Source organism: Mytilus galloprovincialis, chromosome 1, assembly GCF_965363235.1.
Source record: "Mytilus galloprovincialis chromosome 1, xbMytGall1.hap1.1, whole genome shotgun sequence".
In the NCBI taxonomy this organism is placed as follows: domain Eukaryota; kingdom Metazoa; phylum Mollusca; class Bivalvia; order Mytilida; family Mytilidae; genus Mytilus; species Mytilus galloprovincialis.
The window spans coordinates 127,766,508-127,889,005 of record NC_134838.1 but is presented as its reverse complement, the minus strand read 5'-3'; the positions used below and the strand labels follow the sequence as shown (position 1 = coordinate 127,889,005).

The following is a 122,498-nucleotide window of genomic DNA, read 5'->3' as shown; positions in this document are numbered from 1 at the left end:
GCAATGGTATAGATGGTAAATTGCTGATTGTATTACAAAACTTGTATAAAAATGCAAAATCTTGTGTAAGAGATGGATCTAATTGTTCAGATTTTTTTGCATCTAATATTGGTGCGAGGCAGGGTGAAAACCTTTCGCCCCTATTATTTTCTATTTTTCTTAATGATTTGACTGGGTTTATGTCACATGCTTATAGTGTAAGGCAAAATAGTGTCCTGGGAAATAGTGTCCACATGGACACTATTTCCTAGAATTTAGGTATTTAATAATGTCCATTGCCATGGAATATTGTCCCCAAAGTGGACAGATTGTCATAGCAATATCTATGAAATAGTGTCCACTTGACTACAGAATGTTATGAAATAGAGGACATTATTAAATCCTACTATTATTAACAAATTATGTCCTCCAAGGGAAGTAATACAAAGGTCAGAAAAACTAGTGGTACACTGTGACAAGCTAGATGCTGTTTTATTCATATGTCATGATGAAAGTGGATGCCATCTTGGTTTTAACAAGCTAAAAGACAGTTAGTAAAATTACTTCTAAATATTACTTTCCAAACATTATAACACTTTAATAATCTTTATTGCAAAATTACACCCATAAGGGTCAAGCAATACAATCAAACAATAATGTTATACTATACAATGCAATACAATGAAATACAATGTAATACAATGCAATACAATGAAATTCAATATAATACAATACAATATATAGAATAATAGAACATTAAGAGTTCAATTATAAATGTATATTAAAAACACCATCATAACCTTGCCTGACACGGGTCTGACTCCCTCAGTTCTAAAGACTGTTTAATGAAGACTGCAATATGACAAACAAGTTCAGGGATGGGGTTTAGAATGTGTTTGAGTTTATTGAATGCATCAAGATGTTGAAATTGTAGAACATGTAAGGAATACTAAGGTGGACATCTTATCACTGAAATATAGTATTTAAATGTGTCCACTTTCAGGGACACTTTTTCATACCCGAGGACAGTTTTTCATAGAAAAATGTGTCCAGGACACATATAAATAAGTGAATACCGTATTTACTAGGAAATAATGTCCCGTGGACACTATTTCATTGGGGACATTATTAAATCCTACAATAGTGGTCTGAATGATGTTTGTAATATGTCTCATTTATTGTTTGACAATGATGATATTGAAGTGTATTTTAAATTGTATCTGTTGTTATATGCGGATGACACAGTCATTTTTGCAGAATCTGCAGTTGAGTTACAATCAGCATTGAATGCAATGTATTTATATTGTGAAACATGGAATCTCAAAGTTAATACTGAAAAAACCAATGTTGTTATATTTTCTAAAAGCCGACAGGCTGATAATGTTCATTTTACATATAATAATGACCGTTTATCTGTTATTGATGAATTTCAATATTTAGGTATTGTATTTTCTAGAAAAGGTACTTTTCATGTTAATAAATCTAGACTGGTTCAACAAGCCAGAAAAGCAATGTTTTATGTATTACGTAAGGCAAGAAAATTGTATTTACCTATTGATGTATTATTACAACTTTTTGATGCTATGGTTGCCCCTATATTAATGTACGGTGCAGAAGTTTGGGGGTATGAGAAAAATGATGTTATTGAATCACTGCACTTAGAATTTTGTAAATATATAATGAAAGTTAAAAAATGTACACCTAATTGCATTGTATATGGTGAACTAGGTAGAGTACCAATGTCTGTTAATATTAAAGCAAGAATGGTTGGTTTTTGGAAACGTATTGTTACTGGCAAAAAAGAGAAAATTTCTCGAACATTGTATGAAATGCTATATAAACTTGATTCTGGTAATGTTTACCACTCTAAGTGGTTGAATTGTGTAAAAGATATTATATCTGAATGTGGTTTTATTAATGCCTGGAATAATCAATATATAGATACAAATTGTCAGTTGTCTAAAAATGTGAAACACTATTACCACAATTTGTTTGTAAATGAATGGAAGGCTCAGATATTTAATACCTCAAAATGTTTAAATTATAGAATGTATAAGTCTGAGTTTGGTTTTGAAGATTATTTAACTACATTGCCTTTTGATCTTAGAATTAATTTGTGTAAATATAGATGCAGTAGTCATAGGTTACCTATTGAATGTGGTAGATTTTATAGCATTGATAGATCAGAAAGAATATGTGATTTATGTAAGAGCAATGTGTTAGGAGATGAATTTCATTATATATATGATTGTACTTTCTTTAATGCTGAAAGGCTGAAATTTTTGCCTGAAGATATTTGTAAAATTAAAAATACTATGAGCTTCTCTAATTTAATGAATAGCAAAGATAAATTTGTTCTTATTGGCTTAGCCAAGTTCTGTAAAATTGTAATGTCAATTTACAAATGATATTTACCTTCCCATTTATTCATGCATTTGTAAATATGTTTGTTATATTGTTGTACTATCATGCCTCATGTGAGGCCTTTAGTGAAATAAAATGTTTCAAATGTTTCAATGTTTCAATGTTTCACAAAGTTCATATTGTTTTTTTTGTTTTCAACTAAATATGCTTTCGCTTTAAGAGTAATATAACGTATGTGTAAAAACAAACACAATAAAATTAACCAGTGTTGAGTTAAGTCTTCTTCTTCTTTTCTGTATCTTCCTCCTGCTAATGAGGAGCACATTAGCAGGAGGAAGATACTGAACGGAATTTAATTTTTTTGGCTTATATTACACGGGCGCAATTCGTTGTCGTTCTTTCGTTCGTTCGTTCGTTCGTTCGTTCGTTCGTTCGTTCGTTCGTTCGTCCGTTCGTTCGTTCGTCCGTCCGTCCGTCCGTCCGTTCGTCCGTCCGTCCGTCCGTCCGTCCGTCCGTTCGTCCGTCCGTCCGTCCGTCCGTTCGTTCGTCCGTTCGTTCGTTCGTTCGTCTACTTGTTCATTCGTTCGTTCATTCATTCGTTCGTTCATTCATTCATTCGTTCATTCATTCATTCATTCGTTCGTTCGTTCGTTCCTTTATAAATTCATTCATTCATTCACTCATTCATTCATTCATTCATTCATTAATTTACTCCTTCATCCACTCATTCACTCACTCATTCATTCATTTGTCCATTCTCGCATTCATTCAGTCATTCATTCATTCATTCATTCATTCATTCACTCACTCACTCATTAACTCATTCATTCATTCATTCGTTCGTTCATTCATTCATTCATTCATTCATTCATTCATTCATTCATTCGTTCGTTCGTTCGTTCATTAATTCATTCATTTTATTCATTCATTCATTCATTCATTCATTCATTCATTCAATTATTCATTTATTCACTCACTAATTCACTCATTCAATCACTCATTCATTCATTCGTTCATTCACTCACTCATTCAATCATTTACTAATTCATTCATTCATTCATTCATTGGTTCATACACTCATTCACTTATTCGTTCTTTCTTTCATTCATTCATTCACTCACTCATTAACTCACTCATTCATTCATTCATTTATTCAGTCACTCATTCAATCATTTACTAATTCATTCATTCATTCATTCATTCACTCACTCATTCAATCATTTACTAATTCATTCATCCATTCATTCATCCATCCATTCATTCATTCACTCATTCACTCATTCACTTACTCACTCACTCATTCATTCATTTATTCACTCACTAATTCACTCATTCATTCAATCACTCATTCATTCAATCACTCATTCATTCATTCATTCATTCACTCACTCATTCAATCATCTACTAATTCATTCATTCATTCATTCATCCATCCATTCATTCATCCATTCATTCATTCAATCATTCACTCACTCATTAACTCACTCATTCATTCATTCATTCATTCATTTATTCACGCACTAATTAATTCATACATTCATTCATTCATTCACTCATATACTCATTCACTCACTCATTATCTCACTCATTCATTCATTCATTCATTCATTTATTCACTCACTAATTCACTCATTCATTCAATCATTCATTCATTCATTCATTCACTCATTCAATCATTTACTAATTCATTCATTCATTCATTCATTCATTCACTCATTCATTCACTCACTCATTCATACATTTATTGACTCACTCACCTCTTTCATCAACTCATTCATTCACTCATTCAATCATTCACTCACAAATTCATTCATTCATTCATATATTCATTAATTAATTCATCCATTCATTCATTCATTCGTTCACTCATTCATTCATTCATTCACCCATTCACTCACGCATTCACTCAATCTCTCATTCATTCAATCGTTCACTCATTCGTCCACTCATTCATTTATTCATTCATTCACTCACTCATTCAGTCATTCATTCAAATACTCATTTATTTTTTTATTCAGTCATTCATTAATTTTTTCATTCATTCCTTCTGGTGTGAAAACAACGTTCAAACCTATAATTGCGTTGGATATGTACAAGTTTAAATTGAAAACAACGTTCAAACCTATATATGATTCCGATCGATAAAAACCGCAATTTTTATACGCGAGCATGCAAAAAACAATTTTTTGTAGAGGGGTCTAAATGTTAATAACTAGTACAAAACAATAGAATTGCAGCAAGTATGGTATACAGCAAACAAAAGGTACAAAGATAGTACACTATATGCGGATTTCGACAATTTTAATGTCATTTCAGTGATGTTAGGAATCGAATCGGTATTTAGAAGGCCATATAATTTACTTCAATTTAGGATTGACTCTTTAATATTGAAGACTCGAAATATGATGAACGGGGTCATCTAAACTCGAAGGAAAATATAATACAAGCCCAAACGAAGAAACAACGCTCCAACCTATGATTGCATTGGATAAAAACCGCAATTTTCATACGTGTGCATGCAAAACAAATTTCCGAAGCTGGTAGAGTGGTCTAAATAAACTCATCATAGATACCAGGACTAAATTTAGTATATACGCAAGACGCGCGTTTCGTCTACAAAAGACTCATCAGTGACGCTCGAATCCAAAAAAGTTAAAAAGGCCAAATAAAGGACGAAGTTGAAGAGCAGTGAGGACCAAAATTCCTAAAAGTTTTGCCAAATACAGCTAAGGTAATCTATGCCTGAGGTAGAAAAGTATTCTAAGTATTCATATTTAAAGCTCTAACGTGACGGTACCCAAATTGCACCTATTTTGACAGTTTTTTCATCTACGTTTTTTTATGATGATAACAAAAATGTCAATTCTGTGTTCATTTTGTAGCCCTATCCTTCTTTATTATAAAGGTACACCAATTTGATTTTTATTCCATATGGAATCATAGAAAAATTGGTCTTAACTGATCTCCAAACCATCAATGATTCTGAAATGAGGAGTACCCAAATTGTTTCCATGCTTAAATTCACATAGTCAAAAGTCTAATAACAGAGCTTTTGTTTAATTTCTTTAAATATTTTGAACAATTGGATATTAGTCCATGCTTACTCTTCATTATTTTTTAAATGGATACTTGTAACATATTGTATTTGCTCATTTTAAAAAGATGACGTTTTGATGACGTCGCATGGCGACGTTTCAGTACATTTTGCTTTTTCAGTAAATACTTCATCTGTTGATAGATACTGTGAACGTTTTGTGCATATCTAAATAGTTTTACCTATGTTGAAAGATGTGCTTAGTATCAAATCATAAAAAAACAAATTATTTAGTCTCTAGAAAAAGTTGTAAGATTTTCCCTGCTAGTTTTGCTAAATAGGTGCAATTTGGGTACTCGGTGCAATTTGGGTACCGTTACGTTATACTTAATAAATTGTATTTTTTTCAGGTAGTGACTATACACTCAGAATGAATAAAGCAAAAGATTGGTGTAAAGCAATATTTATCCTTCCCCTGACAGCGGGGAACTTGAGAAATAAAATATCCCATGATGCCATCTTTCATGATGGAAGTATCATGAGTTTTATGTAGGCGAAACGCGCGTCTGGCGTACTAAAGTATAATCCTGTTACCTTTGATAACTATTAACACAACTGGGTTGATGCCACTGATGGTGGACGTTTCGTCCCCGAGGGTATCACCAGCCCAGTAGGTAGTAGTCAACACTTCGGTGTTGACATAAATATCAATAATGTGGTCATTTTTTTTTTTTATAAATTTCCTGTTTACAAAAGTTTGAATTCCTCTAAAAACTAAGGATTTTCTTATCCCAGGCACAGATTTCCTTAGCCGTATTTGGCACAATTTTTTGGAATTTTGGATCCTCAATGCTCTTCAACTTTGTACTTGTTTGGCTTTATAAATATTTTGATATGAGCGTCACTGATGAGTCTTATGTAGACGAAACGCGCGTCTGGCGTACTTAAGTATAATCCTGGTAACTTTGATAACTATCGGAAATAATTGTGCTAATTAGTTTAGTAGTCATGCTAGCTGAAATAATTTACATTTCTCATACGTATCAGAAAAAAAAACATAACAGCACCTCTTTTTACCAGAAGGCTTCTCATTGTATTGTACTACATAATAATTTTGTCTTGTATCGCAGTTGGAATACGAGAACAAATCAGAAAGAGATATACACTTTAGACTATGATTCTCATGATAAAAGTAAATCCCTTAAACTGAAATTTTTATGTTTGTTTTGTCTTGGCTGTGTAGTGTTTCGTATCCTCAAGAGAGCTTTTCACGTTGAATGTTAGGTATATGTCCGTACAAACGCTAGTCTTAAAGGAGCCATTTTATATGATATTTTGTGTATTTCATTTGATCTGGTAAAGACAGGATTTATCTATTATTTCTGTAAGTATAAATTCGTCAATTCTTTGTTTACATATTATGGTTTGGTCAAAATCACAGTGTAGATACTATTCTGTACGCTATCCGGAAGTCGCGATTTTCGAAGCGATGATTTCCAACTGGCTAACAGGACGGTTTGCCTACGGTAACTTTTATCATCATTTGTTTACTCCTATATTTACAAAGTGCTTTGAACATCTTCAAGGTATATATAGCATCATAAATATGAGTAACTGTAACAAAACATGCATTAGAATATAAAATATACGTGTGCATCACATCAACTTGGTAGAAAAAAAGTGAAATCGATGGACAATTTTGCTCTCGTAGTACAAAGCAAATAATCTTTTATTGCAAATATTTGCATCAGTTTACAGTTAAATATATACTGTTTCAATATTCTTTTCGTACTTAAGTAGAATATTCGTATTTCCCATTAAAAAATATGTTTTCCTTGAGGATCCCAAAATAAATTACTGTACGATCAGTATAGAACTGACTGTATTCTAGAAGCGATTTCAGTTTTTTGACTGTATGACCAGTCGTGATTTTGAAGAAAAATCAACAGCAATTTGAAGGTATATACGTGTATATGTGATATTATGAACTATCCAGGGAACTATAACGTGTATATACTTTCATCAGACAATACAAATATATTTCTGATGCATTTTTTTGACGGCAAAATAATTGTATTTTTCTTCCATCAGTCTTATTTAAAACCAAATGCCTAAAAAGTAATACATGATTCGCTTGTGAACTTTGTAATAGTGTATCTTTATAGTTATCTGTTTAGCTATTACATTTTTAAAGATTATTTACACCGTCCGCCGTTGACCAATTGACGATAACATAAATCAAGCTTGTCTCTTTTAAAATAACAAAAAATGGATAAAGACAGCTTTGCGTAGGGGGATAATTCATGTGAATTAATTTTGGTAAGTTTACAGAAATAGAAGGTCCATAAAGCATTAATCGAGTAAAAATGGAGCAATTTCAGAAAACTGAAATGATGGGTTTAGGAGGTGATGGAAATACCTGATGGGTGCCCCCACATATGCAATGTTCAAGTCCATATCTTATATAAAGTAACCCCATAAAAGATTTTTACTAAAATTCGAAATAGACGGTGCACAACACAGTCATTATCATTTATGATAAGGAAACCGAATAAGATTAATTAATAGTTATATCAGTGACGGATTCAAAAAAAAAGGGGATCCGGCTGTTTGAAACCCTTTTTTAACTATCAATGCATTTGTATGGGAACATATATTTGGAATCCCCTTTTCTCCTGGATTGGACCCCCTCTCCATTTAAAAATGGCCGGAACCCCCAATGTATATTAAGTGGTTTATGAGGAGATGCGCTTACAAAACCGGCGAAACATATTGTACTGGTCCAACGGACGAACGGAAAGACGGACTTCTTTATCACTATAACCCCCCGCTTGACAAAGGGGTGTACAATTGAGTATCAAAGAGACATCTCTACATCTTAAACCAAGTGAAGGAACTGTGATCAATCATAGGCTACAGTACGGCCTCGAATGTGTGTAAATACATGCATTTTTATATAACAACTAAATCTGTGTGTTTGTACAATTTTAAGTATAACGGAGGACATTTCTGAAACTTATATACTAGTATACATCAAATCTTATTTTAGCAACATTTAAACATCCTTATACTTAATGTAGTAAGTCGAGTACACTCCATCAAGCTAAAACATGTTTCATAAGTTTTCAGGATGTGAATGTATTGAAATATATTTGTGTTATTTAGAAAAATGCCACCTTCTAATGTATCGTAAATAACTGTGAAATCACCACTAGAATACAGTGACATAAAGACTGATCATACAGTTTTAAAATATACAAGCGAGACTGATCGTACAGTGAGAAATTCAAACAAGTGTAATTTTCTTATTTCTGGCTTCAAAGATCTGGTTGAAACTTTTACCAATACTTGAAATATACTTCATTTAGTTAATTAAGTCAGGTTTTTACATTAATTTGTACACTAAGAGGGTAAAGAGATTGTTTTTAGGTTCGCCGACTGACTTTTCTTAGTGATGCACTTGGAAATCTCTTGATTAAGGTAAAGATACGAATAATGAATGTGCGGAATTTAATTCTCAACCATTTGAGAATATCAATGTCGGCTGAATTAATCATTGAGCAATGTACAGATGATCAACTTACCGTTTAATTCAGTATACCCATCAAATTTAAAAAGTTCTCGCTCCTAGCGACTTCCGGATAGCGTACAGAATAGTATATACACTGTGAAAATTATATTAGCAAATATTTCTTCGTGGACCCACCCTGCTAATAGTGAACACGGTCTTTTGAGTAACTCCCCAGAAAACAACACAGATCGATGCTCCAACAGTAACTCTTCTTTTTCTGTAGGTCATATTTTTCAAAATGCAAGACCTTTTACAGAACAATTGCTCACCGAATACCCGCTTTTATGCCTAATGTTTCTGTCTGGAATATGACCGAGAACAACAAATAAGCCATTTCATATAGAAGAGGATTGTTATGAATCGAATGAAGCGAATGAAATGACAACATTGTTACAAAGCCAAAGTAGCGTCACGCGTTGAACAGCCACTGTTCCACAAAAGTTACGGATAAAATACTGTGCTATACCAATAAGCGGAATAACATATTCACCTAAACTAGTTACTGAACTTCTGAGAATATTTGGAGATTTAGGAGATGATTTTGTCTGGATTTCCTCTTTAACTACAACACTCGAAAAAAAAACTGTGCTTTTCCTTGTTCTTGTGTGGTGTTTTCATGAAGTGAAACGTCAATGTAGGCCGCGTAAAGCGAATACCTCATATGATATGGGAAATGTTTTGTTGATTCTTAGTTTTATCATAACGACAGGATACCATACTTCATTCTTAATGATGCAAATACTTCCCCCCTTTCACAAAATATCGAATTTATTTATTATAGAAGACATTTTATCGATAATGGTTCTATATCTCCAAACCGTTTATATTTTACAGATGACAGAATACACAATAACATCCTCCAAATCACATTATTCATCAATTCATTATAAATGTCCATTTATCGGACTTATCAATGTTGGTTATTGGTTTTCAGATACTTTCATCTTAGTTTAATATGCCTACAAATATAGCAATCCTTACTACCGTAGTGCACATATAGAAAACACTGATATTTTCTGGTATTCTTTTGTTCTATTTTACAGATTCGAATGTTTTATGGGTTTTTATTCTTTGTACAGGTCTTAATTTGTATAATGTATAGTGATATATTTATATAAATAGAATACAGCTGCAAATTATCACTTACTTAGTTAATTGCTGTCCAAAAGTCATAAATCGATTGAGTGAAAACAAATACGGGTTACAAACTAAAACCGAGGGAAACACATGAACTTTAAGAGGAAAAACAACGAAACAGCAGAACACTGAAGAGCAACAAAAACAAACGACAATGCAACATACATAGAAACGAACTAATAGATAACAACTGCCACATTCCTATATTTTGTTCAGAAAAAAAAAATGGATCGAACCTGGTTACAATTGTGGCTTTGATCTTTTTTAATATCTTTTATAGGTTTCAAACAATATATGAATATGAGCTTGTTACTGTAATGTAATTTCACGAAATAGCAAATGTATTATGCTATTTTAACTTTAATGTAATTTTTTAACTTTAAAATATTTGCAAAAGTCTTGTACCATGTTTTATAACAATCATGTGATATTGTTTGTGGTATACCAGTATTTAAACTTTATTTAAATACTTTAGCATCAATGAAAATTATGCACTTAATTTAAAGACGAAGTTAAAAAACTATTTATGCAAAAAGATGCAATCAAAATATGATTTAATATGGCAAACTGAGCTTAATAATGATTTCAGAGGCAATAAACTATATGGTAACAAGCTCAGAACTTATAGACTTTTTAAACGCAGATTTTGCTTAGAAAATTACCTTTTGCAGGAAAATTTTAGATATAGACATTATTTAACAAAATTCCGTATCAGTGCTCACGATTTAGAGATTGAGAGGGGAAGGTACAAAAATCTGACAGTGTCAGAACGTATCTGTAAATTGTGCGGTACTGAGGTTGAGGATGAAATTCATTTTCTTCTTCAGTGCCACAAACTTTCAAATATTCGATTCAACTTTTTAAATGAAATAAAACAACGGTTTAAAAATTTTAGGGGTTTAGATATTAAATCACAATTTATTTGGCTAATGTCCTCTGAAGATATTTTCATACTCCAGAAACTCGGAGAATTATTGAAAAATTTATCCTCATATAGGAAAGTTTCCTTAAATGAAATATAGATATAGAAATGCCCAGTGACCCCCCTTATATTATTAAACACTGTGCTTGTTGTATTCTTGTACTTGTCTTAATAAATATTTTTTGGTTTGGTTGTTTTTTGTTTTTTTTTTGGTTTTTTTTTTATAACATTGTTTCTTAATCATATTGAATCACTTGTAATCATTTGTATGTAATTAATTTTGATTGTTCTGCTCCTTGTGGGCGCTTTGATTAGCAATAAAATATATTTGAATTTGAATTTGTTTATATTTACTATGTATTGATGACGAGTAACAAGCTGGCACTTGCTCCAGTTGTAAAGAGGTAGTTTCACAGTGAAATATATATACATTTATATGTGTATATCCTGTACCAAGTCAGGAATATGACAGTTCTTGTCCATTCGTTTTTGATGCGTTTTGTTATTTGATTTTGCCATGTGATTATGGACCTTCCGAATTGATTTTCCTCTGAGTTCAGTATTTTTGTGATTTTACTTTTTTCTTGTTCTCGTTTTTTATATAGATATAGATTTAGCCGTTGGTTTTCCTGTTGGTATTGTTTTACAGTAGTTATTTTAGGGGTTTTTTTTCGCTTGCTGTTCGATTTAAGCCAAAGCAAGTTTGATTTTTGAAGTAAGCTATGAACACATATTGAAATGACTGTATGTCTGTCAGTTTTGCGACCAAACATGGACGCCTATTACACTTCAATAACCTCCTTGTGTTGATTTTTTGACTTCATTAAAACGAACTAAATACATCCTTTAATAATCATCAAAGCTGAATTAGGATATAAATTGTTTATGACTAAAGTTTAGCGTGTTAATGGTGATATAAGGAAGAACCTTAAACAAAAAAAGAATGCATTATAATGACAAGGAAACTTTTAGTTCTACAAATATTTATTGTAAATTTCACTTTCAAAACTATCAAATTATTCCTGGGACTTAAGTGTAGATTGAACAATATTGGACACAAAGTAAGTAAGCAAAAGCTATATATTTACCAGGTCATACGCGTACTTATATTTCATCATTATATCAAAAATGTTAAAAGGACTCTGGCTGTTCGGCTTATACGATATCAATCAATGCAGTTGAAAGGGCAACTTTGAATGGTGACAACATGTAAATTAAGGCAACATTTATTTACCGATTTACCGATGTTCAAAGATGTATATCACTTAAAGAAATAAATATGGTTACAAACAAAACCTGAGGGAATCGACTGAATTAAAAAACAGTCAAACAACATTTTAATACTGTGCTATAAACGGTAGAGCCGTTTGCCCTTCACAAAGGTCTATAGGAATATCTTTCAACTTAACTACTACAGTTTCAGTAACATAGCTTCATTCGTGCGTGTATTTTGACTTTATAAGTCTTTTTACAAACATATGGTCAATATAAATGTAAAACAAATGATAACAGACGGACATTCGAATTATAAGTCGAGAATAAACCGACAACGTCATGCATGTATCTTAGCTTTTTTTTACTGTTTAAATTTACATGGTCAAATCAGGGTATTTTGTGGCATTTCTATGTCATTTTGTCTCCGGCTGATTCGTATCAATAGATAATCTTATCATATTCTCTTTATACTATAAAGAAAATAAAAGGGAACCATGGTAAAGAAATTCAATAATACTCAATTAAATTGGTCTAAAGGTGAATAAACGGTTTAGTCTTAGTTGCATGATTTTTTTATTACATGTAGTTGTAAGTGGCTTTGAACTAGCTGTCAGATAACTGCGAGTACTCTCAAATCTGTTCATTGTGTCTTTTTGTGTCGGGATGTATAATTACCGTGCCACGTCCACTTTTATTGTTGTCCATCTGATGAGTTAAGCCTTTGTCAACTGATTTTTATATGTTCTTATGTTGTACTGTTATACCACTGTCCCAGATTAGGGGGAGGGTTGGGATCCCGCTAACATGTTTAACCCCGCCACATTATTTATGTATGTGCCTGTCCCAAGTCAGGAGCCTGTAATTCAGTGGTTGTCGTTTGTTTATGTGTTACATATTTGTTTTTCGTTCATTTTTTTACATAAATAAGGCCGTTAGTTTTCTCGTTTGAATTGTTTTACATTGTCCTATCGGGGCCTTTTATAGCTGACTATGCGGTATGGGCTTTGCTCATTGTTGAAGGCCGTACGGTGACCTATAGTTGTTGATGTCTGTGTCATTTTGTTCTTTTGTGGATAGTTGTCTCATTGGCAATCATACCACATCTTCTTTTTTATATAACGCCATTGATAAAAAAAGAAAAAAACTGACAGAGAAACAACAGCACATAAGACACAACACAGAAAAGTAAGGACTGAGCAACACGAAACTAACCAAAAACAGGTAAAATGCTTAAAGACAGCTTAACTCTGCATTTTTGTAAGATTTTGGCATATTTTTATATTTATATATTAAAGTATGATACGAACATTCTTAGCAAAATTTAATTAAAGCTTTGTATTGTGTTTTAATACAAATTGTTTCATTTTGGATAAAGGCGTCTAAATGTATTTAACTTCAAAAACTTTTTTGTTGTTCAACTTCCTGTAGCTTTGAACAACTTTCTGTTTAAAATCATATGAAAGTAAAACAGGGAAAAATACCCTTCCTCTTTGTACTAGATCGTTTCACAATGTTGACTTGTTAAAAATCTTGTTATCAAGGTTTATTGCGGATGTATCTTAGCTTTTTTTTACTGTTTAAATTGTTTTACATGGTCATATCAGGGTATTTTGTGGCATTTCTATGTCATTTTGTCTCCGGCTGATTAGTATCAATAGAAATCTTATGATATTCTCTTTATACAATAAAGAAAATAAAAGGGAACCATGGCAAAGAAATTCAATAATACTCAATTAAATTGGTCTAAAGGTGAATAAACGGTTACTGACATACAAGTATTCGTCATACATGGTGTCAACCCCTAATTCATACAGCCTACAAATCACACTTCCAAATCAATCCATCAAGACATTGCATATGTTGTGTTTTATTCACTCTCGCTTGTCTAGGGTATTTTTTGTTGTTGTTATTTTTGTCAAATAAACTGTTGACACAGAGATGTGTCGCGCTTTTATATATTTGATAGTATAATGCAAATGATGAAATCAAAATGGCAATACATTAACATTTAAACTTATGTAAAACATTCAAGTTCAATTAACCATGAATGAAATTACAAGTTTAATATACGTGCCCATTAGCTTATGGTCAATTCTATTCTAATCTTATAAAGAATTTTAAAACAACAATTAAAACAAACAACATTTATAACCTAAATTTCTCAGTCGGAGCTCAGGTATATGAATGAATGAATGAATATTTTAATATAGAAGTGCAACCTGAATTATAACAAACAATTACATCTATATATATTAGTAATTTTCAGCCAGCCAAATAGGCTTATGATGCACTGTACATTGTTTATCATTATTGAAAATAAATGTATGTAAGGTTAAGTCATCTCTACGTCAAAACAACTGAATAAAACTGGTTGCAAATACAACAATATTTTAAACATCTAGATTAATGCAAATTAAGCCCCGAACAAAATACTAGTATTCTAAATCATATTACATAAACTGTTATATAACGGAACTAGATATTGCCATTTTATTTGTGAAATCAACATATACCCACAACATTTACAAAAGAGGAAATCCTAAACAATGGCATGTCTGCTCTATGTGCCGTTGGAAATTCGACAAAGTATGAAGAAACTTCTGTCACTGAACTGGATACAAAAAATGCATAGGTGGCTTTGCAAGTAACGTTATATTGCTGGTGTTATCAAGTTCTCAACGAAATTTTGTCTATCCTAGCTTCAAAGAGTATATAAATCTAAGTATTTCCCCTTTTGTAATAATATGAAAATATTTGACTTCTCTACTTTTCACCCAAGTATTTTACATTCATAACTTACAGAGTTAGTGAATAGTCAAATGTTGTTTCATTGTTGGTTTATGGATTACTGGTATAAATGTCTTAATTTAGAAAAGGATAAATCAAACTTTGTTACCAAATTTCCTTTCTGAAACTGACGCCATTAAGATTCTTGATTTGTATTTGTAATTCATATTTGTTACTTTTTGAGAACGTATTTTTCAACAAAAAATTGACATCTCTATCTAAACCATCTGTATTCCTCTTGTTGTCGACATTATCCTTCATTGAAGCGAGACAGATTTCAAATATGAGTTTTTAAGGAAACTGAAAATGAGATAGCATAACCTTTACTTCACGTTCAGCTATCAAAATGATGTTAACTTACTAAATAATTCAAATTCAATGACTATTCTAGTCACATCTATCCGATCGACCTTGAATTAAAGGATACTACCCATACAGTTCAGTCTGCTTCGTATCCTGACTTTCATCTAGCATCTGAAAATAAGGGCACATTGGTAACAAAACTTTACGACAAAAGGTGTGATTCCAGCTTCCCAAGTGAGAACTTTCCATTCCTATGTAACGAAATTCCAGCAGCTCATACATATATATATATATCTCCAAGTTTATACAATATTTCAGGGTTTGCGTTTCCTATCATGATTTACTTGATAGGAGGTACCTGTTTACAAAAAAGGCTATTTGACTAAGGGATCGAATTTATTTAGTATAGGTCACAGATAACCACTTGTAAGTTCTGATGATTATGTTCACAATCCCCTTATCTTGCACTCGAACTTGACGTCACCAACTGAGATTTATTACCAATTAATACTTGCAATGAGCAACATGACGGGTGCAACATATATCAAATTTTTTTTCAGATTCGTATAACTTGGTCTTTATATACCTATGAAATGTTGTGTTAGCATTCTTTTCGACTTTCGTTTTTTACCATGGCGGTCAGTTATACTTCGATTTTTCAGTTTTTAATATCACCTTGATATATTCTGTCTCTCTAATCCGTCTTTTATATATGTATATGTTGTGTACAAGATGTAAGTTTGTACAAATTATAATTTGTACAGGGTTTTTGTACAAGTTATAAGTTTTTGACACCTACCTTCTTGCAACAGGTGATACAGGTTTAACTTATAAAATGTACCAGTGTAATGTTTTAAATTAAAAAAAAATATACGTCAACCTAACATTTAGTGCTATTCTCCTTGCCTTCAAACTGGAAATGAGGATACCTGAATGGTTTAAATTCTAATTTTATTTTTTTCCTTATACCATATTCATATCTATACAAAATCTTTGTGAGGTCTTATAATGTTTTTGCATCAATGCTCAGTATTAGACTGTATCATGAAGTTGTGAAAAATTGACAGAAATATGCGGAGCAAAAGACTGTGTGCTTGCATCATCCATTTTTGTTCAGCAGGTCATAAAACACTGATAACTTGTACAAAAATTCTGTACAAATTATAATTTGTACAACATTACAACTTGTACACAACATATATACTAAATCAAAAATGAAAAGGAGCGGAAAAATAGTTCAGCTTTCTTTAATTTTGTAGTTCATTGTATATTTATAGGTGGTAACTAGATCTTCAAAATGAATAAAGCAAAAGACTGGTGTAGAGCGATATTTATTCTTCCGCTGACAGCGGGGAACTGCAAAAAGGAAACACACCAAACTTCAATCTCCCATGACGGAAGTATTGCTGGATTAATCGTGCTAACCAGTTTAGTAGTCATGCTAGCTGAAATAATGTACATTTGCAACACTTTTGAGCAAAAAAGCAGAACAGCACCCGAAGTATCCAGACCACTTCTGATTGTACTAAACTGTCTTGGAATTTTTTCCTGTATCTTAGTTGGGATTCGAGAACAAATCAAAAAGAGATATATATTAGATACTGACACTCATGATCAAAGCAAATCCCTTAAGTTAAAATTTTTATGTTTATTTTGTTTTGGCTGTGTAGTATATCGTATCCTGAAGATAGCTTTCCATGTTGAATGCAAGGTGTTTGTCCGTATCAGCGATAGTCTGGAAGGAAACGTTTTGTATGATGTTTCTTGTCTTTTGTTTTATCTGATACAAACATTCTTTATCTATTATTTTTGTAAATACCAATTTGTCAATTCTTTGTTTACCTTTTATGGTTTGATTGTAGTTGTTGTCACAAATATTTCGTCGTGGACATACCATGCTACAACCAGTCTAAATTTTTCGGATACTTCTCAAAATAACACAGATCGATGCTTAGAAAGCAACTCATCTTTTTCCGTACGTCAACTGTTACAAAACGTTAGTCCTTTTACAGAACCCATGCTCGCTGAGTACCCGTTGCTGTGCTTGATATTTTTGTCTGGACTATGGCCGAGGACATCAAATAAGCCTTGTATTAAAGATGTGGACGGTAATGTTTCTTATGAAACGTCAGAAATGACAGCATTATTGCAAAGTCAAAGCAGCTTATCACGTAGACCTGTCACTGGAGCACGAAGATTCGTGTTAACATATTGTGTCATACTAATAAGTGTCATGATATCTTTACCTAGACTAGTTATTGAAGTTCTCAGATTATTCGGGGAAATGGGAGCTGATTTTTTCTGGATGTCCTCAATAACTACCATACTCGAACATACTGTGTTACTACTTGCTCTTGTGGTGTGTTTTCATGCAGTACAACACCAGTGTGGGCCGCGTATTGAGAATTCTTCATACGACATAGGAAATGTTCTGTTGATTCTTAGCTTTATCATAACGACGGGATATTATACTCTGCATATAATGGCTGAAATACTTCCAATTGTCACAAAATTTCGAAGCTTATTTATTATAAGAGATAGCATAAGGATAATCGTCCTCTATCTCCAAACTGTGTACATATTACAGATGACAAAATACACGATAACATCTTCAAGATCACGGTATTTCTCAGTGAATCATATATGTCTATTAATTGGCTTAATTAATTTCGGTTATTGGATATCAGATACCTTCATCATGGTTCAATTTATCTACAAATTCCAAAATCCAGCATACTACAGTAGTATTCATATAGAAAACACTGACTCATTCTGGTTTCCTTTCGTTATGTTTTACCGATTCGAATGTTTTATGTGTTTTTATTCGTTGTACAAATCTTAATTGATATTGTGTATTATGATATTGCCCTGGAAATTTAATAAAACATTAAATACCAAACCAGAAACACGTATTCCACAACTGGCGTCGAAATACAGATATTTTTTCATTGACACTGTAAAAGATGTTACTAGCAGACTTTTGTGAATTCTGTAGGGTTTTATATCATATCTATATTTTTGAATGAAGCACTTCCGTCTTGAAAGCATGTTTATTTTTCACAGAGGACTCTCAATTATAATAAAATGTTTGGTATAACTGCAATGTGTATTCATTCCTCCATTTGTTCTTTCTGCATGTCCTTCCATAGTAAAAGACATTTCTGTTCTTTCAAAAAGTTCAAAGTTTTGTAACAAGAAATTTTTAAAAATACCATATAATTGATATTCATGTCAACACCGAAGCGCTGACTACTGGGCTGGTGATACCCTCGGGGACGAAACGTCCACCAGCTGTGGCATAGACCCAGTGGTGTAAATAGTTTACCAAAGGTACCAGGATTATAATTTAATACACCAGACACGCGTTTCGTCGTCAAAGGGCAGAACAAAAAGCAAGATGCTTTTTACTCCCGCCTATGAGTGAAAGTGTTTGTATATAATGACAGTTGTCTCTCATACTGTATTGTATTGTATCAGTACTCTTACTTGCCTAAGGAATGAATTGTAATTATGGCATTTCAAACTAGAGGCTCTCAAGAGCCTGTGTCGCTCACCTGATTCTACTTTTGCTTTTACCATAGGATTTTATATTCGGCGCAGGAAATGCTTACTCTTCCGGAACACCTGATTTCATTCCAGGTTTTTAGTGGAGTTCGTGTTGTTTCTTAATCATTATTTATAACTGTTGATGTAAATGTCCTTTGGTTTTGTGAGTCTTTATTTACTCCTTGGTTTTGATTGTTATTGTCATAAACGAAGTACCCTGCTAGCGCCCCTGTTGAATGCAGGGTCCACTTCAAAGTAATGACACTTGGTTAGCACCTCATAATGAATATTTATGCCATGTGTGGTTTCATTCCATTTAGTGATTATCTTTCTCACTACAACCAAATATATATGCTACAATTCAGAATTATCAAGCTGCAGACCAAATATTAAAACATTCCATTCATAGAAACAATCAAAATTCTCCTTGTACTTGAAGTTTGTGGAAGTTTGGTAAATCGCAGAAAAAAATTTAGTATAAATTAGTATAAAATCACAAAAACACAATATTACATTGTTTTTATTGTTTTGAGGTAGCCCCCATCATTTAAACTGTCTTTCTATGACTCGTAGTCAGACTCGGGTCGGAGTCGAACAGTTATTGTTAATCTCTAATACTAACTATTGTACAACATAGTTAAGTATATTTAAAGCAACTAGATATGATGAACATGACTGTCCACATCTGTTTTAACAAGATGGAAATAAACGAAGTTGCAGTATTTGAATAGTTCTTGTTGATTGTTACAGCTGAAAAGTTTTGTAAACAAAATAAGACAACAATGTATTGCATTCGACAATATAAATTAATGAAATATGATTTTTGTTTCCCTTGTCAAAAAATATTTCTAAATTTGTATGAGAAAAAAAAATCATGCACATTATCAAAATAATTGAATCAAATTGGTTTTAAAAGACAAAATAAGATTTATTGATTGGAAATATGTCATGCAAAATCAGTACCAGAACAAATGATTTGTGTTCTGCAATCACAATCAACCTGGATAAAAGACACAATGTTTGAAATGCAAAAAATCAGCGTATGCTAGTTGGGCCGAAATATTGGCTTGCAAATAAGATTCTGTAAACTCAAAATTTATTGCGAGTTTTATATAAATTCGAATAATGCGACTAGGTGATATCGCAATGATAAAAACTTGCATTCTGATATCTAAAACTAACATTGGTGTCTAGATTTTCCTGAAATAGCATTCATATGAGGGTTTTACTTTAGAATGGAACTCATCCCTTGTTTCTCATTACTAGTCTCTATCTCTCTATGTCACTATCTCTTCATCACTCAGTTCTGTAAGTTTCATTTTAGAACTATCCATTTCCTGTTCTAACATTTTCTGTTGGTTAGCTTTCTGTTTCATGCCCTTGAGAAACTTCACTACAAGTTAGTATCATATTAATCTAAAGTTAGAAGAATATATACTCAGTTGACATGTTGTTGTTTTTTTTTTCTTCAACAATTTTTTACAGCTTTGCAATTTATACATTTTAAACCACATTTAGATCACCGCCAGTTTCTGATAGGGTTCGTGTTACTCACACAAACTAAGGCATAAATCATAAGCTATGGTGGTTAGTTTTGTTCTTAGAAGTTAAACCTTGAAAATTTTTTCAACAAAAGAATGAAGAATAATTGACAAGGAAATGTACCATTTTAACCATTATTTTCATTTTTCTAGCTAAACAATATTTATTGGGCCATATGCGTATCATATAACTCAGTTCAGCATGGTAGATATGTTTAATGACTTCACATAAGAGAGTACAACATACAGATACATCTGATAACCAAATACAATGTAAGACCAATACATGACATCCCCCCTTTTTTGAAAAGAGTTATTTTGTAAGTTCGCTGTTCAACTCTAATTAAATTAAATTAAATAGCAGTTCTCTCTTTAAGAATAAAGTCTGATTCAATGTGTGCAATATAGACAAAGTTCTACTGGATTTCACTGTTAAAGTTTAAGTTGTCACATCTTCATTATTGTTAATAAAGTTCTAATGGATTTCACTCATGGTATAAATTGTCACTTCTTAATATCTTAAAGCTTTGTAAACTGTCTCTTTTTAAACAATGTTAATACTGATCATCAATCATAACTATTAATGTTATTGTAATTGTTCTTAACCATGTCTATTTTTATATCAAATAACAACTATTCTACTGAGTATTGAATAAAACAAAAATGACTAGATCTACTGACTAGAATTACTAAATAATATGACAATATTTCAGAACTTTCACTAATTTGACATTTGATATCTTAGATTTTTCACTTGATATCTTACATTTTCACTTGATATCTTTGATTTCACTTGATATCTTACATTTTCACTTGATATCTTAGATTTCACTAGATATTATAAATTTTCACTTGATATCTTAGATTTCACAAGATATCTTAAATTTTCACTTGATATCTTAGATTTCACTAGATATCTTAAATTTTCACTTTCTTTATAACATTATTGACATTTCTATATATTTGATGATATTTTATATGCACATATGTTTTGCTATTTTGCTTTCACTTAGATTTCACATATTTTCTAAACATAAATTTCCTTTCCTTCTGAATTTACACTGATTGAATTACATACATAATCATTATATTTGATCGGCACTTTAACAGATCTTCCCGATCTTGTGCTACAAGTTGGTTCAACAGATTTCCTTTCGATTTGAGTTTCCTGATTTTGAACGGGTTTGTTTATTTCTGTTGCTTGTTTGAAATTTTCAGTGATAGGATCATTTCGGATTTCTTGTTGAGGTGTATTTACATCCAAATGTTGTTCTATTTCCATTTCTGGTTGAAATGCTGCTCTTGTTGTTTTAAGATGTTTGCGGTTTCTTCTTAGGCGTGTTCCTCCAAGAGTTTCAACTATGTAAGTTCTAGGTGTTTCATGTTTACGGACAACCTTTCCTGGTGTTAACTGATTGTTGTGTTCAATCATAACTGTTTCGTTGTCTTTTAGTTCTCTCAACGGTTTTCCACTGCGTTTGTTAAAATAATATTCTTGAGTTTTTTGTCTTTTGTTGTATAGTTTTTTAACTTTCTGTTCGTTTACAACAGTTGGTTTTAACAGTGGTGCTGATGTTGGAAGACTTGACTTCAAACGTCGTCCAATGTGCAATTGTGCTGGTGATAATTCTATCTCATCTAGTGGTGTGTTTCTGTAGTCCAACATAGCTTTGTATGGATCTTTGCTTTTCTTTATTAGACTTTTCACGGTTTGTACGAATCTTTCAGCTTGTCCATTTGCTTGTGGAAAATGTGGACTAGTTGTGGTATGAACAAATCCATATTCTTTTGCAAACTGTGCAAATTCTCTGCAAGCGAATTGCGGACCATTGTCTGTGATCAACTGATCAATGTATCCAAATCTAGACATTTCCTTTTTTAAGTAGCAAATTGTATTTAATGAACTTAATTCATCCAGTTTATCAATTTCTGGCCATTTTGAATAATAATCAACTGTTAGTAAATAATGTTCTCCTTTGTATTGAAACAAATCAGCTGCTAGTTTAGATGAAGGTCTATCTGGAAGCTTTTACGTTATCATAGGTTCCTTGTTGTTAGTTTTCTTGTTGTTTATTGCGCATGTTTCACATTTTTCTACAATGTCTTGTATATCAGACATCATTCCAGGCCAATACATGAACTCTCTGGCTCTGGTTTTGCATTTAACGATTCCCATATGTGTTTCATGGATTAGTTGTAACATTTCTTTGCGTAAACTTGTTGGTATTATCAGCTTTAATCCTTTGTACAATAGGTTATCGATGCAGGTAATTTCATTTCTAAACTGCCAATACATTTTGAGATCTTCTGGTAACTCTTCTTTTTTCAGTGGCCATCCTTCTTCATTTATTTTCTTCATTTGTTGCAAAATTTCATCACTCTCTGTTTGTTTCTTAAACAGTTCATATTTCTCAGGTGATATTGGAAGATGAGCATTTAACTGAATTTCATTAATTTCTATATCTGGTACCAGTTTTTCTACTGTTTCCTGTAAGTACATTCTTGACAATGTATCTGATACATACATAGATTTTCCTGGCTTATATCTTACAACAATGTCATACTTCTGTAGCTGTAATACAAATCTTTGTATTCTTGGTGGTGCCTCATTAAGTGGTTTACTAAATATGTTTTCTAGTGGCTTATGGTCACTTTCTACTTCTACTTGTCTACCGTATACGTAATGGTGGAACTTTTGACATCCAAAAACAGTAGCCAAAGTTTCTTTCTCAATTTGAGCATATCTTTGTTGAGTTTGAGTAAGTGCTCTCGATGCATAGGCAATAGGCTTGTCATTTTGGAGTAACACGGCACCTAAGCCTTTTGAGCTAGCATCAACGTTCAATGTTAGTGGCTGTTTTGGATCATAGTAGGATAGAATAGGCGCATTAGTGGCCATGTCTTTAAGTTTATTAAAACTAGTGTCTTGTTCTTTTTCCCAACACCACTCATTCTTTTCTTCTAAAAGTACTCTTAATGGAGCACTGACATCTGACATATTTGACAGAAATTTACTGAGATACGTAATAAAACCAAGAAATGTTTGCAATTCTTTCTTGTTTTCTGGCTTTTTCATCTTCTGGACTGCACGCACCTTTTCAGGGTCTGGTTTCAACCCATCTTTACTGATAATGTGTCCAACATAGTCAACTTCATTTTTTCGGAACTGACATTTTGATTTACTTAGTTTTAAATTGCATTGTCTTGCTCGATCTAAAACTGTTTTCAGTCTCTCATCATGTTCTTGGATTGTTGATCCCCATATCAGTATATCATCAACAATAACTTCTGCTCCTTCAATGTTTTCCATTATTTCTGTCATAACTCGTTGGAATATTTCCGGAATTGACTTAATTCCAAAGGGAGCTCTCAAGAAGCGATATCTCCCAAACGGTGTGTTAAAACATGTCAGTTTGCTGCTATCTTCATCTAGTTTGAGATGCCAAAATCCTGACGTTGCATCAATTTTGCTAAATACTTTAGCATTCGGAATATTAGCTACTACTTCTTCTACAGTTTTCATAGGGTAGTGTTCCCTACTAATCGCTTTATTTAAGTCCTTCGGATCAATGCATATTCTTACATCTCCATTTGACTTAACTACAGTTACCATACTGTTGACCCATGCAGTCGGTTCTTTCTGTCTAACTATTACTCCTAGTTTCATCATTCGGTCTAGTTCAGTTTTAATTCTACCTTTCAGTGAAACTGGCACCTTTCTTGGTGGGTGTACTACAGGGTTACTACTATCGTCTACATGTATTTTATGTATTCCAGGTAAACATCCAAGTCCAGTAAATAAATCTGAATATTTGGCTTCTAGTGTATACACTCTTTTGATTAAGCCTACTTCTGAGCATGTCGCAGCTCCTAATACTGATTGTGATTTTGTATTCGCAACATAAAATTCTACTTCATGTTTCTGGTTTTTTAATGTAACTGGTAAAGTTATTTTGCCATCACATTCTATGTTGTGTCCAGAGAATGATTTCAATCTAGAATCTGGTTTGCTTAATACGTTATTTGTCTTCATGCGTCTAAAATCTGTACGATTCAGAACATTACACCGTGCACCGGTGTCAAGTTGAAAATTAATACTGACATTTTCAACTGTGATATCTTCACACCATGTGTCACTCTCATTTTTTTCATTGTAGAGTGCACCAACAAATAATGTGTCTGAGTCACTTGAGTCATAGTAATTAGAACATTCTTCTCGGTCTATCTCATGTACCTTTTTTTCTTTTCTGGTTTTGCACATTTTAGCAAAATGATCTTTCTTGTCACACTTTTTGCATTGTTTACCTTTGGCTGGGCAATAACTTCCTGCGTTATGGTCATAACCACACCTCTGACATACGTGTAGTTTTGATTTGTCTTGTTTATATCTAGGTTTAGCACCTTGTTCATATTTGTGCGGATAACTGTTTTTTTGGAGTTTGTTTTGAGTATATTTTCTTTCTGTTTATACTATTGACATTTGGGTCTTCACCAATATTCATTGTTTGTAATTGTCTTTGAGAAAGTTCATAAGTTCTTGCTATATCTAAGGCTTTTTCTAATGTAAGTTCTGACCCTTCATTAATTAATTTTTCTCTAACTTTAGATGATTTTGTTCCAAAAACAATCCTGTCTCTGACCATTCTATCGGGGTTTGCATACTGACAATCTTTTACCAAAACTTTCAGATCTGTTACAAATTCTTCGCAAGTTTCATTTGTTTTTTGTAGTCTACATTGGAATTTATAGCTTGAGAAAACTTGGTTGGATTTGGGTTTAACATAAGCTTCAAAGTTTTCATAATATTTCTCAAGTTTTTTCTGGTCTTCTGCCGTCATATCCCAAGTACTGTAAACATTCCTGCCCTTTTCGCCAACCCATATCATAAGATAAGCGCATTTCTCGTCGCCCTGTTTCTTTTTTAACGGCCCTTGGAACATAAATTCGCAATGCGTTTTAAATGCTTTCCAGGTCCCTGTCCCAGTTCATACACGGTGTTCTACCGTTTATACCGTCTGCCATTTCACCTCGATGCGTTCATTTGACACAAATCTAAGTGTTTATACTAATGACTAGGTTTTTCGACTTCTTCTTGGTCCTTATTTCATGATTTTAGTGGACCGACATCTGACACCATATCATATAACTCAGTCTTCTTTCTTTCTTGTGTATAAGCTTCCTATCTAAGGAACACCCCATACTGGGTAATCAGGAGTATTTACAGGAGTGGGTAAATCAAAGATTTATTTTATATTTTAAAAAGTTAATAAAAATATGGGTTAGAAACAACAAAAAAGTGACAAAGGTAAACATAATCGATAAAATAAAATTGTGTAAAAAAGGTCCAGTAGACGTGCTCTGTACATATGGTGGAAAGGTTAAGAGATAAAAATACCAATCAATTTGGGATGGAACAATATTCACAGAGGATAAAAAAAATGTACATATTTGGAGACATACAATCTAAAAATCATCTTATCCAATACAAGTAAAAAATAAATACTTGATTAAGTACAAAAGTCATTAAAAGTACATTGTCTATAATATTCATTCCTTGAGTTCACATACTTCCATTTGAATTTCACTTGATTTCTAAATTCTTTAGAAGTGTAAGCGGCAAATATGTATTTTGTAACAGAAGTCTCTAGTCAGTGACTCGATATTCATCTTCTGGGTTTTACTGAGGTTTTGCAGATTGTAGAAAACTGAAAAATCAAGCAAGAGTGCTACAATGTTTTGGTTGATATCAAAGATTTGTTCCCATCCTTTGCAACCTATGATATTTGTGACCAGGGCTTTGAGAGGAAGGAAATACTTCATACGAGTTTCCCTTAAAGCTGGACAGAATGTTAAAACGTGCGTTAAATCTTCGTCATCCCTATGACACAGCAGGCATGTTGCATTTATCTTGTATTGGCTAAATTTATATTTGTCGGCCTGTACCAAGTATGTACCAGTAAGCATACGAGCTTTGATCATGCTTTTCCGTACATCTAGTAGGCTCTGTGATGCAAATTCCCAGACTGGATGGACAGTACCTATCTGTAAGATGGTTGTGTTAAGTAAATTCAATGAGGATTTTGATTTTGCCGTTTCTTGTAGTTCATAGGTCCAGTATTTGTTGATTGTGGATCTCAGGATTTTTTTCCATACAACTTTTGAAGGCAGTTTTATACTGGAGTCAAGAATGTTTGGCAGGTTGTATTGTTGTAGCAGTAAAATTGATTGATGAAAGAAGCTTTTAGGATTTTTGGAATTGACGGATATTTGTCTTTTAAGAATTTCCTTTAATTTAGAGTTGTCACAGGCCAGAATTGCATGTAAGAGTGTCAGTTTCCTTCTACCGGTAGGACACCCAATAGTAGATAAATGGCCGGAATAGCCGTTCTTTTAGAGAATGATTGAATTGATCTGAGAGTTTCTTTGTGAAACTTTTCCAGTAGTTCCATTTGAGCTTTGGTAAGAGTGAGGATTTCGAGGCCATACAGGAGTCTAGGCAATACATAGCTTTTGTATATTGTAACGGATATTTTGGGATTTAAGCCGTTGGTTCCATGTAGACCAGAGTTCATTAGCGCATACTTGGTTCTTCTTGCAGATTTGATACGATCCTCTATGTTGATATCACATTCCTTTCTAGATGTTCGTTTTATACCAAGATGTACCGTTTCTTCAGAAGCAGAAATTAACTTTCCTGAGATGTTCCAGGAGTAAGGCTCGGGATTTTTTGATGATTTGTAGTGGATAATTTTGGATTTAGTCGGGTGAATAGTATACTGATGTTGATTTGCATATCTCTGTAGAATGTTAAGCATCACCTGAAGTTCATCTGGATTTGAGCTCAGTAGTGCTACATCATCGGCACACGTTGGTGCACCAAAGTATATTGTGCCTAATATAAAGCCTAAGGAGTTTTCTTCCAGTTCTTTAAGAAGATCTTCAACAAATATTTTATATAGGTGGGTTGATAGAATACCCCCTTGTCTAACTCCTTGTTGGATGTTAAAGCTGTCACTGAATTCACCCTGCCATTTAACCTTGGAGGTAAGACCGCTGTAGAAGTCTTTAATTAGTAGCCATATATCAGGGTGTGTTCCACGGTCGAGAAGCTTGTCAAGAAGAATGGTATGTTGGACGACATCAAAAGCTGATTGGACGTCGACAGTTGCTAAATATAAGGATAATGCACTGCTTATTTCACATTTACACTCGGAGATTATTAGACTTGCGAAGAGTGGCCAAAGACCTGCAGTAAATCCAAATTGTAAGTCAGTACCGGAGTTGATAAAGAGTTTGCCAAGAATGCAGAATTCGTGTAATTTAGAAAGTACTGGAGTCACGGTGATGCCACGGTAGCTATTAACCAGAGATGGATTTTTTTCCTTCTTTAAGACTGGCGTCAAGATTCCTGATTTGAAGTCTACTGGGACTTTTCTTTCCTACAAGATTTTATTGAAGATTTTAGTCAGCACTGGTACCACGGTATGTTGAGCATATTTAAGATGTTCTGCACAGATTCCGTGTTCGTCCGCTGATTTTCCTGTGTTTAAGTACTCAATTGCTTGTTTTACTTCCTTTTCTGTGTATGGGTCAATTGATGGCAAATTCTGACTGAAAGTTTCCTCAACTATTTTCTGTCTTATTTGGCAGAGTTCCAGATATGCATTGTCATATGAGTTCTCTTTTGGAAGGCTGAGATCTTCGTAGTAGTTTGCGAAGGCTCGACTTTGATTTTGGGAAGAGAAGTCAAATTTACCGTTAATTTCCAAGCCTGATGTTTCCGTTTTAGACTTTGATTTATTTCTGTTAATGAGTTTGAAGAAGAGTTCAGATGAAGGATTGTCCATAATTTGCTCGTATAGCTTTCTCGTGTCAGTTGCATGTTCTTGTCTCTGTTGACTGCGGAGTTTCTTCTTTTCAACTTTGAGATCTTGCTTGCTTTGATGATTTTCTGGTTTGCCCAGAGCTTTCCATTTAGAATATAGTTGTTTGCAGGTTTTGAGATGTTTCCTGACTTTCGGTGAGGCTTTCCATTTTGGACCTTTTAGCTTGGTTATTTTTGTTGGGACTGCCAGATGCGAAGCTTTTAACAGAATAGATGTCAGAGTTTTAATGTTCTCTGAGGTTGTTTTGTCTTCCCTTATGTCTGTTAGTTTTTCTGAGATAGTATCCCGGTACAGTTGTTCATCAATCTCATTCCATTTCAGTCTTTGAACAGTCTTTTTATTTTGATTAGAAAATTTTTCAAGCAGAGGGACAGCAATATTGGTGATCATTGAGACAGGTACATGAGAGGAGACATTAGATGATGTATTTTCCCAGATCTCATGATTACAATAAATATCCTTGTTGTTGGTCAGTATGTAGTCAATTTGGGAAGAAGATTGCCCTGAATGGTGGAAGAATGTTTTTTGTTCACCATAATTTCCGACAATAGATAGGTTCATTTCCAGTACAAATTGTTTCAAAAGCTGGTCATGTTTGTTATTCCTACTAGTAGCAAGAGTACCATTTAGATCTCCGCAGACAATTACTTGGTGAGTTGATTGATATTTCTCTATAATTGAGTGGATTATATCCAAACAGTCTCCATATTCATACTGTGAATCAGTTTCCCTTGTTGGCATGTAAGTGTTAATTAAGCAGATATTCCAATTTGAGGTTAATAAAATAGCGACAATTCTTTCGTTACCATCTGGAAGTTTTTTAATCTGATTGTTCCAAATTTTTGGCCAGAGAATGGAAACTCCTGCTTGACCTCTAGGAAGTTTGAATCCATCTAGTGGTTCGTTGGAGTCATGACATCTGGTATGGTAGATATGTTTAATGACTTCAGCATGGTAGATATGTTTAATGACTTCACATAAGAGAGTACAACATACAGATACATCTGATAACCAAATACAATGTAAGACCAATACATGACAATGCGTAGATGGAGAAATATTAAATTCAAAGTAAGTTGCTATAACATATGTAATTATACATTTATATAACAAAACACGTGAGAAAAAGCTTCTCCTGCAATGCATACAATACCTGCCATACGAATTAACACTCGGTTAATATATTACAATCGGGTTTAGGACACAACCGGTAAAATTACGAACCAGAAGACTAAACTGATATCCTATAGATCTAACAAGGCAAAACACATGTTAATAGTGACACCAACACATTGGCAAGACACCAACACATCGTATCGGTCAACCAATATGTGATAGTGACCGTAAAACTTCATCCTTGCCAAGGCATTGGATCGTAACCACTGTCTAGTGAAAATGGTCAAACATATGATGTGACGATTTCCGTCTTTTTTCTTCTTGATTAGGCTTGCTTTTGTCCATTTTAATGGCTTTTCCCTTTTAGAATTTACCTTGAAGGTCGACAGGTTTTGTAATAATACCTTTTTTCTTATATCCTTATTACCCCGATGGAGCATTTTTTTTGTGTAAGAACCACACCTCTGTAATTAAAGTCCCTGTAGTGTGAACATGCACGAGATAAACTGAGAAAATATAAACACCATAGGATGTAGCATAGAATATGTTACAAATTGTACTATTGATAACCTGAAAGCTGACAATTGTAACGTCCTTTTTAGGTATTAATACCAAAGGAGAGAATGGCAGCATTTTGGAACTGACATGAATAATATATTTTATGGATATATGTAAATTTGTTCTGTACCTGTATACAAATACAGATATTTATTTATTCAGTTCTGATTCATTGTCCGACTTTTCTTTGGGTCCTTCCAGGTTTATTCAGCTCCTCTATGTTTGTTCTATGATTTGGATTTAAAACAATTGTTATACGGAAGTTTTTTCACAAAAGAATAGAGAACATATAACTGACAAGGAAATTTAACAAGCTTTAACCGTAATTTTCAATATCCTTACTTGCTCAATATTATCTGGGTCGTATGTGCTGAAGGAACAATATCAAATACAAAGTAGGTTGCCATTACATTTGTAACTTAATGGTTCGCTCACAGTTGGTCCACTTGCAAGGTAAATAACAGTTAACACAATTTATTAGTATCCACGCCACAAATGTGACATCGTTTAATTTTAATATAAAAAAAATCCACGTATGCAATTGAGCGTAAATTACGATAATAAAGGATGAAATGTTTCACTACCATATGCGACTTGATCAGACAATTTTTTCATTGCGCTATAATCTATAATTCTGTAGATAGGTGGATATACATTTGTAAGATAGATAACGTATATAATGCATATGTTTATTATCAAAGTATTAAATCAACTATAAAAGAGAGACGGATGATACCAAAGGGACAATCAAACTCGAAAATAAACGGACAACGCCATGGCTAAAAATGAAAAAGACAAACAGATAAACAATATTACACATGACACAACATAGAAAACTAAAGAATAAACTACACGAACCCCACCAAAAACTACGGGTGATCTCATGTGCTCCGGAAGGGTACGCAGAGCTGAGATCCTGCTCCACATGTGGCACCCGTCGTGTTGCTTATGTTATAACAAATCAGGTAAACAGTTAGCTAAATAATCAGGTAAATAGTAACTATAAATGTTTATGAAGAACAATTTTAGCTAAAATGCAGATGCAGTTTAAAGAAAAGATATGTTCTGTCTTTAAGAAAAAAATACATTCATGTTGGTTAATGATGAAAACAATATTCTACAAATATATGTCAAGTTTATTTGTAATTTTGCATCGGAACTTTCTTTTGCCACTGTGTATAGCATTGAACTGAATAATAGATTATAGGAGTTTAGTATCATACCATCAAAATAAATAAAACGAACATAAATAAAGGCAACAATAGTATGCTGCTGTTCGAAACTTATAAATCGATAGAAAAAACAAATCCGGGTTACAAACTAAAACTGAGGGAAACGCATTAAATATAAGAGGGGAACAACGACACAACAATAAAATGTAACACACACAGAAACGAACTAAACATTAGACAAAATCCGATGAGAATAACAAATATAACATCAAAACTGAATACATGATTTTGGGATAGAAAAGTACCGTGACACGTCTTATAACAATGTGAATTCACATTCAAATATAAGAGAAACAAACGAAACAACAAAAATACAACGTTAAAATGTAACACACACAGAAACGAACTATAATATAACAACGGCCATATTTCTGACTTAGTACAGGACATTTTTTTAAGAAAACAAATGGTGGGTTGAACCTGGTTTTGTGGCATGCCAAACCTCCCGCTTTAATTGCAATGTTAAATATAACATTAAAATGACAACTTAACATTACAGGACTACAATACAAATAAATAGGAGAACATATTGGACAAAGAAACAATGGAATAAAAACTAACAAAAGGCACCAGATTTAAAATTTGATAGGCCAGAAGTGCGTTACGTCCACACAAGACTAACTAGTGACGCCCAGTTACAAAAGTTCGAAAGCAAAAACAAGTATTAAGTAGGACAGCACTGAGGACCAAAAGTTCAAAAAAGTTGCCCCCAATACGGCTAGTGCTTTCTGCTTGGGATAAGAACATCCTTATTAACTAGAATAATTTATACTTTTGAAAACAGCAAATTTTATGAAATGACTATATAATAGATATACATGATTAAACTTAAAAGTATTAACTAATTACAGAAACTAGAGGCTCTAAAGAGCCTGTGTCGCTCACCTTGGTCTATGTGCATATTAAACAAAGGACACAAATGGATTCATGACAAAATTGTATTTTGGTGATGGTGATGTGTTTGAAGTTCTTACTTTACTGAACATTCTTGCTTCTTACAATTATATCTATAATGAACTTTGCCCATTAGTAACAGAGAAAAATATTTGGTAAAAATTTACATAAATTTACCAAATTAATGAAAATTGTTAAAAATTGACTATAAAGGGCAATAACTCCTTAAGGGGTCAATTGACCATTTAGGTCATGTGGACTTATTTGTAGATCTTACTTTGATGAACATTATCGCTGTTTACAATTTATCGCTATCTATAATAGTATTCAAGATAATAACCAAAAACAGCAAAATTTCTTTAAAAATTACCAATTGGAGGGCAGCAACCCAACAACCGGTTGTCCAATTCATTTGAATATTTCAGGGCAGATATATATTGACTTGATTAACAATTTAACTCCTTGTCAGATTTCCTCTAAATGATTTGGTTTCAGAGTTGTAAGCAAAAAACTACATTTTACCCCTGTTCTATTTTTAGCCGTGGTGGCCATCTTGGTTGGATGGCCAGGTCATCGGACACATTTTTCAAACAAGGTACCTCAAAGATGATTGTGGCCAAGTTTGAATTAATTTGGCCCAGTAGTTTCAGAGGAGAAGATTTTTGTAAAAGATAACTAAGATTTACGAAAAATGGTTAAAAATTGACTATAAAGGGCAATAACTCCTAAAGGGGTCAACTGACCATTTCGGTCATGTTGACTTATTTGTAAATCTTACTTTGATGAACATTATTGCTGTTTACAGTTTATCTCTATCTATAATAATATTCAAGATAATAACCAAAAACGGCAAAATTTCCTCAAAATTACCAATTCAGGGGCAGCAATCCAACAACAGGTTGACCGATTCATCTGAAAATTTCAGGGCAGATAGATCTTGACCTGATAAACATTTTTACTCCATGTCAGATTTCCTCTAAATGTTTTGGTTTTTGAGTTATAAGCCAAAAACTGCATTTTACCCCTATGTTCTATTTTTAGCCGTGGCGGCCATCTTGGTTGGTTGACCGGGTCACGCCACACATTTTTTAAACTAGATACCCCAAAGATGATTGTGGCCAACTTTGGATTAATTTGGCCCATTAGTTTCAGAGGAGAAGAGTTTTGTAAAAGATTACTTAGATTTATGAAAAATGGTTAAAAATTGACTATAAAGGGCAATAACTCCTTAAGGGGTCAACTGACCATTTCGGTCATGTTGACTTATTTGTAAATCTAACTTTGCTAAACATTATTGCTGTAAACAGTTTATCTCTATCTATAATAGTATTCAAGATAATAACCAAAAACAGCAAAATTTCTTTAAAAATTACCAATTGGAGGGCAGCAACCCAACAACCGGTTGTCCAATTCATTTGAATATTTCAGGGCAGATATATATTGACTTGATTAACAATTTAACTCCTTGTCAGATTTCCTCTAAATGATTTGGTTTCAGAGTTGTAAGCAAAAAACTACATTTTACCCCTGTTCTATTTTTAGCCGTGGTGGCCATCTTGGTTGGATGGCCAGGTCATCAGACACATTTTTCAAACAAGGTACCTCAAAGATGATTGTGGCCAAGTTTGAATTAATTTGGCCCAGTAGTTTCAGAGGAGAAGATTTTTGTAAAAGATAACTAAGATTTACGAAAAATGGTTAAAAATTGACTATAAAGGGCAATAACTCCTAAAGGGGTCAACTGACCATTTCGGTCATGTTGACTTATTTGTAAATCTTACTTTGATGAACATTATTGCTGTTTACAGTTTATCTCTATCTATAATAATATTCAAGATAATAACCAAAAACGGCAAAATTTCCTCAAAATTACCAATTCAGGGGCAGCAATCCAACAACAGGTTGACCGATTCATCTGAAAATTTCAGGGCAGATAGATCTTGACCTGATAAACATTTTTACTCCATGTCAGATTTCCTCTAAATGTTTTGGTTTTTGAGTTATAAGCCAAAAACTGCATTTTACCCCTATGTTCTATTTTTAGCCGTGGCGGCCATCTTGGTTGGTTGACCGGGTCACGCCACACATTTTTTAAACTAGATACCCCAAAGATGATTGTGGCCAACTTTGGATTAATTTGGCCCATTAGTTTCAGAGGAGAAGAGTTTTGTAAAAGATTACTTAGATTTATGAAAAATGGTTAAAAATTGACTATAAAGGGCAATAACTCCTTAAGGGGTCAACTGACCATTTCGGTCATGTTGACTTATTTGTAAATCTAACTTTGCTAAACATTATTGCTGTAAACAGTTTATCTCTATCTATAATAGTATTCAAGATAATAACCAAAAACAGCAAAATTTCTTTAAAAATTACCAATTGGAGGGCAGCAACCCAACAACCGGTTGTCCAATTCATTTGAATATTTCAGGGCAGATATATATTGACTTGATTAACAATTTAACTCCTTGTCAGATTTCCTCTAAATGATTTGGTTTCAGAGTTGTAAGCAAAAAACTACATTTTACCCCTGTTCTATTTTTAGCCGTGGTGGCCATCTTGGTTGGATGGCCAGGTCATCAGACACATTTTTCAAACAAGGTACCTCAAAGATGATTGTGGCCAAGTTTGAATTAATTTGGCCCAGTAGTTTCAGAGGAGAAGATTTTTGTAAAAGATAACTAAGATTTACGAAAAATGGTTAAAAATTGACTATAAAGGGCAATAACTCCTAAAGGGGTCAACTGACCATTTCGGTCATGTTGACTTATTTGTAAATCTTACTTTGATGAACATTATTGCTGTTTACAGTTTATCTCTATCTATAATAATATTCAAGATAATAACCAAAAACGGCAAAATTTCCTCAAAATTACCAATTCAGGGGCAGCAACCCAACAACAAGTTGACCGATTCATTTGAAAATTTCAGGGCAGATAGATCTTGACCTGATAAACATTTTTACCCACATCAGATTTCCTCTAAATGCTTTGGTTTTTGAGTTATAAGCCAAAAACTGCATTTTACCCCTATGTTCTATTTTTAGCCGTGGCGGCCATCTTGGTTGGTTGACCGGGTCACGCCACACATTTTTTAAACTAGATACCCCAAAGATGATTGTGGCCAAGTTTGGATTAATTTGGCCCAGTAGTTTCAGAGGAGAAGATTTTTGTAAAAGATTACTTAGATTTATGAAAAATGGTTAAAAATTGACTATAAAGGGCAATAACTCCTAAAGGGGTCAACTGACCATTTCGGTCATGTTGACTTACTTGTAAATCTAACTTTGCCGAACATTATTGCTGTTTACAGTTTATCTCTATCTATAATAATATTCAAGATAATAACCAAAAACAGCAAAATTTCCTCAAAATGACCAGTTCAGGGGCAGCAACCCAACAACGGGTTGACCGATTCATCTGAAAATTTCAGGGCAGATAGATCTTGACCTGATAAACATATTTACCCCATGTCAGATTTCCTCTAAATGCTTTGGTTTTTGAGTTATAAGCCAAAAACTGCATTTTACCCCTATGTTCTATTTTTAGCCGTGGCGGCCATCTTGGTTGGTTGACCGGGTCACGCCACACATTTTTTAAACTAGATACCCCAATGATGATTGTGGCCAAGTTTGGTTCAATTTGGCCCAGCAGTTTCAGAGGAGAAGATTTTTGTAAAAGTTAACGACGACGGACGACGGACGACGACGACGACGGACGCCGGACGCCAAGTGATGAGAAAAGCTCACTTGGCCCTTCGGGCTAGGTGAGCTAAAAAACGATACATTACATAAACCAACACACAAAAATACACACACATAAACCATATCATTCCAACAACTGGTTGTAGAATAAATGTGTTTATTTCCGATGTAAAAACCCTATGTGTGAACCAATATTAATTCGAAAAAAATAGATAGTACACAGCTAGTTCCCCATAGAATTCGGATAACATGACAATATACGGAATCTCTAGTCATCATATCAAAGCAGGTCGAGTTGACATAGTTCTCTTGTTCGTTGTTTCTAGAAAATGACAAAAAAAAAGGGAGTTCTAATATATTTTTAGCATTGTGATATTTTAAATGCCTATTTAATTAGGTATTGGATATTTTTCTTAAACGAAATTATGTGGCAAAGGAGTATATATATAGGGTAGAAACAAATAAAACTTTGAACAAATTCGAAATCACCAATATGATCATTTTTGACACTCCTAAAGTATCTTATATAACTATTTTCAAAGGCCTTATACCAAACTATAGTCTATAAATCAGACAGTTAGACAATTCAATAAATTAAGACATCAACTAACAGTGCTCTATATCTCATGCGAAGTTCCATTAACAATATTGTATGTTTTTGCAGGTAGTAACTATTAATTCAGAATGAACAACGCGAAAGACTGGTGTAAATCGATATTTATTCTCCCCCTGACAGCTGGGAACTGCAAAAGCAAAAGAGATCATATCTCCCATGATGGAAGTATTTCAGGATTAATAATGCTCACCAGTTTAATAGTCATGTTGGGTGAAATGATGTACATTTGTCGTTCGTTTAAGGAAACAAACAAAACAGCACCTGATAACTCCCAACAACTAATGACTGTATTGAACTGCATAGGAATTTTGTCATGTATATCAGTTGGAATACGAGAACAAATAAGAAAGAGATATATTTTAAACCTTCAATCTCATGATAAAAGCCAATCCCCAAAGTTGAAATTTTTATGCTTGTTTTGCTTGGGATGTGTAGTATATCGTACCATAAAAATAGCTGTTCATGTTAAATGCAAGGTGTATGTCCGAATCCATGATAGTGTGAAAGGAGCTGTTTTATATGATGTTTCATGTCTTTCCTTCTATCTAGTACAGACAGGCTTTGTCTATTTTTTTTCTAAATACAAGTTCGTCAATTCTTTGTTTACCTTATATGGTTTAGTCATTATTGTAGTAACAAATATTTCCTCGTGGATATACCAAGCTACTGGAGAACACGATCTTTTAAGAGGTTCGCCTAAAAACATCACAGATCGATGCCGGGAAAGTAACTCATCTCTTTCTTTGGATAATCTTTTTCAAAATGCAAGACCTTTTACTGAACCCATGCTAGCCGAGTACCCGCTGCTGTGCTTAATATTTTTGTCAGAAATGTGGCCAAGTACAACGAATTCGCAATGTAATATAGAAAAAGATTGTAATGAATCGATGGAAGCGTCAGAAATGACAACATTGATACAAAACCAAAGTAGCGTATCGCGAAGACCTGTCCCTGTTCCACGAAAGGTATGGGTAACCTTATGTACGGTACTGATAAGCGGCATGATATATTTACCTAAACTAGTTACTGAACTTCTGAGAATATTTGGAGATTTAGGGGCTCGTTTTTTTCTGGATTTCCTCTATAACTACAACACTCGAATATACTGTGCAACTTCTTGCTCTTGCGGTTTGTTTTCATTCAGTGCGACGTCAAACACCACGCAAAGAGAAAACTACATATGACATGGGAAATGTTCTGTTGATTCTTAGCTTTATAATAGCAACAGAATATTTTATTCTGCCTTTAATGATGCAAATTCTTCCCATTTTCAAACAATATCGAGGTTTATTCATTTTTAAAGACAGTTTGAGGATTATTGTCCTGTATCTCCAAACCGTGTATATTTTACAGATGACAAAATATTCAATATCATCTTCAAGATCACAGTATTTCTCAGTTCATGATGCATGTCTATTTATTGGACTAATCAATTTTGGTTATTGGTTTTCTGATACTTTCATCGTGGCTCAATATGAAAAGAAATTCCGAGATCCTTACTACCGTAATATGCCGATAGAAAATACTGACATCTTCTGTGTTCCTTTTGTTTTATTTTACAGATTTGAATGTTTCATGTGCTTTTATTCTTTGTACAGGTCATAATTTTTATAATATAGTTTTATAAGTTGCGTCTGAAAATAAAAATTAAACACATCTTCAACTACAACCAGTCAAACTGCAGCTTTTTTTATTTGCATGTGCTTCAAATGAAATTACAATGAAAAGAAAGGTGTCATAAACTATAATTGAAAGAATACGTTACAACTTAAAATTAGTACAACAAATTTACACCAATAACAATTGTTTGGAACCTCTCAAGGGCAACTTGATTATATATATATATGTTAAGCAGGTATGTTCCTAATCAGTACATTTTACGGGAAAATACACGCTTGTGAAAATCATCACGACAAAGAAACACAAACGCTTATAACTTGTGTTATACGTTTTTTTCATATATAAATATATAGGACTTAAATCTATGGTGGATTCCAAATCTGTGGCAGATTCTTAATTTATGGCAAATATGACGTCATGTCATCCCAAATTTATTGCAGATGTTTTACAATCATAAATCTATGTAAAGATTTGTAATTTCCTCATCTATTTCGGATTTTTGTTGTTTCCAAAAGAGGGGCGAAAGATACCAAAGGGACAGTCAAACTCATAAATCTAAAACAAACTGACAACGCCATGGCTAAAAATGAAAAAGACAAACAAACAACAGCACACACGACACAACATAGAAAACTTAAGAATAAACAACACGAACCCCACCAAAAAACTAGGGGTGATCTCAGGTGCTCCGGAAGGCAAATGTCGTGCAAATGGAGAACAATGCAGTACATATACGATCAATGACATGTGGAAAAAGTGGAAATGTGCGACAACAGGAGCATGTCTATAAACATTTTTGAAATAAACTTTCTATATAGTTGTCTCATTGGCAATTATACCACATCTTCTTTTTTATATTTCCATAATGGTCAATTAAATCGTGATGGTACATTGCAATGATGTGCCCCGCAAAAAAAAAACGTTTTTTAATCTGAGCATGGTACCTGTTTAACCCACTCATTAGACCAACTAGTAAGTCCCTTAAGGTGGTATCCAACACCTGGACTCAAATTAATTTGGCTCGTTTAATTTTCATAAAGTTTTAACAAAATATTTACTTTGACCCTTTGAAAAAAATATAAAAATTTCTCAAAAAATTTGAACCAATCACTTTCTCTGACAAAAATAATTGGTTATCTAGCAGTTTGACACACACTAATTTTGATCATTGAGAAGCTTAATATTTCCTTATCAATAAAGGCAACAGTAGTATACCGCTGTTCGAAATTCATAAATCGATAGAGAAAAAACAAATCCGGGTTACAAACTAAAACTGAGGGAAACGCATATAATATAAGAGAACTACGACATAACAGGAACACAACATTAAAATGTAACACACACACACAAACGAACTATAATATAACAATAGCCATTTCCCTGACTTTGTACAGGGCATTTTCAAATAAAAATGATGGTGGATTGAACCTGGTTTTGTGGCATGCCACTCCTCCTGCTTCTATGGTGATGTTAAATATAACATTAAAATGACAACATTATATGACAGGACTACAATACACATACATTGGAGAAAAAATATAATGACAGAGAAACAAATGAATTATAGCCAACAAAGGGTACCAGGTCAAAATTTAAATACGCCTAACGTGCGCCACGTCCACACAAGAATTACCAGTGACGCTAAGTTTGAAAGCCAAAACAAGTACAAAGTTGAAAAGCACTGAGGTCAAAATTCTTAAAAAATTGTAACCAATACGCCTGGGACAAGAACATCATTATTATTTAGAATTTAGAATAATTCATACCTTTGTGAACAGTAAATTTTATAAAATGATTATAAAATAGATCTACATGATTAAACTAAAGTGGTGACTAGCTATAAAATAAAAACGAACACATTACAAAAATACTCAGCCGTGTTAGCCTAACCCCAGTGTAACGCTAAAAATGACGTCAAATTAGAATATGTAAAACGAGTTCCCAGAATTTGTATGGAATTCAAGATTAGATTTGTATGACTATCTAACATTTATTATTAACAGTGAAAATTACAATACTAATTAATATCAAATTATAGTAGTAATTAGATAATAGTATTATCTAGCTATGTCGGTGTTTCTTCTGGAATAAACTGTAAACTAAATATATCGTGTAAGTTTCATAGATCCGAACTAAAATTTAATAAATGAACTGGATGATCAATTATCTTTACCAAATCACACGAATACAAAAGAAAAAGAAAAAAAAAATTAAAAACCAATTGTTCAGAGAACAATTGAAGGTCTTTCCACCAGTTAATATCTATTTTGATATTAAAATATAAAAAATCAGTCTAAAATGTCAGTTCATATGGCTTTATGATGTATAGATATGAATTTAAAGCAAAGGTCAATATCTAGAACGTCAAATTAACCTATGACCTTGACCTCAATTATAAGGTCACAAACTGAGGATTTCAAATCAAAAGACCCTAGTCTCTAATATGTATGGTTAATAACTTATATCACTTTAAACATAATTTAAGGTATGATAGGGGCTAAAACTCCCATTCATTGTTTATGCACCCTTTCAACTAAAATTATTTAGTTACCACATGTCGCAACTAACAATTTATACAAAATAATTTGTCGATATGTTATAAGGTTAATGAAAATGAGTGAAAATAAGACAAATTCAAAAATTAGAATATGACCTTGACCTTTGACCTTGACCTAATTTTCATTTTTTTGAAACCAAGGACCTCAAATCAAAAGATCCTAGGTCTCTATCACTTATGGTGTTCCAGTTTAAAATACATTTCAAAATTTCAAATACAAAAAGGGAAATAACTCTCATATGGAGCGTTCAAATTGTTTCGGTCGGAATTGGACAAATCATGCGAAGGATATAACGAGCAATTTTATAAAATAAATTTGTCGTAATCTTTTACGGTTGCGAAGGAGTTGTGGACACAAGGAAAACAGTGTTTGGGGAGATAACTCCTACAAAGAAAAGTATTCGGTTACGCAGGGTAAATTTCAAAAGCGCATAAACTGTTCGATATCATATACCAAATATCTAAGCGACATATTGCGAAACAAATGTTTATCGGAAGAACAAAATTTGGCGGAAGAAAAAAAAATAATCAAAAGAAAAACAATAGGTCTTTCCACAGAAAAGTGGAAAGACCTAATTACAACTACAAACGTTAAGACATTTGACAAAATCCGATGGCAATACAACGTTATTAAAACGTTTAGCTGATTTTACCCTGAGTTATCTCCCTGTAGTGTTAGGTAACACCTTAACAAACAAAAAGATAGTTTTTTTTAATAAAACAACAATGATTAATAAAAATGAACAGTTTGAATTTTTAAATTATATTTATTACATCGTTTATACATCTTTTTTTATTTAATGAAGATTAAAATTAAATTGTTTTTCAGGTAATTTAATAATTCACTGTATAAACTTTGTCAGCCGTAGACGCTACACTATTAACTATTATAACTCCTTTTCTAAAATAACCAGCACTGAAAACAGTGGTGCCCTTATTCATCGCATGATTCGGCCTGTACAGCACATTTTGTTCCTATTCTGGATAATAGGTGGTAAAAGTTATCTTCCTTGTTACCAAACGCAAATTGTTGTAGAAGGAAATACCTATATCAGGTTTTTAAATATATGTGGGTCCCGCCATCGTTAGCAGTGGCAACGATTAAATATCCGGTATGGCGCTTTTCAATTGTGACGGGTTTTTTTCCCGAATTATTACGCAATTTCAAAATCTGCCATATGTTTGGAAAAAACAAACATCTGCCATAAATTTGAGTTGGTTGGCGTTTAAAACGTCACATTTGTCAAGGATAAGGAATCTGCCATAGATTTTGGAACCCTCCATAGATTTGAGTCCTACATATATAAGATATATAAGTAATTCAAAATTAGCATTTGAATTCATTCAAACCTATCTGAATACGTTATTGTGAATGGTTGAAGAATGTCACTAATTTAGTTTGCTCCGTTCTTTTACGTGAATTTAATGGTGCGTTTATTTATGGGAATAGCAAATATTTGCCTTCACCAAGAGCGCTTCGATCCAAAAGAAGTGCCGTATTTTTCCTATCAGAATCTAAGTAATTCACGGGGGCTTGAATGTATACTGACACCATAAATTATTTCTTAAACAGTCTTGTAAGTCACTTTCAGGAACAAGGAAACACACCCAATGAGCCGTGAAAAGGGTAAATTGTGGCTAAATTGTAAACTACTAAAGTAAAAAATATTTAAAGTTATCATAAGGAAATACTATTGAACAAAAAACTAAAGTATCACTGACAGGGAAGTGTACAATAGTTAATTTTTAATACTGAACTAGCATGTAATATTATTTGGTCATAATTTGTAGATGGGATATAGTCTATGTATAATGGCATAGATGTATACACATACCCTCGTAACTATCAAAGGTAAGTATGGTTTAGTCTGTTTTGGCTTATTGATATGTCAGCTGGTGCTGTTTATTATCGACTCCTAGGAACCGATATTAAGAATTGAACGATGGACACTTAGGGCGTGAATTTTTCTTGCTACCTGATTGGAAGATATTACGAGACGTGAATAATCAAAATTTATTGATTGGTTGGAACAATCCAAACCTAATAAATGTCCTTCAATCCCGTAGAGTCTCGGATTTGTCGTCTCTTTTTTAGCAATTAGATTTTACACAGGTACCTTTTATCTTTAAATAGACGAATCTTCTGGAGTAAACAACAACGTTAAACGATACTCACTTCATAACGTGTGACCTCGCGTGTGTGGTAAAATTTGTTGATTGATGCACGTGGCTATTCTAGTAGATGAATTAATGTACAAAGCGAGAGCACTTTCCATTTTCATCAGCTAAGAGTCGAATATAGCACTTTTTGCAAGGCTATCGCTTGTTAACGTCTAGCGGCAAAAAATACTTCCTTATACAGGACACAAATTTACAGGTAAACGTAAAATAATGATACCGTACAAGAATAGTTATCAAAGGTACCAGGATTATAATTTAGTACGCCAGACGCGCGTTTCGTCTACATACGACTCATCAGTGACGCTCATATCAAAATATTTATAAAGCCAAACAAGTACAAAGTTGAAAAGCATTGATGAACTAAAATTCCAAAAAGTTGTGCCAAATACGGCTAAGGTAATCTATGCCTGTGATAAGAAAATCCTTAGTTTTTCGTAAAATTCAAAGTTTTGTAAACAGGAAATTTATAAAAATGACCACATTATTGATATGTGGTCATTTTTATAAATTTCCTGTTTACAAAATTTTTAATTTTACGAAAATCTAAGGATTTTCTTAAAGTATCTTTCTTTACACCAGGTCTATTATAGATCTATTCATTTTATATCATATATGTGTATTTCAAGTTACTAACAATAATAATTAAGTCTCATAATGCATGGTAGAATTGAAATGCTCAAATATAGCTGAATACTACAATTTTGTAATATTTTGACACACTTTTAGTATATTTTTTATTATAATTAGAAAGACTAATAAGCCAAATGAAACTTTAATTCACAGCAAAGCTATCATTGTCCAGATAAATGTTTTCCCATTTAAGTATTTATATATTAATTGACTTTTTGATTTTTTATGTTTAACTTTCTTTTTTTTATGTTAAACCGCTGTCTTACTTAAATAATTTGAGGGAAACTAATAAATGTATATTTGTAGGCTAGATCATCAGAATGAACAAAGCCAAAGACTGGTGTAAAACGATATGCATTCTTCCAATACAATATACAATATTTTTTTTATTTTCCAAATTAAAGGGCCCATTAAGAGCATAACATTAATTAAATCATGACATAAACATTACAGAGTGATTAAAGAAACATAAAATAATAATTCAAATGCATGAAGAAAGGATCAGTGGTCAAGGGGAGATAATTTTGATATATTTTAGAGTATTTTACTAATTTTCTGATTTTCTTAGTTGCAGGCCTTTATCCAGGTATGCACATAAAATAGATAAAAATCTGCTATCTTCATTAATCATGATCCATGAAAAAAGATCATTTATATTTAAACTATCTAAACTGGGTATTTTTTTATATAATCAGTGATATCTCTTCTGAGGTTATTGTAAATAGGGCATTCCAGAAGAAAGTGCATTTCATTTTCAATACAATTTGTATTACAATATAAACATATCCTCTCATGTCGAGGTAATATTTCATATTTACCACATACATTGGTAATTCGTTCATGTCTGCCAGTTTCTATTCTTAAACAGTGATTGCTAAGTCTGTATTTTGTTAACAAATGTTTTTGTGGGTGCTTTAAATCTAAATAATTTTCACAGTCAAATGACCTTTTGAATGAAAAATAAGTGTCCAATTTGCCTTGATTCTGTAAATAAAAATCTCGCATTTTCTCCCAATCATTTTGAAAATTTAATTTGAGCTGTTTTTTCAATAAGTTTTTAAATTTATTTTTTCCTAGATTTTTACATATATTTAGGTCAATACCCAATTTTTCACTGTAGAAAATGATATTAGACAGCCATGAATTATTGGAACTAGTTTGACCTTTACTTTTTATCATTTTTAACTCAGCATAAGCATTTTTCAATAAATCAGATGGAGAATTCTCTAGTCTATGCCAATACATAAACATATGTGTTAGCAAATTTATATAAAGAGGATATCTACCCAATTCAGACAGGACTGCTACATTTGTGCACATCTTTGTAACACCAATAATATACTTACAAAATTTTAAATTTAGCTTCTCAAACTCCCAATCTTTAAATATGTCATAAAGGGATAAATTTTTCCTTTTAGAAGTAATGTTAATAACACCCCAATTTTCACAACCATAAGTTACAATTGGCTGTATACAGTGATCAAATAAATGCAAAAGAGTTTTAATAGGAGGATTAGATGATTTCAAATCTTTATAAAGTTTAAAACTGGCCTTTTGACCTTTTTGGAATAATTGTTTCCTGGCTTCATTAAAGTTTCCAGTATTTTGGATGACTATGCCAAGATATTTGTATTGTTTAACACATTCAATAGAATTATTTCCTACATTGAAATTTTCATTAAGGAGTCTACCACTCCTATTGAATATTATAATCTTGGTTTTCTTCACATTTATTTCCATACACCAATCTTTGCAGAATGTGCACAAAGTATCAAGTCTCTTCTGAAGCCCTTCTTTTGAGTCAGATATTAATACAAGATCATCAGCATAAAGTAGACATGGTATCTTTTCATCATTTAAATTGACATCATCATAATTGTTAGATAATATATCTGGCAAATCATTAATAAACAGTTTAAACAATGTGGGACTCAAAACGTCCCCTTGTCGTACACCAACATTATATCTAAAAAAATCAGTTATTTTGTCTTCTACTTTAACACGCACTTTGTCGTTACTATACATAGATTTCAAAATGTTATAAAAAATACCATTATTTGTATGCTGTAATAATTTGTATAATATACCAATATGAATAACCTTGTCAAAGGCCTTGCGAAAATCTACAAAACATACATACAATTTACCTTTGCCTCTTTTAACATATTTTTCTATGAGACATTTTAGTACAAAAATGTGATCCGAAGTGCGAGCTTTCTTAGAAAAACCAATTTGAGTTTTGTTTATGATATTATTATCAGATAAAAATTTATCAAGTCTGTTATACAGAATGGTATTGAAAAGTTTGCCAAGACTATTATTGATGGCAATACCTCTGTAATTTTCAGGGTTCTGCGGGTTATCAGATTTGAATATAGGAGTAATGTAGCTCTCAGACCATTTATTGGGATAAATGCCAGATAGAAGAATGGCATTAAAAAGTTTTAGTAAGCAATCTTGTATATAACTCTGTGAAACTTTTAACATTTCATTTGTAATAGTGTCTAGACCTGGACTTTTCCCAGATTTTAATTGCCTCAGGGCTTTTTGGAGTTCACCAGGGGTGATTTTAAAGTCAATCTCACTGAATCCAAAGTTTTTCTTTTCTAATAGTTCAAGTTTACTCTTTATCTCTTTTATCTTGGACTTTATGTGTTCATTTTCAGGAATTGATGACAAGTCAGAGAAATATTTATACCAAATGTCACCATCTATGTTGTTTTTAGTTTCTGAATTATTTTCAAGACGGAGTTGATTGACAAGGTTCCAATAATCTTTTGGATTTTCTGATTCTAGATTGCTTAAACGGTCCAAAATATTTTCTCTAAATTCTCTTTTCTTTTTCCTCCTTAGTTTGGCAAATCGTTTATTAAGTTTAAAAAAAGAGCCACGCACTATCGGATCTTTCGGAAATTTTGACATTAATACAGCTTTATCATTAACATGTTTTTTCAAACTTTTTAAATCTTGGTCAAACCATTTTTTATGATTACATGTTTTTACCCTTTTCTTCTTATTTTTTAGTGATACTTTGCACACTTTTTCGTATATTGAATGAATACTATATGTGGCATCATTCACATTCTTTTTGTCTAAGATAATTTTGTTATTTAAAAAATATTTTAGCTCATTTTGTATGACAGGATGTGTAAATGATTCCTGGAAATTTTGAATACTTTCTGTGTCCCATTTATACCTCAAAGGAAAGTCTTTCATATGACTTTTATTTTTCTCCAATTGGAAAGATGCTAAAATCTTAAAAGTGATTTTGCAATGGCAATCTGAAAAATTTGCCTTAAAATCTGATACATTAAAATATAAAATTTGCTGGAGTAGGCTTTGAGAAACTAAAGCATAATCAACTACACTGCATCCATTAGGTTTGAAACATGTAAATTTACCCGTGCTATCACCACACATACGCCCATTCAAGATACGTAACTGATTACCTATACAAAATTCTAGCAAGTTTTTCCCTCTGGAATCAGTTATTAAATCTTTACTGACCCTTTCCTCTGTGAAACAATCTACATCATAATTTTCATCAAATAAAGGAACATGGGAGGTGCTGTCACCATCAATATAGTCTTTTTCTGACCCAGTTCTGGCATTAAGATCCCCTACTAACAGGATGTCCCCCATAGACCCATAACTATCAGTTATATCCTTTTCTATTATCTCCAGTAGGTCTGTTTGGCTTTTGGGAGCATAGTATATCAAGCACAGATATATATCTTTGTTTAAATTGAAAAATTCTCTCTTCAATTTTAGCCATTGGTATTCTGAGGTCCCGTTATTCAAAAAATTTACACCTTTACGAATTTCTTTACGTATGAGAATCCCTAGACCACCAAAATATCTGTTATTTGTAGATTTTGGTCTGCAGAATGGGTAGTACAAAAAGTTATCAAATTTCAAATGATTTTCATAACCAACATGGGTCTAAGTTAATAGAACTAAATCATTTTGTGCTAATTCTGATAAAAAAATTCTTATCATTTGACTTATCATGATGTTCTGACAGCAACCCCCCAACATTCCAGCTGCATATATTTAGACTAGTTTTCATATTGTATCTTACAATAATGTATATATGTATTTGTATATTTATGTGTACACACTACACTAGCCTTTTTTTTTAAATCTCTTATATCTGTATTTGGTTGTACAATATATTTGAATATCTATTACGTTGTATATCTAGATCTATTTTTAGTCGTACACAAAAAATTGAATAATTCACTCGATATGTTATATAAAAAAAATAGTACTAAAAAAAGTTTATTGAAATAATCTCTCTACCTGAGGATTATTTAGCTGATATAATATTCAAAATAACAACACAGCTCAGTACAATTTGTTTAAAAAGAAGATATCAATGAGGTTTGTACTATAGGTAGTTTTAACAGTCTATCAGTATCCTCTACGGCCACGTCCATAGCCACGTCTCACTCTGCCGCCTCTGCCTCCTCTACCTCTATAGGGTCGCCCTCTTCCATATCCAGTTCTGCCCTGTGTACTGCGTGGAGGCAAATTAAGGGCTTTATCGATACAGTCACGGATATTTGCAGCTAGTACAGCAGTTCCATCAGGAGTAAGATGAAATTGGTCCTGAGCTATATATCTATTCATCACTTGTCCTTTGTATGCCAAGTTGCTATTGTCGCATAGGATAACAGAGTCATCTCCCCTGAACTCCTTCACAGCGGGAAACTTGAAAAACAAAACACACCGATATAACATCCCTCATGATGGCAGTATCGCGGGATTAATCATTCTAATAAGTTTGATAGTCTTACTAGCCGAAGTAATGTACATTTGCAACACGTTTGAAGAAAAAAGCAGCATAGCACCTGTGATAACGCGACCTCTTCTGATTGTCTTGAACAGCATCGGAATTGTATCTTGCATTTAGTTTGGATACGAGAAAAAATCAAAATGAGATATATTTTAGGTAGCACTCCACAGTTAGAAAATAAAATTAAAAATGAGCCACAAATTGTTTTATCATCTCATATTCCTGGAATTCTAATACATTAACCTAACTGTTTGTGTTGTACATGTGCATATGTATGTAATCAGTATATTCCATAGATTTGATTTTCAAAAGTTAAAAGAGTGAAAAATAATTCCTTTTATGTGCATCCATGGCAACATTCTGCATTTATTTACCATAAAATATTGCAAAAAGGGGGGTGGACTGTCACATATCCCCCCAAAATTGGGATCAAACTAGAATTTCAATGCCTTTGAGTGATACCTTTTTAGAAACTGTTTTCATAAATCTTCCTTAAATGATCAAATAAAAAATGGGTGTCTTTCGCCTCATTTTTTCGTAATATCAAATCACAAAATTCGTGCGATAAAAAGTTGGAAAAAAACATTACAATAATTGCCGGACCAATGTATGGTAGGGACATGCAAATACGGACTGTCATACAGAAAACAGCCTATATTACATACATTACATAATCTTGATGTTCATATAAACCCAATACAAAGGCTATTTTAATACTCAGCTATCCAAAAATGAATTTATTGCACACTAGCTCTCATATTTGAAAAATCCACAGGGGCCAAAATGCGAAACTACACACCTAACTGTGGAGTGCTACCTTAGATACGGAATCTCATGATATATTTTTGTTTTGTCTTGGATGTGTAGTGTATCGTATCCTTAAGATAGCATTCCATGTTGATTGTAAGTTTTTTTTCCATATCAACGACAGTCTGGAAGAAGCCGTTTTATATAATATTTCGTGTCTTTCATTTTATGTGGTTAAAACATGTTTTTATCTTTTATTTTTCTAAATACCAATTTGTCAATTCTTTGTTTACCTTTTATGGTTTGATTATAATTGTGGTCACAAATATTTCTTCGTGGACGTACCTTGCTTCAAGCAGTCAAAACTTTTCGGACATTTCTCAAAACAGTACCTATCGATGCGTAGATAACAACTCACCTCTTTTCATTCGTCATCTATTACATAACGTCAGTCCTTTTATAGAACCCATGATTGCTGAGTACCCGCTTCTCTGCTTGATATTTTTGTCAGGAATATGGCTGAGGACATCGAATACGCCAGGTTGCATAAAAGACGACAACAATGCTTCTTGTGAAAAGTCAGAAATTACAGCATTATTGCAAGACAAAACAAGCGTAACGCGTAGACCAACCACTGTTCCACGAAAACAAGTGTTTACATACTGTATCATACTAATAAGTGACATAATAAATTTACCTAGACTAATCATTGAAGTACTCAGATTATTGAGGTTAATAGGACCTGAATTATTTTGGATTTCATCTATAACTACCATATTCGAATATATTGTGTTACTACTTGCTCTGACTTGCGGTGTGTTTTCGTGCAGTACAACACCAGTGTATTCCGCATATTGAGAATTCTTCATACGACATCGGAAACGTTCTGTTGATTCTTAGCTTTATCTTAACGACGGGATACTATACTCTGTACTTAATGGCTAAAATACTTCAAACCGTCACGAAATATCGAAGTTTATTCATTATAAAAGGCATTTTAAGGATTATCGTCCTATACAAACAAACTGTACAGTATATATTTTACAGATGAAAAAATACACGATAACATCTACAAGATCACGGTATTTCTCAGTGAATCATATATATGTCTATTAATTGGACTGATCAACTTTGGTTATTGGATTTCTAGTACTTTCATCGTGGTACAATATATATATAAATTCCAAAATCCAGTTTACTACAGCAATTTTCATATCGAAAACACTGAAAAAGTCTTGTTTCCTTTTGCTATGTTTCACAGATTCGAATGTTTTATGTGTTTTTATTCATTGTACAGGTCTTAATTAGTTTTGTATATTTTGATATTGGCCTGAAAATGAAAAACATTAAATATCCAGCCAGCAGTAAGCACTGACATGAAAATTCTGATAATGTTTAATGAAATATGCTTTTAAACATAGTTTTTAAAATTGAAAGCTTCTCTGTGTAATTTTAAAGGGTGTTTGAATCTTTAAACATGTGCTAACTTCAGCTTGATGCGATTCTGTCTTGTTAGCACACTCCCAAAAGGAATTATTGATTACTAGTATGATAGAACTAATCAGAGATATCAGCTTATCATGACTTACTCTAGACGCGCGTTTTATCTACTCACGCCTGCAGCAAAACTTGGAATGGCTTGTATGTATGTAATATATATTGGTTACTCTACTTGAAGGAAGTGCAAAGCAGACCACGAATTTGAAATCCATATCCTTCCACAGTAAAAAAAAATGGATGATATATATTCCCTCCAAAAAGGCCGAATACTCAATCATAAAGAAGTGATTGGTCTGAATGTATGTCCATGAATAAAGGCAACAGTAGTATGCATATGTTCAAAAGTCATAATTCTTTAAAGCAAAACCAAATCCGGGTTATAAACTTAAATCGAGGGAAACACATCAACTATAAGAGGAAAACAATGGAACAACAGCACCTCTGAACTACCACAAAATCTAACGCCACCATACATAGAATTGGACTATCTAACATTTTCTTATTTAGAAAATAATGGATTAAACCTTGTTTAACTATCTAAACCTCTCACTTCCACAGTTCCATAAAATTCCATTACGTGATGTGTGAACAAAACAAACAGACATTATAGGTAAAAATTTCAAACACTCAGGGTTGAAAAATGTAAAGTTTTGAAAGAAGTGGTTTCAGAGAAAGATGAAGAGAAAGATCGAGATATAAATTTTCCAGAAGATCTTAAAGGAGAGGCGAAACATACCAGAGGGACAGTCTCACTCATAGATTGAAAATAAACTGACAACGCCATGTCTAAAAAATAAAAAGACAAACAGATAAATAATAGTACACTAGACACAACATAGCAACTAAAGGCTGAGCAAGACGAACCCCACCAAAAACTCCGGGTGATCTCGAGTGCTCCCGAAGGGTAAGTAGATCCTGCTTCACATGTGGCACCCGAGAGTTTTTTACCATCCACAAATGGTTTATACCACTGCGCGAGTAAACATTTTCACAGTATTTTGGAAGACCCTATTTTACTGCAGACATGATTTGTATCAATCTAATGGACAATTCTCTCGTCGAACATGCAAGTAAGCTTGAAATGTACCGTTGCGTGTATTCGATTTTGTGAATCTTTTGTATCCAATACAAAGAAGGTAAGTCATCCGAGTTGATGTTTAATGTAATGTCCATTGAAGCTATGAAGAACTAATGATTTGCCAAAATTGCATCCTTGTCAAATGATATATTTTTTGTATATGGGATTACCTCAGTGCTCATAGTAGTACGATTTACATACAAGAACAATATGGTTTAAAGCTGTGTCTGCAGGAACAACAACATTCTTATCGGGAAGAGATGATAGACATTTAATAGCCTGAAAACGGACTTTGGTCTCATCACAGTTTTCCATTTATGAATATGACGTTTTATTAACGACCTGATTGTTTTGACCGATTCTATTGTAGTCATCAGTGGAATCCATAATTGCTTTGAAGTTATGGTTCCAATTGATGTGTGTGGGTTCTCTAAACTTAGGTCCATGAGATATCACCTTTCGTTGATATTCATGCTGAATTGTGTTTAAATCCAGATTAACAATATGGCTAAAGGGGCTGTAAATATAAAACGAGTCGGAACAGTTACATGTCAGATGTTTTAAATCAAGGTCCTGCAATGCAAGACCCACCAGCCCAGTAGTCAGCACCTCGGTGTTGACATGAATATCAATTATATGGTCATTTTTATAAATTTCCTGTTTACAAAACTTTAAATTTTTCGAAAAATTAAGGATTTTCTTATCCCAGGCAAAGATTACCTTAGCCGTATTTGGTACAACATTTCGGGACTTTGGGAACGCAACGCACTTCAACTTTGTACTTGTTTGGCTTTATAACTATTTTGATCTGAGCGTCACTGATGAGTCTTATTGAGACGAAACGCGCGTCTGGCGTATTACATTATAATCCAGGTACCTTTGATAACTATCCGCACAGAGATCAATAAAAAATAATATGATAGTACATAATGGCTTGAGACAGCTTACATATATACAAGCTACTGCAATGCAACCATAACACTTTTTTTTTCACAAATATTGTACTTTAAAAATAATAATAGGATGTGGTTTGATTTTCAATGAGACAACTATCCATCTAAGACCAAATTTCGTTGGCGTTTGCGACTAATAACCGTATGGCATTCCACCTGAAGAATTATCCCACGCTGCATATCAAATATAGAGCAACACAATGACCCGTTTACAACCATTCAAAGGAGAAAGACAACTGATTAACTTATAAACAAATAAAAGAAACAAAAACATTAATAGGAGCATAGCAACAAATGAAAACCATTGCCTAAATTTCATTCCCATTACACCATCGAACTGTAGCATAAAGTAATATCACAAAAACATGTGGCTCCGAGGAAAATTCAAATTGGAAAGTCTCTAACCAAATGGCAAAATCAAAAGCTGGGATGGACAACAACTGTAGCATGTTCTACCATTGCACTTCTCGCCATACCGTTGTACGTTAGCGTGTAATAAAATCGCAATTAAGCGTTTTACAGGATTTTTTTAAGTCCTGCATAAGCATACTGCTATGTCATGTTTGATTAACACAAAATATAGAAGATGCGGTATGATTGTCAATGAGTCAACTATCCACCAAAGTTAAAACGAAGTTGATCTAATCAAATTATAGGCAACTGTATGGCTTTCAAGGATGAAAAGCCAAAAACCGTATAGTCGACCATAAAAGGCCCGACATAAAAAATATGAAACCATATAAATGAGGAAACTATAACTGCCTAACTTATAACAAAACAATTAAGTCAGTTTATCAATCCTTTTCTAACGCCAATAAACCGTGACATATGTGGAATGTGGTTTTTATTCTTAAGGCCAGTGTCTCATGTGTGCAGATGCATACAAATAATTGGACAGTTTGTCGGTCAGTTTTGCGAATTATGACGCCCAATTTTCTCCATTAGCCTTCTCTTTTATTTCGGACTGCATTCAGACGAATTAAATGATTCCGACTAACAAGTGTGAAAGATGAATTAGTGGTAAAATTATAAGTTACTTAAGAAAGGATATATAAATTTGTTATAAGGAAGCACAATTCACAAAAGACTGAAGTATCACTGACAAGGAAGTGTATAATAGTTAATGTTCACTTCTGAATAAGCACAATATTATTTGGACGTTATATGTTGATAGAACAATATTGAATACATGTACAAATGAAATGTTAGCATGAAATATTCATTTTATATTTATAAAGGCATAGACATATATATATATCCTTGAAGAAAGTGTGAGTAAGTATGTTTCTGACTGTTTTGCTTACTAATATGCCAGCTGATGCTGTTTTATCAACGTCTAGAGGCAAAATATACAAACATGTATTAACTTCACTAGCGGGCCTATTCAAAGCCTTCCATACTAAACTCTTTATTTAAAACAAGATTGAAATTGTGTACACCAGACGCGCGTTCCGTCTTTAAAAGACTCCTCAATGACAGTTGAATCAAGTTTCTGTGATTTTGGTATGACGCCAATTTCACTGAACTAGTACGCCATTTTATTTCTGGCCTGGTGAAGCCCGCCTCCGGTTGCGGTATTTTCTAGCTATGTTAGAGACCCTTTAGTCTCATATTTTATCTATAACATACTAAAACGTTTAAATTTAACCAAATTATAAAAATTTCAAAAGAAGCATTTAAACAGTGAATCGTCTATCTATAATGTATCATCATTTCGTTCGTGTTGTAGACCAGACACAATATAGTTATCTATCGAGATGACCTCCGAAGACTGTCGACTATCTTGTAAGCCGATATAGTTATAAATAATGAAGACAATAACAATCAAAACCAAGGAGTAAACAAAGACTCACAAAACCAAGGGACATTTACATCAACAGTTATAAATAATAAATAAGAAACAAAACCGGGAGTGAAATCGGGTGCTCCGAAAGGGTAAGCATTTCCTGCACCGTATACGGCATCCGTCGTGTTATTTCTTTGTTCAGTTCGGTAATGATGGGAGGTTATAGGACTTAGGAAGAATATCAGATATGATTTCAGACACTTTTGTCATCATGACCAATACGGTTGTCCGACGATTTCTTACTCCCGATTATGACATTTTGACTGAATCTAGATTTGCAAGACAGGTGGCGGTGACTTTGTCTCATTCTTTGAATATTAAACGGACGGCGTAATCACGAGTTGTTATTGAATATATGTGTCACAGATTGTCACGGATATGATCAAATGATTGTATCTACAATCCCCTGAAATATGACATCCCCGAACGAGGCTCTCGCCGAATTTGTACTTACTTCAAATTACCATAAGGTATGTCGGTTGCCACCTGTAGAGCAAAATCTCGTTACCCTTCCAAAAGACCATATATTATCCCAAATTATTGTGGGTTTGCTCAATCATAAGATATCTTTGTAAAATATAATGTATAAACATCCATTGTATATTTGTAGAAGGGAACTAGATCTTCAGGATGAACAAAGCTAAAGACTGGTGTAAAGCCATATTCATTCTTCCCATGACAGCTGGAAACTGTAAAAACATAATACACCAGAATTACATATCCCATGATGGAAGTATTTCAGGATTAATAATGCTAACGAGTTTAGTAGTCATGCTGGCTGAAGTAATGTACATTTGCAACACGTTTGAGCAAAACAGCAGCACAGCACCTGAGATATCCCGACCATTTCTGATTGTTTTGAACTGCATTGGAATTTTGTCCTGTATCTCAGTTGGGATACGAGAACAAATACGGAAGAGATATATTTTAGATCCTGAATATCACGATAAAAGCAAATCCCTTAAATTGAAATTCTTATGTTTGTTTTGTCTTGGATGCGTAGTGTTTCGTATCCTCAAGATAGCTTTCCATGTTGAATGTAAAGTGTTTGTCCGTTTCAACGACAGTCTAGAAGGAGCAGTATTATATGATATTTCGTGTCTTTCGTTTTATGTGGTACAAACATGTTTTATCTATCATTTTTCAAAATACCAATTCGTCAATTCTTTGTTTACCTTTTATGGTTTGATCATAATTGTTGTCACAAATATTTCGTCGTGGACTTACCATGCTACAAGCAGACAAAATGTTTCGGACACTTCTCAAAACACAACGTATCGTTGCACAGAAAGCAACACATCTCTTTCAATACGTCAACTTTTACATAACGTTAGTCCTTTCACAGAACCCATGCTCGCTGAGTACCCGCTACTATGCTTGATATTTTTGTCTGGAATATGGCCAAGGACATCGAATAGACGATGTAACATAGATGAGGACAACGATGCTACTTATGAAACGTCGGAAATGACAGCATAGTTACAAATCCAAACAAGGGTCACGCGTAGACCAATTGCACGAAAGCTAGTGTTAACATATTGTATTATACTAATAAGTGGCTTTATATCTTTACCTAGACTAGTTATTGAAGTACTCAGATTATTCGGGGTAATGGGAGCTGATTTTTTCTGGATGTCCTCAATAACTACCATACTCGAACATACTGTGTTACTACTTGCTCTTGTGGTATGTTTTCATGCAGTACTACATCAGTGTAGACCGCGTATTGAAAATTCTTCATACGACATTGGAAATGTTCTGTTGATTCTTAGCTTTATAATAACGACGGGATATTATACTCTGTACTTAATGACTAAAATACTTCCAGTTGTCACAAAATATCGAAGTTTATACATTATAAAAGGTATCTTAAGGATTATTGTTCTGTATCTCCAAACCGTATATATTTTACAGATGAAAAAATACACGATAATATGTACAAGATCACGGTATTTCTCAGTGAAATATGTATGTCTATTAATTGGCCTTATTAATTTCGGTTATTGGATTTCAGATACTTTCATCGTGGTTCAATATGTCTACAAATTTGAAAATCCAGCATACTATAGTAGTATACATATAGAAAACACTGATACATTCTGGTTTCCTTTTGTTATGTTTTACCGCTTCGAATGTTTTATGTGCTTTTATTCGATATACAGGTCTTAATTGGTTTTGGCCTGAAAATAACACACCTTGAAAACCAAACCAGTAGCTAGTACTGCACAACTGGATTTGAAATACGGATATTGTCGAATTGTAAAAATTTGTTACTAACAGAACTGACTGTTTATTTTTGTAATTTTGTAGGGTTTTAAAAGCACGTTTGCTTTTTGTATGAAGCATGTTTATACTTCCAAGAGGACTCTCCATTATAATAAAAAGGATAACCATATTATTTGTTTGTGCTTTTCTCTGTTATAAATGTTCTTGCGTTTGTTTGTGCTGTATTTATGTCACGTAGTGTTTTTTCTTTTGTTTTAGAAAAATCTGCACATCATCATTTTGGTCGGATCAAATTGGTTTCACAAGGAAAATAATTTTTTTTTGACAGGAAATATTTCAGTACGAGCACAAAGAATGATTGATGCTCTGCAATCACAATCAACCTGGATTAAGGGCACGATATTTTAAACGCAAAACATCAGGGTAATCTAGTTGGGCGATAAGACACTTTTATATTTATAAATGCTCATAATGCAACGCGATTGGGTGACTGGATATGACAATAACAACTGCAGCCTCTAACGAGCCTATGTCACTCACCTTAGTCTATGTGCATATCAAACAAAGGACACTCTCCAACATCGTAGAAAAGAATAGACGTCATAACAAAGTGTAAAAAAAAAACTCATTTAAGAGCATTCACACCTATGAAGAGTGACAGTCCACTAACTAAATTGGCAAAATTTGACTTTTTTTAATAGATCTTGAATGCTTAACCATTCGTGTGATTTAAAGTGTTAATTTAACTATTATAATTTAAATCATATAAGGCATAACCGAAAAAAAATGTTTTCTCTCTAAATATCTTAGTTTTCATGATAAAAGGCAACAAGAGTGCACACGCTGAAATGTCTCGCCTTCTATACTAATCATTGATATTATGTTGATAGTCTTAAGTATAAAGCTAAGCTTTATTACAACTGTCACATAAACTTTACATTAACCAAGATAACTAAACAAAGACCAATGAACCTTGAAAAAGAGGTCCAGGTCAGATGAACCATGCCAGGCAGACAGGTACAGCTAACAATGCTTCGATACAACATATATAGTTGACACATTACTTATAGTTTAAGAAAAATAGACCAAAACACAAAAACTTAACACTGTGCAATGAACCGTGAAAATGAGGTCACGGTTAAATAAAACCTGCTCGACTGACATAAAGATCATAAAATATTTCCATACACCAAATATAGTTGACCTATGGCATATAGCATTAGATAAAAAGACCAAAACTCAAAAACTTAACTTTGACCACTGAACCATGAAAATGAGGTCAAGGTCACATGACATCTGCCCGCTAGACATGTACACTTAACAATCATTCCATACAACAAATATAGTAGACCTATTGCATATGGTATGAGAAAAACAGACCAAAACACAAAAATTTAACTATAACCACTGAACCATGAAAATGAGGTCAAGGTCAGATGACACCTGCCAGTTGGACATGTACACCTTACAGTCCTTCCATACACCGAATATACTAGCCCTATTGCTTATAGTATCTGAGATATGGACTTGACCACCAAAACTTAACCTTGTTCACTGATCCATGAAATGAGGTCGAGGTCAAGTGAAAACTGTCTGACGGGCATGAGGACCTTGCAAGGTACGCACACATCAAATATAGTTATCCTATTACTTATAATAAGAGAGAATTCAACATTACAAAAAATTTGAACTTTTTTTTCAAGTGGTCACTGAACCATGAAAATGAGGTCAAGGACATTGGACATGTGACTGACGGAAACTTCGTAACATGAAGCATCTATATACAAAGTATGAAGCATCCAGGTCTTCCACCTTCTAAAATATAAAGCTTTTAAGAAGTGAGCTAACGCCGCCGCCGTAGCCGCCGCCGTTGCCGCCGCCGTAGCCGCCGCCGCCGCCGGATCACTATCCCTATGTCGAGCTTTCTGCAACAAAAGTTGCAGGCTCGACAAAAATGAAAAAAAAAAGGTAAAATTTGTCATTTATGGCCAATAGCTCCTATAAGAATTTATCTTATAGTTTTGACATCTATGGACAATTGGTAGGAGAGCTCATTATTCTGAAAATTTTTGTTTCTTTCAGATTTTCTCTATTTATAACTGTTCTAAAAGTAATAGACATAAATGCATTTTACCCCTATGTTCTATTTTTAGCCATGTCAGCCGTGTCGATTTGCAGGCAGTGTCATCTGACACATTTTAAGCAAGACACCCTAATGATGATTGTGAATAAGTTTAATATTAAAAATTGATTACAAAGGGCAATAACTCCTAATGTGGTCAATTGACCATTTTGGTCATGAGACCGATTTGTAGATCTTACTTTTCTAAACATAATTTCTCTTTACAGTTTATCTCTATACATAGTAACATTCAAAATAATAACCAAAATTTGCAAAATTTTCTTAAAATTACCAATCTAGGGGCAGCAACCCAACTATGGGTTTTGTCTGAAAGTTTCAGGGCAGACATATCTTATCCTGAGGAATCCACATTTACTCTGTCAGTTTTGCTCTAAATGCTTTCTTTTCAGAGATATAAGCCAAAATCTGCATTTTACCACTTTCTTCTATTTTCAGCCATGTATTGGTTGGCAGACAGGGTCATTGACATATTTTTAAAACAAGAAATCCTAATGATATCATGATTGTGGCTAAGTCTAGATAAATTTTCTCGTTTTTTAGAGGAGAAGATTTTTGTAAAAAGATTACAAAATTTACAAAAACCTGTTAAAAATTTACTATCAAGGGCAATAACTCCATAATGGGTCAAAAGATCATTTTGATCATGTTGACTTATTTGTAGATGATTTTTAAATTACAGTTTATATCTATCTATGATAATATTGAAAACAATAATCAAAGCTTCAACATTTCTTTAAAATTACCAATTCAAGGGCAGCAACCCAACAACAGGTTGTCTGATATGTCTAAAAATGTCAAAGCAGATAGATCTTGACCTGATGAACAATTTTACAAAAATGTCAGATTTGCTCTTAATGTTTTGGTTTCAGAGATATAAGCAAAAATCTACATTTTACCCCTATGTTCTATTTTTAGCCATGATGGCCATCTTGGTTGGTGGGCTTTGTCATCAGTCACATGTTTTAAACAAGATACCCCAATGATGATTGTGGCCTAGTTTGATTAAATTTGGCTTAGTAGTTTCAGAAGAGAAGATTTTTGTAAAAGTTAACAGACAAGGATAAAAGCCGGACGCAAAGTGATGAGAAAAGCTCACTTGGCCAAGGGCCAGGTGAGCCAAAAATTATATTCAGATATATCTAAAAAAAAAATTCCTTAAATCACATTAATCAATCTCAATTTCTTACATTATTGTTTATTTCTCAAAAAAATCACAATAATAAATGCACAGCTTTTTAAGGTGCAAGGAGCTTGGCATTCATCATAAATGGGACAAATGATATAACATCCATATTCTTGATGGGAAGGGCTGCATATTTTTATATCAAACTGACACCCCACTTGACAATGGTTCTTACTGTGGAATAGAAGTAAAGTCAACCCTTGAGTATGGGTAAATATCACTTCATTTCTTTCATCACAAGATTTACAAGTAAAATAACCAATCTCTAATGTATCATTTATCTCTCATATGTACATAATTTTGAGGTAGATATTTTATTTCTGGTTCAGGTGGATGTTTATCAATTGTAGATAAACTTGTATTTTTGTCACTCGTTCCTTGTTTCTCCTCACTAATTTCTGTCACTATGTCTTCATCACTCAGTTCTGTTAGTTTCACTTTAGAATTATCCATTTCCTGTTGTAACATTTTCTGTTGATCAGCTTTTTGTTTTAGTAATGAGAATGACCATAAAAAGTCTTCCTTCCATAACTCTTCATCAGCTGGATTTAAATGTACTGCTCTTGAGAAACTCTTTATTGCCTGAAATAATTATTTCATAGCATTAATTCCCATAAAACATATTGTATTTTAACCTTCAATATAGAAACTTCTATTATTCTTATGGATCCAGCTTCTCTTAAAAAGATTCAATGGGTATAATATACCTCAAGTAGCGGGGTACCTGTCTCTAAATTAAAAATATTGGGAGATTGTAAATATTAATGCCTTCTGTTTTTAACATTGTAATGTGTGTCTATTGCTCTGTCTTTCTGATGAATATATCTTCTTCCAGGTCAGGAACCGGATTCAATGCTGAATGTTATTTGTTCCACGCAAAAACTTTACGCAATGTCAGGCAACACAGAAAGTTTAAAACGTTCGCAATAATATACAATTAAAATTATTTACAACTGGTTTTTCCTACTTCCTTTCAGGCTTACACGAGTGACATATTGTTTCCTACTAAGTGGCAATATTTTTGTTATGCAATGACAGAATGTTTCTATCAATCCTGCCAGATGAACACACACATCTTGTGATGAGTCCATAAACAAATTGAAGCATATGAAAAACAAAATAATGAATCCTGCCAGATAAAACTGTACACCCTACATTCCACTCAAAAAAACAAATGTATTGTTTAAAGAATCTAATAAACTGACTAAACAATGAAAAAATAACATTGACCAATGAACAACAAAAAAGAGTTAAAAATTCAGATGAAAGTTCATGAAACCTGCCAAATTAAACTTATAAATTATCATTCCATAAATAAATTGTGGTTGAACTGCTTTTCCTTGTTGCTAGTGATTGGGTAATGAGGCAAGCAATAGGGAATAAAATTCGTGGAATTAGGTGCAACTTACTTTACATCAATGCTGGAAGATCTTGAATTTGCAGATGATATAGCTCTACTTTTAAGCAATGCTAACCATCTACAAAAGAAAACCCTAGATCTAGGCAAATACGCACACCAAACTTGATTGAACATCAGCAAGAAGAAAACAAAAACAATGCAACTTACACCTACCTTCAATGCATTAAACCAGTGGTGAACCACTAGAGGAAGTAGACAACTTTAACTATTTGGGCAGTATTCTCAGCAAAAACAATGCAACTTACACCTACCTTCAATGCGATAAACCAGTGGTGAACCACTAGAGGAAGTAGACAACTTTAACTATTTGGGCAGTATTCTCAGCAAAAACAATGCAACTTACGCCTACCTTCAATGCGATAAACCAGTGGTGAACCACTAGAGGAAGTAGACAACTTTAACTATTTGGGCAGTATTCTCAGCAAAAACAATGCAACTTACACCTACCTTCAATGCGATAAACCAGTGGTGAACCACTAGAGGAAGTAGACAACTTTAACTATTTGGGCAGTATTCTCAGCAAAAACAATGCAACTTACACCTACCTTCAATGCGATAAACCAGTGGTGAACCACTAGAGGAAGTAGACAACTTTAACTATTTGGGCAGTATTCTCAGCAAAAACAATGCAACTTACACCTACCTTCAATGCGATAAACCAGTGGTGAACCACTAGAGGAAGTAGACAACTTTAACTATTTGGGCAGTATTCTCAGCAAAAACAATGCAACTTACACCTACCTTCAATGCGATAAACCAGTGGTGAACCACTAGAGGAAGTAGACAACTTTAACTATTTGGGCAGTATTCTCAGCAAAAACAATGCAACTTACACCTACCTTCAATGCGATAAACCAGTGGTGAACCACTAGAGGAAGTAGACAACTTTAACTATTTGGGCAGTATTCTCAGCAAAAACAATGCAACTTACACCTACCTTCAATGCGATAAACCAGTGGTGAACCACTAGAGGAAGTAGACAACTTTAACTATTTGGGCAGTATTCTCAGCAAAAACAATGCAACTTACACCTACCTTCAATGCGATCAAACTAGTGGTGAACCACTAGAGGAAGTAGACAACTTTAACTATTTGGGCAGTATTCTCAGCAAAAACAATGCAACTTACACCTACCTTCAATGCGATCAAACTAGTGGTGAACCACTAGAGGAAGTAGACAACTTTAACTATTTGGGCAGTATTCTCAGCAAAAACAATGCAACTTACACCTACCTTCAATGCGATAAACCAGTGGTGAACCACTAGAGGAAGTAGACAACTTTAACTATTTGGGCAGTATTCTCAGCAAAAACAATGCAACTTACACCTACCTTCAATGCTATAAACCAGTGGTGAACCACTAGAGGAAGTAGACAACTTTAACTATTTGGGCAGTATTCTCAGCAAAAACAATGCAACTTACACCTACCTTCAATGCGATCAAACTAGTGGTGAACCACTAGAGGAAGTAGACAACTTTAACTATTTGGGCAGTATTCTCAGCAAAAACAATGCAACTTACACCTACCTTCAATGCGATCAAACTGGTGGTGAACCACTAGAGGAAGTAGACAACTTTAACTATTTGGGCAGTATTCTCAGCAAAAACAATGCAACTTACACCTACCTTCAATGCGATCAAACTAGTGGTGAACCACTAGAGGAAGTAGACAACTTTAACTATTTGGGCAGTATTCTCAGCAAAAACAATGCAACTTACACCTACCTTCAATGCGATCAAACTAGTGGTGAACCACTAGAGGAAGTAGACAACTTTAACTATTTGGGCAGTATTCTCAGCAAAAACAATGCAACTTACACCTACCTTCAATGCGATCAAACTAGTGGTGAACCACTAGAGGAAGTAGACAACTTTAACTATTTGGGCAGTATTCTCAGCAAAAACAATGCAACTTACACCTACCTTCAATGCGATCAAACTAGTGGTGAACCACTAGAAGAAGTAGACAACTTTAACTATTTGGGCAGTATTCTCAGCAAAAACAATGCAACTTACACCTACCTTCAATGCGATCAAACTAGTGGTGAACCACTAGAGGAAGTAGACAACTTTAACTATTTGGGCAGTATTCTCAGCAAAAACAATGCAACTTACACCTACCTTCAATGCGATCAAACTAGTGGTGAACCACTAGAGGAAGCAGACAACTTTAACTATTTGGGCAGTATTCTCAGTAAAAACAATGCAACTTATGCCTACCTTCAATGCGATAAACCAGTGGTGAACCACTAGAGGAAGTAGACAACTTTAACTATTTGGGCAGTATTCTCAGCAAAAACAATGCAACTTACGCCTACCTTCAATGCGATCAAACTAGTGGTGAACCACTAGAGGAAGTAGACAACTTTAACTATTTGGGCAGTATTCTCAGCAAAAACAATGCAACTTACACCTACCTTCAATGCGATCAAACTAGTGGTGAACCACTAGAGGAAGTAGACAACTTTAACTATTTGGGCAGTATTCTCAGCAAAAACAATGCAACTTACACCTACCTTCAATGCGATCAAACTAGTGGTGAACCACTAGAGGAAGTAGACAACTTTAACTATTTGGGCAGTATTCTCAGCAAAAACAATGCAACTTACACCTACCTTCAATGCGATCAAACTAGTGGTGAACCACTAGAAGAAGTAGACAACTTTAACTATTTGGGCAGTATTCTCAGCAAAAACAATGCAACTTACACCTACCTTCAATGCGATCAAACTAGTGGTGAACCACTAGAGGAAGTAGACAACTTTAACTATTTGGGCAGTATTCTCAGCAAAAACAATGCAACTTACACCTACCTTCAATGCGATCAAACTAGTGGTGAACCACTAGAGGAAGTAGACAACTTTAACTATTTGGGCAGTATTCTCAGCAAAAACAATGCAACTTACACCTACCTTCAATGCGATCAAACTAGTGGTGAACCACTAGAAGAAGTAGACAACTTTAACTATTTGGGCAGTATTCTCAGCAAAAACAATGCAACTTACACCTACCTTCAATGCGATCAAACTAGTGGTGAACCACTAGAGGAAGTAGACAACTTTAACTATTTGGGCAGTATTCTCAGCAAAAACAATGCAACTTACGCCTACCTTCAATGCGATCAAACTAGTGGTGAACCACTAGAGGAAGTAGACAACTTTAACTATTTGGGCAGTATTCTCAGCAAAAACAATGCAACTTACACCTACCTTCAATGCGATCAAACTAGTGGTGAACCACTAGAGGAAGTAGACAACTTTAACTATTTGGGCAGTATTCTCAGCAAAAACAATGCAACTTACACCTACCTTCAATGCGATCAAACTAGTGGTGAACCACTAGAGGAAGTAGACAACTTTAACTATTTGGGCAGTATTCTCAGCAAAAACAATGCAACTTACACCTACCTTCAATGCGATCAAACTAGTGGTGAACCACTAGAGGAAGCAGACAACTTTAACTATTTGGGCAGTATTCTCAGTAAAAACAATGCAACTTATGCCTACCTTCAATGCGATAAACCAGTGGTGAACCACTAGAGGAAGTAGACAACTTTAACTATTTGGGCAGTATTCTCAGCAAAAACAATGCAACTTACACCTACCTTCAATGCGATAAACCAGTGGTGAACCACTAGAGGAAGTAGACAACTTTAACTATTTGGGCAGTATTCTCAGTAAAAACAATGCAACTTACGCCTACCTTCAATGCGATAAACCAGTGGTGAACCACTAGAGGAAGTAGACAACTTTAACTATTTGGGCAGTATTCTCAGCAAAAACAATGCAACTTACACCTACCTTCAATGCGATCAAACTAGTGGTGAACCACTAGAGGAAGCAGACAACTTTAACTATTTGGGCAGTATTCTCAGAAAAAAACAATGCAACTTACACCTACCTTCAATGCGATAAACCAGTGGTGAACCACTAGAGGAAGTAGACAACTTTAACTATTTGGGCAGTATTCTCAGTAAAAACAATGCAACTTACGCCTACCTTCAATGCGATAAACCAGTGGTGAACCACTAGAGGAAGTAGACAACTTTAACTATTTGGGCAGTATTCTAGAAGAAGTAGACAACTTTAACTATTTGGGCAGTATTCTCAGCAAAAACAATGCAACTTACACCTACCTTCAATGCGATCAAACTAGTGGTGAACCACTAGAAGAAGTAGACAACTTTAACTATTTGGGCAGTATTCTCAGCAAAAACAATGCAACTTACACCTACCTTCAATGCGATCAAACTAGTGGTGAACCACTAGAGGAAGTAGACAACTTTAACTATTTGGGCAGTATTCTCAGCAAAAACAATGCAACTTACACCTACCTTCAATGCGATCAAACTAGTGGTGAACCACTAGAGGAAGTAGACAACTTTAACTATTTGGGCAGTATTCTCAGCAAAAACAATGCAACTTACACCTACCTTCAATGCGATCAAACTAGTGGTGAACCACTAGAAGAAGTAGACAACTTTAACTATTTGGGCAGTATTCTCAGCAAAAACAATGCAACTTACACCTACCTTCAATGCGATCAAACTAGTGGTGAACCACTAGAGGAAGTAGACAACTTTAACTATTTGGGCAGTATTCTCAGCAAAAACAATGCAACTTACACCTACCTTCAATGCGATCAAACTAGTGGTGAACCACTAGAGGAAGCAGACAACTTTAACTATTTGGGCAGTATTCTCAGTAAAAACAATGCAACTTACACCTACCTTCAATGCGATCAAACTAGTGGTGAACCACTAGAAGAAGTAGACAACTTTAACTATTTGGGCAGTATTCTCAGCAAAAACAATGCAACTTACACCTACCTTCAATGCGATCAAACTAGTGGTGAACCACTAGAAGAAGTAGACAACTTTAACTATTTGGGCAGTATTCTCAGCAAAAACAATGCAACTTACACCTACCTTCAATGCGATCAAACTAGTGGTGAACCACTAGAGGAAGTAGACAACTTTAACTATTTGGGCAGTATTCTCAGCAAAAACAATGCAACTTACACCTACCTTCAATGCGATCAAACTAGTGGTGAACCACTAGAGGAAGCAGACAACTTTAACTATTTGGGCAGTATTCTCAGTAAAAACAATGCAACTTATGCCTACCTTCAATGCGATAAACCAGTGGTGAACCACTAGAGGAAGTAGACAACTTTAACTATTTGGGCAGTATTCTCAGCAAAAACAATGCAACTTACACCTACCTTCAATGCGATAAACCAGTGGTGAACCACTAGAGGAAGTAGACAACTTTAACTATTTGGGCAGTATTCTCAGTAAAAACAATGCAACTTACGCCTACCTTCAATGCGATAAACCAGTGGTGAACCACTAGAGGAAGTAGACAACTTTAACTATTTGGGCAGTATTCTCAGCAAAAACAATGCAACTTACACCTACCTTCAATGCGATCAAACTAGTGGTGAACCACTAGAGGAAGCAGACAACTTTAACTATTTGGGCAGTATTCTCAGAAAAAAACAATGCAACTTACACCTACCTTCAATGCGATAAACCAGTGGTGAACCACTAGAGGAAGTAGACAACTTTAACTATTTGGGCAGTATTCTCAGCAAAAACAATGCAACTTACACCTACCTTCAATGCGATAAACCAGTGGTGAACCACTAGAGGAAGTAGACAACTTTAACTATTTGGGCAGTATTCTCAGTAAAAACAATGCAACTTACGCCTACCTTCAATGCGATAAACCAGTGGTGAACCACTAGAGGAAGTAGACAACTTTAACTATTTGGGCAGTATTCTAGAAGAAGTAGACAACTTTAACTATTTGGGCAGTATTCTAGAAGAAGTAGACAACTTTAACTATTTGGGCAGTATTCTAGAGGAAGTAGACAACTTTAACTATTTGGGCAGTATTCTCAGCAAACACAATGCAACAGAAAAAGACATCTCAAACAGACTCCAAAAGGCCAGGACATCTTTTCACCAACTAAACAAAATATGACGAACAGGCAACATAACTGAAAAAACAAAAATAAAGATCTACCAGAGTAATGTTCTTTCTACCTTATTGTATGGTGAAGAATGCTGGAGAACAACACAGAAAGACAGCCAAAGACTCTCTGGATTCCACATCAAATGTATAAGGAAAATATGCAAGATATATTGGCCAGCAAAGATATCAAATAAAGAACTGTACAAAAGAATAGGACAAAAAGATCTAATCACAACCATAAAACAACGGAGATTCAGATCGCTAGGACAAACCTTAAGAAAAGACCAGGATAACATCACCTAAAAAGCTCTGAAATGGACACCATCTGAAGGTAAAAGAAACAGAGGAAGACCAAAAGAAACATGAAGAAGGACAATTGATTTAAAAGCATGGGGAAGACCTGGGTGAAATGGAGAAGATTGCAAAGGACAGACAACAGTGGGGAGACCTGTTACCAGCCTTATATGCCAGTCAGCATGAAGAGGATAAGTTAGTTAGTAAGAACTACAGCTTAAATTTTCTGAGAGAAATATCAAACCAAAAACATGTGTGAGCCTTATTCAGTGATCTAGTATATAAATGGTGTCAAGATCAAATGAAACATACCGGACAAACATGTACACCTTGAAATCCTTTGATTTGAGCATCACTGATCAGTCTTTGGTAGAGGAAACATGTGTCTAGCATACAAAATGTTTATCATGTTATCTAAGACTAGTTTACCTATTCACCAAATCAAATGCTTAGAGAATCTGAGATACAGACTTGACCACTAAAACTGAACCTTGATCATTAAAACAAAATAAGCAGTTGGTTTCTATGTATGTAAATGAAACACCAATAAATGTGTTTCTATAATTTCTATTTGTTTGACAAATTAATTATAATCATTGTTAACAAAATATCCCAATCTTATAATTTTTTTACAACAAAACAAAGTATTGTATCATACCTGTCTGACTTCACCCAGGCCTAGCTGGGCACACCCTAAAATCTGACTTTAAAAACAAAGTATTATATTATACTTGTCTGACTTCACCCAGACCTAGCTGGGCATGTCCTAATGTCTGACTTTAAAAACAAGTATTGTATTATACCTGTCTGACTTCACCCAGACCTAGCTGGGCACACCCTAATGTCTGACTTTAAAAACAAAGTATTGTATTATACCTGTCTGACTTCACCCAGACCTAGCTGGGCATGCCCTAATGTCTGACTTTAAAAACAAGTATTGTATTATACCTGTCTGACTTCACCCAGACCTAGCTGGGCACGCCCTGATGTCTGACTTTAAAAACAAAGAATTGTATTATACCTGTCTGACTTCACCCAGACCTAGCTGGGCACGCCCTAATGTCTGACTTTAAAAACAAAGTATTGTATTATACTTGTCTGACTTCACCCAGGCCTAGCTGGGCACACCCTAATGTCTGACTTAAAAAACAAAGCATTGTATTATACCTGTCTGACTTCACCCAGACCTAGCTGGGCACACCCTAATGTCTGACTATAAAAACAAGTATTGTATTATACCTGTCTGACTTCACCCAGGCCTAGCTGGGCAAGCCCTAATGTCTGACTTCAGAATGAAAGTATTGTATTTTACCTGTCTGACTTCCCCCAGGCCTAGCTGGGCACGCCATAATGTCTGACTCCAGAAACAAAGTATTGTTTCTGTGTGTATTACATGATAACGTTGTGTCGTTTGTTTTCTCTTATTTTTGAGTGTAAATTCACATTGCGATAAGACGTGTCACGGTACTTGTCTATCCCAAATTCATGTATTTGGTTTTGATGTTTTATATATATTATTCTCGTGGGATTTTGTCTATGTGTGTTACATTTTAGTGTTATGTCGTTGTTCTCCTCTTATATTTAATGCGTTTCCCTCGGTTTTAGTTTGTTATCCCGATTTTGTTTTTTGTCCATGGATTTATGAGTTTTGAACAGCGGTATACTACTGTTGCCTTTATTTTTTTTTGTATTATACCTATCTGACTTCACCCAGACCTAGCTGGGCACGCCCTGATGTCTGACTTTAAAAACAAAGCATTTTATTATTTCTGTCTGACTTCACCCAGACCTATCTGGGAACACCCTAATGTCTGACTTTAAAAACAAAGTATTGTACTATACCTGTCTGACTTCCCCAAGACCTAGCTGGGCACGCCCTGATGTCTGACTTTAAAAACAAAGTATTGTATTATACCAGTCTGACTTCCCCCAGACCTAGCTGGGCACGCCCTAATGTCTGACTTTAAAAACAAAGTATTGTATTATACTTGTTTGACTTCCCCAAGACCTAGCTGGGCACACCCTAATGTCTGACTTAAAAAACAAAATATTGTATTATACCTGTCTGACTTCACCCAGACCTAGCTGGGCACGCCCTAATGTCTGACTTTAAAAACAAAGTATTGTATTATACCTGTCTGACTTCACCCAGACCTAGCTGGGCATGCCCTAATGTCTGACTTTAAAAACAAAATATTGTATTATACCTGTCTGACTTCACCCAGACCTAGATTGGCCACCCTAATGTCTGACTTTAAAAACAAGTATTGTATTATACCTGTCTGACTTCACCCAGACCTAGCTGGACATGCCCTAATGTCTGACTTTAAAAACAAAATATTGTATTATACCTGTCTGACTTCACCCAGACCTAGCTGGCCACACCCTGATGTCTGAATTTAAAAACAAGTATTGTATTATACCTGTCTGACTTCACCCAGACCTAGCTGGGCACGCCCTGATGTCTGACTTCAGAAACAAAGTATTGTATTATACCTGTCTGACTTCACCCAGACCTAGCTGGGCACGCCCTAATGTCTGACTTTAAAAACAAAATATTGTACTATACCTGTCTGACTTCACCCAGACCTAGCTGGGCACACCCTAATGTCTGACTTTAAAAACAAAGTATTGTATTATACCTCTCTGACTTCACCCAGACCTAGCTGGGCACGCCCTGATGTCAGACTTCAGAAACAAAGTATTGTATTATACCTGTCTGACTTCACCCAGACCTAGCTGGGCACGCCCTGATGTCTGACTTCAGAAACAAGAGTATTGTATTATACCTGTCTGACTTCACCCAGGCCAAGCTGGGCACGCCCTGATGTCTGACTTTAAAAACAAAGTATTGTATTATACCTGTCTGACTTCACCCAGACCTAGCTGGGCACACCCTAATTTCTGACTTTAAAAACAAAGCATTTGTATTATACCTGTCTGACTTCACCAGACCTAGCTGGGCACACCCTGATGTCTGACTTTAAAAACAAAGTATTGTATTATACCTGTCTGACTTCACCAGACCTAGATTGGCCACCCTAATTTCTGACTTTAAAAACAAAGCATTTGTATTATACCTGTCTCACTTCACCAGACCTAGATTGGCCACTCTAATTTCTGACTTTAAAAACAAAGCATTGTATTATACCTGTCTGACTTCACCCAGACCTAGATTGGCCACCCTAATTTCTGACTTTAAAAACAAAGTATTGTATTATACCTGTCTGACTTCACCCAGACCTAGATTGGCCACCCTAATTTCTGACTTTAAAAACAAAGCATTTGTATTATACCTGTCTGACTTCACTCAGACCTAGCTGGGCACGCCCTAATTTCTGACTTTAAAAACAAAGTATTGTATTATACCTGTCTGACTTCACCAGACCTAGCTGGGCCACCCTAATGTCTGACTTTAAAAACAAAGTATTGTATTATACCTATCTGACTTCACCCAGACCTAGCTGGGCACACCCTGATGTCTGACTTTAAAAACAAAGTATTGTATTATACCTGTCTGACTTCACCGGACCTAGATTGGCCACCCTAATGTCTGACTTTAAAAACAAAGCATTGTATTATACCTGTCTGACTTCACCCAGACCCAGCTGGGCACGCCCTAATTTCTGACTTTAAAAACAAAGTATTGTATTATACCTGTCTGACTTCACCCAGACCTAGATTGGCCACCCTAATTTCTGACTTTAAAAACAAAATATTGTATTATACCTGTCTGACTTCCCAAAGACATAGCTGGGCACGCCCTGATGTCTGACTTTAAAAACAAAGCATTGTATTATACCTGTCTGACTTCACCCAGACCAAGCTGGGCACACCCTAATGTCTGACTTTAAAAACAAAGTATTGTATTATACCTGTCTGACTTCACCCAAACCAAGCTGGGCACACCCTAATGTCTGACTTTAAAAACAAAGCATTGTATTATACTTGTCTGACTTCACCCAGACCTAGCTGGGCATGCCCTAATGTCTGACTTCAGAAACAAAGTATTGTATTATACCTGTCTGACTTCACCCAGACCTAGCTGGGCACGCCCTGGTGTCTGACTTTAAAAACAAAGTATTGTATTATACCTGTCTGACTTCCCCAAGACCTAGCTGGGCACACCCTAATGTCTGACTTTAAAAACAAAGTATTGTATTATACCTGTCTGACTTCACCCAGGCCTAGTTGGGCATGCCCTGATGTCTGACTTTAAAAACAAAGCATTGTATTATACCTATCTGACTTCACCCAGACCTAGATTGGCCACCCTAATGTCTGACTTTAAAAACAAAGCATTGTATTATACTTGTCTGACTTCACCAATACCAAGCTGGGCACACCCTAATGTTTGACTTTAAAAACAAAGTATTGTATTATACCTGTCTGACTTCACCCAGACCTAGCTGGGCACACCCTAATGTCTGACTTTAAAAACAAAGTATTGTATTATACCTGTCTGACTTCACCCAGACCTAGCTGGGCACACCCTAATGTCTGACTTTAAAAACAAAGTATTGTATTATACCTGTCTGACTTCACCCAGACCTAGCTGGGCACACCCTAATGTCTGACTTTAAAAACAAAGTATTGTATTATACCTGTCTGACTTCACCCAGACCCAGCTGGGCACACCCTAATGTCTGACTTTAAAAATAAAGCATTGTATTATACCTGTCTGACTTCACCCAGACCTAGCTGGGCACACCCTGATGTCTGACTTTAAAAACAAAGTATTGTATTATACCTGTCTGACTTCACCCAGACCTAGCTGGGCACGCCCTAATGTCTGATAACCAGTCCACCATGTTGGTTTTAATTTCACAACCTTTTCAGCCATAGCTAGGGCAGGAAAAACTTCACATAATGCTAATAAAACCTGTGAAAAGACAGTTATACATTAGTTTCAGTTTACTCTGAACATTGATAGCATTTTTAGGGAGTAGGTGATGCTGCGGGACCTAGACATCAAAACAATCTAGGACTATTAAATTTGATTAAGGGTTAATATTAGCATCTAAGCTGGTTACAACTTCAACTAAGTTTACTACTTTTCTCTTGGTATAGAAAACCAACTTCAATTAATAAATAGTTTTAAACATAAATGTATTCAATGTATGAAACTTCAGGCCATACAATCATTTACCAATCAGAAAGTGAAGTTACAATTGATATCTTATGTAGTGCGCCCGATGTTGCATTTTGAATATTTCTCAGAAGTATTTCAAAAGAGTCATAATCAACAGAATATAAGCTGCAAGGAAATTCAGACCTTATTATAAATAACAGAATGGTTTCATGGTCTTGTAATCCAATCTACTGTAAATGAAAGAGCAATAGAAATAAAGAAATGTGTTTACTGTTACTTTACAATGTAATAATGTTAAAATGTGACTGGTTTCAGATTATAGTACTGTAAAAAGCTTCATCAGAAATGTATCAATATTTCCTATTAGATACAAATTATTTCATCCTGCAACAAATGTTTTTCATATTCCCTTCATTTTATAACATCTCATTTGTCTTAAAGACCAAACAGCCTATTCATTTCTACCAGTGATTGTTCCTTAAAATTTTGTCTGAAGGTATTTCATGATTTGAGGAACAAAATATGATGAAAAAAATTGGGGGTCACCGACTTAGTTTTGTCGCTATAGCAACCTCAGTTTCATGTTTTCCCGAATATTAACATAATATGTGCTTGTTATATAAACTCTCCAAAAAATACTTTTTATCAAACCTACAAGCATAATTCTTGTTTCACGTTAAACAGTAGATTTGTATCTATCAAATACAGGTTCTAGAGTTTTAGACTCGTATTGTTTTGATCTTTAAAAATATGATTTATTTCATTCCCGCCAAAAATAAAACGTAAAAATGAAAAACGTTTCCAGTATTAAAAAATATCTACCAGTGATTTCTTCATAATAATTTCAAGAAGGAAAGTGCCATGTGTACTCTTCAAAATAAAGCAATAAAAAGCGAATGTCACCGACCTTTCAAAAAAGTTATGAGTAATTTTCATGTTTTTTTCTCGTTCATTTTGAAGGAAAAGAGTTGTCTTTCTTCAGAACATTGCATCTGACGTCATAGTACAAACTTTCCTTGCTGGCGCACTATTTGAAAAAAAAACGCAAATTGGACGTTTGAAACCCACATTTAAATTTCCAAGAATGACAACTATATTCACCTACTTTATTATCCGGTAATACAAGAGATTAAATGCATGTGTCAGTATCAGATCTGACGATGTTGCCGCACAATATTAACCTTCAGAAACACCATCCGTCGGAATGGAAAATTGTTTAAAATAACCTTTCACGCCGTTTTTGTTAGGAAGGTCTGTTTTTGTCCTCTGTCCCACATAAGCAAAATGATTGAAAATAAAAAAAGAAATGAAAGATGGCACTGGTTAACTTACAGAGTATTTGACTATACCAGACTAGATGTGCTTGTTTCTTTTTCGCGTCAATTTCAGAAGATTGCCGTAACGAACTCATTCGGTACTGTTGAAAGAGCAAAAGCATGGACGGAGTTCTTTATACCATTATTTTTCCCGACCTAGGACGAACGTTTAGAAATTATTGCATCGAGTTTGTGAATTCATTATTTTAGAATATTTAAGATATAAGGAAATTAAAATTATAGGTATAATATATGAATGAAAGTTTTGATTCTTAAACGTTAAACATCTATCTTAAAATACAATCCTTTTATTACTACCTCATGTGTTTTCAATAAACGAGACAGTAAATATAAAATACAAAAAGTTTTTGATTCAAAAATTAATTTAGAAATAATTTTCCGTTGAAAACTACAAAGTAAGATTTCTCCAACAGGATACAATATAATAAATCTAAATTGCTCATTTTGGAAATTAAAACAAAGAAAAGGTTGTTGCTGGCATTGAAAATCGAAATTTGTTTTCAATCTTTCCGGTCACAGTTGTAGCTAAATGAAAGGGGTCGATTTTATGTAAGATATTATTCTTGGAGCAATTGTTTTTGTCATAAGTTAAACTTACAACAATTTAGTTTTAAACACCGAAAATTTTGATTTTAATTCACATTCACATTCGCTGAGTATTAGTTTTATTAATATTTTTTGCCTTACAGCTAATTTCCTACTGCATGTAGGGTGAAACTTTGGTTGGCTTCCTTAATTAATGTTTACTCAAGCTCTGTTATTAAGATTGACATCTTTATATATAGGTATGTAAACCTGTATACATGCTATTTAATTGAATTGGACGTTATCAAAATATAATTCTAATGCAACAACGTTTGTAACGTTCATTTTGATTGGATAACGTCACTTTCTTACATGGCATCAATTGACAATTGATGCTATGGGACGTACGCGCAAGCGCAGACGGCATATGACAGATTTTAAATACATGTTTTAACGTTGTTTTCTGTCAGTTTCATTAGAATGGAGATAACAATATTGTATTTTAAGCTCCGACGGCATCCATTTGGGATTTGATGGTCGCAAATACCCTTTTACTGTCTCCGCTAACGCGTCGCCAGTAAACTTTATTTGCGACCATCAAATCCCCAATTGATGCCGTCGGAGCTTAAAATACAATACAGTTATCTCCTAATTATACAAAATATACAAACAAAGCAAGCAGGCAAACCAAAGTGTTGATCTACATACATTAGGAAATTAGCTGTAAGCTTCAGTGAAATCAGACAATATGTTTATCATTTCTCCTTAAGACAATTTGAAATGAAACAAATGACAAACAAAAATGACCCTTTGTTATCATTTTATTTTTACTATAAGATTTTGTCAAATAAGCAGTATAAATAAATTTTAACTTCATTGCAAGATCGGACATTATTTTACGAGAATCATCCAGACATCAGTTACATGCACATGCTGCCAGTATGTCAAAACTTTTAGGAATATTTGATTATCGGCCTAACCTTGTGAATACTAAATTTTTTTATTTAAAAAAAAATTGACACTAAAATTAGAAGGATCATTGCATAAGGAACATGTTTACGAAGTTTTAAGTTGATAGGACTTCAACTTCGTCAAAAACTACCTTGACCAAAAACTGTAACCAAAAACTTTAACCTGAAGCGGGACAGACGGACGGACGAACGAACGGACGCACAGACCAGAAAACATAATGAATCGGGCAAAAAAAACCTTTCACCTTACCTGTACACAATCGGCGCAAACGAAAGACAAAATCTACGCAAATGAAGAAGAAAAAAAATGAAATACAGATCGAAGCAAGTATGAGACAAAATCTACGCATTTTAAAGAATAAAAAAAATGAAATGCAGAACGGCGCAAATGCAAAAAGTCAAGATCAAAATTTATATTTTATTATTTTTATTAGAACGAAGGTTAAATATAGTGTAGTATCTTATGTGTCCATTTGTGTTAAATCTCCACAGGATATTAAAGTAGCGTACCTACGTAGCGTACACCATGTTGGAATCCGTGAAAAACGCGAAATAGGACGTTATAATTTGATGTTTTTTCATTGCTAGAAACAACGTCATAGAGCTTTTATGTCACTACCAAGTTGCGTTAGCTGATGCGCATAAACAATAGGCTGTTTGGTCTTTAAAGCATTGCTCCTACTCTTTTTATCTCTAAATCCCCTATACAGTAATAGCTTGGTGGTATTAATTAGTTCTGTGAGACTTTATAACATCTCATTTGTCTTAAAGCATTGTTCCTACTCTTTTTATCTCTAAATCCCTTATACAGTAAAAGCCTGGTGGTATTAATTAGTTATGTGAGACTTTATAACATCTCATTTGTCTTAAAGCATTGTTCCTACTCTTTTTATCTCTAAATCTCCTATACAGTAAAAGCCTGGTGGTATTAATTAGTTCTGTGAGACTTTATAACATCTCATTTGTCTTAAAGCATTGCTCCTACTCTTTTTATCTCTAAATCCCCTATACAGTAATAGCCTGGTGGTATTAATTAGTTCTGTGAGACTTTATAACATCTCATTTGTCTTAAAGCATTGTTCCTACTCTTTTTATCTCTAAATCCCTTATACAGTAATAGCCTGGTGGTATTAATTAGTTCTGTGAGACTTTATAACATCTCATTTGTCTTAAAGCATTGATCCTACTCTTTTTATCTCTAAATCCCCTATACAGTAAAAGCCTGGTGGTATTAATTAGTTCTGTGAGACTTTATAACATCTCATTTGTCTTAAAGCATTGATCCTACTCTTTTTATCTCTAAATCCTCTATACAGTAATAGCCTGGTGGTATTAATTAGTTCTGTGAGACTTTATAACATCTCATTTGTCTTAAAGCATTGCTCCTACTCTTTTTATCTCTAAATCCCCTATACAGTAATAGCCTGGTGGTATTAATTAGTTCTGTGAGACTTTATAACATCTCATTTGTCTTAAAGCATTGTTCCTACTCTTTTTATCTCTAAATCCCTTATACAGTAATAGCCTGGTGGTATTAATTAGTTCTGTGAGACTTTATAACATCTCATTTGTCTTAAAGCATTGATCCTACTCTTTTTATCTCTAAATCCTCTATACAGTAATAGCCTGGTGGTATTAATTAGTTCTGTGAGACTTTATAACATCTCATTTGTCTTAAAGCATTGCTCCTACTCTTTTTATCTCTAAATCCCCTATACAGTAATAGCCTGGTGGTATTAATTAGTTCTGTGAGACTTTATAACATCTCATTTGTCTTAAAGCATTGTTCCTACTCTTTTTATCTCTAAATCCCTTATACAGTAATAGCCTGGTGGTATTAATTAGTTCTGTGAGACTTTATAACATCTCATTTGTCTTAAAGCATTGATCCTACTCTTTTTATCTCTAAATCCCCTATACAGTAAAAGCCTGGTGGTATTAATTAGTTCTGTGAGACTTTATAACATCTCATTTGTCTTAAAGCATTGATCCTACTCTTTTTATCTCTAAATCCTCTATACAGTAATAGCCTGGGGTATTAATTAGTTCTGTGAGACACAATAAAACAGTACCATTATATGCTGTGATTATATATGCTGTGATTGGAAGCTAATTCATTATGACATCACATCAATGTTAACAACGTTATCCTATCTAAATATGGGTTTTTTAAAAGACTAAACAACATATTGGAGAAAAATAACCAACTCAATCTTTCTGCTATTGAGAAACAATATACCTTAACTCCTGATAGAAGTAATATCACATATTATTTACAACCTTTGGGGAATCTATATAAATCATGTACTATACTTTAATCTGTATAAAAATAAGAAGATGTGGTATGATTTCCAATAATATAACTATCAACTAGAGACCAAAGAACAGAGCTGTTAGCTGTTCAATTTAATTCATGATTAGAAAATAATTGTTTTTACACATATATAGAATTAACATTTAAATAAAATACCTGAGCTTTCATTTCATAGATTGTTTCATCTTCAGGTGTAAACTCTATGGCCTCATCCCATTTCTTGATAGCTTTCCAGTACCTTTAAGTGTACAAGTTAGTTTAAAAATCACAAAAATTCATTATTGTATCAGTTATAGAAAAAGGCCAAACATGCCACCTTTATTCCCTTTTTGTTCTCAGGTTGTTTTATTGTCTCTGTACAAATTAAATGGTAAAAAACAAAAAAACAAAACTCAGTAAAAATATAAATGAAATCCCTTCTTTCTTTTTATTCTAAAATATTTATGGAAATAAACATACATGATTCATCCAATAAAATCTGTCAAAATTTAGCAACTAATTCATCTTTATCTCTGTTCTATAGTCTTGGTTTTCTTTCTAAAACCCCTTTCAAATTCAGCCACTAATGTTGTTTTTTTTATCATTTTCTAGTATATTTTAGGACTATTCTGACATCTAAAAGCCCAAGCAATGCCTAAATCAAAGTTGTTTTGAACACCAAACATTGCTGAATGTTAAGCATTGTTTTCTTTTTGAAATCAACTTACTTCATTTGAACTTTGGTCACATGGATAGGTGCCTCATTGGCAATCATACCATATCTCCATCTTTGTATATCAATAAAGCCAACTGCAACTGATTTTTAGTTTGTTCTTATGTTGTGCATTTACACCACTGTTCCAAGTTAGGGGCTGTTGAGCGCTAACACACATGTTCAGCCTTGTCATATTTTTTTTGTGCCTGTCTCAAGTCTGGAGACAGTAGTTCAGTGGTTGTTGTTGGTTCATATCTGTAATATCTGTATTTTGTAAAAAATGTTCTGTTATAAATCAGGATGTTATTTTTTTAGTTTGAATTGTTGCACATTTATCAGGCCTTTTATAGCCAACTGTAAAATATTGGTCTGTCTAATTGTTGAAGTCTGTACAGTTGCCTATAATTGCTAACATCCACATCATTTGATAGTTGTAGTTGAACTCAAACTTTTTTTGATCAGATAGATATAACCACCATACTCATCTTGTATGTAATTTTTTATAAAAAAAAAAAAAAATCTTGACAAGTATGGTTAAACAAATACACATCCTTTTGTAACATTAATAGTTGTTTATATTGTTATAAATCAATAGCTTGACATGGGCATGAATATAATCTCAAAAGTGTTTACCACAATGCTTTACGTTATTTGAACTCTCAAGATGAGGCTTGGAAGATATAACTATCAAGCCATTGAACTAAAAGGCTTAGTAGCTTCATCTATTATTGACTGCAATTTATGCAATATTTACCAAACAAAAGCTGTGGTATACCCGACCTATCTCAGACTAAATCTTGCAATTTTACCTTTCAGATTCAGCCAGTAATGACCCTTCATTTTTAAGTCTGGCACTTTTAGATAACGCATCTTCAAGACAAACAATTTTTCTGTGAGGAACAAGTGTCAGCCAATCAACACCTTCTAACTGTTCATTGTCATCTTTAGTGTCTTCCTCAAATGCTGTTGATACAGATCGCTTTACACTACTGCCTGTTTTCTTCTTCCAAGAAAATGATGTCATAATTCATTCTGTAACAGACTAGCACATTTATTCTAAAACCAGTAACTGGTCAGACCTTGGATGGTGATTGAAGCCATAAAATTGTAAGGGCTTGGGGCAAAACACTGTAATCATAAATAGTGCTTCATTTTCTGAATCTGAATTTGTATGTTGCAGGGCCAGTATAAGATAAGATAAGATCAATTTTATTAGCCAATTTTGGGCACTGCGGGCATAATGATTAATGATTATAACAAACAAAGAATGAAAATCCAATGAATGACAGAATACATATCAAATATAGATATAGGAAGATGTGGTGTGAGTGCCAATGAGACAACTCTCCATACAAATAACAATTTAAAAAGTAAACCATTATAGGTTAAAGTACGGCCTTCAACACGGAGCCTTGGCTCACACCGAACAACAAGCTATAAAGGGCCCCAAAATTACTAGTGTAAAACCATTCAAACGGGAAAACCAACGGTCTAATCTATATAAACAAAACGAGAAACGAAAACGAGAAACACGTATATATTACATAAACAAACGACAACTACTGTACATCAGATTCCTGACTTAGGACAGGTGCAAACATTTGCAGCGGGATTAAACGTTTTAATGGATCCAAACCTTCTCCCTTTTTCTGAAACAATAGCATAACATCACAACAAAGAAAAACATACAATAAAATATCAATTGGCAGACTTAACTCAATCAAAAAACCTATGATTAAACAATGAACGAATAAATTTGATCTGCGATATCTGAATACAAATGCACATTTAATTAAATATTAGAGACAAACATTCATGACCAAAAAGCTAACAAATAAATTCAAACACAGGACATGACTGAGAAATATTTAACCAATCAATGTTCACTTTAGAAAAAAAACGGTTTTTATAATCTTGAAGTTTATACAAATGTTGTAAGAATAAGTGAAAAATTGAAGATATTACAAATAATCAAAGCTGGTGTACAGACAAGATCCATATAAATAAAAAATAACAAAAAAGCATTATAAACAGTATCAACAGGTCGAATTAACAAGAAAATACGATTTGAGAGTACTCGCAGTTACTGACAGCTAGTTAAAAGCCAAAACCAATTAATAATAAAAAATCATGCATCAGAGACTAAAATCGACTAAAACACATCACAGGGATTTAGTATTTTAACGTCATTAATAGTCAAAGAAGACATGACTTGTGCAATGCCAAAAATAAATGTATCGACAGGTAGTAGTATAGTGAAGAGCGACTTCTATAGAAATAAAAGTTAACGTGTCTGTGTCTCTATACATCTCGCCTCAAAAGATAATGAAATTTAGTTATGTTTTAATTTGCTAATGACAATATCAATATTAGTGCCAATGTGAACTATATTCAGAGATCTTATTACAATATTGGTACGATAACCCTTACTTATAAGTTTGTTTAAAGGTTAAGGGAATTTTTAGTTTTTAGATTTTGAAATTTAAATTATTGTATGCTTGTTTTTTTGTTAAGGTTCATCATAAGGAATTGAAAAATATGGCCGTGTTTACACCTCCAAAATTACTATGAGTACAGACAAACTGGTACATCCAGGAAAGTTTTAAGGCATGGCAGGAACTAGATATATAAAAGTTATATGAAGTCTACGTTTCAGAAAATTAAAAACTTACCTGGATTTTGATGTTCATTTTTTTTCAGTCTGCAGAAGATAGCAAAATAAACAAACACCCGAGTTTCATTTGATACGGTCCACTCAGTTACACAGTTTAAACCTGTTAAATCACGTATTGTTTACAGGTGACTATTGTCCATCTATTGTCCATTTAAATCAATACTACTCACAACATTGATTATATGAGGGGAGCTTCTCAATCGTTTTCACTACTTAGTTAATTTTTGCACCTTCTGCAGGAACGAAAAAAAATGAATAGCAAAATCTAGAAAAGTTTATAATTTTCTGAAACATAAAATGCATTTAAAATTTATGTATCTAGTTCCTGCCATCCCTTAAAACTGTTGCAGGTGTATAGGTTAGTCTGTACTCAGAGTAAAATTTGGGGTGTAAATACGGCCATTTTAGCCAAAAGGTTATGATGAACCTTAAGTTATGACTTGTATGTCAGTTAGAATCTATGAAACTCTAGCTATAAACTAGAAAATATCTATTTATCATTGTTTATTTATGTACAAAAAAAAGTACATATATTAAAACATTTATACGAATGAACAAGCAAAACAAATGTTGTATTTCTAGTTCCCATTATATGTTGTGATTGTGATTGTGATCTTTCATTGTTTGTGTATTTCATATGTTATTGTTTATAATAATATTGTCTGTATGATATGCCCTCCTGGGGCCCTAATTTGGTTAATAAAAATATTCTATTCTATTCTATTCTATATTACATCTATATGCAACTGACAATTTAAAATGACAATTTTTAATACATGTATACAATATTTTTACCAAAAAAAAAATCAGCAAAATTTATCTTCTTTCACTTTCATTTTGAAAATAGTCCTGAAAAGAACCACTTTGTGATTGGTCGAATTTAACAAAAATTCCAATTGGATAATCATTCTTTCGGGAGTTTTCTTCTCATAAATAATAAACTCCGAGAACAACTAATTTTGAATCCTCGCACTTGTTATGAAAACTTACAGACGCGAACTAACTTATACAGGTGTTCAGGTAGTGTTTAATTTAAGCTTCAGCAAATTAACAACACACTTTTTATTGGCATAGTACAAATACTGATATAAGAGTCAAACATTCGCCAAAAGGCACAATGCTTCAGTTCATAGTAAATAATTTTGACAAATACGATATTTTTATGTTTATCATCGTATTTATTAGTCCAAATAAAAATTATAATAGCCTTTCAAGACGTCATAATTATTTGGACTACGTATTTATATGTTCTATGTTCTTCTATAGTCTAACATGCAAGGCTATTTTTTTTCTTGGACGCCTTCTGCCTCGCAAGACGTCATAATAATTTGGACTCAACATCTTACATAGTCTTACATAGTCTGTAACTGAGCGCTGGATCACTCCACTATGCTCAGATCTTCAGTTATTTGCTGACTTGTTTCGGTTGCGGTTCCTGTGTCAGCTTTTGCTCTATAGTTATATTTCATTTCACTATTTGTCCAATATTTATCTAGGCGGCTTTCAAATGTCTGAATAGTTGGTGCATTTACAACGCTGCTGGGTAAGCTGTTCCATATTGGTGCAATTCGTTGTGTGAAGAAGTTTGATCTTATGTTTTTGTTGCATCTTTGGATACTGTAAATTCAGAAATTAATGCGAGGTTTTTATTATTGCGAAAAATGCGACTGAGTTGTAACCGCAATAATTTAAACTCGCATTTTGATATATTTTATATGAATTTAACAGAATTTTTCTCAAAATCGTAAAAATTAAAATCGCAATAATAAATGCACGCAATAATTTCTGAATTTACAGTAGTCAGTTTTTTGTTGTGTCCTCTAGTAGCAGAAGTGGTGTTATATGTGAGTAGGTTAGGTAACGCTTCGTCATATATTCCCGATGTTAATTTGTAAGCTTCTATCATATCACCTCTCATTCGTCTGTATTTAAGTGTTGGTAACTTAAGCTTCTTCAACCGTTGTTCGTACTCTAGATCTTTCAATGTTGGTATCAATTTTGTTGCTCGCCTTTGAACATTTTCAAGTGCTTTGAATGGGCTCCATATACATGTAGCATTGGCATATTCGAGGTTTGGTCTTGCTAGTGCTTTATAAAGTAATAAGAACATTTCCTCATTGAGGCAGGTAAATGTCCTTCTAATTAGTCCCATAATACTATTGGCCTTATTTATTTTTTCATTCATATGTTGTTCGAAATTTAGTTTGTTATCAATGGTTACTCCTATGTCTTTTTCTTTGTCAACATGTTCTAGTGTGGTGTTACACAGGTTGTATTTATGGTTGTTATCATGTTGTTTCCCTGTTGTTAGGACTTTACATTTATCTGGGTGAAATCTTAGCAACCAAGTATTTGACCAAGATTCTAGATGAGATAAGTCTGTTTGAAGTGCATCACTATCATCTGTTGTTTGTATTTGTCGAAAGACTTTGGTATCGTCAGCAAACATGTAGCAATCTGAGTCAAGCATTTCTGGTAGATCATTAATGTAGATGACAAACAATATTGGACCCAGTACACTGCCTTGAGGGATGCCGCTTGTTACTTGTTTGAATTCTGAGTAGCTGCCGTTGACACGTACTTGTTGTTTTCTACCACTAAGGAATGATGTTACCCATGATATTATCTCTTCTGATATTCCGTAACTCTTTAATTTTCCAATCAGTCGTTTGTGGGGGACAGTATCAAATGCCTTCATGAAATCAAGGTATATAGTATCTATGGAACCTCCATTATCCAGAATTTTAGTCCATTTTTCAAGAACATGGAGTAGCTGTAATGTAGTCGACCTTCCTGATAAAAATCCGAACTGGTAATCACTAAATAGTTTATTTAGCCTCATGTGTGACACCATATGGTCTCTAACAAATGTTTCTAGGAGTTTGCAAAGTATGCACGTTAAGCTTACTGGCCTGTAGTTTGATGCCTGTTTTCGGTTGCCCTTCTTGAATATGGCTGTAATACATCCTTCTTTCCAGTCTTGAGGTATAGTTTTTTCTTTCAGCGACGTATTGAAAATTATGGTTATTGGAGTTGATAGTGCATCACACACGTCATGTAATAGTCTAGGATGAATATTATCGGGTCCTTGTGATTTATTTATGTTCAGGTTTTTCAGGCGTTTTTGAACATTCTCCTGTTTAACTACGAGATAATTCATGGCTTCCTTTACGGTTTGTCCTTGAAGTTTTGGTATGTCTCCATCGTCCTCCTTTGTAAAGACGCTGCAGGGGCGGATGCAGGAATTTTCGAAAGGGGGGGTGCTAACCCAGGGCACCCAGGGCAAAGGGGGGGTGCAAAACATATGTCCCGATACAAATGCATTGATCGGCAAAAATAAAGGGGGGGTGCGCACCCCCGGAACCCCCCCCCCTGGATCCGCCACTGCGCTGGCAAAGAAACTCGAAAGTGTTTCTGCCTTTTCTTTGTCGTTGGTTGTTAGTACATCATTACCATCTTGTGTATTCATGACGAGATCGGATATTCCAGTTCTAGTTTTAGTTTTTGATTTTACGTAATGCCAGAATTTTTTCGGGTTATTTTTTACTTGCTTGGCAATTTCTTTCTCTTTCATCTTGACTGCTTTTCTGGTAAGTTTCTTTACCTTGTTTCTGGTTTTACAGAATTCTCTATATTTTTCGCTACTTTTTGTTTCCATATACTTTGTCCAGCATCTGTGTTTTTTCCTTATTGCTTTCAATGTTTCTTGGTTGAGACCTACAGCTTTATTTTTTTTGCTCGATTGTCCTATCTTTTTATGTGGTATGTATTTACTTTGGAGTTCCAAGAGTTTGTCTTTAAAAAATATCCATTGTTCATTTGTAGACTTTTCTTTCATTATGTTGTACCAGTCTATATTGCTCAGATCTGTCCTTAGTCCATCTAAGTCTGCTTTGTCATAGTAAAACTTTATCCTTTCTGAGTTTGTTTCTTCAATGTAACAGTTGAATTTAAATGTCAATACTGAGTGGTCGCTCTTCCCCAAGGGGCTTAAGTATTCCACATCAGAAATCATACCCTCTTCATTGGTCAGAAGTAGATCTAATATATGAGGATCTTGATTTATTCTTCCTCGTGTTGGTTTCAATACATGTTGGTATAAAAAGCAATCTCTGAGGCATTCTATGAATTTATATTCTCTTGATTGTTCATTTGTTGGTGTGCTCCATGTCTCCCAATTTATCTTATCATAATTAAAGTCTCCCATCAATAAAATATGGCTATAGTCTCTGGATACCACATCTTTAAATAACTTTCTCAGTGACTCATCGTTGTTATCTTGTCCATTAGGGCTTCTATAAATACAACCTATGAGTAATTTGTCTCCACTTACTAATCTGATATGAACCCATACTGATTCCTCATAATCTGTTTCAAAGTCTACTTGAGTCGCCTCAATAGATTCATGTATGACATGGACCGTCAACCACAGGGACTCGGTTAGCAGATTAAAATTATGTAAATCAATGTTTTTAATTTATTTTTTATTATTTCCTGTCTATTTGCATTACTATATTAACGTATTTAACGTTGCCATCACTATTTCTTTTTTTTTTTTAGGTTTTTTCAGTATATGGATATGGATAGTAAACTGCACATTGCCAGAAAACAAAGAAATTGTGATGGCAACGTTAAATACGTTAATATAGTAATGCAAATAGACAGGAAATAATAAAAAATAAATTAAAAACATTGATTTACAAAATTTTAATCTGCTAACCGAGTCCCTGTGTTGTGTGTCTGTTGATTTAAAATCGACGCCATTTTGTATTCACTTCTTCTGTGTTACTGTATAAGCCTCCGCCGGTAAGAGCACCTCTGAATACAAAGAAAGATAACTCAAATTTTATCCATTTTCTCATTGATACCACAGGGACTCGGTTAGCAGAGTAAAATTTTGTAAATCAATGTTTTTAATTTATTTTTTATTATTTCCTGTCTATTTGCATTACTATATTAACGTATTTAACGTTGCCATCACTATTTCTTTGTTTTCTGGCAATGTGCAGTTTACTATCCATATCCATATACTGAAAAAACCTAAAGGGATCTAAGTCGCCATCTTGAATTGCCTTCCCTACTTTAGTTGTAGTAAACGCATCAACCCGGAAGTTTCCGAATGATACGTTGCTTTCGCCGGGAAATTTGAATATTCTGACACGAATGCAACTGAAACTGCGTAAGGGTTCTGTTAATCCACAAATCAAAATATGCATGTGATAGAAGAATAATTTCGGAAGAAAATGAGGGCTGTTGTAAGGTATATAGTAATTTATTAATATTTTTAATTATTTTTTATCTAAAGTAGGGAAGTCAATTCAAGATGGCGACTTAGATCCCTTTAGGTTTTTTCAGTATATGGATATGGATAGTAAACTGCACATTGCCAGAAAACAAAGAAATTGTGATGGCAACGTTAAATACGTTAATATAGTAATGCAAATAGACAGGAAATAATAAAAAATAAATTAAAAACATTGATTTACAAAATTTTAATCTGCTAACCGAGTCCCTGTGATTGATACTGATAAGACCATAAGTAAGACTAAATCAAAATCTGTCTTCATCCTTCTAACTTTAGGACATGTAGTTTTAGGTCTTATGAGTCGAGGTTCATAGATAAGAAGGTCTTTGGAGGGGGAAAAGGAGGAGGGTCTCTACTTTGAATCCTTTATTTGTAATGCCATTTTTCTCTATTCTTCAGTTATTTTGTCAATTTTATTATTTAATAGTACAAGAATCATGCAAATAAAAGAAATCAAGGCCTTCAAGCTCAAGAGAACTTAAACTATTTTAGGAGTAAAAAACAATACACACAGAAAAGTCGCTAAAATTGTAACCCTTAAAAATTTGGTCGCGTGCTTAATCCCCCATGGAGATTTTCAAAAGTTGGCAGGTCTGAGGACTATCAACATAATATCAATGATACATGTAAGTAAAGAAGGCAAGACATTTCAGCGTGTGCACTTTTGTTGCTTTCAAGGCTTACTGCCACTTGCAAAAAAATATAATAGCCTATCAAATTGAAAAAGTCATAATCATTTGGACTAGTATACATCATGTACACGTAGTACATTTGTAGTATGACTATCTAATATTGATTTAATGAAGAATCAAAAAATTTGTAAACAAAATTATTCATAAAATCATGAAATACTATTAAATATGTATACATCAAAAAGATTTGACTCCTATATAAAATATCAAACACATTTTAAAACAATTGTTAAAGCTTAAACTGGAGAAAAGACTTATCATGCGAATAAGGTCATACAATACAGTTTTGATCCCGTATTTACATTTTGATAAAAAAAAATCCATATAGACTATTTTTTACCTAATTAAATCAAATATGTAATAAAAAATATACCTTCATGTGCTCCTTTTTGAGTAAAATGAGGTTGAAATTTTGTATATTTGCTCAAAACTCGGATTTGTGGCCATATTTTCCCTTTCGAAAAAAAAACATAACTTTTTTGTTTGAAAGATAAACACAATGTTTTTTGTTAAATAATTTGTAATTTCTGTATTTTATAAGTATCCTAAAAATTTATACATTTTTTATTCAGAAATAACTCATATTTATCAAATGTTCATGAATGTAGAAAAAAACATAATTTTTTAGCTGTATATTCATGATATTTATCAAATTAAAAATTAAATGCACTATTTACGCTTTCATGAAAATTGGCACACATAATCTTCTCGCGTAATGAAACCAAATGACATTTTAAAAAAGAGGGGTCCATGAACTCGTTTTCAAGTTAAATGAGTTTGAATGATAAAAATCAGCTGAAAACTGCATCTTTTCCTGATAAGTCATAGTTTGACGTCGCAAAAATAACAATTTACTTTAGCAATGTCATTACCTCCCCTGTCACTGTATGGTATGCCCTTAAAATGATTTTTTAAACATTTATTATATTAAAACTCTGGAACAAAATTTTGACAAAGGTCAAAGTTAGGATCTGACAATAAGGGGGTGTTGCTAAATGTACGCTAAAAATTACTCTGTTATGCATGTTTGTCAGAATCTGTAAAGCAAGTCTTGAATTTATGATACTTGATAAAAATGTACAAAGTTTAATGCAAACTTACTCTAATAAAAGTTAAATGTCTATATAGCTACTAGTCATGTGCTTAGCAGCTAGTGTAGTTAATGGTTAGTAAAAGAAAAAGAAAATCTTAAATTGTATTTTATTTCACTACATGTTTTTATTCTTTACTTTATAATTTTATAGAAAGATACAAAGCATCATGGATATGAATCTGCTAACCTGCTCTGTAGTTGTAGAAGACTTGACAAAAACAGGAGATGTCATTAAACGCACACCTTATAAAAGTTTGTCGTTATCATTAGGTCGTAACGAATTCAATGATGTTACACTTAGAGTTGATTATGGTAAAAAAGATATCAAATATGCATTAAGAGAAATCAAACTCTTCAAAAAGTTTGCCAAAGATGGGAAGGCCACAGTCAGAATACCAGATCGGAATATCCAATTTATGTTGTCCAACTGTCCTCCCGATAAACTGTTGATGTTCTTAAGAACAATGCATACAAAGTTAGAGGTTGGAAAACAGAAAGGATTCATATCTGATCGAAAGAAATTATTATCAGAGCGTCATCGAACTTTTGATGAAATAAGCCCTCTGACTATGAAGGATGTTCATACTGTACATGAAGCAAGAGCTAAAGAGCTGGAGAAAGACTTGTTCACACCTAAAGGAAAGAGGAAAAGAGTAGATGATAACAAGGAAAATCACCCTCCTAAGGGAGTTAAAATGGCCAGAAAATTAGTAAAAGCAGTACCAAGATCAGTTATTCCAGTCAAACTAAGTAAAGAACAGTCTTCTGTATTAGAGGCAGTATCTAAAGGAAGGAGTGTATTCTTTACAGGGAGTGCTGGTACTGGAAAATCATTTCTCATGAAAAGAATAATAGGTATATACTAAAACTGGTCGAGGCAAACTTAAATGGTATGAATGGAGATTGCTGAAAGTGATATCTTGGAAGTTGAGATACATACAATGTACATTTGCATTTGTTATATCATAAATATAGTCTGTCCTGACTGTCATAAGAAATCATGTGACAACATTTTTTTAAATCATTCTGCTACACTTGATATGAATGATTATCAAACTACTGGTACACTATAAATGTAACAAAATCAAAAATTACATTTGTACTAAAAAATTTCTTAACACACCATAATTTTTTCATTCATCATATATCATAATTGACAGTGCAAACAATTACAATACATGTATTATTATTGATGAAATGATAAGCGAATGACTTATAATTAAGGTAACCTCCAGCTTTGTCCTGTACTGTTTTTTATCCCAAAAATAAAGATACTATGAAATGCAAGATTTGTTTATTAAATCTAATGTTAAAGTTAAATAAATCTGTCTGGTATATTTTTTTCATGTAACATGTTTAAAAATTTAAAAGATTCTTTTCATGAAGAATGTAGCATTGTTGATGAATTGAACAAGGGTTGGAAAACTTCTTTATCTAATTGAAAAAAATCATGTATTTTAGGAACTTTGCCACCGCAGCATACATTTGCCACAGCTAGTACTGGTGTTGCTGCCTGCCATATAGGGGGGACAACTCTACATGCATTTGCAGGTAAGTAATTAAAATATAACGATGAAATATTAGCAACATATAAAGCCATTTAACATTGTTTCAACTTAAGATTTGATTTTTTTAGGGACACATTTTTATACAAAACCATTTTTCAAATTTCTAACAAGATGTTCTATATTATGTTATTGCGGCAACAATTGCAAGGGGTATACGTATCATTTTCCCAGCTGTTCATTTTATATAAACACTAAATATGGCCTGAAGGGCAAATAAGCCAATTGTCAAAAAAAGTTTAAAAAAGGAGTAATGTGAAATGTTTGCAATAATAATTTATTTGATCTAAAAATGAAATAATAGTGACTCTCCTGAAATATACAATTGCATTATACTTATAGACACAATATTCATTGACTCAGCTGATTATAAACTTAGTCAGCTAGACATTGCACTAGAAAGTCATTTGATAGCTTATATATACTTACAAGTTGTTAAATTATTTATACCAAACATCATACAATTTATTCTTAACAACAAAATAAATGTTGTAATTTCTCCCATATTGTGTAATTTTGTAGGTATTGGATCAGGAAGGGGTACATTGGAGCATTGTGTACAATTAGCATCACGAGCACAGGTAGCTCAGCAATGGAGGAAATGTAAACATTTAGTTATTGATGAAATATCTATGGTAGATGGAGAATTCTTTGAAAAATTAGAAGCTGTTGCTAGGTAACCTTAACATAAAGTGAGGTTGTAAAGAACTCTCATTGGTTTCTACATGTGATAATGAACATGTCCTGTAAATAAGTGATTTGAAATTCATGAAACAGTAAATAATAATGACATATGTCTTAATGTTGATGTGCATATTGACAGATAATTATGATTCAATTTTCTTTCTATATGTTCTAGCCTAGGAGTAATATTCAATTGAACTTAGAATTTTGGCAAAAATATTCTTCTGTAATAGTTTGTCATCTGCCACCACACAACATAGTTTCATGAAACTTTGTAGATGTGCATATCAACAAGAAATTTTTTCTGTGGACTTTTGTAAGAGTTATTATTTCACTTATGAGTCAGTAGGGTTTTGCTTGCCACCAGACAATGTGGGGGTGTGGCAACGTGAGAGATGTGAGCCTACTCTCAAAGGCTTTTTAATTAAGAAAACCCTGTCCTCCATAATGACGCCTTTAGAGGCCAACCCCTTTACTCCATATTGACGCCTTTTGACTTCTGAGTAGTACCTCAGTTAAAATGCTGTGACTACAAAATGTCTGCATCAATCTTAACAAAAGTTGTATCCCAAATGAAAAGGATATTCATAAGAATAACTGACTTAAATTTATTTGATGAAATATTAGGTTTTTGCAATGCATTTATACTGAAAAGCAAATTTTCAGCATTTTATTGAAAAATTCAATGTGAATCAAGTATGCTAAAAAAAAAAGATTCCATTGAGAAAGGATTAATAAAAAGAATACTGTCTTCACAAGCAGATTTCCAATTCACTTTTTGTTTATTGCATTGTTTGATGATAGAAAATATGTTTTTTTGTAATAAAGTTTGAAATATTTAAGGCAGGTAATCAATGTTCTTTTGAAAGTTTCATTGCTATGATCTAACTGTTTATTAATTATTAACAGAGTGATACGAAGGAATGACCAACCTTTTGGTGGAATACAGCTGATAATGTGTGGAGATTTCCTTCAGTTACCTCCTGTTACCAAAGGCAAAGAAAAAGTCAATTTCTGTTTTCAGGTAAAGCTCAGTACAAGAAAATAGCATCATGTATTCTTAAAATGCCTCTCTTATATTGTGTGTTAATGAATAATAAATGATTCTGTTGAAAGGACTTTAATGTCTTACCAGCACAACAAAACTTAAATAACTTTTGATCTGTTCTCATCAATTCATCAATATAAAGGTGAAGTGATAGATTTTGTTTAAGAGCTTGGCTTATTGCTTGACCCTTAACTTGTTGAAGATAGTATGTTACCTTTTAGATGCATCTTAGTTATTTTTATTGGTTAGATTGTTGCATTTGGGTATTTACTGTAATTTTAGAATATATTCTCTGACACAATTTTTTATTATATTGTCAAATGACATAATTCAAGTTTTGTTTTGATTGGTCAATTTTTTAATGATCATGCCTATTGAACTTTGAAACATTAGTTATGGAAGTAATGTTTGAATAATTTCAGACTCAGGCTTGGAAGAAATGTATTCAGATTTTTGTTTAATAATTTCAGACTCAGGCTTGGAAGAAATGTATTCAGATGAATATAGAACTAACAGAAGTAAGAAGACAGTCAGATAAATCATTTATAGATGTTCTTCAACAAATTAGGCTAGGAAGGTTTGTAGAATGACAATAGGTATAGATATATATGTATATATAGGGATTGAATATTAGGAAGATTGATTACTCAATCATAAATTGTCATATCTAAAAAATATAGTTTACATAAATCTCATAGGTATTTCATGCATTATAAATTTTTGATGACACATATGAACTTGGATGAGTTAAACCTTGGATAAGTCTTTTAAATTCAAATTCATTTGTCCAGTCCCTTTGATTTCGAGGTTCAATGTATTGCATTAAAACTATTGTATTTGTAAAGCTTTGTATATGTAAATCTTGATATTATTTATCAAGTGTTTGATTATATAACTCTGTTGACATATATGTATTATTCTTATAGGTGTCCTGACTATGTCTACACGACTTTGAGAGCTACAGCCAAACAAAACATCCAGAGAGATGGTATCCTAGCAACCAGACTGTGTACTCACAAAGAGGATGTCAACCAGATAAATGAGCACCATCTACAGAAATTAAATGGTATGTTTGTACTTTTAATTCAAGATTTCAAATAACGTCTGTTTTAAAGTTGAGGCAATGCGAAATGAAAAAATAAAATGCAGCGATGACATTAGGATAGAGACCCTTCTCCATGTTTTCCAGAAAAAATGACGAGATTTTTGATAACTTTTAACATAGTTTTTAGATCAAAATATACCTAAGCACACCTCCTTCTTTGTTTTAATAATAGAAAACAGATGAACACATACAGTTACTCATTAAATCATAATGCCTTTTTATTCTAATGATATAGATCTAATGTACATGTATAGCTTAATTTGAAAAGTGAATCAAAGCAGGGCTCACGCTACCAGGCGACTTCGGCGAAGAAGTCGCCTTCCCGACCGTCACTTCGCTTTCCCCGACCCCCAAAAGCGAAAACAAGTCGCCCTGTTCTTGACGATAGTCGCTTTCAGTCGCTTCCGTCATCTGACATTTTCAACTTTTACTAAGTTGATGAAACATCAATTTTTTACTGATAATTAAAGAAATTCAGACATAAACGATTCATTATCTTTAGAAAAGAGGTTGAAGCATTATCTTCGCAGTGTGTAGCAGGTTATTTGATAAAAATACATCTTTTTATCACTTCATGCATTTTCGCAAGTTCCGGTGCTTGTTACTCGAAAACGTACATCAACCTAAATTTCGGCGGCAAAATAAGTTTGTTGCTTCATTTAAACGTGATAAAAGTTGCCTCCAGTAAATGTTTAATCCATTTATTGCATTAAAACCGTCATGTTCCTTTCCAAATAACTTGTCAAACATCGTTTATTTTTGTAAATTTTCTTGCATTCGTCCGCCATTGACCGATTTCTAAACTACGGATCTGAACCGGACCAGCTATGACCGAAATCCGTACTTTTACAATAATTACTACGGGCGCACGGATGGAACAGCTGACAGAAGAATATTGATCCCAAAGGGAAAAATTACGCATTCCACACTCATTAAGAGACTTTTGGTTACATCTAATTGATTGGTGTATATAAGTCCCTATATTTTTTATGGATTGTTTCAAACTATTGATTAAAGTTGCTTAACTCTGAGACTATTCTACTAATATCAATATATTATGGCCCAGCTTAATAACTTTTATATTTTTTTATGAGAAACACTGAATTTCATACACAAGATAATTTTTAATTAAATTGTAATTGATATATTATAATTTCTTTACATTTTTTAAAATAATTTTTTTTTTAGTGCTAGATATTTAGTTGGTAGTTTCTCACAAGAACCTTAGTAAAACTTAAACAACTTTTAATTTCAAATGTTACTTTAATTGTAATTTTTTACTCATGAATTGAACAACATAAAAAGAACATTATTTACATATGGCCCTTTATACTATTGTAAAATGCAAACATTGTAGCGCACCGCGCGAATGAGCACTTCTCTTTCAAATCTCACCACTTCTCCCTATCAGTTTCAAAAAGAGAAGTCACTTCTCCCTATAATTCTGAAGTAGTGTGAGCCCTGCAAAGTAAAAGTTTCATACTTTTTTTTGGCTTTTTTAACTTTTTTTTATTAGAGTGTCACTGATGAGTCTTTTGTAGACAAAACATTCCTCTGGTGCAAATACAAACTTTCAATCCTGGTATCTATGATGAGTGTATTTGATAGCTTATTGAAATGGTAAACTTTTTTACCTCTTTGTAGGAGAATCTAAGTTGTTTACATCTACAGATAGTGATTCTGTTTATACACAACAGATAAATGGCATGTGTCCAGTACCAGACAAACTAAATCTAAAGATTGGAGCACAGGTAAACATTTAATATAATCATTGACCTGGGCTATCACAGGTAATTTGTGTTTGTTTGGGTTGAAAAGGTACTTTTTCAAAATTAAAAATGTTAATTATCTCCCTTTAGACTAAATTATACCATTACAGTATAGAAACTTAAGCTGTGTTTGAAGTCAGTGCTAAAAAGGAGTTACAGTCAATCATGACCAGCTTCTAACATTTAAAGAAGGTTGCTAGACCCATGAATCAACATAGAGTTAATGTAGCAAATCCAATATAAGTTTTATTTAATTAATATATGACAAAAAAAGTGTTATTTCCTTACATTACATATAGTGTTACCCTTATCCATAATTCTGCAACAAACTGATATATAGACTTTTTTTCCTAACTCCTTCACATATTGACCTGGTTTTTAGTATGGGAGTCTTCTACAAAGTTACAGATCAAACTTTTCTTCATTGTGATTAGGGGCTATTCATTTCATTCTTACACATTTAGTTTTGTTTTCAGGTTATGTTAACAAAGAATTTAGATGTACAGAAAGGACTTGTAAATGGAGCTAGAGGAATCGTAATAGGATATCAGAAAGATAATGATGGTATGTTTGATTTGTGAAAATACAGGAGCCAATGAAAGCATGTTGTATGTTTTTTAACGCAAGGGTACCCAAATTGCACATATTTTGACAGTTTTTTAACCTATGTTTATTCATGCTTCAGAAAAAAAATTTCATTATGTTTATTATGTAGATGTATCATTTATTTACTCTATGCCATATGGTTTCACCAATTTAATTTTGAATCCATATGGAATCATAGAAAAATTGGTCTGAACTGACCTTCAAACCATTAATGGTTCTTTATTGAGGAGTACCCAAATTGCATCCATGCTTAAATTCAGGTCGTCAAAAGTCGAATAACAGGAGCTTTTGTTTAATTTCTTAAAATATTTTGAACAATTGGATATAAGTCCATGTTTACTCTTCATTTTTTAAGAAATGGATACTTGTGACATATTGAATTTGCTAATTTTAAAAAGATGACGTTTTGATGATGTCGCATGGCGATGTTTCCATACATTTTGCTTTTTCAGTAAACAATTCATCTGTTGATAAATACTGTGAACGTTTTGTGTATATCTAAATATTTCTACCTATGTTGAAAGACGTGCATAGTATCAAATCATAAAGATACAAATTGTTTAGTCTCTATGAAATCTTGTACGATTCCTGCAGCAATTTTTGCTAAATAGGTGCAATTTGGGTACTCGGTGCAATTTGGGTACTGTTACGTTACATATATTTGACACAATTGAGAGTTATTCTGATTATAACTTTGTAATATTGAAGGAAAGTTGAATAATTACAATAGATACTGTATATATCCAAGGTTGTAAGTTTCTACCTTATGTCTTTTATTTGCAATATGTTAAAACTTTGAAAACATTGACATTGATCAAAGCTTTTTGTTGCTCAGTCTGAAAATGGATTGAATACATTCCAAAGTTTTATCAAGAGCATCATTGGAACATGCACTTTATATACAGGACTATAACCACTTCTCAGACAGACTTTATGGAACCAGAGAGATGTGGTATGATTGTCAATGAGACAACTATCCATTAAATTTCAAATGAAGTGTAAGCAATTATTGGCAACAGTAATACACCTTATCGCTATTTTGTCAAATCAGGGGGAAAAAAACAGTCATTTGGACAACTTCCTGTTTGGGTCAATGGTGAAGCAGAACAAAGGTCATCAGTAATGAGCTGAGGAAGGACAAATTTTAGAAAGCGATCACTAGGAAACTTTGATAGATAATGATCCACTTTTTCGAAATTCATATTAATATTTTGTTTGAAATATTTACAATGGTTTAAACAGGTCTCATTAAAAAGTAACATGCATCCTACCCAGATAGCTTCAACTGAATGAAAAAGTTGTGTAAATTTAGAACTTACCTGGAATGGAATAAATAGGGATAAGTGTTAAGGTGTATGATGTAGATGTTAGCCAGTTCTTTCATCTATAATTTTACAATTTTTAATGTGTCTGTCTTAAGTAAAATTGTATTCCCTGATTGGAACTTATCATCAGTAATATATTTAGCAATGAATGTGCCAAGATATGAAGTGTTCAAAATGATGGTTGATGACCTTCTGTTGTTGTTTTTTCTATGGTCGGGTTGTTGTCTCTTTGACACATTCCCCATTTCCGTTCTCAATTTTATTATCAAATGATATGTTATGATTAGAATTCCCAAATCACTTGTTACACAGTGTGATAGTGATCTAATATGATATGTAAGGGGTCAGACTATCTTTATGTGTGGAATTAAGATGTATTTGTAAAAGAAATGATAACTGGTCATTTTGTCCACTGGTGTTGTATATAGGTTGGAAAGTTCTATAAGAATAACAGGTTATACTTTTTTCCTTTTTTTTTTGTCGAGCCAGTGACTTTTGTTACAGAAAGCTTAACATATGGATAGTGATCTGGCACCGGCGTTAACTCACTTCTTAAAAGCTTCATATTTTAGAAGGTAGAAGACCTGGATGTTTCATACTTTGTATATAGATGCCTAATGTAATGAAGTTTCCCTGGTTTAGTGACTACTTGAAAAAAAAATTAAGTTTTTTTGTAATGTTAATTTCTCTCTCATTATGAGTAATAGGATAATTTTATTTGGTATGTGCATACCTTGCAAGGTCCTCGTGCCCATGAAACAGTTTTCACTTGACCTTGACTTCATTTCATTGATCGGTGAATAATGTTAAGTTTTGGTGGCAGCGTCACTATCTCAGATACTATAAGCAATAGATCTAGTTTATTTGGTGTATGGAAGGATTATAAGGTGTACATGGCAGTTGTCCCCTGATTTTGGCCTCATTTTCATTGTCAAAGTTAAGTTTTTGAGTTTTGGTCTTTTTTAGTGGAGCCTTCGACTTTAGTTGAAAAAGCAAGACATAGCCATCCTACGTTCCGTCGGTGGCAGCGTCCACAAATATTCACTCTGTGGTTAGAGTTTCTGAAATTTTAATAACTTTCTTAAACTACCCTGGATTTCTACCAAATTTTAACAGAAGCTTGTTTATGATCAAAAGCTAGTATCTAGAAGAAAATTTAGTAAAAATGTTGTTCTATTTTATTTATAAATGGACTTAATTTTTCAATTAATATAACAAACAGTGCAGTTCAAGTTTTTAAAACATTTATCAAATTCATAAACTATCCTTTATTTTTACCAAACTTGGATCGAAGCTTCTTTCAAACAAAAGATAGTATCAAGAGGAATATTTTTATCAATTTTTTTTCTCATTTTTGTTGAGCCTGCGATTAACAGCAAAAGTAGACGAGACACTGGGTTCCCCGGAACCCTTACAAATTTTTGTGTTTTGGTCTGTTTTCTTTAACTTTAAGCAATAGGTCAACTATATTTGTTGTATGGAAGGATTGTAAGCTGTACTTGTCTGTCTGGCATGGTTTATATGACCTTGACCTCAAATTCATGGTTCATTGGTCAATGTTCAGTTTTCTTGGTTAATTCGTTTCTTAAAACTATAAGCAACAGGTCAACTATATTTAGTGTATTGAACCATTGTATTTCTTGTTTGGTTTATATGAACTTAACCTCATTTTCTTGGATCATGTTAAGTTTATGTGATAGTTGAAGTAAAACTCTATATTTAGGACTATCAACATAATTTCAATGGTTAGTAAAGAAGGCTAGACATTTCAGAATATGCACTCTTGTCTATCTTAACCAAGATTGAAATCTTTATCCTTTTGTTGATCAGGTTTTCCCCTAGGAGTTGTACTTTACTATTACAATCTGTATCCTTTTGTTGATCAGGTTTTCCCCTAGGAGTTGTACTTTACTATTACAATCTGTATCCTTTTGTTGATCAGGTTCTCCCCTAGGAGTTGTACTTTACTATTACAATATTTATCCTTTTGTTGATCAGGTTCTCCCCTAGGAGTTGTACTTTATTATTACAATCTTTATCCTTTTGTTGATCAGGTTCTCCCCTAGGAGTTGTACTTTACTATTACAATCTGTATCCTTTTGTTGATCAGGTTTTCCCCTAGGAGTTGTACTTTACTATTACAATCTGTATCCTTTTGTTGATCAGGTTCTCCCCTAGGAGTTGTACTTTACTATTACAATCTGTATCCTTTTGTTGATCAGGTTCTCCCCTAGGAGTGTACTTTACTATTACAATCTGTATCCTTTTGTTGATCAGGTTCTCCCCTAGGAGTTGTACTTTACTATTACAATCTGTATCCTTTTGTTGATCAGGTTTTCCCCTAGGAGTTGTACTTTACTATTACAATCTGTATCCTTTTGTTGATCAGGTTCTCCCCTAGGAGTTGTACTTTATTATTACAATATTTATCATAACTCTCCTAAACATTTTCTTTGAAATTTTATGTCATTGCACTTTTATGCAACTCTCATTACATGAATATTGGAAAGGAAAGTAGACCTTGATACTATTTTAATCCTGCAACATCTCTCAAAATCTAAATTAATATAATCTTTAAGTAAAAAAAAAAGATAACATCAATACAAATGCAATATGTCTTCTTCCATTTTTAAATAAATTGCATTCTGATACATAACAGAAAAATTATGACAATGCTGCATCTATAAAAACATTGTTTTAATTCATTCACCTGTGATATCATAATTACCAGGTAAAAAAAACAGGTGAGTAATGCAATTAGGTCGTGGTAGCCTTGGGTTTGTATACAGTATGAGAAATCTTAATAGTATCTCAAGTGTTAAAGGAGGATCAAAGATTAAAATACAAGTTAGGTTCAGAGCATGACATGTGGTTGAAATAAGTTATTTACCATCCGTTGTCTGTATTGGCTATGTGGTATAATATCAAACTGTAAAGTGTCTTATTTTGTTTCAAGATTGAAATATATTTACCTTGTAATTAACATACTGATGATACTATCATTAACTGTAAACATTTACTGCTTTAGGTAAATATTTGATTGCAGGGATTCAGTTTTGTTGTACAATTCTGATGTTTCCTGTTCCTAGTTAAGATAACTGGCTTAACAAGTCATGAGAAAATTTGTTCTTTAAGATAAGAATTGTGTAAATTTAGGTCAAGGGAAAAGCCATTTTTGACCAAGTACAGAACCAGTTGTGTGTATTTTTTTAGTGAAATTGTTTTCATTATTTCTTGTGATGTCTGGCTGTAGGATAATTTGGTGTCTGTCAAAATAGCCTTACAACCTTCAATATTTTTTATACCCCCGCTTTAAAAAAGGGGGGTATACTGTTTTACCTCTGTCTGTCCATCAGTCCGTCCGTCAGTCAGTCCGTCCCATGAAACTTTCGTCACATTTTTCTCAGGAACTACACAACCACCCTTTCTGTAATTTGGTATCAACATTTATATATGTCAGCCATAACGTGTGATGCGTTTTCAGATTCATCACTCGACAACTTCCTGTTTACCAAACACTTGCATATTTTTACACTATTAATATTATCCACTTGCGGCGGGGGTATCATCAGTGAGCAGTAGCTCGCAGTTTCACTTGTTTTTTTTGCATATTAAATTTTGAATTTGTTAAATGAAATAGATGATTACATCTAAGACAGAAACAGAATATGACGTGTGATGACTCCAGATAGAGTGCATCTATTCAACGAGTAAAATGATTAAATGATAAATTAGTAATGGAGCAGCAATATTTATCTTGTCTCCATGAAGTCATGGATGTGAATTAAAAGTGCTGTTTCTGGGGATTTGGTGGTGTTTTTGTATTTTGTAATTTGGTCAGCTTAAGAGGAACCACTATGATAATCCAATAGCATTTGTTAAGCATTTGTATTAGCATTGGCACATTTCATTTCCATTGAGATTATATGGGCAGGTCCTCTCAGTCATGGTTCTACTCTGAAAGATTTGCATACATTTTAAATTCTACAGTAACCTGTAAAAATATTAGTTCTAGTACATGATAGACAGTCAAGTACATATACAATTATCTAGTAAACTTGCACATGACATAGTGTCATGTATTCATCTAGTAAACTTGCACATGACATAGTGCCGGGTATATATCTAGTAAATGTGCACATGACATAGTGTCATGTATATATCTAGTAAACTTGCACATGACATAGCACCATGTATTTATATAGTAAACTTGCATATGACATAGTGTCATGTATTTATCTAGTAAACTTGCACATGACATAGTGTCGGGTATATATCTAGTAAATGTGCACATGACATAGTGTCATGTATATATCTAGTAAACTTGCACATGACATAGCACCATGTATTTATATAGTAAACTTGCACATGACATAGTGTCTATATATCTAGTAAACTTGTACATGACAGAGTGTTGGGTATATATCTAGTAAACTTGCACATGACATAGTGTCATGTATTTATCTAGTAAACTTGAGCATGACAGAGTGTTGGGTATATATCTAGTAAACTTGCACATGACATAGTGTCATGTTTTTATCTAGTAAACTTGAGCATGAAGAGAGTGTCAGGAACATATCTAGTTAAATAGCACATGACAGAGTGTTAGGAATATATCAAGTTAACTAACACATGACCGAGTGACAGTAATATATCTTGTTCACTAGCTCATGACAGAGTCAGAGTGTCAGGTTCATATCTAGTTAACTAGCATATGACAGAGCGTCAGGAACATATCAAGTTGACTAGCTCATGACAAAGCATCAAGACATTGGGTTAACTAATACATGACAAGTGTGTCAGTTGCATATCTAGTTATTAACTAGCACATAACTGAATGACAGGTATGTATCTATATAACTAGCATATGACAAAGTGTCAGGAACATATCTAGTTGACTAACTCATGACAAAGCATCAAGACACTGTTAAAATATGAGAAATTCAAAAATAATAAGCAAAAGATTCATCATGGTAAATATCTCAGTTAACACATAGCTAAAACACTTCTGCATAAACACAAACTCTTTTGACTCGCATTTAGATATTGATTTTGATAATATATATCATTTTTTATATGACAGATTAGACTCATTAGTTTAATATTGTACATTATTTTCAGGTTATCCCATTGTGAAGTTTAGATGTGGAATGGAGGAAGAAATCAAACCTATAAGATGGTCATTCAAGTTCAGTGGAGGAAATATATCTACAAGGAAACAGATTCCATTAAAATTAGCATGGGCCATCTCCATTCATAAAAGTCAAGTTAGTATTGGTCACTAAAAGGAGCATTCAAGAAACTGAAAATAATTTGATGCACTATATACACATGTAGTTACTAATCAGTGGTGCTCTTGGAAATACTCCAAAATTGTAATGAGCAATCAACCATAAAAATACATAAAAACACTTAAAATATGGAAACCAAAATCAACCAAGTAATAATCATCATCAGAATACCACCATTTTTTGGTTATTGAAAATATTGCCCTTACATTTTAATGGATAAGAAAATAAGAAAATGCATGTATCTTTTATGTTACTTATTGTTTGGTTCTATTTGCAAAGGCTTCTACAAAGTTTGCATTTTTTGTTGTACAAAATGTCTTAGAATTTGTAAGTCATCAGTTTTTCATAATCAGGTACATATCTTGTATATTGATAATGAACTATTCTTTAAAAAAATAAATAGAAAACTTTCTGAGTTCTTGTTTAACTAAAGTGTTTTTTTTTCTTTTGCAGGGAATGACATTAGATTGTGTAGAAATATCTCTGTCTCGTGTATTTGAATGTGGACAATCTTATGTAGCACTGTCTCGAGCCAAGTGTTTAGAAGGTTTACGAGTATTGGACTTTGAGAAGAGTTGTGTGAAAGCTAATTTGGAAGTTCTCAGGTTTTACCATAAACTAGATCTACATAAAAGAATGATGCAGACAAGTATAGGAGATTATTAATGTTAATTTATTTAAGGGTTGATATTTAAATTTGTATGATGTACATGTGCTGTGAGAAGTTACTTAAAAGGTTAATTGTTTAGTTTTGAGTACATGTGGTATAAAAGTGAGATTAGATGTTTATTTCTATTCATGGTTATGGCGTAATCATGCACAGAAGTCAATATTAGAGTTGATTCTAAAATATAATGGTGTTTATTTGTTAAATAAAAGGTCACAATGATTGTTTGCTACATGTACACATAAACAGATTGATTAAAGAGTGATGTAGTATACTTGTCTGTGAGCTACTAGTTATTTTGGTTGATTTTTATGTAATGTGTAATGTGTAATGTGTAATGTGTAAGCTGTGAGAGAAAGTTGTTGAAAGTATGTGATTTAAACAAAAAATTAATACACATGTGTTCATTAAATGGCAGCTAAGTTGAATTGTCGTGTGATATAATCTCGGGTATAGGATGATAATGCTTTATACTTCATCGGATTTAATATTCTACCAAACCTATACTCATTCCTCACATCAAAATTCCAGGTCTTTAGTAACTGTCCCAAACAAGGCTTAATACAGTTTTTAAAGGATGAACTTAGGAAGCCTATAGGTTTTGTGTTTTGGGGTTTCTGTCTCTTATAGAATTAATGTCCACATTGTTTATTCATCTTTTTATGTATGTAAAATTGAGAATGTATTTGTTTTACAACAATGACCCCTTATGCGTACTAAAAATGCAATAGAACTATTTTTATAAACCCTTATACCTCATAATTTAAAGGAAAAGTCAATGTCATTCATACTAAATTATGATAATTTTATATGCATATTCATCATGTACTACAATGAATTTTGATATCATCTAGATTTCAATTTGATGATAGTTGGATTAACACGTAAGCCTCAACAAACTTTATTTAAAAGTGAACCTTTAATTTATTATTTGGTATGTCAGTTACATGCTGTGTGTAAGATTGTGTGTGGAATAGTGTGTTTGTATGTATTAATTTAACGTGTATTTTGCTTTCAACTTCTTGTTTTATAATTACTTTTTTTTTTTTATTATTTCTGATATTTGTTTTATGTCAAATTTTCAGCATAAATTGACATTCAAGGAATGTAAGAAATGATCTCTCAAAATGTATTTTTTATATATTTTTAATTTTTAATTTTTTAAATAAAATCATTTTACAACTATTTTTCAGATGTTTCTGCTACTTGTTTTTAGCAGTTTCTGTGCTATCTCTCTAAATTATGTGATAAATCAGTCACCTATCAATAGACTTATTAGAGAGAGAGAGAGAGAGAGAGAGAGTTCCAAAAATAGATTGATTGATTTGGGTGTTTAATATAAAAAAAGAAGGTGTGGTATGATTGCCAATAAGACAACTCTCCACAAGAGACACTATTACAGGGTTCTTGTCTATTTCATGTTGCCCTGTTTTTGTTGTTAAAAGAAAACAGGCAATTCTAGTCAATTAAAATCTCAAACTCACCTCCCTGGTTGGAACTCACAACCTCAGTTTTGACAGACTAGGGACCCTGAGGATGAACAACTTAGACCACTTGTTCAATAGTCCCATAAAAAAAAATGAACATCAGAATGTTACACTACAAACCTTCCAATACCAATACATCTAAGAAAATCTCAAGAAATAAACCAAAAACTGTTCACCTTATTGTCAATATAAAGATAAGAATATATGGTATAATTACCCACTCTCCAGAGACCAAATGACATAGAAATTTACCAAAATACTAATTGCCTCATTTATATACAAAATATTGAAGGAAAAACAAATATGTTACATAGCAACAAACATGCACTGAATTATTTCACATTTTGTATGAATTGTCAATAACTATACTAACAAATAAACATTAATATAACTAATATAAAGAGATTAAGCAACATAATTTGAATAGAAGGTTAACTAAATGACAGAATTTTGATATCGAATATGAAAAGAAAAAACGGGTATCACTGACCTTTTTTTCTGCTATAAGATAAAATAGAAAAATGTAATACAGATTCCTTTAACAGAAATACCTTTTCTGGGAGTTATCTAACCTTAATATATGACGGTTAAATATCAAAAATAGTTTATCTTTGAATTAATGAGTGATAATAACCTGATATCACTCTAAGTTGTTGATTATTTGACAATTCTTGTTTACAAGTTGCAATTATGCATCAAAATTTGCTGGCCTTTTAAAAAATTCTCCACCTATTATACACTGCTATTCTCCACCTAAATCACAATGCTAAAGACTGTATATTGTGCCCTCTTTTTTTTTTTGGGGGGGGGGGAGGGGGTGGTTATTGTATCTGTGTTGCTGTCTCATAAATGTTAAACTCAACAACTAATATGAGGGAGATCTAAACATTTTGAAGTTGAATTATTGATGGCCAAGATCATATTAAAACCATAGACCAGAATTAATTTAGAAAAGTGTTTCAAAATGATAACTCTAGCACCATACTTTTGCAGTTTGCACTAGCAATTTGATGTGGATGCAAAGGATACCAGGTGAGTTCCATTCAACTTCCTTTGGTAAACTTCATTGTATAGACTTGATTTACAAATAATTAAATTATATTGTAAGCTTGTAATTTGCATACAGAACAATTTAAGTCATCTTTATAAATTATCTTGCATATGTTGCTTATTGTACATTTTTTGTACTGAGTTTATTAATTTGTAGAGTACAATGATTGGTTGATTTATTGGTTGTTGTTTGCATATTTGATTGTACAGTGCCAAACATGTTATACATATTATGGACTCATATGACTGTACAAGCAAATAGTCAGAATAATGTTGATGTCATGTATCATGTATGGAAAGATAACTCGTCCGATGTTTTTTCAACCTTGGACCTGATCGTGTTCTTCATTAAGTTCAATTTCATCCATTAATTGATTGCTATCTGATGTGAGTTCTTCTAATTCCAATGGTCGAAGTCCTGATGTTTTCTTTGAAAACAAATGTCTGATACTTTGACATTTTATATTCAGTTTTGTACGGACATCTTTTGACAGGAAGCACAACAAAATAACATTGACGAATGCCTGAGAATGGTCTCCTATTACCTGTAAAACATGTATACATAAATTACACATCAATATTAACAAAAGATAGATTTTGAGTTTCTGAACGATTATAATAAAACTTGATGCTATTTTGACACATGCACTTGTCTCTGAAAAAAATTACCTATGTACTCCTAAAGTCATAAGAAACCTCAAATTAAAAAAAATAATGCAATAATGCTCAATTTCCATGCTTTTTTGTTGATTTTTTGTTAATTGTTGACAAACAGGTGACAATCATTAAACTTCGGCTTCAAAACATGAACTTTAATTACCTGCCATATTTTCACAACAACACTGACCGATTGAAAAAAAAATTGACGATTATACGAAATTTATGCGAAAAAAATGAAAAATTCTTGAACTGAAGACTAAGTTTATGATGTTTGTATGCATTGTTTCAAGAATTGGAAGAGCATTATTTTTCACCGGTCACTCGTTTCTTATGACTTTAATCTAGTTGTTTTTTATCAGTGGCGGAACCCTGTGGAGGAGTCAGAGGGTTGGAACCCCCTTTTTTACGCTCAATGATTTTGAATGGAGACATTTGGTTTGAAACCAGACCCCTTTTTTCCTAGGTTGGAGCCCCCTTTTAAAGATGTCTGGATTGTCACCTTACTAGAGTATATATAGGATCATATAAAACAGGCTATTATTTGAACTTGGAATTATTTTTAATTATGGACATTGCATTAATTCTTGTGCTTGAAATTTTTAACAAATTCCATGTTTATTTAGTATTATAATGGTTTGAGCGGTTCATAACACTTTCCATACAATGTATTTTGTATAGATAGTGTTGTGTGCTTCACAGAACATTAAAGTACAGAATAAACATGGAATTTATTATAAATTTCAAGCACAAAAAATTATGCATATTCCATAATTAAAAATAATTCCAAGTTTAAATAATAGCCTGTTATAGGTTTTTTCTTCAGAGACAAGTGCCTGTGTATCTTGACCATATGTTGTTATTGTTGATAGTCAATTATTGGTGGTTATTAATTTTTTCTTTAATATGAATTTAATTATTTTAAACATACATGCCAGCTATCATAATTACTGCACATCAATATTGTATACAAATAGGGTCTATATCATATTTCTAAAATGTATAAAGTGCATAGTCCCTCTATTGAGTTTTGGGTAATGATAAAGAAACTCCAGAGTCTAGTAAAAATATGAAGAAATTAAACATATATACCATTTAAGGGCATACGATACAGTTACAGGGGAGGTAATGACGTTGCTAACGTAAAATGTTATTTTCGCGCCGTCAAACTATGACATATCGGGAAAAGATGCATTTTTGGACTGATTTTTATCATTTAAACTGATTTAATTTTAAAACGAGTGTATGGACCCCTATTTTTTAAAACAGCATTTTTTTGTTTCATTTTGCAGGGAAAATCTGTGGATCAAATTTTATAAAACTGTAAATAGTGCATTTTTTTTTAATTTTGATAAATATACAGCAAAAAATGACGTTTTTTTCTCAATTCATGATCATTTGATAAATATGAGTTATTTCTGAATAAAAAGTGCATAGATTTTTAGGATACTTATAAAATACAGAAATTACAAATTGTTTAACAAAAAACAATTTGTGTTTATCTTTTAAAACAAAAAAGTTATGTTTTTCTTTTGAAAGGAAAAATACGGCCACAAATCCGAATTTTGAGCAAATATACAAAATTTCGACCTCATTTAACTCAAAAAGTAGCACATGAAGGTATATTTTTTATCACATATTTGATTTAATCAGGCAAAAAATAGCCTATATGGAAATGTTCAACAAACTGTAAATACGGGATCTTAAGTACAAAACAATTGATTGCATCACTTTCTTTACTTTACACTTTGCTTGCACCCCTATTGCAAACAAACGTGTACATATGGAAATGTCCGCCCTAACTTAATCAATTAGACTCGTAAGATACTGCAATTATGAAACACCACAGTTTAATGTTTGTCCCAATACAGGCTATCCAGGTGGCATTTTGCACACTGTCACTATACTCACTTTAAGCATGCTTTTTATTGCAAAACAAGCGGGTGGTGAGGAAAAAAATACTATTTGTATGATGAATAAACACTTCTTGTCTCAAAAACTTGTGATATTTTCTTGTTGTCAGAACAATGGTCATGTGTTCGCTTCTGGCAAAAGTGTTCTTTTGACATATTGAAACGAGCAAGTTTAATTACTCGCTAGCTACACAAGGCAAGCCAAGAAAAAATGTATCGAATAGAGGTCAAGTTCTGTCAAAATTAACGATCAGATTACCTGCATTAATACAAGCCAACTAGCCGTTGTAGAGAGGGCAGACGCCATTTCTTGCCAGGCACCCCATGCATTAAGCACAACAAAAATCAACGGTATATGTCTTAATTTACGGTTTGCTTTCTGTATTCTAAGTGTCAAGTCTTCCTCAAACTCATCGATTTGTTCTTCGTCTGGTTTTCCCTGCTTAATGGAAATAATATGTTCAGTGTTAAGGTATTTTATGAAAAGCTTATATATATGTAACTAGGTACCCAAGGGTCAAAAACATGCAACAGTGTCCTCCTATAATTTGAAACCTTGTTCAAATTTGATTTGAACCTGATCTTTAAAATATATACGAAAGGCACACCGGTTGTAAAGAAGAGTTGGCTGTTTTGGGCCCAAAATTTTATGCACATCAAAGTTACCATACACATAATCTTAAATGTGCCCTCACATGACTATATCAAACGGTGTTCACGAAAATAGATTAATATTCCACATTTGCCGAGTTTTCAAAGTGACGCAATTCTCGGTAAGAGACAAAGGAGGCCACATTGATGCAATTAAAAGTCAAAGTCGATGAAACCTATAATTTCGGTATAGAAACGTGTCACGATTTCAAGGGTGACCCAGAACTCATTCTTTTAACAAAACAACAACTTTTTATAATAAAAAAACACTTTTAGCAACAATTACCAATAGATTTACATAAACATGATGTCAAAATAAGTTAAAAAAAACAACTGCAAGAGCTTAATGTCAGCATTTATGACAATGCAAGTCCGCGGCGCTTGGTGTGAGCATTAAAGTTGTTTGTTCTGATGATAAACGGAATTCAATACATAAAAAGACAATCGGTATTAGTGTTGTATAGATTATGGATTATTGGCTAATTTCACAATTCTAATACTACGAGTGACATCTTAACCTAAAATCACAATTGACGAATTGTATATACTAAAACATATTAGTAACGTTATATATTAAATATGCTTGATTTTCTTTGTTCCGTATCGATTTTAATTTTTTTTTGGATTGAAAAACTATGTACACAACAAGGAAACAACTTTAAAAATGATGAGATTTAAGAAAGCATCTCTAAATATATATATATATTGTAGTTTTATGGCTGTACACGATGGTTTGACAAAAGAAATATGGACTGAAAACTGCATTAAATTATATTTCTATATTATCATTATGGCGCTATTAAATTATGAATATTGTTTAATTAATTCTGTATTTTCTTGTTTTGTGCACTTTCCTGAATAATTATTGTAATTGCTTATGTGAAGGGGAAGACTTCATAAGTATTTGTCTCTGTTTGCAAATAAAATAGTTATTAACTTAAACTATAAAATGCAACTTTGACGTAGAACTATCATTTCGAATGACGGCCTAGTCATTCAAATATATATATCTTAATTTGTGTAATTACAGATCAATCTGATCGAAAACCAATCTATCACTTTGATTAAGGAAAACTAGAGGCTCTCAAGAGCCTGTGTCGCTCACCTTGGTCTATGTGCATATTATCAATGGACACAGATAAATTCATGACAAAATGGTGTTTTTGTGATGGTGATGTGTTTGTAGATCTTTCTTTACTGAACATTCTTGTTGCTACAAATATTTCTCTCTATAATGAACTTGGCCCAGTAATTACAGTGGAAAATATTTCCTAAAAACATGACGAAAAAGTTGTTAACAATTGACTATAAAGGGCAGTAACTCCTTAAGGGGTCAATTGAAAATTTTGGTCATGTTGACTTATTTGTAGATCTTATTTTGCTGAACATTATTGCTGTTTACAGTTTATCTCTATCTATAATAATATTCAAGATAATAACCAAAATCTGCAAAGTTTCCTTAAAATTACTAATTCGGGGGCAGCAACCCAACAACAGGTTGTCTGATTTGTCTGAAAATTTCAGGGCAGATAGATCTTGACCTGATAAACAATTTTGCCCAGTCAGATTTGCTCTAAATGCTTTGGTGTCAGAGATATAAGCCAAAATCTACATTTCCCCTCTATGTTCTATTTTTAGCCATGGCAGCCATCTTGGTTGGTTGGACGGGTCACGCCACACAATTTTTAAACTAAATACCCCAATAATGATTGTGGCCAAGTTTGGTTAAATTTGGCCCAGGAGTTTCAGAGGAGAAGATTTTTGTAAAAGATTACAAAAATTTACGAAAAATTGGTCAAAATTGACTATAAAGGGCAATAACTCCTTAAGGGGTCAACTGATAATTTTGGTCATGTTGACTTATTTGTAGATCTTACTTTGCTGAACATTATTGCTGTTTACAGTTTATCTCTTTCTATAATAATATTCAATATAATAACCAAAATCTGCAAAATTTCCTTCAAATTACTTATTTCGGGGCAGCAACCCAATAACCAGTTGTCCTATTCATTTGAAAGTTTCAGGGCTGATAGATTTTCACTTGATGAACAATTTTACCCCGTCAGATTTGCTCTAAATGCTTTGGTTTCAGAGTTATAAGCCAAAATCTACATTTCACCCCTATGTTCTATTTTAGCCATGGCGGCCATCTTGGTTGGTTGGCCAGGTCACGCCACACATTTTTTAAACTAGATGCCCCAAAGATGATTGTGGCCAAGTTTGGATTAATTTGGCCATGTAGTTTCAGAGGAGAAGATTTTTGTAATAGATTACTAAGATTTACGAAAAATGGTTAAAAATTGACTATTAAAGGCAATAACTCCTAAAGGGGTCAACTGACCATTTCGGTCATGTTGACTTATTTGTAAATCTTACTTTGCTGAACATTATTGCTGTTTACAGTTTATCTTTATCTATAATAATATTCAAGATAATAACCAAAATCTGCAAAATTTCCTTAAAATTACATATTCAGGGGCAGCAACCCAACAACAGGTTGTCTGATTCATCTGAAAATTTCAGGGCTGATACATTTTCATTTCATGAACAATTTTACCCCCATGTCAGATTTGCTCTAAATGCTTTGTTTTCAGAGTTATAAGCCAAAATCTACATTTCACCTCTATGTTTTATTTTTAGCCATGGTGGCCATCTTGGTTGGTTGGCCGGGTCATGCCACACATTTTTTAAACTAGATACCCCAAAGATGATTGTGGCCAAGTTTGGATTAATTTGGCCATGCAGTTTCAGAGGAGAAGATTTTTGTAATAGATTACTAAGATTTACGAAAAATGGTTAAAAATTGACTATAAAGGGCAATAACTCCTAAAGGGGTCAATTGACCATTTCGGTCATGTTGACTTATTTGTTAATCTTACTGTGCTGAACATTATTGCTGTTTACAGTTTATCTTTATCTATAACAATATTCAAGATAATAACCAAAAACAGCAAAATTTCCTTAAAATTACATATTCAGGGGCAGCAACCCAACAACGGGTTGTCTGATTCATCTGAAAATTTCAGGGCAGATAGATCTTGACCTGATAAACAATTTTACCCCTGTCAGATTTGTTCTCAATGCTTTGGTTTTTGAGTTATAAGCCAAAAACTGCATTTTACCCCTATGTTCTATTTTTAGCCATGGCGGCCATCTTGGTTGGTTGGCGGGGTCACGCCACACATTTTTTAAACTAGATACCCCAATGATGATTGTGGCCAAGTTTGGTTTAATATGGCCCAGTAGTTTCAGAGGAGAAGATTTTTGTAAAAGTTAACGACGACGGACGACGGACGACGACGACGGACGACGACGACGACGGACGCCGGACGCAAAGTGATGGGAAAAGCTCACTTGGCCCTTCGGGCCAGGTGAGCTAAAAAACATACGTTTGATTTCTAACACTTTACAAATTGTGTTAATTATTTTGTATTTGTATTTATTTATCTTATTCTGCGAGTATGCTCACCTGAACTGAAAGCGAGAATTGTACAAAACTGTAAAGTGCAGTGCATATAATGATAGTAGCTATCCTCCACCCCAATCCTGTAACTAGCTCCCACATCTCAAATTTCTCTGTCTCTCGGTCTATCCAACACCATGGAGGTCGACGCTCAACCTTTGCTTTGCCAAAGTTAAACCCTATCACGTCTGATGCAGTTGCTATTACCATTACAGCGACTTTAAACAAAAAAGGTGCAATCATATCAATATTTATACATTTTCTTTCATTCCCAGTAATGGAAATCTCATTTTATATCAAACACAGTCATCACTGAATTCATTTTTTTTAAACAGTTTGCCTATAAATGTTTAGGTCCACTTCATTTGAACTTTGGTGGATAGTTATCTCATTGGCAATCATATCACCTCTCCTTAGATTTATATTGATTTAAAACATTTTTAAAACTTCGTTTGAATACTCACAGCTGTTGTCATTAAGATTTGCACTGAATTTTCACATAAAGGGAAAGTGTACTAAATATTACAGCAATAAATTTAAATTAAAAACCATACTAGGTTTAGTGTCGTGATAATTACAATGTACCTGGAAATCCCCAGCAGACAAGATGGAAAACCCCTCTCAGTTTGTCGGCAAGAACGTCTTTCTTCCAGCTGATGCACAGATAAACATATAAACTTATAGCACATGTCCACAGATAGGCACACACATTAGATACTATAGAGATTGCGCTAGCAGCGGCACAGACGGGGAAGTTACTCCATGTTAGTTCTGGTGTGAACACTGATACCCCCGCAGCCACAATACTGCCGACACAGGACACAAAGTTGGCCACTGTCAGACATATTAACAAAGTTCGTCCATTAGTACGCAGTGATTTACAAGATATGAGGACAGCAATAATAATGAAACAAGACAAGATGGATAATGTTGACATGACAATGGCTATCCCTGCATAGGCCTTGTCTATTGTGTGAAGAAAAGTAAACTTCATGATGGAGTCTGGTTTCTGTAGTGTATAAGATTCGGTCTGATCAAGGTTTACTAACTATTCCATAACTGGTTAATATTGATAATTTTAGTTTTAATCATTCAGGAATTGAAAGACCACACCGCATTTTCGTGTTTAATATGTCCTGAAATAAATATAACGTTTACATGCTGAGTAAAAGAAGCATATATCTTAATTTAAAAACTCGTTATCTTAAAAACCGTTTTGACGAGTAAAATTGAACCTAATGGTTTATTTTCCAGTCTATGGAAGAAGCGATTCGATAAAAGCTTTTCTTATATCAACGAGCGATATTGTCTTATATCAACGAGTTGCATTGTGGGAAATTTCAGACGAATGTTAGCATTTGTACGAAGAAAGGCAGATTTATCGGTATAAAGTAATGACTCTTTTCTTAAAACAGGGTGACATTTAAAACGACATACGTCTGGTGTATAATTTTCATGAGTTTGTTTATGTAATAACAAGCAAGGTGTATTTAAACGAGAACATTGAATTATTGAATAAATGAAACGATTTATCATTTGTAGATGTACACATTCTATAAATATCATGTAGCAAATTCAGTGGAATGCAATTGAGATAAATTCAATTGTTTGCTACGCCAAAATCACCTATAAGTCAACGATACTGCTATATTTTAAAATATCAATGCGATATTTGTCTTATATCATAGCGATGATTTTTTAATATCAAAAATTTATGAATGCGATACTTTTCTAATATAACTGCTATAGTTTTCTAATATAAAATGAATACGTTGACACGTCACAATAAAATTGAGAATGGAAATGGGGAATGTGCCAAAGAGACAACAACCCGACCATAGAAAAAAACAACAGCAGAAGGTCACCAACAGGTCTTCAATGTAGCGAGAAATTCCTGCACCCGGAGGCGTCCTTCAACTGGCCCCTAAACAAATATATACTAGTTCAGTGATAATGAACGCCATACTAATTTCCAAATTGTACACAAGAAACTAAAATTAAAATAATACAAGACTAACAAAGGCCAGAGGCTCCTGACTTGGGACAGGCGCAAAAATGCGGCGGGGTTAAACATGTTTGTGAGATCTCAACCCTCCCCCTATACCTCTAGCCAATGTAGAAAGGCAAACGCATAACAATACACAATGCATGTCAAGAAACTGCAAACATAATTCACAAACTTAGATCATGACCGGTTTAATGTTTTAGGATCATTATCACTAAAATTTCGTAACTGTAACAAAATTAACGCTTACATGAACTTATCCTTACGAAATTGTAATAATCTGTTCAGTCTATTGTTTTCAATTACATCATTTAACCGACTAACTAACATGTTTAACCCCGCCACATAATTTATGTATGTGCCTGTCCGAAGTCAGGAGCCTGTAATTCAGTTGTTGTCGTTTGTTTATGTGTTACATATTTCTTTTTCGATCATTTCTTTTTTTATATAAATAAGGCCGTTAGTTTTCTCGTTTGAATTGTTTTACATTGTCTTATCGGGCCTTTTATAGCTGACTATGCGGTATGAGCTTTGCTCATTGTTGAAGGCCGTACGGTGACCTATAGTTGTTAATGTCTGTGTTATTTTGGTCTCTTGTGGACAGTTGTCTCATTGGCAATCATACCACATCTTATTTTTTTATAATTCTATTTGAAGTTATGATGCAATGGCGGAATTTAAGTGCGGTTGCAAATACGTCTACCGCCGACCTATTAGATTATGATATACTGGTCACACTGCTATAGCCTATCCACCTTGGTAATATCGAAATAGACAAAAAATATCATTTCTTAAAAGAAACATTCATTCAAACAATCCAATCCAATACAGCTCCAAATTACAATAAATAGTCAAATGGTAAAATCAATAATTCAAACAAATTAAAATGTACAAATGCTGATGTCCCGAACTTTGAAGATACCAACTGAGTAGCCTCAGACTATAAATTGGACAACTTCAGATACAACGAAAATCAAAAATCTTGTCAAACAGAAAATGTATTTATTATTAACATTTTTGGATATCAAAGACTTTTCCCGTTGGTAAATCGATATCTCTATGAACATAATCAGCTCGCCGCGTGGACGCTCTTTTACATCGCGATGACCGTGAGGGTATTCCGATGTATTGTTGCCACAGAGATTTGACTTTCGTTTTTAGCTAGTAACCGATCGTATAAATACACGAACTTTTCTGAGTGCAAAATAACAATCCGTATCGCTTGTTATAAATTCATTTCTTCAATGAGTACTAAAAAAAATGTTTAGAACACAAGTAAATAAGATGTAAATGTCTTTTGACGTTAGAAAACATGGCCGTAACTACATTGAGGCAAATGAGGCAAATGCCTCATGTTGGAAATTAAAAAAATGAAACAAAAAATGAAACAAAAAATTGTCTTCATATCAAATTGTTTTCACGGAAAGTGTCTTGCAAGAAGCAAGTTCTCTTCACTCTCTGGTATCGCCCCTGCGTGTTTTTCGTGATCCATGTTTCTCTTTTACTTTTGGTTTTCAGAGTTGATGGTCTATTGTTTGTACTTCTGTGTACCGGGTTTAAACGACTCAGAGAAACTACCCAATTTTTCTTAGTACGGATTGTAAAATTGGGTATTTTCTCTGAGTCGTTTAAATCACTCGAAACTAGACGAGACATGCACAGAAGTGATAGATATGTATTATAAATATTGAATATCTTAATCAGCAAAATAAAAACAAAAAAAAAAAATATCTGTATCATATACCGGGCCATGCTCCTAAGGATAAAACTAGACAGCTGCCATGGTTTAAATTAAAGTAAGACCCCCAATTTCCCGGTATCAAATTATTTTAAAAAAAAACCCAATGTATTGGCATATGACCTTTTACATTGGAGGGTGAAACTTGCACTAAGTCGTGTTCAGACCCTTTAACAGAAAATAAAGGAATATGGAGTAAACGTGCACGGAACCTAATCGCACACAGAGTCAATGCATAGAAAAAATACAAATCAATGGTCAAAGCTTTTATTCCTGTTCTCCATCTTGATAGTTGTTGGAGGGTCTTCAATAATAAAAGAATCATAAATACCGTAAAACAAGGTCAAGATGGTCCCTAGTGTCAACCTAAGCAGGACTAGAACTTAAAGTATAATACTGCCCTCTCAATATATTTAGATCTAGTTATAAAAAATCACCAAATTCGACACAATACAAGACAAGAACTGACAGACCGGTATTAATGATTATGAGAATTACGATTTTTGCTTTATCCTACATATTGGTCATTTAATCTTGTCCCTAAAACCACAGGTACTTGTCTCAGAAAAAAAAAATTCCTATATACCTTAATAGTGTTATATTAAGGTATATAGGAAATTTTTTTTCTGAGACAAGTGCCTGTGCCTAAAACCGAAAAAATCTTAAAAACAATAAATCTATATTTTTGATTTGAGACCAGAATATTGAAAAAAAAGCTAAAAACTATTTGCGTTTCAATGTAAGAAAGAGTCCGGGAAACGCCCAGAATGCACGATTTTGCGTTATTTTTCTCAGAGCTTCTAGGGGCCTTGAGCGGCCCCAGACCCCTCGCCGAAAATTTTTCGCATCGCTACGCTCGGCGAATATATTTTGCCTCACTATTAAAAGAGGCTAGTTACAGCCCTGGAAAAGTGTATATATCTTTTATATATTCATACATTTAGATCGTTCAATTGGAGGACTGGAAAGCAGTTATTTATAAGGGGAAATTTTAAAGATTTATAAATATAAGCAGATGGTGCATGAGTTCGAATGAGACAACTTTCCATCAAAGTAATAATTTGTTTAAAGTAAACCATTATAGATCAAAGTAGGTCTATAAACACGGAGCCTTGGCTCACAGTGAACACCACGCTATATAGGAACAAGAACATTGCAAGCCTTCACGAGTCAGAAGCACAATGACTTAATGATGCAAGACCTCTTTAATTAAATCTTCATCTGAATGTAACTACAAGAAATTCTTTACTAAGTCTAGTTATATTAAGGCAATAATATATAAGAATATTGTGACGGCACCTAAAAATTTTATTTGTCAAAAAATCCAGTGCAAATAACAAGAAGAATTACCAACAAAAGTTAAATAACTTTTTCTCTGTTTGTGTTCAGTATTCTCGGTCCTCGTATCTTTCAGTTTATATTCACTAAAACCCCGCGGAAATCTCACATGCGTACATTGTAGGTGCGTTCTAAAAGTCATGTACGTTCGTACAACAACGTTTACATTAAAAAATATATATAATTGTCCCGAATAAACAGCTGTCATGGATGCAAAGAGCTATTGGAGAAACAATTATTTTAAAAATATAAATCTTTGTAAGATCTAGTTCAAATATTTACAGTTTTTCACTTGCTTCCATCACGAGATAATTAACGAGACGTTTTTTTGAAACACAACCAAATCACCCACCATGACAGCATTTTGTCCAATCACAGAAAGGATTTTCGAGCATGCGTATTCTGTTGCCATAGTTAAGCGTCCTTAAGTTCAAACGGCACAAACCGAAACTATACCGACTACGTCGGAAAAAAGGAGATTCAAAAGTACATGTCAGATTTTGAACGAGGACAGTATGATTCATCTTTGTCACAAGTTAGTTTCATTGTTATCCAATGAAAATCTTCTATGCGTGCGTTGCAAGCATATCGGATATATATTATTTCGGTGCGTTCATTATGAAATTTGCTAAATGTTATATATGTGAACAATCATTTTGATACTTAACTATTTTATTACGGCATTGTTTATCAAACCCTTATTTGATTAGTTTTGATTCCAAAACTAATTGAGAAATTTGTAAGATGTTACCAAAAACAATTTGAATTTAAGCAATGGTCTTAAAACTGCTTATTTACATACAATACTACTAAGAAGTAAAATCACAAAAATACTGAACTCCGAGGAAATTCCAAACAGAAAGTCCTTTATTAAATGGTAAAATCAAATGATAAAACACACCAAACGAATAGATAACAACTGTCATATATCTGACTCAGTACTGGCATTTTCAAGTTTTGAAATTGGTGGATTGAACCTGGTTTTATAGCGCTTAACCTCTCACGTGTATGACAGACTCATCAAATCTGTTGTATTTACAACGATGCGTGAACAAAACAGACATAATAGGTAAAATTGTCAAAATATGGGTACAACAGTCTAATATTAATACTAATCGGTACTAATATTGATATAAGAAAAACACTGCTATGATATTTTAAAAGTATCGCATTGATATTTTAAAAGTATCGCATTGTTTATTTATGTATAATAAGAAAAATACAGCACTTCAAATTTTACATGGACATAAACTTTAGCTTCTAACTAACTTCTCAATGTATATTTAGACTCAATTGTTGTTTATATATGAACAATAAGTTTTAAAGTTAGTATTTTCTTAATTTTTCGTTGCCGAAAACAACATTTTCCGCATGGAATGTCTGCATATTTACAATTGATATTAGACAATATCGCTTTGTGATATAAGAAAAGTTTTTATCGATACGCTTCTTCCACAGACTGTTTTCTTTGTGATAATAATTCATGTATTATCATATTGTCATATTAGAGGATAAGTTGCAGACATGAAAAATAAAATCTAAAGTATTTGATGCAAAACTTATATATGACATATATATCTCAAAAAATAAACTACCGTACTATACTTCTAAACAAGTTAAATTTATAAAAATCATTGAGCATTTTGGCATTTTATCATTTTTATTTTCCCCTGCAAGATGTATATTTTTAGTATTTTTTCGTGAACATAACTAGAAACAATTACCTTAAATGATTAAATTGTCAAAGTGTTAAATCATGTGTATTGCCTTGTATATCCAGACCCGCAGGAAGTTGACAACATCAAATAAAATGTCGCTGATCAAAGTCTCTCATGATATCTCGTTGTTAATCATCACACATTTTTATCAATTTTGATAAATTTAAATGTTATGCATTTTGCCTAGCTTTATCGTTTGATGTATACGTATAGCCTGGTATCCTGGTCGTATCTCTGCTTTGTATCACCTATTGTCAAGCAGGGATCCAGGGAATCGAAAACATTATGACTGTTCAAACAGAGACAACTATGCCGTCGACTGTGACAGCACCTTGTCTTTGGATTGCAAAATGCTTTAGAAAATCGTAAAATATCTATCACATGAAGTTTTAATTTTGATTCATTTCTGTGATGCATCTGTGACATCTTGATTTATTATTTCTAATGATGTAACGTAAATCCCTTTGTATCAATTGTAGTCTCTTTTGTGTGTTTGTCTCTTTCTATATTTCATGGTTTACATTATTAGAGACATATATGTATGCGTTTTTGCCTTATTATTCAGGTCAATATTTTAGATTGCGTCTTATTAAACTTGCTTTTTTTGCTTGCGTTTACTATGTGTGTTCTCCATTTTCGGTCGTCTGATAATTTGGAGTCCAATAGATATAGGAAGATGTGGTGTGAGTGCCAATGAGACAACTCTCCATCCAAATAACAATTTATTAAAGTAAACCATTATAGGTCAATGTACGGCCTTCAACACGGATCCTTGGCTTACACCGAACAAAAAGCTAAAAAGGGCCCCAAAATTACTAGTGTAAAACCATTCAAACGGGAAAACCAACGGTCTAATCTATATAAAAAACGAGAAACAAGAAATGTACGAGTCGGCGTTTATCTCTTTTCGTATACAGCGTTTGTTTGATTAGTTTGTAAAAGTTACTACGTGTTTCGTTCATAGACAAGATATCAAAATGTTTCATACTGCAGTTTTCGGCCCACAATTACAATTTATCAAGGCCCTGTTATATACTGTGGTCTTGTAGGCTGTTGATTTCCCTTTAAAGCTAGCTGTCGTCTTCAGAAATGTGAGTCAATACAAAATATGGTTGAAGTGACCTGTACGTGTTGTTTCTGTATAATGTTTTGAGCTGTTGATGTCTGTGTAGTGTTTGAAGGCTGATTTTTTTCAGTGTAGATTTTTAAGGCTATTGTTTTCTGTGTATTGTTTGTAGGTTGTTGTTTTCTGTGTATTTTTTGTAGGCTTTTGTTACTTGTGCAGTGTTTATAGGCTGTTGTTTTTTTGTCGAGCCTGCAACTTTTGTTGCAGAAAGCTCGACATAGGGATAGTGATCCGGCGGCGGCTACGGTGGCGGCTACGGCGGCGGCGTTAGCTCACTTCTTAAAAGCTTTATATTTTAGAAGGTGGAAGACCTGGATGCTTCATACTTTGTATATAGATGCTTCATGTTACGAAGTTTCCGTCAGTCACATGTCCAATGTCCTTGACCTCATTTTCATGGTTCAGTGACCACTTGAAAAACATGTTCAAATTTTTTGTAATGTTGAATTCTCTCTTATTATAAGTAATAGGATAACTATATTTGATATGTGCGTACCTTGCAATGTCCTCGTGTCTGTCAGACAGTTTTCACTTGACCTCGACCTCATTTCATGGATCAGTGAACAAGGTTAAGTTTTGCTGGTCAAGTCCATATCTCAGATACTATAAGCAATAGGGCTAGTATATTCGGTGTATGGAAGGACTGTAAGGTGTACATGTCCAACTGGCAGGTGTCATCTGACCTTGACCTCATTTTCATGGTTCAGTGGTTAAAGTTAAATTTTTGTGTTTTGGTCTGTTTTTCTCATACCATATGCAATAGGTCTACTATATTTGTTGTATGGAATGATTGTTAAGTGTACATGTCTAGCGCGCAGATGTCATGTGACCTTGACCTCATTTTCATGGTTCAGTGGTCAAAGTTAAGTTTTTGAGTTTTGGTCTTTTTATCTAATGCTATATGCCATAGGTCAACTATATTTGGTGTATGGAAATATTTTATGATCTTTATGTCAGTCGAGCAGGTTTTATTTAACCGTGACCTCATTTTCACGGTTCATTGCACAGTGTTAAGTTTTTGTGTTTTGGTCTATTTTTCTTAAACTATAAGTAATGTGTCAACTATATATGTTGTATAGAAGCATTGTTAGCTGTAACTGTCTGCCTGGCATGGTTCATCTGACCTGGACCTCTTTTTCAAGGTTCATTGGTCTTTGTTTAGTTATCTTGGTTAATGTTAAGTTTATGTGACAGTTGTAATAAAGCTTAGCTTTATACTTAGGACTATCAACATAATATCAATGATTAGTATAGAAGGCGAGACATTTCAGCGTGTGCACTCTTGTGCAGTGTTTGTAGGCTGTGACGTGTGTGAAAACTTTTTTCTGTGTAGTGCCTTTCTAGACAGTTTTTTTCTGTGTAGTGCCTTTCTAGGCAGTTTTTTTTCTGTGTAGTGCCTTTCTAGGCAGTTTTTTTTTCTGTGTAGTGCCTTTCTAGACAGTTTTTTTCTGTGTAGTGCCTTTCTGGGCAGTTTTTTTTCTGTGTAGTGCCTTTCTAAACAGCTTTTTCTGTGTAGTGCCTTTCTAGACAGTATTTTCTGTGTAGTAGGCTATTTGTTGTGCAGTGTGTATATTCTGTTGTTAACTGAGTAGTGTCATAGGCTGTTGTTTTCTCTGTAGTGTTTTAAGGCTGTTGTTTCCTCAGTGTTTGAAGGCTGTTGTTTCCTCAGTGTTTTAAGGCTGTTGTTTTCTCTGTAGTGTTTTAAGGCTGTTGTTTCCTCAGTGTTTGAAGGCTGTTGTTTCCTCAGTGTTTTAAGGCTGTTGTTTTTTCTGTAGTGTTTTAAGGCTGTTGTTTCTTCAGTGTTTGAAGGCTGTTGTTTCCTCAGTGTTTTAAGGCTGTTGTTTTCTCTGTAGTGTTTTAAGGCTGTTGTTTCCTCAGTGTTTGAAGGCTGTTGTTTCCTCAGTGTTTTAAGGCTGTTGTTTTCTCTGTAGTGTTTTAAGGCTGTTATTTCCTCTGTAGTGCTTTAAGGCTGTTGTTTTCTCCGTAGTGTTTTAAGGCTGTTATTTCCTCTGTAGTGTTTCAAGGCTGTTGTTTTCTCTGTAGTGTTTTAAGGCTGTTATTTTCTGTGTAGTTTTTGTATGCGATTGTTTCCAGTGTATTGTTTGTAGACTGTTGTTTTCTGTTTAGTGTTTATAGGCTGATGGTATCTGCTTAGTTGTTGTAGGTTGTTATTTCCTAGTTGTGTGTGTCGATTTTTGTTTTCTTTTAAGTGTTTATAGACTGTTGTTTTTTGTGTAGTGTTTATAGACTGTTGTTTTTTGTGTAGTGTTTATAGACTGTTGTTTTCTGTTTTTTCTAGTGTTTATACTTTTCGTAGGTTTTTTTTTACATATTGTTGTCAGATTTTCTCCGGCATAAATCTTTTATCTTCCCTTTTTGATCTTCTGCCTTTTACCCGTTATTACAGGTTTATTGTAGTCTTTTTACGGAAACGATTTCAAAATGATAATAATAGTATACGGTAAAACCAAGAATTAATTTTACTTTTGCATTCCTAGTCCTAACGATTGTGAATTGTGAAGTGAATAATTCCTGTTCCGCTAATGGGACGAAACAGTAATCAATATTTTTTCGATTAGCACTTAGTAAAAGGTGAATAAAAGTTCAAACCATGCCATATTTTCTAGTTAGCGAAAATAGCGTCCCAATTCCAAGACAATCGACTGAACTATTTCATAGTGTTTGATGTAACTTTTGAGACAGTTGTTAGTAATTCTGAGAGAGTTATTGCACATTAACCATTTTTCTTATTGACATGCTGGTATCTCTGTTTACGAGTTATGATTTTCTTTGTCTATGAACGTTTAAGTGTAAGTTCTGACCCCGTGCAGAACGAAGTAGGTATTGTTAGTAGCTTAATCTAGGTATAAAACAACTAGTGTTGTAAATAGTCGATAATGATTATAACAAGGTACTTAAGGGACGAAATCTTCCACGGAATGTCTCGTGCTCTAGGTGTACGTCTGTATGTAGATAGTTAAGTCACCATGATATCTGGCTGTTCAACTTTTATTATGATGTGAAATTGCAGAAGTA

General features: G+C 33.4%; 3 protein-coding genes across 8 annotated transcripts; 1 reads left to right on the top strand and 2 right to left on the bottom strand.

The window, feature by feature from the left end:
• Nucleotides 1–60,134: 60,134 nt before the first annotated feature.
• LOC143058574 (tetratricopeptide repeat protein 33-like) lies at nt 60,135–82,016 on the bottom strand. 4 transcript variants are annotated; one of them, XM_076232065.1, is made up of 6 exons: nt 81,962–82,016; nt 79,302–79,524; nt 77,955–78,036; nt 72,330–72,441; nt 69,402–69,421; nt 60,135–60,448 (listed from the first exon to the last, which is right to left on the bottom strand). In XM_076232065.1, exons 2-6 carry the CDS (start codon nt 79,514–79,516, stop codon nt 60,140–60,142), a joined length of 738 nt encoding a protein of 245 aa, XP_076088180.1. In that variant the 5' UTR covers nt 79,517–79,524; nt 81,962–82,016; the 3' UTR covers nt 60,135–60,139. The 4 variants fall into 4 exon arrangements, with proteins under 4 accessions (XP_076088180.1, XP_076088192.1, XP_076088175.1 ...); XM_076232077.1 differs by lacking the exons at nt 69,402–69,421; nt 81,962–82,016 and adding an exon at nt 71,654–71,673 and having other exon boundaries at nt 79,302–79,745; XM_076232060.1 differs by lacking the exon at nt 81,962–82,016 and having other exon boundaries at nt 79,302–79,738.
• Nucleotides 82,017–82,090: 74 nt separating this feature from the next.
• On the top strand, nt 82,091–102,641 carry LOC143058534 (ATP-dependent DNA helicase PIF1-like). Of its 2 annotated transcripts, none has more exons than XM_076232040.1 (11): nt 82,091–82,186; nt 88,408–89,111; nt 89,718–89,807; nt 90,344–90,497; nt 91,415–91,529; nt 92,024–92,130; nt 92,480–92,619; nt 94,303–94,409; nt 94,904–94,991; nt 101,480–101,625; nt 102,103–102,641. In XM_076232040.1, the coding sequence occupies exons 2-11, from the start codon at nt 88,424–88,426 to the stop codon at nt 102,313–102,315; spliced, it is 1,848 nt and encodes a 615-aa protein (XP_076088155.1). In that variant the 5' UTR covers nt 82,091–82,186; nt 88,408–88,423; the 3' UTR covers nt 102,316–102,641. The 2 variants fall into 2 exon arrangements, with proteins under 2 accessions (XP_076088155.1, XP_076088160.1); XM_076232045.1 differs by lacking the exon at nt 82,091–82,186 and adding an exon at nt 87,075–87,097.
• Nucleotides 102,642–104,057: 1,416 nt separating this feature from the next.
• Nucleotides 104,058–118,493, bottom strand: LOC143058553 (G-protein coupled receptor 157-like). 2 transcript variants are annotated; one of them, XM_076232052.1, is made up of 5 exons: nt 118,343–118,493; nt 112,123–112,673; nt 111,544–111,755; nt 107,683–107,865; nt 104,058–105,398 (listed from the first exon to the last, which is right to left on the bottom strand). In XM_076232052.1, exons 2-5 carry the CDS (start codon nt 112,529–112,531, stop codon nt 105,174–105,176), a joined length of 1,029 nt encoding a protein of 342 aa, XP_076088167.1. In that variant the 5' UTR covers nt 112,532–112,673; nt 118,343–118,493; the 3' UTR covers nt 104,058–105,173. The 2 variants fall into 2 exon arrangements, with proteins under 2 accessions (XP_076088167.1, XP_076088171.1); XM_076232056.1 differs by having other exon boundaries at nt 107,683–107,862.
• Between the last annotated feature and the right edge of the window lie 4,005 nt (nt 118,494–122,498).

Bases quoted from the DNA above. Each gene is read 5' to 3' on its own strand.
- LOC143058574 (XM_076232065.1), bottom strand. From the start codon at position 79,516: ATGACATCATTTTCTTGGAAGAAGAAAACAGGCAGTAGTGTAAAGCGA. The intron at 78,037-79,301 runs GTAAAATTGCAA...GTACACTTAAAG, and splicing joins TTACTGGCTGAATCTGAAAG to GTACTGGAAAGCTATCAAGA. The intron at 72,442-77,954 runs GTATTTTATTTA...GTCTTTTCACAG, and splicing joins TCTATGAAATGAAAGCTCAG to GTTTTATTAGCATTATGTGA.
- LOC143058534 (XM_076232040.1), top strand. From the start codon at position 88,424: ATGGATATGAATCTGCTAACCTGCTCTGTAGTTGTAGAAGACTTGACA. The intron at 89,112-89,717 runs GTATATACTAAA...CATGTATTTTAG, and splicing joins TCTCATGAAAAGAATAATAG to GAACTTTGCCACCGCAGCAT. The intron at 91,530-92,023 runs GTAAAGCTCAGT...TAATAATTTCAG, and splicing joins AAGTCAATTTCTGTTTTCAG to ACTCAGGCTTGGAAGAAATG.
- LOC143058553 (XM_076232052.1), bottom strand. From the start codon at position 112,531: ATGAAGTTTACTTTTCTTCACACAATAGACAAGGCCTATGCAGGGATA. The intron at 111,756-112,122 runs GTACATTGTAAT...TTTTGTTTAAAG, and splicing joins TGTCTGCTGGGGATTTCCAG to TCGCTGTAATGGTAATAGCA. The intron at 107,866-111,543 runs GTGAGCATACTC...ATTTCCATTAAG, and splicing joins AATTCTCGCTTTCAGTTCAG to CAGGGAAAACCAGACGAAGA.